We start from the raw sequence: 144179 nt of genomic DNA on the forward strand, positions 1-144179 counted from the left end.
CTTCTTCATTTCAAAGCCTGTATGTATTTATCTGAATCTAAATATATCCCTGGGACAACGTAGTTCCAATGGTATGCAATGACCATTTATGAAAGGTAGGTGGGAACAGAGAGGAAATGAACCTCATTTATCTCATTATCAGTGTGTGCTTCAACTGTATCAGGTCACAGCCTTGCCCACCTGTACCAACACTTCTGTAATTGATTCCTACAAGTCCTCATGTGCTATGGCTTCCAGTTCTATTTAAATGCAGATGTGGACTAATGGAAGGGCTGCACATTTCTGAACCAAACTCAGGGAACGTATTACTTGCCTATTCAGAGATCTGAATGCTTTTATTCTTTTCCTTAACAGCCTTTATTTTGTTGTGTGTATTTTTATTTTTTTTAAATTTAAACAACATGGGCCTTTTCCATGCTCTGTTAAAAGAGGAAGGGGGGAAAGAGCTAATTATATCTGAACTGAAGTGTAACCATGGCCCTATTAAATAGGTAGCAGTTATGGGCTATTGATTGCAGTTCACAGGAAAAGCTTGTCATGTAGTGTCAAGAGGTTAATGTAATTACAAGAGTGGGCAGCAGGATCAGCTGTGTCCTCCAATAGGCGAATAACTAAAAGCTGCTTTAGAGACACATAATGTTGTCAAAGCATAAATAATTCATCCCAGCATTTGAGAAGAAATTACTGCTGTGTTCCAGCGTATTATTCAGCCATTAAAATCCTGCCCTTGTAAAGTCTTTTGATGTAGTCATATTTTCAGTTCTAAGAGCAGTTTTGGAGCATTCAGCTTTTATTAAGCCTTATATTGTGCAGTTTTCAAAGTAGTAAAAAGGATATGAAATAGACTTACAATTTGTTTAATAACTGCATTGCGATTCAGATAAGAGGGAGAGAGCTGTGTAGATTTATGGAGTGCTTGTGCAGTGCAAAGAGGAAGCTGTGGTGTGATGTGATGGAATTTTTAACTCCCCTGAGCTGGACACAATTAAATGGGCTTCAGCTATTTACCAGCATTGATAGCTGCAGCAGTCTTTGCAGAATTTGGTGACCCATTTCTCGAGAGCCAGCTAAGAGGAGCATGAGACGTATCAGTGTGCTGGGCTATTCTCCTGTTACAGCCTCTTGACTCCAGGTCTTTTCTTGTCCTCATTAAAGTCCGTGGCAATTTGCTGTTGAATGGTTTCCACTCTGCATTTGAAGTCTAAACTGTCTTGCTGTTGGATTCAATGTCTACACTTGCCCACGTTTACTGTCAAAGCTATGATGCTGATTTATGTTAAATTACAAGACTACCCTAAGTAATTGCTGCTCTACCAGGTTCTAGCTAGCCCCCATGCAGATGGGTAGGTTGGTGGAACAATAGAGAGAAAGGACAGGGTGTTAAAAGGGCCTGTGCTGTCCTCAACCCTCCTGTCCCCATACAGAGTCAATCTGATGCTTGGACAGTTATGTTACACAGGCAAAACCCCCAAACTGCCCTTCACTAACAGTTCCTAAATTAAATTCCCAGATAACATTTGCAAATTAAAAAGAGCTTTGGGGTCTCAGCCCATCTATTCACAAACTTAGGGTTGCTGTGACTTTGACCATGCATGTAAAGGAAAAAAACCCCATGGAGTCTGAATATATAATTCTAGTGTCTCTCATTGTTGGGGTTTTTTTTTCAATATTCAAGCAGAAAAACAGTCACTCATTTGAGAACAAGTTAAGAGCTTTGAGAAGGGATGTGGCTTGGCAGAGAATCCAGGCCTTCATTTCAAGTTGACCAAAAGGAAAGTCATTACACACCCCCAACCAATCTGTCCCCACTGTAATTATTCAATCTGCTCTTCTGCTAGAACCCAGTCCCCATTCTTCCCCTGCTCACAGATGTGTCTAGAGTTGGAAAGCTGCAGCTGGAAGCATGAGCCTTATCCTCCCCTCTGCTGACATCATCTCTGCAAGAGCCTTGCCAATATTAGAAAGTCTATAGTGAGCTTTCAGATAGTGGTGGCTGTGGACTGGGGTTCATTTCCCATCAAGTAAACAGCAGCCTGTATTTGGTACACAATTACAAAAAACAATCATAGAATGAAATATTGCAGCTCTCAGTCACTACAGGGATTGGCAGCAATCTGACAAAGAAAGGAATGAAAATCTAGTTACAAAGCCAGTACAGGAAAAAAGGGAAAATAAAACAGAAACTAAAGGTAATGCTGAAAAGACCACAACTTCATGAAGTAGGAGCTTAGAAACAACTTCAGGGGAAAGGTTCACCAGAATAGAAAAAAAATACAGAGAAAACATGAAGAGAAAATAAAGCAAAACCGTACAGGTCCTTCATTATCTTTTGTCTTATGAAAGTCCTTAAAGCACCACTATTCTGGCATAGCAGTTACTCTTCTGGCTTATTTTCAAGAAATAAAAACCAAGTGAAGTCCTGCCAAAAGCTGCTATTCTAATTTTAAACCCACTTTTAAACAGAATGTCCCCAAACATTAGATATTTTGTCAACAGCACCTAAGGAGACCACATTTCTATGACAAAGAGTTAGTTTTTATCCAGACATTCCTTTTCAGAAAGAAAAAATTTGAAATAAACTTTCAGGAAAAAGACTCAAAGTAAGCAAGTTAGTCCTCACCAGGAATATCCTCATCTTTGAAGTCTGTATATACTGCTTTTCTGTGCCTGTTTCCCATGCACTCGTGTACGGATGTGTGCTGCGCTGTGAGGGGAGTTTGCCTTGGCTTTGTCTGTATCTGTGTGGTGTTGACAGTAGGATCTTGATGTTTCTTGCACTGTTTCAGTTAGAGCCTCAGGAACAGAGCCAAGTTTATTCCTAAGGGAAGCTGAATTTAGTACCTTAAATTCACCATACATGAGTAAGATAATTAGGAATGTGTCAATAGTCTGCATGCACAGGTTATAACTCCACATGGTTAATTAGGAGGCTACATTTCAAACTGCCAAACCAAGACTGAATAGCAACCCAAAAGCAGCTTTCTGATAGTTCAACAGTTACAAAACATGGGAAAAAAAAGCCCAGAAAATATGCAATAGGAGTTTTGTGCTGTTTTTCTCTCTGTTAGGGTTTGTGTGGCCTGTGGCGTCTGTGAAATCTCAGCAGTGGTGCATAGGCACAGCCAAACGCTAATCCCACAGTGAGTCCATCAGGCAGAGACTTAGTCCAGTCAAGGGCCATGTTCTTTTGTCATTTCTGTCATTAAATAGCATCACCCTCATCAATGGCCTGGTTCACACTTCACAGTAGTTTGGATTCCTTGAATTTACCCTCTGATAAGCAAATGCTTCCCCAGCATGCCATGTAGTAAAAATGAGATCTATGCATGTGCTCCTGTGTTTGTTAACAGAAGCTCAGTTGTCTACCATGGCTATATGAAAACATAATATTCATTGCTATGGGTTGGACATAGATCCAAACTCTTCTTAGGAAACAAGCCAAAAGCAGAAGTTCTCACCTGGCTTGGATTTGAAAATATTGCAGTTCAGCAGTTTTGATTAATATCTGAGAAAAAAACCCCAACTACTAAAATTAGACAGAGGCTTGTTTGGAAGGGTTTTGACAGTTTTTCAGGAGAGCGAGTTCCACGTTTCTGGTTACTAAAGCAGCCTGACCCCCGCCCCTCCCTCAGGGGAGCACTCCCTGAGTCCTGTTCTTTTGTTTCTAAGATTCACTAGCTGACTGAATAAAATAACACGTGGGTTACAAACTTTCTTCTTTTGAAGACAGTGATAAAACTCCCAGTGGGGCTGGGATTTAACTTGAGGATTACAACTGCTGTGAATCAATCCTCTACCAACTTTAGAAGAGCTGCGCCAATTAACACCAGCCAAGGGCACAGCCCTTTCATTCTACCCAGAAAGCAATATTATCCATTATTGGTTTTCCCAGCCAGCACTCTGCCATTCTGCTTCACCATAATTTCCCCTCTATTTCCCAACTTTTCTCGCATCCCAGTTCTGACATTTGACTTGCAGAGTCCTCTGAACCCTTAAAAATATTTGCACTCTAAAAAGCAATAGAAAGAAAAATGTTTGGATTTTTGCTTTGTCAGGAATCTGATTTACTCATGTCCAATTAAAACAAATACAAAAAATGATCTCCTCATCTTCAGGGAGGAAGGAGCTGGGGCTTTTAAAATATACAAATCAAGTGAAATAACAGCACAGACTGCCAGCCCCATATCAGATGTGCATGGAGAGATGTATGCAATGCATTAGAAATATCCACACCTCAGGCCACATCCAGGGATGTCCTGGGTTCATTGTCCATGTTCTGAACTCTTTAACACACAACAAACTGTGTTCTCAGATTATCTTTTGTTTCAATACTTAGTAAATATAGTTATGTGATTTTAATTCTTCAGAGCAAAGTTAACATTGTTAATTTGTGATTTCAATTTCATTGTGACCACTGTAAAAATGAGCAAATTCTCCACTTTTAAAAACTTTGTAACATGCTTTTTCCATGTCTTTGTGTTAGAAGTTTTTCCTCTGCTCTTTTTCTCCTCCTGTTTCTTGGCTCCCCTTTTGTTTCTCAGCCTGGCTGCAGCTCTGGCCCAGCCACCTCCTATTTTCAGACCAACTTTTCACAGCCTGGAGCCCAGACTGAAGCAGAGACAACCTCCTCACTCATCAGGGCTGCACAGATTTATACCTGCTTACAGTGCTGGGACTGAACTAAAGTGCTGCAAGACAAACTGCACTAACTGCGCTGTTTCATGCCAGGAAACCTCCAGCTGACTTCTTAAGCCATCTTTAAAGCTGCTTCACACTCCCAGAAATCTGGGCCTTAGAATATGAACAGTTTTGTGTGTTTTTCTTTTAAATTAGAGTTTCTTGCTGAGAAAGTGTGATTGATTCAGGCAACATAAAGAAAAAAAAATCCCATGCAACTCAGTTGCTCAGTCACACACTGAATTTCAAATAGCAGTGAATCAAAGAGGACAGTTCATGAGCTGAATACTTGGCCGTGCTCTTCAGCAAATCCATTAAAACAATACCATTTAGTTTACAAAATGATACATAAACAGAAAGAGCGACACCATCGCTATGAGATATCATCTACAAACGTGCACACAGCTGAAATGCAGCTGCTTTAGCTGGGTTCCTCCTGAACCAAAGCCCCAGGACACAACACTGATGCCAAAGAGAAAAGAAAAAGCTGCAAAATGAAACAAGTGAAGCAAGGCAGCTCCAATCTCACCAGTCCGATATTGCCCTTGGTAAGTACCCCACTGGAAGCCACTGCATCTAAGGGGATGAATGCTAGTTCATGCAGTTACATATGGGAGAGGCATGGGGTTTTTTTGCACAGACTCAGACTTTACAATGAACACAATTTGTTCACAACTGAGACCTTCAGTTGCTCAATTTAAGATTCCATATGCTGTTCCTGCTGGTAATGAGATATTAAAGATTATGAGATAAACTAACATGACATTCTGATTCAAAAAGGTAAGCTTATAAGTACATGAAAATCCCTTTTTAATACAAGCAGAAAGGGCTTAGCATTAGTCTAAGTTTGTTCAACAGTCAATAAAATTAGACCCAATAAAGAAAAGGATGAATGAACAAAAAGATTTATATTCCAGAAAGAAAATAAGGCTTAGTGTTACAAAAATCATCTGGTGACTTGTCTTGTGCTAGGATGCTGTTTGGGTTATGTGAGCACTTGGAACTGCCTGGGCAGCCCTATGTCTGTTGACAATACCACATACAGCTCCTCAGTCACACATGGGGGGCAAATTCCTTCTCAGAACACAAAGCACACACATAGGAGCGTGTGTGGTGTTTAATAAATGCTTCGTTTGAGAACAAAGGAGAAAGCATTCCAGTACCCGACAGCACATTGTCTTCATTTCCCCAGTAATTTAACCAGAGCTGCTTTTCTTTTTTTATTCCAAAGTATATTTGTATCTGCATTAGATACTGTAGTGATGTTCTCTGCGTGTGTGTCATTATGACAAGCACAAGCTTCTCCAGTTCTGAAACTATGGTGGGGCTGCCAGGAAACACAGTGCATTCAGGACTTGGGAAAATGGAAACTCCTCACCAGTGGCAATTTAACAGTGAGGGATGAGCAAGGTTTAATGATGGAAAAAGAAAGGAAAAAAGAAAACAACCAAAAGCAGATATTTCCTGTTCTCCAGCTCCATTTATATGATTAATTTGGGAACATAGGAAGGAAGTAATCAAAAAAACAATAAACCAGGACTTCATCAGACAAAGCTTGACTTACGGTTGTCTGCGTCGTGAATGAGTGCACTGAGGGACTGAAGACCCAAGCACAGCTGAGGAAACCCAGTATTGGGACAGGTGATAACAGTAATTATCAGGTAATGTAATGAAAACACGCAGGTTTCTTGAGAGAGGAGAATGTCAGGTAAAACCTGCCAAGGGCACTGAGTGACTCTTGACATCCCAGACCAGGGCCTTGCTTTGTTTGGTGCTCTGTCTGGTTTCTTTGACCAATGCAATACAAACCTGTGCCCAGGCCCAGCACTGGCCACATGTGCTTTTAGAACATAAACTGATTCTGTTCAGCTTTTCTTCCTCCACTGTGAGTAACAAAAGCTTATTTCACTTGGCTCAGTGTTTGACAACAATTAACTTTGGGGGGAGGGAATGGAGACTATGTAATTTTTCAACAAACTGCAAAACTATAACCCAAGAAAAAATATACCCCTACTTTCATTTAAAACACATACACAAACACTGCATGACTCTGCAGGTGTTTCTGATTTAAGTCAGATTTGTTTGTTCTTTGCTGCTTTTCCAAAGCAAATGCCAAACTAAAGGCTTACCCACCACAAAAGTACCAGCAAAGGCATCACAACTGTTGCTCCCCCACATCTCAGCCCAGAAACATCACCTCTTGGGATGTCCCAAGACACACAGGACTTGGGTGCATTCCTGGCTGAGCCTGGGAGCACACTGAGGCCAGAAAGGGCTCAAGTTGCTTCCACTATTAATTCAAATCGAGACAGCATTTGCATATTCTGATACCTTTACAACTCCCAGACCTGCTACCCAGCCCAAAGAGAAAAGAAGTGACCTTGTATCCTCAGGGGACTGTTTCCTTCTGAGTTATTTCTCGCCTCCCAAGCAGCTACTGGCTAGCTGGGGAACCAATAGTGTAGGAGCACTGTAATTGTGGCTTGCAATTAAAAGGTGCCCAGCAGCTGGGATACATCTTGGATAACTTCCACAGCTGGCAAAAACTAGATGCACACTGACCACTGGTGGTTTTATATACCTTGCAAAGGTCATGGTGAAGACAACCAGTTGCATTTCCCACAGATGGAAGCAAAAATAACATGGCTGAAAGTCAGGGAAGGAAAAAGATGCAATGTCATGAGTGTATTTGCCTTTTTCCTTAACCAGAATATCCTTGTTCACAAGTAAAAAGTTGACCCAGAGAAAGCATTTTACCAACTATACCTCCATCATTTTAATATGTTATCAGTCCCACCCAAACTCTTAAGCAAGCTGAGGAAAAGATTGATGTGACTTACTTCTGTGGTTATATAACAAAAAGAGATTGTTTCTTTATTAAAGTATTCCCAAGGAATTTCTTATTGTTGCAATTATTTAGAGGAAACAGGATGACCCAGGAAGAAGTCTGCTTTACAGGGAAGGTGGCTGCTCCCAGGGACTCTGGTCACTTGTGGCAAAAATTCCTATAGGCTCAGAAACATTTTTTTTTAAAGAGTTCTCCATCGACCCCACAAGAGCCCTGGTCCCAGCCCATTATCAGATGCATCTGAGACTGAAGGGTGATGAGTGAGCCCTGCTCATACCTTTATTTGGATCTGAGTCACCTCCTCACAGGTTGCTCTGTATCATACCAAAGGCATCCCTGTATTATGCACATTCATTGCCAGCTGGAGTTGTCTTATTGTGTTGAAAACAAAAGAATAATGACATTAATGACTTGCCCCAGAACACACGCTTGCAGCAGCATTGCTGTGGAAATCGTTCTTCAGCACTTGACAGGTTCATTTTCAGTTGCGCAAGTAAAAATAGTTGCCAGTAAGGTAAAAATACCAGTAAAAATCTAACGGTGGTATTACAAAGGCTTATCTGAATTGTCTCCTAAGGGTGGTCCTGGGACAGGTAAACCCATGCACACAGTCAGTGCAATGTCAAAAGTAACCTCAGCAGGGGAGTTCTGCCACAGAGACATGGGCAGGGTGGAGGTGAGAGCTGAGGTGAAGTGCTCAGCGCTGCACCAGCACAGCCAGCCGGAACACAGCTCTTTTCATGCACGTGTGTGCAGACAAGGCAATTTCATATATACATAGACAGATACAGGTAGATTTTGCACTACTTTGTTCAGGTGAAAGGAGTCTCTTTTTGAAAGCTCCATTGCTAGATGCTACTAGGAAGTATTTCAGGAACTTTTAATGGGAAAAAAGCTCCTCAAACTTTTTTCAAAGGATCCATAAACCTACTCCTCCCACCATTTAATTTGTTACTAAGCAAGAGAAAGAAAAAAACACCCACTAATCCAGCAGAGCTCTTGCACGCCCATATGTGTATTTTACTTATAATACTTAGTACTGTTGAAGTCAAACACAGGTTTAACACATCACTTACAAGTTATTGCCAGAATTGAAACAGTTCTGTGGACTTTCTTAGGTTTCAGAATAGCTCCTTCATAGAAATGCCACAGTCAATCAATTAAGAAAGCTAAAAGTAATCAGTCACCCACGGTTGATTGGATTTAGCAGTTGGTGAATGCTTTTTTGTTCTTGGATCAACTACACCCACTTTCAAAGCTGATTAAAAATTGTTGATGATCTCTTCCACCTGTTCAGGATGATAAACTAGCTCTAAAACTAATCACATCCCAAACCCTGGGTAACTCAAAAGTAGCTCCTAGCAGGCTGCACTTTGCTGTGAAGACAAAAGCAGGTGAAAAGTGAAGCAGTACCTGTGGAAGAAAAGTTTACAGACATCAGTTTTTGAATCTTAGTAACACATAGGAAAGCAGTGTCCCTGGGCACAGGAAAAGTGGAATCGCTTTGCTGCCTGCAAATACACAATTATTGCCACTGCTTGGGCTCCCCTCCCTGCCTCTCCAGCGCAGTGGGAACAGCCACACCAGCACACACGATGCAGAACGGCAGCATCGTGGGTGAATCTTCAAAACTTGAAAAAACACTGCCCTGCTGGTACTTCTGACAACACAATAGCTGGCTTATTAGCCTGCTTCCCTTCTGTGACGGGTCAGCAAAGCCAGTAAAGACCTGGGCTCTGCCATTCCCATGGATCCTGCAGGCAGAGCGGGGCTGCCGTTGCTCGTTTGGGTTGTTGGATGAGGGGAGCAGGTCGTGTGTGCCTGCCCAAGCTCAAACTCAATGGCATGAGGGGCCTGTTGAGTTCTCCATTTCTTTCCTCCACCTGTGCATGCTAGAGATCGAAAGCGGGTTAATGACACATAGATGTCCTGCCTCTTCAGCAACCATAGTGGAGCACTCTCAGAGAGTCTGCAAAAATGACAGAAAAGGTCTCTGAGGATGTCGTGTTGCAATCCCAACGATTTGGCCAAACAAAACCCATCTGCCATCATAACATGAACCTGAAAACAAAGCTGACAAAGCCAGGAGTTGCAGGACTCCACAGAACCCTCATGTCTGTTGTTGGATACCATTATTTTGTATTGTTCAACATGTACTTCAAATATTTGTATGAGTAATGGCTACATAAAAAAATCAACAAAGACCCACCTGAATGTGCTATCACTACTTGAGTCACTGCCAAACCACACTTTAAAATATATTTTCTAGTGAAATAAACAAAACAAAATTACCTAAAGTTTCATGTGGCACATAGCTAAAGAGTAGATCCTTAAACTGATGCAAGTCAGGGCACTCCCAGTGAAATCAGTTCATACCACCTGCAGGATCAGATCAACTCATTTATCCTTATTTCCTCATTATTTTCAGTGTCACCTTTCCTAGGCCATTAATTTATGCTGCTTTAATCAACTCAGCAACCTCTTTAATTGTAGATGGACGTTAACATTCAATTTTAACCTTTTTTTTTCCTCCAGAAGCATTTTTTTTTGAAGGGAATTTTAACAATTTTTCAAACAGGTTAAAGTAAGTGCTCTTTCCTACTTGTCATACATTGTGAATCTGCTGGCTGGGAAGTGCCAGGTAAGGTCTCGGACACAGGTTAATGCAGTCAGCAGATGAACTGGGAGTTGCTTCCCTGGGTATTCTTGTACTGAGTTTGCAATGGTTGAGTTTGCAGGTGAGCCCACTGGCACATGGCAATAAGACAGCATAGACCTCCATAGCACTTCTGAAAATTTGAGGTCAGAATCCTTGAAAAACTTTAGGACTTAAACCTAAAGAAACCCAGCATCTCTGATGCCCACTCAGCTCCTGGCTCTTTGTGTTTTCAGAGCTTGTATGACTTATCTACCCTTAGCCACTGAACATCCAAAAGGCTGATGCTGTTCCAGAGCCAAGGACGTCCTTGTCCTGGACTTCAAATGAGTGGGAGCTCAAAGACCACCTCGCAGGGACACCCACCTCCCATCTCACTTATGGAAGGACCCCCCATAACACCTTGGACCCAGTTCAGGTTGCATTGTAGAAGGCCCTGCTTAGACCTTGGTTGCTGGTGAGGAGGAGGCAGGGCACCACTGCCTGTGACAGCCACCATCCTAGCGATATGGTTACTGGGATGAAGGGCTGCAGGACCTGCTTTAGGCACTTCTCCCAGAGACTGGCTCGGGACAGATAGAGCTTGCAGCAGGCTCTGAGGCATGAGAGGCACTAGAGCAGCACAGCAGGTCCCTCTCCAACCTCTCTGAGCTTATGTGGCTTCTTGCTGTGATGGTTGGCTTCTGAAAAATCCCTCCCCCAGGTGATTAGGATGGACTATTGGGATTTCATCAGCAGGGTGCTTAAGGCAAGACTGAAAATCCAAGTGGGAAGCATGATCTCATTATGTGAGCGGCTGCACCCCTCAGCTAAGCAGCTCCCCAGCATCATTAAAAACTTGGCGGTAGACACCTACCTGCACCTAGAATTGCCTGACATCACTCAGCTGTCCAGCCCTGAGAGTTTAGTTACTGACCCTGGGGGAGGCAGGTTACCTCAGGAGAAATGGAAGGAGAGCTGGGCTCCTCATGGTGGTTTTGTTTTGCTGACCACTGCCTTTTTTTTTTTAAATTTTAAAAACAGTCTTCAAAAATGAATGCCAAAGTGTCTTGGCCCATTTAATTAACTGCAAGATGTTATAGAAGAGAATCATGAATAAGTTCAAGAACACTATAAAAACAAGGATTTCATTATCTTTTGTTGGTCTGGTTACAGGCTAGTAATTCACAGCAGATTACTAGCATATAATTGCCCCATATATATATGTATATGTACGTATGAAAGTAAGTTAATGTAGCATATTCCTGTGGCTACTCTCTCCATCCACCCATGGAGAATACATTTTACTAAGCTGACTGGAATGGAATGCTTTAGGTTTTAATTTTATTTTCTTAAAGAAAAAGTCTACAATATTCATGTAACTTTCTCAGAGGCTCCTGTAAACAAAGAATTATGTTCAGGGCCACTGCCAGAAATAAGATATGTCAGAGGTCTGTAACCCATTCAATAGAGGATCAGTCAATGGCCCACGGGTACTTCCTTGAAAGGAAAAGGGTAAAATAACTGAGGTCAAGGCCTCAAACACAGCTTTAGTTTTAATCATGTTGTTGATTTAGAGCATAAGATGCCTTTTTTTTCCCTCCACAATTGTCAAAAAATTTTGTTTTTCTTGACATGTCTACAGTGGCCCTCATGTCTGTTCTTTGCACTGCTCCATGCTGAGCTCATGGACAGGAATGTACACCACCACTGAGATGCAAATATATAGGCTTTACATGTAAATAGCTTCAAACATGTGGAAAGAGTGAGGGGCAGGGAGAGAAAAAATGTCTTTTTGATAAGGAAATCTTTCAATAAGATCCATATACTTGGAGGAAAATAAAACCATTGGGGTAAAAAGTTTCAATACAATGCTTTCTTAGGTTTGGGAGCTAAAAGGGAAAAAGAGCAAAGAATCAATCGGCAAGAGAGAGGACACAAGTGTTCAATCCTCCCTGAACAGCTTGAAACAGCTGTTTCTTAAAAAAGGTGTAAAGGTTATCCTTTCATTCTGCAATATAACTAAATAATTTGTAAAACACTTTTGTGCATATGAAATGGAACCTGTTTTTTCACCCATGACACATTCTCTCAATACCCAACTGGCTGAATCCAGGCACCAGAGAAACACACAGCTGGCTGCCTTCCTCACCCAGGTCCAAACGTAGTTGATGTGAACTTGCTTTTAAAATACAGCACTAAAAAAAAAAAAGTGTTAATCATCAGGGCTTTTTGGGACCAGTGCTGTATAATGCCAATCTGGTATTATACAGTGGGCATCACTGGAATCTCTCCAAATTCAAGAAGAGTTTGCTTCAAAATCTTCTTCAAATAGCTCAGTCAAAATCTTAACATTTCTGGAAGAGCCACTGTTCTTTCTGTGGCCCCCATGAGCTGTGCAATTCAGATAGTTCCAAGTGCCAGGAAGCCTGTGTCCCAAACCAAGCACAGCACTGGCAAAGTGATGACAGGTGAGGCCACCATACCCTCACAGTCAGAATACACAGCCCGTGCCCACAGGTGTGTGACCATCACACAGCACCATCCTTCACACAACATCCTCACTCTTGGTGTCTCCTCACAGAAACTGCCCCTCTCCATTTTCTGCTGCTCCTGACACCTTTCACCTTCTCCCTCTCCCTGAGTGCACCAACCCACCCAAATGCAGCTCACAAAAAGACCAATGAGGGCAGTAACTCAGCAGCAAGGTCATGGTTCCCACATGAGAGGTGACACCCTGGCCCAAAGGATGCTGTGGAAACTGTAGGATTCCTGCCAAGGGGATGTCAGGTCCCAGACAAAGTCTGGATAGGGGAGCAGGGGACAGACACTATCCCTACCCAATCCCAGTTATGCAAATGAAACATTATGACCCTGGAGGTTTTTCTCAAGCATATTACCCATGGATACTACCTGGTCTCCAAGGACAAATCATTGATATTGCTAACAAGGGCAGCGTGACTGCAGCATACCACATCACTAACTCTTTCAGCACACCACGCAGTCTGGGACACGAACAAGGATCAGTAAGATACTTTAAGGTACTTGCAGGAGTTACACAGCTGAAATGAACGTTGGGAATGCATTCCTGTGAAATCTCCTGAAGAGAATTAATCCCTTTGGGGCAAACACCAAGGGGTATTGGATTGGAGCATTATTACTCTGAATTCTCTATTGGTATCTGTTGTAAATAAACACTAAATTAAACAAACATACAATAATCAGAAATAGTCCATTTCAGGTTTGTACAGCAACTACTTTATTATTTTCAAATGCAAATGTTTGCATTGTTTCCTATTTTACAATTTTACAAACTAGGTATAAAAGACCATAAATAAATGACATAAGTTATGTGTACCTAAAATTCATGGAGGGGAAAAAATTACAAATTAAAACAAAATAGAAAAATCTATCTAACCCAGAGATCATTCAAATGCACGAACCAAGAAATGCTGTTAGATTTTTTCAGTATGAACTAAATTATAATATGCCTCATACATTCTAATTTTAACCACAGTCCTTGCATATTCCAGCATACTTGCAGTGATACAAAAAAATAAATGCACTCTCTTTTTTATTTGTCTGATTAGTATTTCAGTTTTTTTTTCTGGTTATGAAAATGTCACATAAAAGAAAAATACTGCTTTTTAAGTCCTGTTTACTGGTTACTTACCAGCTTTTTGTATTTTATACATATATATTTTTAATACGTAAGATCCATCACAAAATTAGCACAGCAAGAAACCCAGACAAACATCAACCAGTGGTGTGTGAGCAGGACAATTTCTTAACACACAGAAGTTCTCGTGCAAAGCAGGCGGGCAGTGACCTCTTCTCTCCCAAGGGGCAGCAGTGCTGTGGCACTCGCCTTCTGCTCGCCCCAGCTTCATCTGGAGCAGCCTGTGGTGGCCCATTCCCAGCCAGTGCTTTGCCCATGCCCAGCCTCAGCCAGCAAGCACAGCTACCCTCGTAAACCGCCCACAGCCCTGCTGCTCCTCCTCTGCCAGAGGCAGAATTACCACTCCATGGGCTCCGAGAGTCAGTGAGGAAAGAAAAGAGGAGAAAGAAGGAGCCATTTTGGGACATCACAGCTCCAGTCAAGGCTGCACATCCAGACTGCCCCATGTCTGCTGAAGCCAGCCCCTGTCCTGTGTCATGTTGCTGGGCTGCCCTGGAGGCCTCCAAGAGCCACAGAGCAAGTGGGGAGCATCACCTGCCCCGCTCCAAGTACTCATCAGCCCTACGTTTCCTCCTGAAGGCTTCCACACCAGCTACACTCCCAACTACCTTATGCTACACTAAGGTGCATTCTCGAGTACCAGTAAGTTGCAGCACTGTTCCTCAGGCCATGGAAGAAAGAGAGTCTTCTACTGCACTTCACCTGCTCTTCATTGCCTGCACGAGGAACAGGACACATTTCACAACTCCCTTGCTAACTACCATAACTTTACAGGTCTTGTTGCATTATTGTTCCTTATCTGTGCTGGGAACCAGGGAAGTGTTCTGATTATTACAAGATTTCACAGCTTGCACACAGAGCAAGGTGCTTCTGTGAATGGAAGAATTGCATATATTTGTTTGCATTCAACAAGTCTTTAAAATCCTATTTTGCAGATAAAAAAGGCTACTTAAGAATTCAGTTCAGGGTTACCAGTGGATGGAAATGCAGGTGTTGCCTCCATTACCTTACCACTGAGAAACTGGTCAGTCTTGGTCATGAACAGGGCACTAGTACGAATAAACAACACTTAACAAAAACCTTTAGCACCCTTTAGATCCCACAATCCAGAAGTCCAAAACTAATTTGAAATTGCCCCCGTTTCAGGCTGCAGAACTACTCATTAAAGTTAGTGTGGCAGCTAAAAAATACACTTACAGATACAGAAATTTAAACATTTTTTAATGTGTGTGTTCTTGCTACCATTTCAGACACAAGCTATTGGCCTGCTCTCATATGACAGACAGGGGACTCCTGCACTTCCAGAGATGTTCTCGGCACATTCATAGGCAGTTCTACACATGAGGTGACTCGCACGCAAACACATGCACACAAGCACACATACGCACCTTTCAGAGGAGATAATAATCCATTATCCATTGAAGGAAAAAAAATATATTTATATCACTGCAATGGCACCTTCAGTGTAAAATGTCACTTTAGCAATGTACATAGGCAGCTTACAGGAATTGGGTTCTTTGCTGCAGCACCGGGCCTGGTGTCCATGGCAAGACGGGTAGTGCCCCATCCCCTGCATTTGTCCAAGATGGAGCAGTAACAGCCAGGGGGATGAGGAGAGGAAATAACAAAATATATAAATAAAAACGAAAATACGAAGAAGGCAGAAGGGGAGGAAAAAAAAATCCAGAAGTCTGCAGGGCTTTGACACAGTACATTCCTCAAGTGACAACTTGGTGCTGAGTCTTAACGAGTTCGTTATCGCTCAGTGGAGAAAAACAATGGAGTGGGTTGTCCGGGAAAAAAAAGAGAAAGTAAAAGTCACGATCTCTTCAGGGACCGATGACTGCTCAGCACGTGTTTTCCAGAATCAGTGCTATGGAAGACACAACTGTGGATCCAGAAGTCTAGTCTATGTTCCTCCATGGTCAATATGATCAAAAGGATGGGCTATGGGGCCGTGAAAGCAAAATCCTGCACAATTCCCTGCATAAAAAGAGAGCACAAATGTATTAAACCACACACACCAAGACAGACATACAGACCTGCCTGAATCCCTGCTCATGGATTTCCCAGGAGAAGCCCTGCCATGTGTAGCCAGCCCCCTACTTGGCTTCCCTCACATTATTTCTAAGTCTTCTTTCCATGACATATCTTATATACAGATATGTAATATATCTATATTTACATGTGCCACCTCTTTTCATCTGCTCTCTTCCAGCTCAAATCACATTCCAGTGGATTCCCTCATTGGCCATATTTTATCGCAGGGAACACAACCAACAGTGGCAGTGCTGAAAACCCAGCATCTGAGCTGCCTTCACAGTTTTCATTCTATAGGGACACAGCTTTCCATTTTGTATGGAAAATATTGCACTGTTTTGAATTACCACTACTAGACTCCAAGAAAGCAGTTTTACAAACTGGCCAGAAAATTGGGTGTATTTTGTTTTTAGATAAAAAGATGATCTCAACAGAATGCAACAGATTTACAGCAGGAAATCTGAAGTATCTCTGCACTTAAGATGCAAAAGAATTTTTCCTGCTGAAAGTACAAATGTCAGGTCTTTAAAATGAGTAACTACTTCTTATGTTGCCTGGCAAAATGACATTAAAACATGCTGGTTTAAGTAGATTTTTTAGAAGAAATCTAAAATTTCTTGAAATGGAAAAGCTTTTATAAGTAATACTGCAGAACAGTTTATACTGAGCTGTCATGACTTGACAGGATCCAAATTTAGCATCCCATATTCTGAACAATTTGTTCTCTGAGAAAGTTGGGAGTGAGGGTTAGTGGTTAAAATCAGCACGTTATTGTTAAAAGTGACAAAAAGTGATATGAGTGACAATACAGTAAGTGTGACTTGTCCAACTGAGTGAACTGTTTTGGATTTAGAATAAACTCAATTATTAAAAAAGTCTGACATATAAAGCCTCTAAATAATTTCTGAATTTGCTGTCAGGTGTGGACTGGGACCAAAATATTATAGACTAAAAAACCACTCTTAGTGCCATCAAACTATAAATCTCACTTTCCTGACATTGTGCCTGGCACAGATGAAATGCAATGTCTGTTCTAAAGGACATGTCATGAAAATCCTTCTTCTATGCAGCACAGCATAAGTGGGCCTATTCTGCCTCTTTTCTAAGGTCATCTTATCACTTTGGTCCTCAAAAGGACCTTAAAAGGAATCTAATTTATATAGTCTGTTCAAAACGAGTAATAAAAGACTTAATATAAATAAAATTCAAGCCTAAATGTGTTCAGAGCTTTCCTGGATAAAGCTTTATCCTATGTGACCTACTGAGGACAACTACATTCCTGTAGCAGTCTCCTTCACCTAGCAACCCAGGGGATGCTTTCACTCACTCAACTTCCCATCTACTCCTTAGAGGAGGTGGAGGGCAGTTTTTCCAGCATCCATCTTTTTGGCCATTTTTGCTCCAACCTTTTGGCCATACCTGCAGAGGGGTGTCTGGCCTTCGCTTTGCAGCCTGCACCTGGCACTCACACTCACAGCTGACTTGATAAGGCTGGTTTCAAATGTGATTGTGGTTCCCACAGCTCATAAGACTGGATCACTGTGCCTGAACCGTAACACTACTGCATAGCCCAGAGCTGTCACCATGACTGACACCCCAACTGTGAAACCAGGAAGGCTGCAAGAACAACCCCATTTCCTTCTGATCTCCCTCCCATAAAACCACTGACACTGCAACTGAAACTGATCTTTCTAAAACACAAATATCAGTCCTACTGCTGTTCATGAAAGGACAGGAGAAGTCCTTGGTGCATGTATGAGTATCTCTAATTTATAAGGTTCTTGTTACATTCTGTGGGATCCACATGTGTGTGTTTTGCCACCCAAAACATAAGGGCATCTCTGCTGCTCTGAGTACCAAGTGTGGTGAAGCTCTCAGCATTGAGCTGAGCCCTGAGACACATTCCTCTTACCTGCACATCCTAACATGCAACAGCTTGAGAGCAAGACCAGATTTTGAAAGAGTGCAATTTTCACTGTCATCAAATAGAGCAAACAATGGGAAACACTCAGCAATTAAGTCTGGGAAACCAGCACAGCTTCTAACAAACAAGTTGGGAACCCCAAATAATACATAGTGCAGCATTTTTTACTTAACTTTCCCCCAACAGTGATGAAATCCTAGCAGAGTTTTAAGAAATAAAGCACCATGAACATGTTGGACACTGTACCTTCTGTGAGGCAAAGGGAATTGCTTCTTGAAAGAGAAAAGAAGTCTGAAAGCTCCACAGCCACGATTGTCACAGCTGACTACTGGTAAGATATTCACCAAATGTCTTTTAATGGTAGGCTTCAGCACAGCACTACAACCACCAATAATCTCCCCAGAAGTCCAGTTTTGCCCAGTAATCCACAGTGTGGGTCACTTCATGTCTCAAGCCTGTAAATGGGTAGGTCACTAGTTGGCAGGCACTGATTAGCCAAACGATATTCTCACTGAGGTTTCTGCAAGGTATTAGTGATGCATCAAGTCTGCAAAATATATCCTAGGGCAGATACTTCATTCCAGTGAAAGATGCACAACGGTGGTTTCACCCACAAACAAAACACTATGGTTGTAATCCTACGGGTCACAGAGAGAAGGAATGTAACGCTGTTGTTTTTTTCAAGCACAGTATCTGGCAGCAACATAGCATCAAAACTTGAATGTGACTTTATATTTATATAGATACATGTATTTTACATTTCGTTGATCAACAGAGAAGTATGTTCCAAGAAACAATTTGTTCCAGGTCTGGTTTAAAATGACGACTCGTCATTTCTGGAGGCCCCCCTTCCCAACACACACGCTCGGCTTCTGCAATCTGTACATCAAGCAATGCTGCAGATCTTTATTTCAACGGACGAGGAGACGAAGTAAAAAAAGTGCAGTTCTTCAATTAAAGTGCATGGATGAGGTAAACTAATTTCAAGAGTTTTGAGTTTATTCAGTACTGTCTCAGACGGGAACCATCCTGCCGTGCATCTGTTGCATTTGGGTGCGCATTGCTTGGACACTGCTCAAGATCTTGTTCTGGTGCGCGATGGCGGTGATCCCGATCCTCGCCAGGTCACTGTGGAAAGCAAGAGAAATGAGGGGCTGAGACTCGTGGATCAGATGCTGGTGCAGAGAAAAATATTATGAGTCAACCACAAGCAATATTAGCAGAAGCAAGGCAGATGTACAGAAATGTTTAATTAAATAAGTGGAGGCATTGTGGAGGCATTTTAAAGTTATCCTCCATCCAAATAAAAGGCATTCCATTCCTTTAATGAGCATAATGATATGCAGCAGAAAGCAAAAGAGGCTGATTAAATCCAGATTTACCAGTTTTTCGTTATATCGCTGAGTACTTACTCCTGGTTCATATGCACCACAGCCTCTAGGGTGGTATAGCCAGCAGCTGTGAAGTTATCTTTGTATCGCTCCATTTTCATGGCCTGGAGCCAGTCACCGACAGAAACAACCGCCGAGAACTCAGGGGAGCTGGGATCCAGCAGGGCTGTGCTAGGTCTGGATGCCAAACAGTGAAAGGACAGAGAAATGGTGTCAGCTGGATCATGAACCACAAAACAAAGTTTGGTCTCTGCAACAATTATCCTCAACGACAAGGGAAAGCAAGGGTGAGACACTGTGCCCAGTGAAACTGGTGGCTCTGCACATCAATGCGTATCAATGCAAGAAGCTGAAGGAATAGGCCAATTTTTGCTAAGAATGAATCTGACCTCAGGTTTCTATTTTTGGTTTGAGATCCAATTTGAACCACAATGCTGCTTACAACAACTTCTGCCTCAGATGCAAAACCAAGTTCACAGAAAATGCTTTTACTTTCAAAGACAAAGAAGATGGCAATGCTGGAAGGCAAACAGTGTGCTGGGTCTGTATCTCACGCGCAGCAATGCCAGACCTTGCCAATCCTGCATGTGTCAGACCTCAGCTCAGCAGCTATAGAAACACTACTGAACTATGTGCAAGGGAACTGGAAGCTCACCCTGCCAGACCGGTTTGGAGGGTAAAACTCAGGGCGGGTTCAGATAAATCTATTTCTAGCCAGGTCTGCTCAGTGCATTCAATCAAACTCAGGACAGCAGGGAGTTAATCCCCTCTTTAATCAATCCATTCCTGACTGGAGTGTGTGCCAGGAGTGGCAGGAATCATGCAAGCTTTGATGTTTCTTTGCACTGTGGAATGTGCTTCTCATTTTCCCTTGCACAGATTTGCCAATAATTATTTTTACTAAATTTGCTTCTCTTATTAATATTTATTATTTCATGTATATCATAAGCCACAGTTTCATTAACCCACTATAAATTGGCTACTATCTATCTAATCAAAACAATTAGGATTTAGAAATTTATCTGAAAATGTACATCATCAAAGATTAGGTGTGCAATAGCATAGTTACATCTTGCCTGAGGCACCGAGTGCACACTGGTAATACTTGGTACAACTCCTCTACTGCATTATCTAACACAAGACCAATCACGGCAACCTATTTATATATAATTATGCTGCATATATTAAGCAATATATTACTAATGCTACATACATATTTAAAATTCATATTCCAAAGAGAAGAAAAATATTTATAAAGAGCCGTGAACATAAAATGACCTTGAATAGGCTATTAACTTACAGACACACACACAAAATGACCTTGAACTGACTATTAACTATTGAAAAATCTATGTATTTTCAAAAAGCACCTGTAAACTGGAAAGAGAGCAAAATGGAGGAGTACATACTGTGGATCTCAAATCAAACTATCATAGCAGATCACATTGTGATTCTCCCTATGTAAATTATTCAAGTCTGAAAGGGAGGATACATTTCTGCCAGACTACCAATGCAATTAGGGCAATGTGGAAGACATGTGGTGATCGTGGTCTCATAGGGTTAATAATCCTTCTTTTGATAATACACATTGTAAGCAAGATTCACAAAGGGACTTACAAGTTTAAAAAAGGAAATAGCTTTTTCTATGATGCTCTTCTGTTGGAGGGTGACACAGAATCACTGTTACTCTCCTTCACTGATTCAAGAAACTTAATTTTCTATTGCCCAATGGATATCTTTGTACCTTCCTATTAAAAAATATATTCTCATTATCTTCCTCTTGCTTCTTTTAAGCTTTTTTTTCCATATTTGCTGTAAGCAAATTTACCTAACTAAGACATTTGAAAAAAACAGACCAAACCTGGTGTACATTAGTAAAGCTCCTATTACTTCAGCAGTGTTTCATCAGCTTAAACAAACTGCTGATCTGTCCCAACAAAGATATTTTGGTTTTACCCTACTACTCCGGGAGTTTCCTTCCTGCTGTGCTTCTTTTGCACGTACCAGGTACACCAAGCTTAGCAAACAAAACAAATGTAATGCGGGATTGGTGGAGACATGAAACTGGCTTTCCACAAAATTAAATTCAAATTCACATAAAAATTAATCCACACCTTCCCAATGCCCGCAAGGCGTTGGCTGTAATGCCATAATGCTCATTTACAAATCCTACACAAATCTAGGGTTTATAAAACTTGATGATGTGCTTTTCCTGCAGAAAACCACATCACTCCTGTTACCTATTCTGCATTGAGATGACCCTAACCATTCAAGCCCTTTTCACCGGGGGGAAAAGAGAAAAGACAGCAAACGTAGCATTCCAACAGAGCTTGAATACATCAGAGCTTTGCCAGGACTGTGCTATAAACTTGCTCAGCGTTGGTGTGATACAGCAACAACTCTGCTCATTCCATTTTCCTTCTCACAGGGCTGGGCGAGCCTGGGGTGCCCCAGGGGGTCCAGCAATGTGCCAGCATGAGCCCTGTGCTTGCTTGCACAGTGCAGTGGCTGCTGTGCAGTCTGGCTGTGCAGAGCCAGGGCACACACCTTACACCAGGACCCGCAGCTTTGCCTGTCACCTCCTCTGTGCTCCCTCGTACATCCCCATTACTGAGGTGCAGCTGACCTGGAGCTCTCGCTGCCTGTCCTCTTCAGGCTGTTGGGGTTGCGGATGAGTTTGTCCAGCATGTTGACGATCTGTCCAAATTTAGGCCTGTCACTGCGCTCCTTCTGCCAGCAGTCCAGCATCAGCTGATGGAGAGCAATGGGGCAGTCCATCGGGGGCGGCAGCCGGTACCCTTCTTCAATGGCTTTAATAACCTATAAATGGCACAATTAGGAAGACATTAGAGAACATCAGACACTGCTCACATCTACCAGCTGAGTATCATTTATCCTAGGGCAATCCAAACTATGGTAACAAATCCACAATTAAGTGAAACAATATGGAAAATTGCACTCAGACTCAGGCAGTTGGTGGTCGCAGAACTGTCGTTTCTCCTCAGCAATTCAAAACTAAAAGGGTACAGAATCCAAAGCAAGTATCAGATAGAGCAGGGCAATGTGTCACAAAAGAACACATGGGATACAGGAATGACAGAATAGCCCTGCTCAGAATTAAGCAATTATCATTGCACTGAGGGTTGGAGAAGCAACAGCTCTAGAGCAAACCTTTACTATCTGTCAGTTTTGGGTGCAATATGTTTAAGATTGTATTTTCCCCATAATTTTTAACATACAGCAGATCACTCTCACACTGTGTCCTCCTGGGCTAGCTCATCTCTGTCAGTAATACAGGCCTTGCAGAGAATCTGTTATCTCACCTCTATATGCTCCAAGCCAAGAAATGCAGAGATGGGAACCCTTCTGTGCAGCTTTATAGAAGTCCAACACAGCTCAAATATGTATTTCATATTTAAAAGAATCCAGAGAAACTGACCAACTGAAGTCACTTCAAACCCTCCAAATGGGATCCAGAGCTCAAGTACTCTGATGTCTTCTCAGCTCTCTCAGGAGAACAGGACATGACCAGGACTCAATTCTGACATGACAGAGACACAACCCAGGAGCCTTCAGATCTGAATTAATTGATATGACACTGCTGGCAGGACTCACCATGAGACTAAAGACCAGGAGTGAATAGAGACTGAGTTGCACTAAATTTCCTCATTCTGTGCTTGTCCAATTAGTGGCCAAACTCCACTGGGAGGACACCATGAGGGATATGTTTGCATTATTAGCAGCTATTCAGTGACCACAAACAAAGTGGTTCTCACTACTCCAGAAAGTCTGAAGATCCTTTTAATTTCTCTTGATTCAACAGACACTGAGTGTAATTTGAAATCCACTTCTGCTTTGTTGTGAAAAGCACTGTTCTTTCAATCATTAAGGAGGAAAAAGAGGCATGTCTACGCCATGTACCATAAAGAGTGTGCAAAGACAGTAATATTGGCTTTCCCTGTCCTGTTCAAGCCAGCTTTTCAACCTGGTCTGGCAGCACACATTAGCAGTGTGCACCAGACTAACATAAACAGTACTAATAAAAACAGCTCGCTGTTTGTTGCAGTGAGCTTCACTGTGCTGTGCAGACATGCCTGATATAACTGAGACACATCTGGTGTTTTATTTTCTTGCTAAGTCTTGATGACTTCCTGTTAGCAAAGGAAGGCAAGATTGGGTGCCAGAAGAGACATTTCACATCAGAAGGAAATTAAAATTATATCCCCTGTTTAGATTAAATGCCATTCGCATCTAGACGCCCTTTGAAAACGTTCAGCTCTACATAAGAAAGCAGATGACTTGCAAAATGACTTAACCACTCCCATGACCATATATTCAGATTAACGTTTTCTTCTTCCTTTATATGCTTGTAAATCCCCTGGGAAAAGAATTACGGATAATCTAGGCTTCATTTTCACTGGGATTTTTTTTCTTTCATTTAATAAAAATTCTATTAGCAAAAGCTCTTATTAGCATTATTATTAAATACTCTTCTGGAATAGCAGCCATTGTGCATGTTCCCTCTTGGAACACACTGAAGTAGTCCAGATGGTACGGTTAAACAGGACATGCATAATTTAAGAATGGTCATTTACAAAAGCTGCTTTTTAACGTCCTTGGGGGGCAGCTATGCCATTGTCACAAGGATGCTCTGACTGATAATCAGAATTGGATTGCATACATGTTGATTTAGATATCTTACAAGAAATAAAATCACCTGAAAGAGTTACAAGCATAGCAGAGCTTCAACAATTAATTAGCAATAGGAAGCCCAATTAAATTCAAATGTTTTCTTAAAGACATACAATAATCTCAAGATTTAATATGAACATTCAAATCTTCCCTCTCCTGACAGTATTATGATCTGACAGTTTAAATACATTAGTTTCCCTTTCCTCCATTTTTCTTTATAACATTAATTGTATTTTTTTAGTACAAAACTAAAACAAATAAAACTCATGCACACATTACGGACTCTAACTTGAAAACATCCTGTTCCCTAACCAGACACCAGGCTCCAGCTATCCAATGAATTTTAGTTCCAGAGAAGTTCCCTGAGAAAACAGGAGTCTACCACCCATGATATCCTTTTAAAAACCTGGAATAAACATCTTATAACCATATAGCAATTGACACAGAAACATATCGGAAGACATCTAACGACAAAGATAAAGGCATGGTGGGAGGAAAAGGACAGAAAATGAAGAGGAAGCTCAGAAGGAGACTCACATCTTGATTGGACATATCCCAGTAAGGTCTTTCTCCGTAGGACATCACTTCCCACATGACGATGCCATAGCTCCACACATCACTGGCTGATGTGAATTTACGGTAGGCAATTGCTTCTGGTGCAGTCCACCTGATGGGGATCTTGCCACCCTGTCACAAATGAAAGAAACCACAGGCCAGAGAGTCACTGACCCAGTAATGTGCGTGGCTGACACTGTTCTACACATTAAAAATACAAAATGGTTTTTTTGTATATAACTCCAGAACCCTTCCTAAAAAGGCATCCACTTTCACTCTTGCTTGCCATAAAACTGTCAGATCCAACCAGGAGGCAATGCTGCCCATCTGTTTTCTTTAGTCACAAGGAGGCGAACCAGTAAATTGTTAAATGTATTTTTATCAGCCCTCCAAGAGATCTCTGCTTAGGGCTATGCTGCAGCCTGAGAACAAGCCAGGGGTTTTACAAAGTACATATTAGAGATTTAGTTGACAAAACAAATAAGTACATGCTGTTAATTACTATTTCCTTGCTTGCCTGTCTGACCTGTTTGGTCTGTTTCAAAAAAATGGGATTATAAACGTTTTGCTTTTCAAAAAGGTAAAATAAAGAGAGGACAAACTGGAAAGATTTATGAAGATGGTGGTGTTTCCCATGGGCAATAATCCCAACTCCTACCAGAGATGTGAGAGGGCAAGCAAGCCTCTGGGCTCTCCCAGACCCTGGGGGAGGAGTTCAACACCAGACCATGGTACAAAGCTGCTTTTGATACCTGTTGGAGAGAGCTGCCTCTTCTTACAATACTTCTTTTTCAACAAATAAAACACTTGGGCATCTGATATGGACCACTGAGGTCCTGCACTGTTTTAAAAAAGAACTCGCTCCATCCTGTTTATCTGATTTTGCCTTAGCTGAGTGATCCCAGGCCAGAGATTTCTCCTTTTGTTTATGCTAATATGCAAGGTGTTTTTAATTGAGCTTTTGGTTTCCTGCAGTTCCATCTGGGGAATGACTTAAGCTGAACAAAGGTTTTTGGTTTTTTTCATTTGCTTTTATGCTTTTTTGATTAAGTTTGTTTTGGTAGGTTTTTTCTCAACAATCTTCCAGATAGTTTTTATCCATAACTGAGTGCAGCATGTGCATACTTAATGGTATATTGTTCTAGTATATCTCTCAAGTGTTTAATATGGATGTGTTCCAAAGCCAAGGGAAATCAAAAGAGGTCCTTCTCCTGGCTTCTTTGGCCTTTGCATCAGGCCTTTTGTGAATCAGGTTGTGCCCTGTGAGGCTATAGGATGCTCTCACTTTAATGAGTTATACTACTAGCAGGAGCAGAACACACCATTCTCTTATGACAAGCTGCTTTAAAAATTGCATTCTATTGCATCCTCTCTGGTTATGCAAAAGCTTTATTCCCTCTTTTAGAAACAGATGTGTGGGCATTGTTTATACATGGTTGTTCTAAAAATTGCCAATAAGCTCTTTATATTTAGCTGCTTGAGCACAGTGGAGTTAAATTCAAATTTTCTTGATCCTTCATTACTGATACCAAATGAAGACAATGACTGTAAAGCAAATGTCATTGATTCTCTTTAGTTTACTCCTGAGAGCAAACATAATGCTGTATTTCCACTCGCTAAATTCAAAGAGAAGCTTTCCAATCATTGTGTACCCCTGTGTGCTTGTCTAAACTCTAATTTCCCTGAATACAGCTTTTCAGACCTCTGCTTCTGCTTCTTCCACTTGCCACCCTTATGAGTGAGAAATATCAAGGCTGGCCAACATTTAATATTAGAGGAGTCTACCCCTCCCTATAATGAACTGCGAATCCATTAAAGGATGAGTGTTGGGATTAAACAGCAAGATCTGAGAGCTGCAAACAAACTCTGCACTAGAGAGAACAGATGGAGAATGGCAGATATTTAAAAATGAAGAAAACAAGCAATTAAAAAAGGAGACCTTATAAACTCTGACTTTTTTTCTTTGCATTCATGTTGATATCAGAGGTATTGGTACAAGGACTGGTAATGATTGGGATGTTGTTTTGTGGCCAGAAGTACTTGCATTAGACCTATTCCACATGCAGCATATTAAAATGGGTTTAGCAAAATTAGTTAACAGTGGGGTGCTGAAATATAGATAAAATGAGAAAGAAACAAAAAATGGGAATGCAGACCTCATACTATTCCCAGTCCAAATTATTTAGGTCAAATTTACAACTGGCTTTGTGATGGGCATAAGTAGATTTTTTTACCCTGACATGTCTACTCTTGCTGTATCAAACCTCAGCAGAACCAGCCACTTGGAAACCATTAGGCACATTTGTAGATATCTGAAGGAACAGAAGTCCAGGCTCTAACTTCCAGCATCAGATTCCTGCCATGCACCCTACCATGCTCAAGGAAACAGGGGAATACATGGGTCACATCCTCGGAGAAGAAATACTGATGTGGCCACTGCTGTAGCAATAACACTACATCAATTTCCACCAGCTATGGAGTCTGGGCCAATGTTTACTTTTAGGTTGTGAAACAGGTTTTCACACAGGTTTTCACTTGTGACTGAGATTATTTTAAAACAAACCACTGTCACCTTCCACACAGTCAGACAAAACCCAACATGCAGACAAAAAAAACTCTGTGATGTTTTCTTTCCCTCCTCACCCGTGTGGTATAAGCTGCTTCAGGGTCGTCTTCCAGGACCCGGGACATGCCGAAATCAGACACTTTGCAGACCAAGTTGCTGTTGACCAGGATGTTGCGAGCAGCGAGATCCCGATGCACATAGCTCATGTCAGAGAGATACTTCATTCCTGAGCCAATGCCACGAAGCATCCCCACCAACTGGATGACTGTAAATCTGCCATCATTCTTCTGTATATGGGGAAAGGAAGAAAATCACAGAGCATTAAGCTAAAAGCTACATTATTGCCATTGCTGAAACTGGTAAAGAGTGTAGCTCTGGATTCCCATCTTCTCTCAATAAAATGCAATGTTATTTCCTCACTCTCCTGATGAGTGTCTATAATTCACCAGTAAAGCAAAAACCCAGAGGTTCTGTCACAGCTTCCAGTGATTGCAGTATCCAGTTTACAATCAATCTGCTTTTAATGAGTCTACAGCACTACCCTGCTTCCAAAAATGGAGCAAATCAGAACCGGTTCCATTAAACATGCTGCTCTTTCAAAAATTACATTCATACTATACTCTCCCACTTTATATTTATTCTGGTTTTCAATAGGAGCAACACCAGAAAATAGGATTTCCCAAGTATAAACATATTTTTTTTAAAACTGGTAAATTTTCGGTATCTGAACAAAAAAAAAAAAAAGAAAAAAATGTTTCTCAGTATAAAATTTCCTTAGCTTTTGAAGAAATCACCTACCCTGAGGAAGGCATCCAAGGAGCCATTCTCCATGTACTCAGTTATGATCATTACTGGTTTACCTAGAGTTTGCAGAAAGAAAAACACAATTCCTTGATGAACACCAATGTTAATGGGATAAAAATGGGTTGCACATGATTTTACAGCCAAGACACCTGGCTTACACAATCTAATTTAATTTGAAAAGCACCAAGCTTATGCCTCAGCTGTGGGGAGCAACAGAAGAAATATTATAGGACAGAAACATTTAAAAGGCCCATCTGGAAGATTAACCCTTTGATTGACTCATTGACAAGGTCTTTAACTAAAGTGGCTCCTGTTCTCTAAGGAATATATGAATTGATAATTGAGAGCTAAAAAACAAAGCTCTATTCAAATCTGTCAAAAATCTTTAGTGTAATTAAACTGCTTGCAGAGTAGAAAAATAGAACTTGTGAATGCTTTGGTCTTCCTGACTCTTTTGAAAGATCAATGCTTTAAACAGGTTAGAAGCTGTCAGGGGCTACAAGGTATTCCAAGACAACTGGATTCAAGAATGAAAAATACAGGCTGTTCCTCTCAACTTTCTCTGTCCCAAATTTGTATTCCACGGCTCTTGTTATTTTTAAGTGAGGCAAAGCCATTTGCCTCCTGAAGTCAACCACAGGCTAAATGTTTCAATGCACTGTGTCACACGTGAGGTACAGTGCTCAGCAGCACTCAGCTTCCCATGCTGCAACAGGAGAGCCAGGCTAGGCAACCTGAGGAGAAATGTAATGTTACTGACAAGGGGATGCTTTCTAGGCATTCTCCTGCCTAAAACAAAAGCAAACACATAAATAATGTTTGCTGTTGTCTTTTGAGTTTTACAAAGGTCACACAATGACAGAAGTGGAAACACTTAGGTACATTCAAGTGGTACTAGTTTTTAGAAGTAGTTAAATCATACTGGGTATTTGGAATATAGGCACTTGTAGAAATAGGTCTAACAAAAGTGAGCCATGGGACAAGTACGGAAGTGACTTCTCAAATGTCAAATGCCAAAAGCCTAGTCCCAAGATGAGCACTGTTAAGCCCACGTGAAGTCAAGAGAGTGCTTGACAATCAGTGCTGTCTGACATGGCATTCCTTTCTCCCACTTATGCTTTACTCACAGGAATTACAGAGTTTCTTCCTAATAAAAGATGGTGTCCCAGAGAAACTCAGCTTTTATTTCCTGGAGAAGCTCTGAATAAGGAAACATTATGGGGAAAGAAGGCTTCAATGGCCATGTCACCTAAACTGTAGATAGCTCAACTTTGTTGTTTCATGAGAGGTATCAGAACTACTCAATTCTTCTTTGCTTCTGTCACCAGCAAGTATTTGCTCCAGAATAACCATCTCCCAAAACTACCCTACCATGAAATGTTGCAGCATTTTAAATTCCCCTAGTAATTTCTGCATCAGTGTATCTTTCACCAAGATGATTTCCTCTTCATTTGTCAGGGATTTCTGTTTTTGAAATCAACTTTCTTATTAGAAAACAATATGCTACAAGAACTATCTGTACTGAAAATTTTACATTTCAGTTAGGCCAACATCTATGTGCAAGGCATCGTTTATTTCACCCATCATTACTTATTTCACCTTTTCAGTTCCAACCTATCCTTTGCAGGCCTTTTACTATTCTTGCTTTAACCTCCATTCCTGCTGGTATCCAAACTCTTACTGCTTCGGTCCCATGCAAGCTGCCATGCCTGTGCAGTATCAGTCTGGCAGTGGAACCCCTTCTGATTTGCACGAATGCTGCAATGAGAAGAAACTGCTCCAGATGAAGGGCTTAGTGACCTTGGCTGAGTACATCCTTAAGTAAAAGGATGTGATAAACCATCATTCTCCCTCTAATTCTCCTTTGCAAGCATTCTTTGGTAGAAAGATGAACAACTCCAACCAAATCTACATATGGCACTGTTTCATTTATCCTTTGCAACTGTGACACCAACTCTTCCACTGAACAAATACAGCTAAATGAGTTTTAATTAACCTTCCTCAATCAAAAGATACTATGTCAACGTAGAAGGGAAGAATGGGAGACTCTTTCAGTGCATTAACATGTAATTTCATTACTCAGGCACTTCTTTAGCAGGGGAGGGGGGTATAGAGAGAGGAGGGAGAAGTTACTATCAGCGAGTCAATTATTAAAGTACTTGACTAGCAGCCAATAATTTATTCATGGTTTTTTGCCGCCTCTCTCAACCCCCATCCATACCACTATTTATCTCACATTTTAATTTTCAGTTTATTAAATGCATTCATTTATCACAGCATTCAGAAAACCTATGGAGAAATTGAGATAAATGTCATCTTAAGTAGCCCTGTTTACCCAACAGGCAGCTCTGAGGTAATGGAGCCACTTGCTGCGGGAGCATCGCTCACTGCGAGCCAGGCAATGCAACGCTCCCGGGTCAGGCCACCGCCTCCTCAGTGAAAATTCCAAATCATTTTAATTCACTGACAACTGCATTATGCAAATGCTCATGGTCATTTATAACTGCTAGAGCTGTAACAGCTCAGGGGGTTCCAGTCTTGGTGCGATTTCAACACCAAGATTCCTCTGCTGCCTTTCTTTTACAGGGGTGCTAAGTAAAATCACAGTCTGTAACAAACACTGTGGCCTGATCACAACCTGCCTCTCCCTTTGTTACAACAACACTGAGAGAGACTCAGACCTTCCAAATTTAAACAGAGTACCACCTTTTAATTTTAGTTTTGAAGGAGGTTCTCAGTAAAGGATGGTTGAAATTAGTCCAAAATGCTATTTGCCTTGAAAAGCAAACTGCCACTCACTGTATGAGCCATTTTCAACAACTGAGAGGATGCAGAGTAGGAGACATCAACGCAAAAGAGAAAAGATAAGATTTCCAGAAGCACAAATAGCAGAGTAAATATCCATTTCTCATTGACATTCAAGAAGAACAGGGTTTTGCTGTGATACAGATGGTTTTGACAATCCTCTTTGAGAGATACTTTGTTCTTCTAGTAATATTTTACTTTTTAACTTTTCATTCTTCTCTAATTTTAATTCCTCACACTATTACTACCCTGCATTTACATTCATCATGTACACCATCAGATGATGAAGGTAAGGTTCACAAATTACACTCTGACAGCAGCTCACAAGATCACTGTCTGCTCTCTTTGTACCCTAAGCATGAGTGCTGATATCCAAAGGGTCTTTTAGGATTAGCAATCAGTGCCAGGCTTTGCCAACATGCTACCTAGGGCAGTTGGAGTAGGGACAATAACTACATCATCACAGTGGCACCTTATCAAGTCAGACCCAAGCACAGCTGTCTCACAGGTGTATTTTCAGTTCTAGTCCACAGACAGCATCCAGAGAGTGCTGTCACTCTCTAAGGCAGAGTTCATGGCACAGTGAATGGCAAAAGACTAGAAAAACCCCCCAACCAGCCAAACAAAAAGATCGGACAGGTAAATTCTGCAGAGTGAAACTGTCACATCTGTAAATCAGAGAAAAGCAACTTTTACACTAAAATTTCAAAGGCTTGCTCCTTACATCCTTGCTTTGTACCTTAAACATAGGACTGTGAGGTTTGTTCTGGTATTTTTTCCCCCAACTATTTTGAATTCTTTGCTCACCATCTGCTTTAGTCTATCCTGTAACAATCACCTCAGTCTAGCAAAGATGTGAAAGATGCCTGCTTGGCATAGCAAGAAGGGGAGGAAAAAAAAGCCAACCTCTGCAGTATTAATTCCCCCTACAAAATCTTGTACAAGCTGCCTACAGATAGAGTATCAGTTGAAACCGTAAACCCATTTATAGCTGACAACAAGATTAATGACTTGTCCTGCACTGATTTCCTCCTATTAGCTATCAGTGGATCTGTTCCATCTGTCATTTTAGGGGAAAGAGAGTAAAAAGAAAAAAAGAGCCAGCACACACCAGACAGACTTAATTTCTCAGTGACTTCCAAATTGGACTTGTCATGAAAATGACCTACTTACATTTAGTAACTACACCTTCCAAGTGGATGATATTGGGGTGGTCAAATTGTCCCATGATACTGGCCTCACTCAGGAAGTCTCTCCTTTGTTTATCAGTGTAACCAGCTTTTAGAGTCTTGATAGCAACACAGATCTCTCTTTTTCCTGGTACTTTGAGACGTCCACTGCACACTTCACCAAACTCCCCTTAAGGAAAAAGGCACAAGAATCCATAGTCATAACATGAAGCATGCACTTGTGCTGCCAAACTACCATGTCAGTGCATTTGGGGGAACTGCCATTCAAAAATCATAGGATCACATTTCCTAAAAGCAAAATTAAAAGTATATTTACAGAAAAAAAATGCAAAAGTTCTGGCACTTACCCACACCAATAACTTTTTCAATCTTTATGCAGGAGGCATCGATTTCTTTGGCAAATTCCCTCACAGCTTGGTTTGGATCCTCATATGTAAAAGGATCCACATATGTTCTAACACCTGCAAGGCAGAAATGTTTTATTTGAAGTCACTGATCTACATGCTGCTGAACACAGAACATATGAGACTGAAGCCTTAATGATATACAACAGCAAAGAGAGTGTACAATAAAAGTGTACTGCAAGCCAGGAATGACTGATGAAGGAAGGACTTAATGTATTTTTCTCCCCAAAGCAATATTTTAAAATATAAACATTTAATATTTCCCAATATTGATGTAAGGGATCAGGATTTTGTCAATTAATGCGCTTCACAAATCACTGCCACCACTGACAGGCCAATAACCTGTCTATGAACTTGTGAGACTACAACACACCCCATTTTCCCTATGGGAGCCAGGAAATTCTGAGCTCAGGTCCTGGGTTGAGTACCTGGACGACAGAGATGGAAATAACAGTAGGATTCAGTGCTGGAAAAATGGCAGCAAAGTTCACATTCCCTTTCCTGCAGGATTGCTTCCGGCCCACTCAAAAACTTTTTAGCAGAATATTGTGGGGAGAAATCCTCCCTAAATATCAGTGGCCAAGAATAGGTGTCTTTCGGTGGCAAAGAACAATGGAAAAAAATTATAAACCTTTCTCCTGTCTGTATCCTCAAAATGTTTTACCCAGATACTTCTATTTTCCCTGTTACTAAAGCAATAGTTTGCAAGCAGGATGTTTGTAAGAGAGGAAACCACAAACATATTTGTCTCCAGAGGAATGTGATTCCTTATTTCCCAAGCATCAGAATATGGGATGTGTTTTACAATCCAAATCAAAACCCCCAAGCATCACAGCCCTTTACCTTGGTTCAAATGTTTCTCCTCATCTGCCTCTTGCTTGGCCTTACTGTACTTACTGCGCCTGTCAGAACAAAGCAAAGCATTAAGAGTTCAAAATAAGTATCGCACTCTGAGACAAGACCAGTCATCCTGACCTGCTGAGACTTGAGCTGCTGGCACCTGCCACAGCCCATGACACAACACACACCAGCAGGGCTGGAGGATCTTCTCACACTCCTCTAAGTGCTATTGGCATCAACAGAGCATCAAGGGAAGCACAAATCTATTTTCATCTCTGCATTTGAAGAAAGAACAGAATGTTTGCATTTTGGCTACTTTTAAATTTACTTTCTAACCCTAGCGCATAGGGATATAAATGCTAACAGAGGTGTTTTGGTAGATTGATTTTCAAACATAATTAGGCAAATGCCAATATCAATACACTTATTTAACTGCAAATTTAAACTGGAAACAAGTCTCAATACAAAAATCAGGACCTCAGCAAAAAAAACTCACCAACCCTGACCATCAAAAATGCAGATCCCAAGGATTTTTTTTACTTTTTAAATCATTGTATAATTGAAGGGGCTGAAAAGTTACTGATGGCTGAAGTCCTCTACTAATGCTTGGAGCTGGAGACGATAATGTATAGCTAAAACCACTACAAGCATGTTAAATCTATAATTTCTACTTCTATACCAACATCCATGATATTGTATCTGGTTATGTATCTAATTAGTTCAGCTTTAAATTTCAATGTTAAGTAGCTTTAAGAAAAGTTAATACAAGAGGTTGGTCTGTTAGGGAGGATATTGAGGAGTCAGGTCAGTCATAATTGTAGGGATTTGAAGTTCCCCTGCATCTAATGGTATGCAGATGTCAAGATTTGATTTGGGCTTTTACCCATCCATCACTGAAGGTTCAGAACCAAGCATAACAACAGATACTGCTTACTCTCAGTCTGCCTGTTCCTGTGGAAGTCCCAGTGTGCCAGATCCAAGATAGCTAACTGGCAAGAGTTTGGGGTGGAGAGAGAGGGAAGGCAGAAAGAGAAACCAAGCCTGGAGAACAAGAGGCAAGACTAGCATTGCCTGCAATGTGCAGCCACTGCCTGAAGTGGGGCAGGACAATCAGGCCTGTGAGGGCCATGGGGATGAGACTGGGTGAAAAGGCTGAAAACAGTAAATCAGGAGAGGAGGAAGATGTGATTGGGTGAGACAGACCTACAGGGAGATGTGAGTTAAAAGGGGTCAAAAAACTCACAGATAACAGCAAGAAAACATGTGACTGAGAGCCTTGCTTGCAGCTAATTTTCCTGAGTGTCACCATATCCCTCCCATGAGCAAAACCCTTCTGCCCTTTAGCAAAAAGCATCTCACTTGCCTCTCTGCACCTGACCCGTGGGGAAGGGCAGCTTAGCATTGCTGTCAAGCTGGGAGGCCATCTCCAAGCCTTTGGCTTTGCAGCCAGTGCTGGGTGTTAAATACACTATGCCAATAATAAAAAAAATATAAATTAACCATGAAACAGAAGGGGAAAAAAAGTTCTGTTTGACATATGAAGACTACTTGACCTTTGAACCAAGCCTCACAGCTCCCAACAACAACAGGACTTGTGTTCAGACTGAAAACACAGGTACACATCCAACCATAAACCATGGGGAACTTCTTGATAAAAATCATTTAAACACAAGTATCTCCAAATCACCAGAAGAGCACTACTAAAAACCACACTGGATCCAAACATCAATTTAAACCATTTTTATTTGCCCCAGAACCTATACCACTAGTGTAACAGAGCTGAGTTAAATAATGGGATAATGTTCTGCTCCCAGCTACTGAACTAAGACAGAAGAGGCAGCACAAATCTCACTCAGTGCCACATGGGACCAGGTCAGCTAAGGGGACTGCAGAGATGGTTTCAGGTTTTATACAACTTCTCTCAGAGGAAAGAAAAAAAAAAGGGGGGGAAAGATTCTGTATTTTAATCAGAACCTTTCAAATTAATTTTATTAATGTTCAGGCACAGATGGGAAATACAAAACAGGCTTTGCATGAAAGCACTTTAAGTATGAAAAATTCTCTTTATCTTATTTTAAGAAGTACAGGCACCCTAACAACAGATTAAAAAATAACCTTTCTCCACTAAAACCCAAAGACATGCAAAAAGCAAAGGGAAACAAAGGGATTACTGTTCAAGCAACATAATTGTAGCTTATTAAGTTTAAATAATACCTTCCAAACTAACTACCTACTTCCACTTCTCCCTGTGTCATCACCTGTTGACCTCTCCTGCCTGGTTTTGGGCAGGACACTGCTGTGTGCCATTGTCCCCAGGAGCGGCCCAGGAGCCCTGCACCACGGGGCACAGGGGCTGGGGCTGCCTCTGGGGCAGCTCACCTGAGTGGCAGAAGGGAGCCTTTGTCACAGGTTTGAAGCCCGTAATTACAGGGATTTCGGTGGTGGTGATTAAATAGCCGGCATTCAGGAAGAGAACACAGAAGCTTTCAGAAACCGCAGGGGTCAGAGGCACAGAGAGAGCTACAGGTGGGGGCTGCTGATGAAGAGGAGGTAACAACGCAGGGCATCAGTACACACTGAGGTGAAACAGCACGGACTTGGTGCCACGCTGCTGCCGCCATTGCCTCCTCCACGCACAAAAGAGGGGCTGGGGGATGCTCAGACACCAGGCTGGTAGATCACCTGCCCCCACACCACCAGCAAAAGGTGGGCAAATGTGCTCAGCTGTTGATGGAGCAGAGGTAAATCAAGTTATCTGGAAGAATTTCTGACAGAAACTTCAAGACAACCAGAGGACTCTATAGGACCATCTACTCAAGAGTGTCTCTGTTTTAGACTTTCTTGAAACCTTTACAACTCTATTTGAGATACTGCAATTTCCCTCAGCATTCCTGCAGAGCTAAGCCTAGAAACACCCCCAGCACCTCCTGCTCGCTGCTCTGTTGCCTGTGCCCATCTAAACCAACATTAGGCAGATTAGTTTTCACATTAACACAAAAATGCCATGGTCTAAGGACAGAACCAAACAGCTTGAGCTGCCTGAAGCCAAGTCCTTTGACAAACTCTGCTGTAAAGATGAATTTTGGGACTTGAACAATGTCCTGAAAAAACGTGATGCCAAATCATTAGCAAGAGCGCAGTATTCAAAAGCAGGCACCTACAGCATATGCCCAGTTCCCACATTTGGCTCGTGGATGCACAGAGAGGCCATGTCTGCAGGCCAGAGCACACATTTGATTGCACAAATATGACTTATAGGTCATGGGTAGATTACAAAATCTCCTCATGGGAACTCTATGAACAGAAAAGCTTGTTCTCATCTGAAGTAATTTTGGAACAAAGTATAATTATTTTGCTATTAACTTCTGCTGGTGCAGGAACATCATGGAATATCCCCAAAGCCCACACCTCTAAATGACTCTGGTATAGTGCTTAAAATCATTAGAGTAATAGTGAATATTAAAGTAGATTCTGTTTATTGAGAGCTACTACCAGCTACTGGAGAGCTGTGTATTCAGGAGGGCTATTAATTAGCAAGGCATTAGTATGCACAATGCAATTCCACTGTCCTGGTATTTCATTCATCTTGCCATGTCTTTCCCTTTCCACGCCTCTCTGAGAGCTACCAGTGCAGAGCCACAGGACATCTCAGAGCCCGTGGCCACCTGCATGCTTTTATCTCCATTCCCAGCAGTGTCTGGACCAGCCTTTTGTCCCTGCTGCCCACCTGCTCTTTGTGGTGCACACGCGTGGGCAGAGATAACCGAGCAGACACCACGCTGTGAGGAGACCTGTCTGAGATGAGCGGGTCTGTCAGTACCTGGCTCCAGGCAGCCTTTCCTCTGACAGCTTTATGGCCGATACTAACGAGAATCAATACGAGGGCAAGGGGTTGACAGTTCATTTTCTAAAGAGTGATCCATTGAGGGCCAATCACCAAGTAGTGTTTATCAGCCTTGGGAAGAGGCATTTTTTTATAGGGGGAGGAGGGGGAGGAATCAACTGAAAGCAGCTCGACAGGCTCAATTCTCCAAGGTGGCGACTCATAATTAGGAATCCAATGTATCCTGCTATCAATCCTGCCTTAAATAATAAAATGATCAATAAAAGTGGAGAGGAGATTAAGTCATCAAGCTTAGTGATGGTATTTTCTGTTGCAATGGCTTTTAATAAACCTGTCTCTCTGCATCACATTTTCATATGTTCTGCTCTTCTTTCCTCACTTGCCAGCATGGAGACTTTGAGTTGAACACCTACAGAAAGCTATCACAATGCATGTCTACTTTCCAGATAGTACAAACACAGTCACTTAACTGCTCGCTAGGACAATTTAAAAAAGGAGCAAATCAAGAGGAATTTGTGCACATTTATAGCTGATGCCATTAAACTGACCAACAAGCACTGACAAAATGTGCAACCCTCAGATCCCGGGCTTCAGATGCAGTAATGACAGAACCAGTTTTATCTCAAAATTACACTGAAGCAAGATCATGCTGATCTTTTTAAATGAGACTGAACACAAAGATGAAGACAGAAACACACAGTGTTTCTGCCACAGTGTCCTCCCACTCGCAGGATTGTTCCTGATGCCTGGGTTGAATTGGGGAGAATGAACAAGTACTTGGTAGAAGATTATAGTGCTGCTTTGATGAAATAACCATCGATCCAGTCTGCTGTGTTGCTGCATATGATGCTGAATGACTGCCTTCCATTTTACAGTCATATCCACTCACAGAGGAAGGACTAACCCAAAAGACTAATGCAGACTCATACAGACTAACACAAAATCACAAGCATAGCAGTTTGATGGCTTAGCTCACAACAGTGCGGTTGTTTATTCCCTGTCTATCAGGAGTCAGTCCAAGAAAATCTAAATCTACTGTACCCATACCCATTAAACTTAACTTCAAATTACACTAAAGACAAATCTCTAGCTGGCTTGCTTCTCAATGCCAGTTATTGGAATTAGCTTTGCATTTGAAGGGCAAATAGAGCTGGAACTATTGCCATTACATCACATGCTGCTTGGTACTAATGTTGAGAAGATCAAAGCTACATGGGAGAAGGCTTGTAATGCAAATGTACTGTTTATGATGCTAATCAAAGAATTTAGCTTTGTTTGGAGGAGACAAAAAGCTCCCTGATGAAAGAGAAAGAAGGAGAGAAAAGCTTAAGTTCTTACCTCCTGCTGATGACAAAGGCTGCAATGAGAATGACCACAAGAACAACACTGCCAGCCACAGAAACAAGAAGCACTGTGGGATTGGTACCATCGCCAATGATGGGAGAAGGAACTGAAAACAGAAGAGGGAGCATTAGTGTCAGACACCCTCAAAAAATCAACCTCGGTAGCACTCAGTGAGCTTCCTGGCTTGCGAAGGCAGTTTAAAGTAGCACTCAAATCTACTTTCAATTTTCCAACAGAGTGCTAATGAGCTGAAGACATGAAGTTTGAGAATGATTTGGGGAACTTCAGTTCACTGGGAACAAGGACTCTCTGCTTCTCCGCTTCAGTGCTGCTCAGAAGGTATAATGGCTATTTTTTTTTTGCTTTTCTAATTGCTTTCCACACTTCTTTCCTCCTCCTTTTTCTCTCAGTGGGGCTAGATGATCACTCCCCAGGCTGACACAAAGAGAGTAGTTATTTTAAAATGTCTACCTTCTTCCTGCTGCATTGATTATTTTCAGTTGTTAACATCCTGAAGGATGTTGCCACTAAGTGGCATGACTAACTTGATTTAAACAGACCTGTACGTCCAAAATAAAATAGGCTTGGTCACACTACAGTCCTGCAACCGAAAAGCAAACATTTTAGGGCTAAATTTGCACATTTCCTTGAGCAAAGTGAAAAGATCTGCTGACAACCTAATTTGATCTTTCTTGTCTTTATGTAACTGCCTAAGGAAAAGTGCAAATACATGAGCTGATGTAGAACACCTAACTAATCTCTGTCAATAGCTTGCAAATGGGAGTAACAGGGTTCTTTCTCTTCTCCTTGAAATCACATATGCCAGAAATGTGCAAAAATCTACAGTTATAGAAACAAAAACCTCTCAAGCATCAAAGCCTTTCAAGTGTTTATAGGGTGCATGTTTCCTTATGCCACACTAAAGTATTGTCATTGCTAGAATCTAGAATATAGTGTATCCCAACAGATGTCCCAAGTCAGATTCATGGTATCAGAGTCATGTGGCCACAGAAGAACATTTTCTCAGAACAGCCACACTACAGTCCAACCACTCAACAGGAAACTCCCAACACACAGCTCAATTACATACTCGCTCTTTGCTTGAGGAAAAGCAGAGGAATTCAGTGGGCATGTCATTACCTGTGTTAGTTGTGAACTCGAACGGTCCACTGAAGTCTCCGTATCCTGCTGCTGTCCTGGCCCGCACGTGGAACACGTATGAAGTCAGGGGGTTCAGGCCTTTGATGTCAGTGTTCCTGGAGGCCGTCTTCACAATGCGGTAGCTGCGCTCGTTTTGGTCCTGACAAGAGAACACAGTGGTGATCCAGGAAAAATGCCTTGCTGTGCCATGAACCGTGGAAACCCACTTCCTTGCCAAAACTGTCATGATGAAAATAGATGAGTTAACAATGATGGAATTCTCAAAATATGTCCCGAGGGCTCCTGCTGTTGGCCTTGCTCAATACCCCTAGCACTGCGTGCTGCGTGGAGCTCCGAGCAAGCCAAAAACAGGACGATGAGGTGGTAGGTATGATGCTCATGTATCACTGATTATTTAAGAAATCACACAATGAAAACCTGTGGAAAACAGCCAAGTGTTCAAATAGGATCCTCTTGATGAATAAGCACCTTTTCCTCACACATACTGGCACTTTCTTTTTCTTCCTACCAGCCAAAAGCCATGTTAGAAAAATGATGAAAATATTTTAAGAAAGGAAAGACTTAGAAAATGTCTTCCAGAAAGTCCAATCTTAAAAGCGGTTCTATTTCTGGCTGGGAAATCCATCAGAAAATGTAATAATCTAGCTTCCCTGCAAATCAGATGCCTTCTTCTGTATATGTTATGAAAGCAAGTGATTATCTTTGTAAAAAAAAATCTAGAAGCATGTGTGTGCATATGAGAGACAGCGCATGCCAGCAAGAGCAGGTAATTGCTCATTTTTGCAGAGAACCTTCAAAGAAAATAGCTCTTTTCATAATTCCACACTCGAGAAGTTATTTGAAGGAATAACATCTCCCTCTAACTTGAAAAGTATGAAGAATGTAATTTTCTTTCCTTATTCTCTTCTAAAAGCCAGGCAGTCCACACTATCACTCTAAGCAGAAGCTATTGGCAAACAGATCTTATTATTATGACTCTGTTATATACTTCATTATTATACTTCTGTCTATGAAGTAAAGCTAACGTCTCACTTCTGCCCGATGTTATTGATTCTCATTATAAATATGATTGCTACAAAAGCTCAGTTCCTAGGTAGGAAAAAAAATTACAAAATAAACTTATACCATACAGCTGTAGCAGCCTATGAGTTTGATTCTTAAAAGCAACCATTTAAGTGCATGAAATCCTTAATTGGATTTTATTAAACTGAATCCATTTGGTTTCAAATGATGGAATCCTATATGGAAATAAAGTGCAAAGGAATGAAGTAAAAAGCTCTGTCCAAACCTGAAGGAAACTCCTTCCTTGTCCATTTTTGAACAGTACCTTTTCATAGTATTTGACTTCATACTCCAGGATAACTCCATTTGGCCTGTCAGGTTCCAGCCACGCCAAGGCAACACTGTGCCTTGTTATCTCTTTAGCCTGGATCAACGCAATTGGGGACGGAGCTGCCGAAGGGAAAAAATATAAGGAATAATTTAGTTTTAATGAGAAACACTTATTTTTAATTGTAACTTTCACAACACAAGCACTTTCAGGAAATGTCTTTTTCTTGCAGGTGGCAGGGAGGAGAAGTTAAAGAGACTGAAGTATTTTTCTTATTTTCTCCAAGAAAGTTGCATCTAATCCTCTCTAACAGATGGTTTTCGGACTCTGGACAATACTAGACAGGTGAGTTTTGAAGTAACAGTTATCTAAACAATGCAATGTTCAGGACACCCAGGTACAAACCTCCGTAAGAGATTAAGGTACTAAAAGCATCTGTCTTATTTTTGTCCTTTGTCAGGCACAGTGCATAGACTTCCACTTTTGTGTTCATCCAGTGATTCTCTTCTTCCATCTCCTAAAATTAACTGATATTATTTCATTAGCTATTTACTTTACAGAAACTATGAAATTCCTGAGGTCCCAATCTTGTTTTCTCTGAAGCTGAGAAAATATTGTCACTGAATTAAGTAAGACCAGAATAAAGCTGAATACATATGAATCTGGGTCCTTCCATTAAAACCAGAAAATTTGTATTTCAAGACTCTTAGACAATTTGTGCCTCCTAACTTGCCTTGCTTACATCACAGTCTGTGAACAGTCTCTGGAGAATGGGGAAGCTCAGCAGCCGTGGGCCAGATTCTGGCTTTGATAGCTCCTTCCCAGCCAAAAGATACCAGAGATTGGGCCATTGTGTACCAAACTGTCATCATCTGACCCTGTTCCATGTGGTGCTGCATTGATGCAATGAATAGAAAAAGCAGGATTGTACTGCTACGGGTAAAGGCTGCAGGATTTTTGGAAAAAACTCTACCTAGCAACAAGCTAAACTCCAAGATGCTTTAAACTGTATCTGTGTCAGTAATAAGGGCTGCAATGAAGAAGATAATGGAAAGCATCTCTTTGTGCACCCTGCACTGTCTATAGAGCCCCTGCTAATGCTCAAGTTCAGGTTTCTGACTGGCTGGAGGACAATGCCTCCTCCTTTGCCTGTGATAGCAGCAGATTCATGGCTGCACTGGGGAACGGGTTTTCTGAAGATTTATGAACCCGGCTGCCCCTTCCTTGCTGTTGTGTTGCTGTGTGGTCACATCTCTAGCCAGCTGTTATCAAGCTCTTTTGATGCTGACAATAGCTGGTATAAATGGTGGAGTCTCCAGGGATAGAAAGGGACATTCATGAAATTTTTAATCTTATCTAACAAAGCTGTCCTGTATAACCAGAGATTAGAGGTCTTCCTAGATTGAATATATTTCTTCTTTTGTCCCCTGATGCTGTAGTAGCTGCTCTTTTTTTCTCCTTTCCCTTTCTTTTTGTTTCTTTTTCTACCTTTAACTTTGGGATGACAATCCATAAAAATGCTAGAGAGAGTGAAAAGTATCCTTGAAACATGTATCCTTGAAAACTACCAAGAAAGACAAATAAATAAAACAGTCACTATAAATGAAAGGAAAATTGAATGTTGAAAGCCTCAAACCTATTTGACCATATCAGACAGTTCTGATGGAAGTGAAAATAACCAGCAGACGCTGCATAGTCACAAAAGGGTGTCTCCTCTTGATGTGAAACCATCAGGGAGCTGCTTCCCGACTTACTATTTGACAGTTTGGCATCTCTGTTAGAAATGCCTCCAGAACCTTTATCTCTTTTTCCTTGTCTGTCTCTCACATGCAAAGGCAAATACTGAATGACAGAGGAGACTATAAACACAGCCAACAGGGAGGATCCAGGTGTGCTCCATCAAATTAGATATGTGGCATGACTGAGAACCTGCTTAATAACCTCGCACTTCCTCAACAGAGAATCAGACCTTTTTTTCTTCCCCTCTGCAGTAAGAATACTGCTCAGCTTATAAATTAGAAATCAGATTTGTTACCCTAAAACACACACGTCCACACCATTACTGATAAACCAAGCGGAGAGAAATCTGCTTAGTTAATCGGTGCCTCATGCAGGGCAGACAGGCAATTCTTTTTACCAAGAATCTGTCACTCACACTGGTGTGACCTCAAGAATTGCAGAGAGAAAGCTCACTTTCTTTCCTTTATCCTCTTTTTAACCTCCTTGGTTTCCTATTTCATTTCTGCAGGCATCTATATTGGAATTTAGTGAGTCCTTCAGTACTGGGCTGGTAAGTGCTGTATGAAAACACATTTCTTCCCTGTTGCAAAATGGCTATTTGCAGCAGAAGAATTTATATTAACTAATCCTTCTTTTGAAAGATGCTTAGCTTTATATAGCTTAATAAGTGCTTTTGCACATCTCTCAAAAATGGACAGCTGATCTTGGGCACTACACCATACTGGAATAAGCAACATGCCTCCTGGCCTCCAGGACACAAAGAGAAATTGTACATCAATTCCTTTGTTACTCCTTACAATTTTAAGAATGGGCCCATTTTTTCCTTTTCATCCTTTATATGCAAATTCAACCTCCTTAACTTTAAGCCTCTTCTTTTAACCTGGATTCCGCAGATGAGCAATTTGTTTCCGAGTTTGTTTTGACTGTAGATCTTGTCTCCCCATATGTTATACAGAAATCCTAGGAATGCCAAAGTACAATTACAGGAGGAAGCAGCAGAATTGCAAGATGCTGTCCAGCAGCTGTCATGACATCTCTGCAGCACAGACCTACAATGGTCTGTGCAATAGGACAGTGACTTGCAACACATTACCCCACTGTATGGATAAAATCTTAAGTTACCAATTCCCTTTTATTTCTGCAAATAGTCCTACAGATCAGGTTTATTTACTTGTTTTTCATGATGTACCATCTGACCTGGGCAGTTGAATGACTGGACTTTTAGAAGAATAACAGGTCTGGCTGTCCTTGCACATGTATTATCAAAGGGCACAAGAATCTGGTCAATAGAGTCAATCTGGCCAAAAGAGGACATCACCACTGCCAGGATACCATGGCACTCCAGGCAGCAGTCACAGCCTTCTTGAGGGAGCTCCTGCAAAATACTTACATTCTTTGTTCTCCCTTTTGCCTTTAAATTGCCTTTTCGGGATGATATGAAGATAAACATGTAGCAAGTTGTAAAATAACGCTTTGATCATGAGCAGAATAAAAGACAGGATCTTCTCTTATATGTGAGTGGACTAACTGTTCATTAGATACACACACTCCTACATAAAACACATTGAGGACAGCTTGACCAAAGAGAATAATGTACACAATTAAGATGTTCACAATAACATCCCATAATACTTATGGAAGGGAGTGGAAGAATACTTTTTCTTTCACTTTTTACACTGTCGTCCACTCTACTCCCTGATATTTGGAAAGGAACACTAAGCAGTAACTTGTTTCTCAATTATCACTGCTTACAACAGCAACCTCTCTGCCACACGTGCACAAACTGCACATACGATGCACCAATTCTACCAGAACAGCCCATTTCACAGAACGACAAGGTATTACAATGTCTAAAAAGGGGTCCCCCCTTGAACAAAAGCACCAAGTGTAACTCTCCCGAGTTCAAAGCTCAGCAGTTTCTCTCCCTTAAGAACCCCACTTCCTACTGATGTGAATGTTGCAATTTTCTTTCATCTACTTCCTCAATAACCTGCCATTAAACACCTACTAGTAGTTTTATTACCTCAGTTCTAAGCTTGCAGCCTACAGAGAAGGAGCACAGATGTACTACAAAAACTTCACCCAATGCCATAAAGCCATATCCCAAGGCTAGTGAGTGCTGAATTGTAACAGTTTTGAGGCCCTTTAAAAGATGGCAGAGGCAGAGTGTCAGTTTTTCATTACTGGTTCAAATTAGGTGGGGGGGGGGAGAAAAAACAGGAAATAAATAGATGCAGTAAAGTCTCTGGCATGTAGGCATCCGTGAGTGAAAACAGCCCTTTATAAAACTACAACACATGAGTACTCAGATATCAAAGATACACAATGCCCAGTGTTTTATTGAAGATGCCTTCTTACCCACAGCAGGGTTTACTTTCCACTCCCCATGATTTGAATTTAAATGGATCATGTTTACTCAAGGGGTCTTTCACTGACTGAAAAATATACCCACAGTTTGTACATTATCTCAGCTAAATTCAAATAACATATTTAAATTTAATTACTTGAAGCTTAGGGGTTTTCATGCTTTTCTTTATTCCCTCAATTGCACACAACACTTATTTGTTCTTATCAATGGCTATGCGCTTTGTCAAGCATCAAAATTAAATGCTTGAAAGCACTAATGATGTTACTGTGATTAAGGGTTTTTACCTTCCAGGGTAGATACTAAAAGCCTGTTCCATTATTAATTACTTAAAAAAAAAGAGAAAAGAAAATATATTTCTGAGAATCTAACACTGAAGAAAAGTCTTAGAAATGAAAACAAGACAATAAAAGATCTTCCATTAAAAGACTTTCTCTAGAATAGGACACAACATATACAAGGGAACCTGGCACATTTCAGATTTACTCTTTGAATATTTACCTTGTAACTCGGGGGGGGGGGGGGGGGGGGATTACATGTGATTTTGAGACTTATATTAGCAAATAATCTCACAGCAGGAAAAGCATATATAACACAGAGAATCAAATATGGTTTTAATAATTTCTAAAGGCAACGTTCTCTAGGCCAGACTCTGACAATTTTATTTATCTAAGTGAGCAACTTAATGTATGAGCTGTCGCACTGACTTCAAATGAAGGAAAGAGAGAAATACCCAGCCCTGTTTACTTACATGTTCCAGAATAAATTAAAAATAAGGCAGCTCTCTTTCACAGAATCACAGCAAGATTATGGATGGAAAGGACTTCTGGAGATCCTCTAGTCTAAGTCCCTGCCAAGGCAGGGTCACCTGGAGCAGATGACACTGGAACATGTCCAGGTGAGTTTTGAATGTCTCTGGAGAAGGAGATTTCACAATCTCCCTGGGCACCCTGTTCCAGTGCTCTGCCACCCTCAGTGTAAAGAAGTTCTTCCTAGTGTTGAGGTGAAACTTCCTTTGTTCTAGTTTATGGCCATTGTACCTTGTCCTGTCGCTGGGCACCACTGTAAAAAGTCTGGTACCACGCTCTGGACACCCCTGGTGAGATATTTCTATGTATTGGTAAGATCCCCAGTCAGTCTTCTCTTGACTAATAGGTCCAGTTCTCCCAGTTTCTTCTCATAAGAGGTGCTCCAGACCTCTCATCATCTTTGTGGCCTCTGCTGGACCCTCTCCAATAGATTTTTGTCTTTCTTATACTGAGGAGCCCAGAACTGGACACAGCAATCCAGATGTGGCTTCATTAGGGTCAAGTAGAGGGGCAGGATCACCTCCTTTGACCTGCTGGCCACACTCTTCCCAATGTACCCCTGGCAGCACGGGCTCACTGCCAGCTCATAGTGAACTCATCATCCACCTTGACTCCCAGGTCCTTCTCTGCAGAGACAGATTTTCTAAAATGTTGGTGTTCAATTCTGCTTCCCGGTGTCCCTTGGACCTTTTACGCACTCGTGTCTCCTGTCTAGGCAGAAAGGCTCCAGTTTCTGAGTGACACCACCCCTGTGCTCTAAGGAGTCCTGGCGAATGGGTTTGCAAACAAAGGAGAAGGCACTTTAGCAAGATCACATTTCCAAACATATGCAAAGCATATGTATAAGCCATGCATGTACATCAGGATAAGCAAATGAAATCCTTCTGCACATGTGAACCAATGTGCACACAGAGATTAGATGTCTGTGCACGTCTGAAGAACTAAGTTAGAGTTTAGCATTCCAGTTCCTCACTGTCAGTATGACAGCTACGCCCTTCTCCGGGGGACCTGCCAGAGTCTGCACTTTAAAAACTAACCACATGCATATTTTGGTGGTTTTTTTCATTACTCCCTCTGTGTAAGTGGAGCAAACATTTGTACTAGTGATGATTGGGCCAGGTTAGGACTTGGACAAGGATCTAGAGGCCTGATTGCTCAACCGAGCCACTGGAAACCTCCCAAGACATTCTCAAGTCCTCTGTCTTCCCACCGTCTGCCTCTCCCTCCCCCAGGAATGATGACTGGTGAGGAACACCTCCCAGCTTGGAAACTGAGACACGCCAAGATTCAGGCCAGCATTTTCAAGCTTTAGCATTTAAAGCAAAGACTTTAAATCTACGCCACTGGAGTAAAGCGCCCAAGGTTATCCACCCACACGTGAAAATCCTGGCCGACGCAAACGAGAAGCAGCCTGACAGCTGAGCTTGGCCTCTTTCTCTCAATCCCTTCAACCAGCCCTAAGGCTGCAGAACTAAACCTTCCCTCCTTCTTACTAGAAATTATACTGCTCAGGAGAAGCACCAGCTTGGCCACAGGATACATCCAAAATGACAGGCACAAGGGATCTTCCCTTTCTTTCCAGGCTCTGGAACCCAGTCACAGAGAAAGACCTCTTAGAAAAACAAGCAATAAGCTCTGCAACCTATGGACCAGCTTACATAAGTTGTGTTTGTAATGATGTGTTCATAAAGAAAGGGGCTAGCAAATGAGATTTTGAAGATTGTTAACACAGTATTATTATGTTTTAAACATTTCCTCTGTTTTAAAGTTTTCATTTCTTGCCTCTCCCAAAAGAACCTGTGCTGCAAATCTTGCCAAACCACAAAAGCTGGCTCTGACTTGCATCAATTCAAAAGCTTGAAGGAAACCCAGGCAAGAGCAACAAATAGTAGTTGTTGAGGATTATTAGAGTGCTGTATTTTCACCACCCCAACCCAGCTCCTTTTCTTGGCGACATGGAGTGCCTGCTGAGGATCCACAAAGAGCCTGTGTATTTTCTGGGCTGCACATCCAGTTCTGTGTCAATTTTAGCACAGACTACTTCAGCATACCAGAACTACTCTAATTGTGATCAAAACTATTATAGGAACTGAGATGTGACCACAGTTCCCCATGGTTTACTTCAGAAACGAAGGGATGATGAAGATTTTGCATGCCCAAGAGATGTCTTGTTCTGTCTGTTACAGAGGGCCAGCTCTTGACAGCAATAGATTATTTTCAGGTACTGGCCCTCCAATTTTGAAGGCCAAAAAATGATGTCAGCTCATGCAATGCAGATCTGGAATAACTCCAAAGATCTAAATCTGCAACCTACAATCCCAAAGATTGCCTTAAACCAAAAGATTATAGAATCTACATAGCATTTAGCAAGAGATCTGTATTACAACTCAAGCATGGGGTCTGTTTAGTCTGAGAACTGCTTGTTTTCTTTCTGCTAGCTTGCTAAGAAATCCTGTTGGCATGTTCTGACAAGGATAACTTAATAGCTGCCAACAGAAACATGGCAGAATACCGTGTATTTCCTGTATGTATGAATGCCAGTTTAAAACAAACAGGAAAACAAGCCTTTCAGTTGGAAGGCAATTTATAAAAATCTGTCTGAACATTACAACCACTTAGAAAATGCAGCACCGAAACGTTTCTAAATGTTTAAACTAGAATGATTAATGCAGAAGAGTGAATATACTTAGTGCTGAGGGTTGCTCCAGAAACTCTAGAGCTGTAAGTAATTTGTTAAGATGGGGAATTAGTCAGCAGCTGTCTGACCCAAGCAGGTTTGGGGCCACTGGTCACAAAGCAGGTCACGTTGCAGTTACTCTTCCCTCTAGTTGAGGCTGGAGTCTGACCCAATATAAACAACAATAAATTCTGTAGCCTAAAGAAGTCAACACTGATGCTCCACTGCATTATACCAGATTGAGAGAAGCAGAAAAAGTGGGCCAGGCCATCCAGACAAAGAGAAACTGACATGAGCTACGGGCAGTCATGCTTAGAGGTAGGATCACAGGACCCTAAATTGGGTAGAACACTCATGGGAAGCACATGCTGTAATCATCCTCTTACCTCCTAGATGCCAGTTCAGCAAGCATAGGCCGCCAGAAACCACTGATGCTGTGCCACAATGTACAGCACCCCAGGGGACAGTGGCTCTGGGCTCTGGGAATTAAAGACCATAACCTCTAGTTATTAAAGTAGATAATAACGTTGGAAACGGGGCATTCCCCTACAGCTCAAAGTAGCCTGTAGCAATATGACCCACTTAGCACCATCCCCTCAGGGGAACTCTACCTCACCTACTGTTCCTCCCAGGAAGCCAGAGGTAGCCACCAGAGCTAATTCCTCCCCAGAAATAACCTGTCCTTTACCCTTTCATTGTTGCACAGGAGGAGGATCTGCTGACCTGCCTCTTCTAAACAAACTCCACAACCCCCCAGCCTCTTCCACCAGGAAATCAAAGCTACCCCTAAAGACACATCAGATGCCTCCAAATGAGACCACTGTCCTATTCTTTAAGCCCTTTCTCAAGTTACACAACCTTCCAGCTACTCCTCTTTCCATTTTTCCATCCTCCTGCCCACAATCAGAGCAGTTAAGACATGTCTTCATCATGAGTTAAAAGACAAGAAGGATAGAGCTGTTCTTAAATTGTATAGAACCAACAAAATAACTTACAGTATCTGTGCTCCGCAAACCACTTCTATGCAGCTTTAAAACCGCTTACAATAGTGTTCCAACAATCCTTAAAACAGTATCAAAAATACTGACCCTACTGTTGTAATATCCCAAAGGGATAACCCTTTTTCTCACAGGGCAAAAGAAAGCTCTCACCTGATGCCCTATGTCTGTATCTATCAAAAGAAAGCCTTATTTCTGCTCCCTCGTCCTTTCTTATGGTTACCACCCAGTCACTTGAGCATGTGGTCAACAGTTAATGGGATAAAGCTCAACGCACTATGAGGCAAATGCATAATCTGGCATCCAAGGCAATACATCTCCTAATGCTGTTCTCCTTGGTTCTTGCACAGCTACTTTTTATTTACTTTAAACATGGATGTCTAGATGATATATATATGTATCTGTGCTAAATAATGTCTTTGTCACTTTCAGCATTAAAAACATTAGATTTTGTAAAAAGAATGGCTTGAAAGCCTTTTTGACATCCAGACAAATAAAAGCCTCTGCCCTATTTACCACTTAGATGGTTTGGAAATACTGAAGTGTCTTCTAAACAAAATAAATAAATAAAAAATATGACTCATTTTGCTAAAGCAGCTTTCGCTATTTTATTAAATAAGATTAGGCCACATTGTCTCATCCTGTCTTCTGAAGTGCTTCAGTAATAGCAGAGACTTACACTTTGCCATTTGAGTTTCTCAGATCAATCATCTAAAGTCAGAAATGGTAAGAATCTTGGGGAAAGAAGTAATGAAATTATAAACTTTTTACTTCAACTGTGATTCACAGCTCCAACAGCAACTGTAGGCTGGGTCTCAAATGTGCCCTCCTGAGCCTGCAGCACCCAAGAGAATCAAAACCCAGCACTCACCTGACAGTAAAAATCACAATTCCCATTCTAACACTTGAGAGCATAAATTGTTTCAAAGTCATCAAAGTTAAGGAACTTCAGCTATATTTACTTTAAGATCTATCACACAGAAGAGGCTGGTGCAGAAGGTTTGCATGTACGTATTCACATTTCAGCTGAACGACCTATAAATTTTAATTATAGTTTAAATTCAGAGCATTCAGCTGGAACTCTAGTGAAGTACCTTCTGTACAAAGGTTAGACGGATTTGACATGATACAATCTCTGCCTCTGGGCTGTTGAGAGAAACCTGGGACTGAATCAAGGTTTGGGTTCTTTGGGCTCGCCTTAGTAGCACTTTGTAAGGGCACTGGTCTGACAAGCACATGGAGATCCTTACTCTTCCAGGATGCTGCAAGACACCCTGCCATACTCCTCAGCACAGTTCCTCTTCTCCAGGGGAAAAAAAAATACTCTGTGCTTTTAGAAAGTCACACAGAGAATCAGACTGCAGCACATCTAACTCACACTTGGACCTCTCCTACCAGGTCCTTTCACTGGAACTGAATTAAATCCCCTTTCCTTCACCCGCAATGAGCAGATTTCTTCAGGAAATTAAAAATCATTAATAGACCCAATGAGAGAGAGAAAACTCTGCACACAGTGTTGCTGAAAAAAGCAACATTACCTGATGTTTGCTGCTCAGTAAAAAAAAAAAAAAAAAGTGATGAGGTACAAACTGGGGAAGAGTCTTAAGCTTTCTGAAACATATAAACCTTAAAATTAAAATCTTAGTTCATGATGTCAGTAACCAATTACATCATAGGTGACACATAATTAAACTTATAAAGGGGTTTCATTATTTTGGTTTTATGCTGCATGCTGAAAACCAGTGCATTATTCATTTTAAAATTGTGCCAATTAAAAAAACCCCAAATGGAATCAGCAATGAAATATTAAAGGTAGCTGCCTCGGTGGAAAACGCTCAGAAGGATAATCGGTAAAATTTCCTGTGCAATGGAACTGCCATTACAAAGTCTGAAAAATGTGAATCCTAAAAATAAAAATTCAAAAAAAGTCAACCTTGTGAGGTTATAAGGATTTGGAGCTGTACAAAGAAACCAGACATGTTTATGTTCTGGAGGAGTACTGACTCTGGGCAAATAAAAGCCTGTGAAAACAATAATCCTAAATTAGCTCAGCAATTGCACAGACTGGTCTGTATTCCCAGTCTGGACCTTCATTTCCAGTCCTGGATTCAAGCAGACAGGATGGCACTGAGAGCCCACACCAGCTCCTGAGGAGATGATCTGTGCAGCAGGTCTCTCCTCCCTACTGAGGTCAGGGCTCCCCAGGCTACTGGAGGGTGGAACTGAGACTGGCACAGGATGGGGACTGCAAAGCAAAACATAATCTTCCTTCAAAACTTGCAATTCAAAAATCATTTATTCTTCAAGCAGCACACAAAGCATTTTTCAGTGTTATGTGTCCCCTCTCTGTAAGCTTCATGGGTTTTTTTCAGTTAAGTTTAGCCATCAAGGTTCAAAAATTTTATTATCTTCTCATTTCATCCAGATGAAGCTGGTACCTTCCATTTAAGGATCACTCAGACCAAAAATAAGCTAAGGAACTCCTGTGATACAGAGTCTTTCTAACCTGCAATGTTTGTGGTTTGTCCGCATAAGAAATACAAACAAATATTCTCTGGTTAAACAAAATGCCACATGTGCAGGCAGCACTACGAAGTCTCCCTCTGAGGACAGTCCATCCTCCTCAGGTCAGTTTTTCCCAGTACTTCCATAATTGCAGTTTTAACCCTCAGCACAGGCAGCAGTGAAAACGAGTTGGCTGAGAAGCCCTTGGAAAGGCACCAGTGGGTCTGCACATCATGTCTGAGGTAGGACAGGGAGCCCACAGATCTCTGCAGCTCCTCCAGGACCCTGTTTGGCCACCCTGTCCCAGAGTGCCCAGGGAGCTTGGAAAACACGGGATTTAACACTCAGCTACTTATATATTCCAATCACTTTCTGTCTTATTTATGTGCATGCACAGTATCCTGATAAACTATATGGGAGGCTGCAGCTACTCCATCTGCATTGCCTTTTATGCTAGAAAGATAAATCGGGGCTGATTCAGAGGACAGATTTAAAGAACACAGTATGTTACCCAGACAAGCGCAATCTTCCCAGGGAGCCACTGTAGCGGGTTGTCTCCAGATCATGCCTTTATTTGTATGCTAAAATAAATGGACACCACACAAAATTCATATATGAGACAGCTCTGCCAGCCCGCTATACCTTCCTATTTTGCTTAGCCAAAACTGCCTTGTTCTATTATTTCTTGATGGGACCACTTAATGGCGCATAGAAACTTAAAATAATAAAAAGCTAATTAAAAATTTCAGTGCTTTCCTTTTAGCCTTTGGTAATCTATGAAACTGACAGACATATCCAAAGCACATTACAGTTTAAGGGTTTTTCTGTCTGTAATAATCCATGGATACTTTCAATGGATTTTAATACAGACAAAACCAGAGATATTTTATGGAGTAGTAGAAGAATTTAATAAAGAAACAGAATCAGTCAATTGTCTTTTTAAGACTAAATGATAGAATTCAATAGCAGGGATAAAAGTCCTAATAAATTCTGCAGGAACAGTTCAGAAGGCTGAGAGAAAAGTTATCATCTCCTTTTAAATTAACAGTAGTACTTTTCCATAGGGGATGGTTTGAAATACCACTGACCAAAGGAATAAAATACAAATGCTTGAGCTTCCTACATCTCTCTCGACTGTATTTAAAAATATAAATGCAGACGTATGATCAGCTTTTGTTATTACCAGTTTAAAATCCACAACTTTCAGAAACCCTGAATCCATTCTCAGAGTGCACTCAGGAGTTCTGGGACTGATTCTTGAATTTAGTAATGAAGGCAGATTACCTTAATCTAAGGAGACGCCATGAAATCCGTCAAGTAGATGCAGAGAGAGGCCACGCATTTGCCCGCTTTGTTTGGAAGGGGAAGCCCACTGGACCCCTGCCATAATAATAAAGCGCTCCCTGCACACCAGTTCACACGTGGGGCTAAATCTGAAGTGACATTTCTCAATGAAAGAAGCACTATTCACTCGTGTGCTCAGCATTTTGATGTCCACCAAAATGTGGCAAACATGATTATAGAGATCCAGCAGGCATGCCACAGCTCTATTTAGTCCTCATGGTTTAATGCAACGCTATGCAACATATAAATAAAATATAATGGGCTGCCTTGGGATGGCATTCTGGGAGTATGATTTCATGCATATGGATGGACTTGACACACATTTTGCAAGGACAGAATATCTGAACCAAAGGAGGCTACTTTGCCCACCCTTTAGGGTCAGTTCAACATCCTGCCCTCCAAACTGTGAGCCAGTGCAGAAACTCTGGGCTTTGGGGACTAGTGATGTTTATTTGCGCTACTCTGCATGGCATTTTAATTAGTAACTGTGCTGATTTAAAAACTCTGAATGGACACACAGGGGCAGTTGTGCAGCCTGGCTTTTGTGTTTCCACTCTCTCAAAAAAATCCTGTTTGAGGACATCAGCGGGGGGTTAATGGAAGCTTTGATAAAGTTCTTCGAAGCCTTTTATTGTTGCTGAACTACAGACCAGACTCTGCTGTCTCTCTGGCTGCTTTCCAATGAATTTAGTCAGCTGGAAAAACAACTAGAGAATTTAGAAGCCCATCTAAACATTTGGTAGCCACAAATAAACTAGGGCAAAATCTCCTTCCATGCAAAAATATTTCTGTTCCAATTGTTTAAGGGAAGCGCTCAGATTAGCTATCAAGCTCTAGGAATGAGAAATGTCAGTGTTCTGCCAGAGAAAGGGAACATGCAGTTAAATAGTCCAGAGCAAATAAAAGCTGCAGGACCACATCTTTGTCTCTGTCAGTTTGGTAACTATTCATCTGTACCAACATCATTGAGATCAGAATTTAAATATGATCAATGCTCTCAGTCCTGAAATTAAATGTCTTTTTTTCCTAGGAGGATGTGTAATCTACCTCCATTTTCCATAGCAAACCACGAGATCTTTAAAAAAATGTGACCAAATTTTTATTTAAATGCTGCAATTACTTCTTGGCTCTATTTGACATGAAACTTGTCTAAGCTGTTCGTTGAACCCTGAAGCTGGTTATTTACTAAGGAGCTTTAGAAAGCACATTTTTTTTCCTTCCGACCAAGACTTGTATCACCCACCTTGAATACAAATTCATGGAAATGGGTGGTGCAGATAGCTTTGCCAGAAAGCAGGCAGTTGTTATTTTAATTATTATTTCTTTGTGGAAAGCTGCAGTTACCTTAAAATAATAATTTAATCCTTCTCAACAATGGTTTTCCCGGTTTTGTTTTTAAGAGGGGAGCACGTATGCTTGTAACTACACATTTATTACAGACCATCAGTTAAAGCCTCTGCAGGAACACAGAGTTGTTAGGAAGAAACTCCCACTTGCATCTGCCAGCTTGGAGAAGCTCCTTACTCAGACACATTAGCTTACACACATAATTAAACATGCAGTAGAAGAAACCTGAAGTGGTTAACACATGACATCTTTGCAGCTCAGAGAAATCTCAATCCCAACGCTGAAATTTGCCCATTCAAAAGTATTCCTTGCTGTTCACTTCCATGGTATTCCCAAATTTCTGGCACTAGATTCATTTATCTTCTTTCTGGATCTCCCATCACATTAATATTTGAAAGATCTCTGGCTTCCCAAAATACATAATTTGGTTTGCTTCAGAAGCCCTCACAGTAACTCCTTTTGATGTAAACCTCCAGACAGCAAAAGTCAAAAGCACAACTGCCTGGGAGAAGCAATGCAGGGGAAGGAAGGCAGGCTGCTGTCCTGCACAGCCTGGCAGGTCACCTCGCTGATTACAGCAGGTGAAACCCTACAACAGCTGACAACACGTCCCAGCCCTCCTAGCTTGAAAATGCGTGTACAAGGGGATCACTGCTCATGTCTAGCAGATAAACGTGAAGTCTTAGAAACCCTACCGGTTTAGATTCGAAACGAGAAAAGTTGCATACAATTAGCTGGGAATTCTGCAAGATGCTGCAACAAATCATTTAGAATGTCACGCTCACGGATCACCCCTTTTTCAAGTCCCTGCTTACTAGTTTTAAATCTCTTTCCTTATTGAATTCATGCTTGACACAGCTCCATTTGAGGAATAAGGGGACTGTTGATCCATCATCCCTAGTACAAACACCTTAACGCAAAATAAGAACACCCCTTTGCAACTCCCCTTTTTCATTACCCTGACATTCTGCAGGAAAAAGAATGCAGCAGCTCATAGCATCACACACACTTCTCATGCTCCGGACAGCTGGCATGTATCCAGATGTTTGCTGAGAGATTATTTTAAATCAGGCTTGTGGGGACTGGGTGGCCAGGGTGCTGCGACTGTTTATACACACCCAGCTACGTGCATGAGCTCCCTCACGGGTTTGTGTGCCTGTAAAAGGACTACTGGAACAGGCTATTTGTATCCTTTGGCCGTAGGGAACAAGTAACTGGAAAGGGTGGGACTGTGCTGGTAGCAAGTACTTGGAAAAAAACCCCAACAAACAAAAAAACCCAGTTCCTGGATGCCTGGGAAGGCTACAGCCAGGTCCAGCTGTGCCCAGCATCTGGAGTGCCACTTGCTACTGCGCTTGGGCACAGACAGGAACTTGCCCACCTACAGAGCCCCCAGGCTGGGGCATCCAGCTTGCTACAAACCCCCACATTGTTCAATGGGTCCAAACATTCCTGACTAACAGCCTGTCCCAGCACCTTAATCCTTTCCCCTACAAAGCCCTAAATCTCACCATCACTACCCTGTCCCCATATCACCCACGGGAGCCAAGAGGGAGCTGGACTGGAAAGCCCATCAGCCATGGAAGGGTAGCCGACCTGCATGAGACAGCCCAACAGCCTCACCAGTACTACGGAAGAGCGATGTCAGAACAGAAAATGACTTATTCTGCCAGCTTACACTATTTTACAGGGTCTGTGAAACTGTGACACAAGTGCATGATGAATTCTGTCTTTACATTCACAGAGCTCCTTCCCCAGCTATTTGGAGGTGAATCTTCATTGCGGTTATACAGCCCTTCAAAATTATGTTTCAACACAACAATAAACAGCTCTTCACCAGGACTGCATTAAAAGAAAGGAGCATTTTTTGCAAGAGCAGAGCATAAAACCAGCAGTCTGAACGACTACAGCCCCTGATGTTTTTAAAAATCAGCTTCTTTCACTACCTCCCTATGGATAAGATTCTTAATATACACATAAATATCACCATACAAAAAAAAAAGAAAAAAACGTTGTGTTCTCTCTCAGTAAACAGAAATGACTTGCTGTAATTCATACTGAAACCAGGACTATACTCAAAGAACATGAGGGAGTTTAGAGAATCAGATGCATTGATCAATCTTCATAGTAACTGTTAATTTTATTTTACAGTAGTAGTTTAAGTGTGTTCATGCAGTCACCTAAAAAAAGCTCTGTGACTGAATACTACTTAACAATGTCCTTTTGATGTTTCACTACAGAGCAATTCTGTATAGAGAAGTTATAAATATCCAGGAAAATAGCACATTAAAATACTGAAATCCTTACGTTTTCTGGCCTTGGCATGCGTTGCTTTTGATCTGCCAGAGCAACTATTATTTTGTCGATATGAGGAGTGTGCACTGACCAAGGGCAATGTACGTCCATGAATTTTTACGGACTGCAAATGTAGCTCAGCACAGCTAAACCACACTGGCAGAACATGAGACCTTATATGCATTTTCTGTGCTGTTCTCTACAACACGTGAGGAATGCTAATCAGCATTTGAAAGGAAACGTAGGCTTTCAAAGAAGACCCACCAAAATGCAAAATGGGAATATATATTCCCATAGCAAAAAGTCCAGTAGAACTTATGAGTCATCTAGAAGCAAATAATTCCCACTTCTTTCTCCCCACCTTCACTTCTAACTTAAAACACAATCAACTCTCAAAGGATCAGGATCTTTCAGGGTTGTTTTTTTTCCCTTTAGTAACAGAATTAAGAACATAAACAACAAACAAATCTAAAGGCTAAATAAAACTGAGTAACAGTTAACATTTCCCATCCCTGCAGTGAATGTCGGTATTTTGGGTTCACCACAACTGCAGCCTTGCCCCAGAAGAATACTCAATTCACACAGATCTCCTTGGCGGTGCTCAAGTCCTGATGGCACCATGACCCATTTTAGTTCCTGCCTGGAAATGGATACTGAACCCCTGCAGGGCTCTGAGTGACGGTGAGGGACCAGGGGAGCAAAGAGAAGGGGGGCAGGACTGCAGCACCACCAGCCACACCGCTCTGCCTCCGAGACAAGGGGCTCTGAGACCAGTGAACAGACAGATAGGCAAGGTGTGGGGGATCGCAGAGACAAAGAGAAGAGTCAGAACAGAAAGAGGAAAAAACAAGACAGAGAGCCTGAGATATTCATAAGAAATACCAGTTCTTGATCCTGAGCACAGGCAGCTTGAAAACACCCAGTCTGATGCAACGGGAGAAAAGTAAGTTTATTTATTTATACTGTTTTCATCCTAATTGGCATATCCTGCATCCGTCTAGCTGTGTCAGTCCACTTACGGAAAGACTGAGCCCAAGGTAACCTAACAAGATAACAAATCACCAGGCAGTCTGTTCATTCCATAATATCAGCTGCTCTAACTCCAAGAAGCAAAGGAGCAAGAAGGACACCCATCCCTCATGAAATGCAAACAAAACAAAGGGAGCACAGCAAGCAGCATAATGAGTTGGGATTTTAAATCTCATTTAAGCTTGTGTAGGCTCTGCCCCCCACACTGCTGCCCTGCCTTACGAACACCTTTAGCATCCATGTAAAAACCTCGTGCCCTCGGCGCTGCCCGCTCGGACATGCACACAGTCAGACTGAGCAGGCTCTCAGGCAGGAGACCTAAACAGCTCAGCTGTAATCTTTAATGAAAATACAAACTGTTCAGTGCCTCTTAAAAAAACCCAAACCACAAAAGCTTTCTGCATGCTGTGAACAAGATCTCTTTATTGAGAGTTTTACTTTTAATTTTGAAGAGCTTCACAGCATTATCCTTAGCAGAAAAAAAAAAAAGAAGAGCACAGAGATTTTTGAGCTATTTTGTCAACTGCCTGGTAAGAGTTCCTCATTGAAACTAGCTACTCCCAGCACCATCACAGGAGAATTGCTGGTCTGCATCTCCTCCACAAGTAATTTAACCTTTTTAAAACATGAACAAAGTGCTGATTTTATTTCACCGAAAACTGAAACCCACAAAAGCCACCACTGCTGGCTGGTCGAGACCCCCCCAGTATCAGCACTTCCAGTACTCAGTGTGCTACGGGCTCTGGATCCAAGTTCCAGAAGCTCAGTGTTCCATCCTTGCTTTTTTGTTTTTAATGGGAGAAGTCTAACAGTTCCCATCTTAAAAATATTTAAAGAAATTATTATACTGAACGTGCAGAACAGTGAGCTGAATTCATGATTCTAAATGACTAAAATGTCACTCAACATTGAAGTTTTTTACTAGGAGATAGAAATTTTTACTTGGTTCAAAGCCTGAAATTTAGCTTTTTTTTCTTTTAAGCATCCTATAAAAAACAGGACCTTTTCAAAGGAAGCAAGAAAAATACTTTTTCTAATGCTTTTTGATCCTACTTTGAATGGCAAATCTTACTTTCATTTCAACAGTTTTCTACAGTATTGCAAACTGAAGAGTTTCTAAACAGAGGAAAGTAAACTTCCTCATCTCATTATCTCCAGGAGTAAAATGGCAAAAGCAAACAAAAAAACACCTGTGCCTTTCAACTGCACCTTTTATGTCACTGCAATACATTTCATCAATTTTGTGCTGAATACCCCAGTAACTCATTTCTCGTTGCTTTTTGCCTGTCTCCAAATGTACACCTTCTACAGGGGCTGATACCAATAGAAGCAAACATACAGATACCTGGATTCCTGATTCTGACATTTCTTCAGATTATACAATTGCATATGTGGAAGGTCAATGTGTTAAGAGGAAGGATTCCCTGATCTCTTCATACTTATCATTCCTACTGAATTTAACTCAGAGATGCACTTCTTGCAAACAGTTCCAGCAAATTCCCCAGAACACAACCCCAAAACGCTGTTCATGTGTAAAGAAATCAAAAAAATCCACACTGACAACATTTTTTTTCCTATCACATTATGGAAAACACAAGCAGTGAGAGCAAAAACAAAGCCATTTACAAATTTTCAGGGTTGATGGTTTCATTTTTATTAGCAAAACAGGGAAGAAGTGTTATTAAGGGAGGAGCTTAGCTCTAATGTGAATTTAGAAATTGCCTCAAAGAAAGCAAGGCAGCTCTACATCAGTGTAAGAAAGATGCAAGATCAAAACCAAGCCTGTGTCAGTGGCTCTATTATGACATGATTTCTTTATAATGAAATATAGTGAAGGAAAATTAGTGGCATAAGGATTTTAATGCACTCCAGACACACATTTTCAATTATCAGACAGATCAGTACTTTTAAAACCCAAGGGTCTAACTTTACAAACCTTTACTCAAGCAAGCAGTTTCACCAAAATCAATGGGATTATTTGCATATGTAAGAACTATTTCTCTCAGCTGAGATCTGTAGGTTTAGGCCACACATTTCTATTTAGATCTCATAGGCAGCAGAAACCACAAAGTCATATGAAGAACAGGAGAACATTGGCACCTTGGAGTTAATTTTCATTTATACCAGTATAATTTTCCCTGGCTCTCTGACGCATTTGATAGACTAGGCATGTTTCAAAATTGGAAATGTTGGCAAAAATACAAATTTCCTGATGTGAAGAACACTACTCATGGATAATAAACAAAATCAATTCTTATTTGCATATTCAATCAGATTTTAGTTTGCATATAAAAGCATAAGACGGTTGAATTTTCACACGGTAGATGGATCGTGCTCACTTATTCATGCATATATGCACCCACTAATCCTTACACATGCCAAAATCAGTCAGAAATACTCTCTTTGCTGGGCATTCATAGCACAAAAACACTGTCCCTACTGCTGTTCTCTTTTCGTATAGTGTATGACAGCACTCTCCCATGGCTTTCTCCCAAGACTCCCTAATAGCCACTGTTCTCTATTAGACTTCTTTTCAGTAGGCAAAGTGATAGTTTGAATTTTTGAGTCATAATTTAAAAGGGATACTGTCATTGTATGTGAAGAACAAAAAAACGCTGGACCAGATTTTCAAAGGAGGTTCAGCTTGGACTTGACAATTTTGCTTGTAACTGTCACTGCAAAACCGAATGTATCTCTCACTAGTAATTTTGACGCGTTCCAGCCTACAGCTAAAATTTGGAGATTTAGACTATGCACACCTAGGAAATAGAATGCAAAGTATTTATGTAGCCCAGTACTATCAAAATATGCAATATTAATATTGTCCCATACACCAGAAGACTAATGATAAATGATAACCCTGTAAGCCACGCTCCAAGGTGCTGAATACCAGCAACATCTGTAGGACCTGAAGGCAATCAGTGCTGTGAGCCGTCAGATAACAGGTTTGACGGTCTTGTAGCCAGTCTGACAGTCTGGATCACTAGTTTGAATACAGAAGACTGTCATATTCAAATATATATAAAATTTTGTGCATTAAATTAAAAATTCAACTGTTACCCTGTGTGTGAAGCCCTAGCTTGCTGCAAACTAGGGAATGTTTTCACATAATTAAAGAAAAAAATCAAACAAATTAGTGTCAAAACTAAACAGCAATCTGCTGCAGCAGCCTTTGCCCTTACTAGGTCAAGCACAAGGGGCCAAAAAAGCAGAACTGCCTAGGGTAACTGAAATAATCGGGTATACGCAGAAATAGTATTTCACTCTCCCAGATGAATGAAGCGCAAAAATCAGCCAGCATGAAGATGAAAGCTCATATAGGATTTCTACAGCAATGTCAGCTCTGATCAACCGAAACATTGTCAACAGCAGGTTAAGGACGTATTTATTTAACAACAGGACAGAATCTAATTGACTTTGGAGAGGAGAGCGAGCAGGCAGGCAAGGGAGCACCCCTTCATTCCACTCTTTGAATTGTAAAATACAGCCCGTTTTGAAAGGGGGCAGAAGACAGTCCTGTACTTGTATTTTGCCCTCTGTAAACACCAGGGATGCATTTGTGTCCCTGTGCAGGGTCTCCCCTACAAAGGGCCAAGGTGCTGGACAGCCACGGCAGAGAACAGGGCAGCTGTGCTGTTGTTTTTCTGCAGATGTCTCCCAGTGTCCTCCCCATGTGCTGCAGCACAGCCTGCTCCCAGACACAGTATCCACACCCTCCTCTCTCTTTCCACCTCTGAAGAATTTAAACTATCCATATAAACAACCAGAAAATAAGGGTTTGACCCACTTACACATCTTAGGGCTCCTTGCATTCATTTGCTAATGCAAAATGTACTGGAAATCACAGCTTTCCAAAAAAACAGGCAGCAGAGAGAGGAAGAGAATTCTGTTTGTGTTCCTACCTGCTTGGTTGGTTGTCACAGTGACTGATACAGCTTGGTCCTGGCTAGGGTTTTGCTTGGACACTCCATTCACTGCCCAGACTTCAAAGGTGTAGTTGGTGTGTGCCAGGAGGTCAGTGATGGAGACTTTGGTGGTTTTCAGGCCGTTCTGCTGGGGGCTGAAGTGCACACCACTGCCACAGGACCGGCAGTGGCCGAGGTCGCCGGCACCGCACCTCTTGCACACCACATTGTACGAAATGTCTTCCCGGCCACCTTTGTTCTGGGGGGGGCTCCACTCCAAGTTCACTGATGTCTCATTGACATTGGAAATCAGGTGCTGGGGAGCAGACGGAGGGCCTAAAAAGACAAAGTCCACATGTTTTTAGTAACTGGAGAAAGCTCACATAGTAACAACAGACTTAGGGTCCTAGACCTGTGCAATTCCCATGTAAGCCAAGGACAGCAGAGACCAAAAAGAATTTTAGTCAATTTTTTACTTCTCTATGTTCTTAAGATGAAAAATTAACTGGTAAGTCAAACTCTGATCTCTTCATCTGATGAATTACACAGTATTTTCCAGCTCTAAATGAGCCTAAAAGCCCAGTATTGCAATTGAACAAGAGGGCTTTTTCACTATCCTTGTTATGAAAAATGTTAAATTCACATATTTTACACTCATTTTTTCCATGATCTCCTGAGCAAAAGCATCAAATGCACAAACTCCTGCTTCATTTGAGATTTTCAAGGTCCTTCAATCCCTACAACAGGCTGATTCTCAGTGAAATTGTAATAGAAATATCTCATGATATTTTTTTCTGAAAAATAGAAGTGCAGTACTTTCCAGACAAGTGGATGTCAAATCACATTCAGTGAACACTGAAGCCTATGAAGCAGGGACCTGGACATGATGCTTTGGGATGCAGGATGGAGATCTGAGTAGAAAGCCCAACATAGAACTAAGGCTTTGAAGGATGGGGAATAAAGGTTACAATAGGGAAGTGCTGGAGAATCTGAAAGAATTGGAGATTAAAATATGGTGAACAGCTGATGAAAGAAACCTGGTTAGGAGCAACAGACCAGACAGAAAGCTTGAAAAGAAGGCTGAATCTGAGACACAATGTCAGCTTTTCCACCACAGGGACAGGAGACTTTAAGATTCATAAACACACAGCCACAATGTTCACAGTTGTTTCTAGCACATGGATTCGAGGACAGAGCCAAAGGCAGGCTGGGGAGGACCTTCCTGGGTGTGGGGCAGGAGTAGGGCAGAGCCCACTGGAGGCAGCTCCTCCCACACCTTCAGCATCCCTTTGGGACTCCCAACCAGGCAGCAAAGCCCTGTCTCACTCTAGACTAATGCACAAGCAGAAATCCTCTTTAAATGCTTAAATCCCCACAGGCCCCAAACCCACAGGCAAATTGAAAATGCAGAAGAACTAATCCTATGACTCCTAATCTAATTTCAAGACAGTTGACACGCTTTTGTACCCTTAAACTTAACGTGGATGATTCAGAGCGAGCCCATGAAAGGGATGGGTATTTTATACAGCCCAAAAAGATCCTCAGCCATTCAAAGGCAGCCAGCTCTGGGGCAGAGCACAAAGGCACTTTGACTACGCACACAACACTGAAACAGGACTGCAGGTAAGCACTGTATAGAAGTGAAACAGAATGAGAACAAAGCTTGTAAAATATAATGATCTAAATAGGAACACAAACACAGTAAAAATAGCTGTCCTTAGTAACTACTCACAGTCAGAGCTTTACATACAAATATTGCTAGTATTATTAGCAGAAAAATATTGGAAATAATTTTGTAGAAAGTCACAAATTCCATTTCTGTTCAAGACACAAGAGCTTATGAAAGCTTCTTAAATTTTATCAAAATACATTTGATGGCTGGAGTTAAAAAATAATTCAGCCAGATCTCCTAGCAGAAAAGGAAGGGAAAGAGAAAATTCTGGCAAATTTCATGCCACTTTTTGCATTCCTGTTATTTGCCAAGTTGTGAAACTGGTGGTAAAAACAAATAATCAGTCAGCACCAATAGTTTCATTAAGTGTATATACACATCAGTCATAATCTCTCATATGCCAAAGGTACAAAAGCAGCCATCAAGGTAAGATAGAAACCAAACACATTCCAGTGAAAATTCTGCTGAAATTACAAAGTGACTCATAAATTTAGCAGGAAAGAGGCTAAGCTGTTAAGAGGTGACTATGGGGAAAATTAATTTTCGCTTCCCTGATTCATCAGGTACATCCCAAGGAACCCAAGACCTGAGTGCACTGTATAGGACAAGGTTTTGTGGTCTGCATCACCTCCCTGTGTCTGTGCTTGAAGCTGCCATGATGTAAACCCATGTTCAACAGGAGACGGGACTTATCTTGGGAGAGGTAGGTAGGTTCAGAAATAAGTCCTAAGTTACCTAGAGGTCAAATGTATCTAGTTATCTTCAGTACCTAAATGAAAGGCCTCTGTCACAGGAGTACCTGAGCAAGGGCTGTTTCTCTGTGCTCGCTTCAGAAATACAGAATTAATACATTAATTTTGAAAAGACGGAGATCCTCCCTTCCTGCCAAACCTTTGAAACAGTCTCTGAGTTAATCGGAGTTGACAGGTAGAATTACTGCAAGAAGAGAGCCAAGCACAGCCCCTGCAATGGGGAGCCCTCCCACTTGCTGCACCACCAGGCTGCCATTCACAACTTTTATTTATACACGGGCAGGATTTAGGACTCCTAAGGACAAAACCCTTTTGCTTAAAGATCAGTTACCAAACACAGTAAGAGACGTTTCCTGATCCAAAAACGCTTAAAAACTAGATGAGAAAGGGGAGAAACTGGCTTTAATTATTGTTCTTCACGTGGAAACAGACGCAAGAGAGATGTGTGGAAAGACAAGGGCACACAAGACATGCCTTGCACAGCTGGGCATCGGTAACAGCTGTCCCAAGTGTCAGCCCAGTGTCTCTGTGCTGTAACCAGCTCTCCTTCCTCCCAAAGCTGGCTCTGCCAGCTCCCCTGGGCAGAGGAAAGCAGCCTCTGCTTTGCCTGCAAATACACAAGCTTTCTTTTCAAAAACACACTCTGAGTGCAATGAGGTGGAAGACACTCCTGAAATTGTGAACTCAAGTGGTAGCGCAGGAACTGCCGAGCAGGAACTGATCCAAACTCCATCCACCACCCCAGACCTCCCCAAACTGCCTCACACCTGGGCTCCCTCTTCAGGGCAGGCAGATGCAAAAGTCTGTCCTCCCATACTGCCAAGGAAATGGGTGAACCAATAGAAGCCTCAGGAGGGAACCAGCAGCCTCAACAGCCCGCAAGTCCAAGGTCACATTGGGCACCCCTGGTCAGTGGGAGCTGAGGCTGCTGGTCCTCCCAGAGGCTGGCCAGGACCTGGCAGCAGGAAGCCCTGAACAGAAACTGCTCCTGTGAGAAAGAACAAGAAAAAGCAAAAGGCATTTTCTTTTAGAGCATTCACTTGCTGCAATCACACACGCAAGGAGAGCTGAGATAAGGTGGTGCCAGTGCAAACGCCTCCCTCCCCAAGCAGCACCCAGCTCTGCCAAGGCAGAGAATATCCCCATCTCAGTGGGGTATTCCTGCAGCAAAGGCCTCCACATGAGGAGGGTTCACACTGCCACAGCTGTGGTCTGAATGATGTGCCTCTTAGCTCAGACACAGCAGCCAGTTTGGGGTTAAACTCAGACTTGCTCTGATGTCCATTAAGATATTTTCCAAGGCTCTAGGTCCAGTTTCACATGGGAAAATGTGCCAGAATGAATCAAGCTCCTCAGAAGCAAAAAGTCAGTAATTAGTATGTGGGACAGGGCATTGCAGTGTCTAAACAGAGATGCAATGAAGCGGAAAACCAGGAAAGCAGATGCTTGCAGGTCACAGAGATGAGTGCACCACCTCCAGTATGTGAAAAGGAAGATGCGGGGGAGTCTCCAAATGGTGGGCTGACTTTACAGTGAGGGGAAAAGCAATTTCTTTTCTTTCTGGAGCATAGTCATCAATGGAACTGTTGGCACTGGGACTGGGGAATAGCTTCAGATTGATGGGCCTGGTTTCAAATGTTGAAACACAGGGCGTATCTGTTTCTTCAATGGTGATCAGGATTTGCTTTGTTTCTGACAACAGAGAGCTGCCGCTAGATGAGACAAAAATCTTTCCAGGGCTTTGGCAGGCTGCAAGTACCAGCATGGCTCCTGGATGGACCCAGCCAGCAGAATCCTGCAGGAACAGTGTCCCACCAGCCAGACTACCACCCTCACACAAACCCTGTGTCCTCTGGCAGAAAGATCTAGCTATGGGGCAGATGAGAGGGGAGACAGGGACCTGTGCCTCTGAATCACCACCACTGTCCATGATTCTGCCATAAGACCCATGATTTACAGCATTTTTCTTAAAAACTCCTGTTGATGGAAGCATGCTATTGCATGTTCCATTCAACATGCTGAGAGGAGTTAATACTGCCACACTGCCCAGAACAGCTTAAAAATGTGACACTTCCCACAGGAAAAAAAAAAAGTCCAGACATTCTAATTTTGAAAACTAACTAACTTTAAAGCTCATTAGGAAGATATGTGCTGTCATTTTTGCTGCCCAGGACAACAGAATCCAAGGGATGGATCTGCAGAGCCGCTCATTATTCTCACATCGGGGACTGCAAAAGGGACATGTTCTGATCACGGTGCCTCATGGCCAGATCCTTCTCCCAGCCCATTCACCAGCACCATGAATGGACATGGGGGGTCTCCTCTGTGGGAACACAGGGAGAGGAAGTTTTTAATTTTATTCCTTCCTGGGGCTCTATAAATCTTCCTTCTCAATAAACCCATCAAAATCAACTGAGCCATGAACAAATGGAAAGGCACTGGGTGGAGCAGTTCATTGTGTGTGTCAGGGCTGAAACACCGAAGAGTCTGTTTAGCAACAAATAATCTTCGTCAAGCTAATCTTGCTATGTTCCTCACCCCTCCTATTAGATTTACCTAAATGTATTGGGCAATGCAGATTGTTTGGTTTTCTCTTGCTGCAATAAGCTATAGCCATCATATCCATCTGTCTTTCACCCACAGATAGATCTGTCTTAAGGACAATGTTCTAGTCTATGTCAAATCAACACTTAATGAAATCAGAGCTTTAAAGGGGTTAATAGCATGAGCATTACTTGTAGTAAAAGGACTGATGTATTTTAGAACTCTTTCTACAACCTCAGGCAGCATTTTAGCTTTTCATCCATCAACATTCTCTCCCTCCCTTCTTACAAAACACTCAAGTCCCTCTCCAGTCACAAGCCTCCCACATAAGGGCCTGGTGAAAACCTTGACAAGGGTATGTATCAATACCTGACTGTCTCCCCCCTCCCTTCCAGACCACAGGAGATCTCTGTGTGCTCTATTACCCATGTGCCACCTCCCTGTGGGCACAGCTAAGGAGCCTCTGTGATGCAAACCAGCTAAGGAGCCTCTTTCCTGGTCCAAGCATTGGAGTGACTCACATGGAGCTTCCGAGGTGAAGACCCAGTAATGAACTTACTCTCCAGGACTGAACTAGCACCTATGGGGTGCACAGGGCAAGGGACCACAGCTGCAAAGTGAACCAGGCTGTAGACTAATACTGGACATAATGACATCTCAGTAAACTGTTTATGTGCAAGGAGAATAGTATTTTTCATTTAAATCAGTTCCCCTAAACACTGAGGGACCACCAGAGCTTGTTGGGTCCAATATCCAACAGATTGTTTTGCCCGTTTGGATACCATCCTGCTGAGAATGTTATCCCAAAGCCCCTTTCTTTCTGTCCCTGAAGGACCAGTACATGTGTAGGAGGTTCAGCATAATGAATCTGGGAGAATCATTCTGCCAAGGAGAAAGTCTACCCCAAATGCACTAAGCGATTTCAAAGGCAAATAGCACAAAGACAATGAGCTGCAACTGAATAAATATTCCCACTGCCCTGAGGGATTGGCATGCCCAGTCCTTCATGCATACCAAAGGGAAAGCACAGACCCCTAGGGACTCTTGGCATGCCCCAAGACAAGGTCTAACCAGGGTGTGCCAGGATTCCAAGTTCAGCATCACCACAAAGCCATGAGTCAAAAGAGGGGAACCTCTCCCCTGACAAACACCATATACAACAAACCCGTATTGGAGGACATGGTGCAGCTGGGCTCCAGGAGCTGGAGGGACTCCAGGGAGACAGGTAAGCAGGTGTCATTGGTTGGGCTGCAGGGAGACTCCAACCAAGCCAGCCCACCCTTTCTCCCTGCAGCTGTAAACCCAACCAATCTACGTAACCAAAAAATACCTCTGAAAACTAACCCTGGGATCTGAAGGTAGACTTGTAAGTGCACTGTACTGGGGAACTGTATTTAAATGGTTATGACAAAGGTTTTAATATCCCTGGTTTTACATCTTCCTTTTTTATTACTGATCTGCCCAACAAGGTGCTTCTCTAAACGTCTCTGTGGGTGTATGCGGTAAATTCAATTACAGCTTTCTACAAGCAGACCAGACAGACTTGTTTGACAAAAAGAATACTGTCTTCACTAAACCAGTTAATTTAGTTCAGCAACAGTGTATGGTTAAGAGGCGTGGATTAAAGCACAGAGAAAGGAGATGAGAAAAAACTGATTCCCAGCAAAACAGCTTCCAAGTAACTTTGTTGTTTCATAAAATGACAAGAAATCAGACGGACTCTGTAGCTTGGTTCTCTGCTGCCACAGGTTTACAGTACTCCAGAATCTCACTTCTAGACAACTAAGCAGCTCCAAATTTTGGGCAAACAGCTTTTGTCCACCCAAACTATATGCAAGCAAAAAATCTTTTTCCTTTGCTCAGAGGTCACATGGCCAATGGACTGAAGAAAAGCTTTTGGGCTCCAGTTTGGCCAATTTTAACAGACACGAATAGCCATTAAATACTATTTTCTTAGGTTGAAAACAAAAACATCAAAAAAACAAAACACACCTCAGCACAGGGGTTTGACACTTGAGTCCTTTAAAGTGAATTCAGCACTTACAAGAAATGCACTCTGATGGCACCCAAAATAAAGTTCTCCCTAGCCACAGCCTTTTTTTTTGTGCCAGCCTAGTGCTCTGCCCCTAACAGTGGCAGTATTATTTTGGCAGCAACATTATCCATTAAGGACTGAACTGATATTATCAGTATTTGGACTGTAACCACATCTGTTTACTACTAGCCTACAGTATAGTTAAGATTTATTACCTTGGAAGATCTGGCTGTGGGAGGAGATCTATTAAAAACACAAACTGAAACCCACACTCTCCAGGAAAGTGCTAATGGAGATATTTCAAATATATACCCTCAAGAAGGCATGCCTTTGTTCGGAGCATCTCATCAGTCACCAGATCAGTGCCATTAAAAACGCACCCTCCTTTGAAAAAAAGGATGAAGCTTTTGAGCCCTAGAAGGAGAAAATTATTAAAAAAATAATTTACTCCATCCCATCTGTGTGCACATGTGTAAAAGCACATTTCTCTACAAGGTAACGGATGTCTCTGCAGCCAGGGCAATGGATAATTATTTTCAAGTGGGTTGTCACACTGCATTCGGCCTGCATTCACCTGACAGCGGGAAATCAGAAGGAAGTTTCACTGCAATTCCCACTAGACTTCAGAAAACCTCAAGCATGTAGAAAAGACTTTAATCTTCTTTAACCATTCCCGCACTCTCCTTGGAGAAAATAATCACCTCTCTGTTTTGAGGCAGAAAAAGCAGACCTTAGCTTAATCAGGATTCACAGTTATTCTACCAAACAGTAAAAATAATACGATAACCTGCTGCAGTACAAAGCTTTCTAACTTCACCCTAAAACTGAGAAAACCCTACAAACATACTGTTAAATGCAGCCATGTGCCAGCTACGGGTGTTGGTTAATCAAAGTCAATCAGGTAGACCAGCAGGTTTCAATGGGCTTTGGACCAGGACTGACAAAATGATCCTCTTTATGAGCCTGCTCCAGAGATGCTGACCCTCTTCATCTCTGGCAATTTCAAAGAGAACTCAGGGTATTCAGAAATCTTGAGCTAATTTGCTACATAATAAACAAAGATTCATACAACAGGGAAGGTTGCTATGACTCACTGTCATTTAAAAGGAGCTTAATACGAACTGGCCTGTTTTGAATCAGCAGCTTGGCCTTGGCTATACTACAGAGGATCAGCGAAGTCTTTGATAAGTTAAAGGAGCAGCAGGCACCTGGGAGCAAGCATCTGACTGTCTAATAACAAGAAGCCCTAACTAGAAATGCACTATCAGGAGCAGTGAAAAGTTTAGCACAACTACTATACATGATCTGAGAGCCAGCTTTTGTGTACAACACAGCAAGAATAAAGAGAAGAAATAAAGAGGTGTAAAAAAGAAAAGATCCATACAATGAACATTTCCAAAGATCTTTGGAGCATATCTGCGAAGAACTATGTAATGCCACTGTAAGTACATCAATTACCTTTGAATGGGCTGGCTTGGGCACGGAAAGGCAGGACTAGAGCTCTGCTGAGGCAGTCAGTGTTGTGGTGCCAGCCTCGCCAATTGTGCCATACTTGCTACTCTCGCAACAAGGCCTTACCATGCCATTATTGTATGAAAGCCCTTTAACAACTCCAATCAATGCTCTTTAACTCAATCATGATTCTAGAATTCATTTCCCTGGAGGCAGGGCTAAGCATGAAACAGAGTTCGCAATTTTCAGAGAGGATGCAAAGAAAGCAATTACTAAATAATCAATGTCTTTAAACTCCTTAAGTTCACTCACTAAAATACCTGGCAAAGAAGTGCCAGGCACAGCCTTCAAGAGAAAGCACTTTGGCATCCTCTTTCCATCTCATAAAGCTTCATTAAACCTGTACAACTGTGGAACTGTCAGTGATGTTTTGGCATGTGAGCTGTGATGCCCTTCAGATAAGTCTTTGTCGTTGCTCTCTGACCATCTGAAAGACAAGTTGTAATGCAGAGTAAACACCTGGGCTGTGTAAGTTTAGCTTAAAAATAAAGCCCACACTTTCCCAAGACAGTTGTGTATGTTGCTGCCACCAACTGCTTCTTTCAGCAGTTGTGGACATGTCTCCTGTTGTTGTGGGCTAATTTACACAAGCATTGGCAGTTCGGACAACCCTCACTTCTCATCTGACCATTTATCATTAGAGAGTATGTGTTTTCACAACTTGAGAGACCAAAGTCAACAGTTCACAAGATGAAGAAGCCACTTCAAATATCAGTCATCTGCTCCATTTCCACCCCCCTCTCCACTCTATGCACGGTTAGCATTACAACTGAGTTATAATAAGGCAAATTATTCGGTAAACAATTCTTCATTTGTTTACTTGGGCAAGATTCCTTTGACTTCAGCAGGAGCTCTGCCAAGTTAGCAATGCTGGGCCAGTGCCAATGATAAAATGCCCATTTTACTGGCACGTACGATCTCCTATTCACTTGCCAAAAGAACCCTGGTTACCAGCTTCACAATGTGTTTTGTTCCTTTCACCTGGAGAACAAACCAATTAACATCCCCTCTCCAGGATAAGAAGGTTAAGCAAAGAGGTCCAGTTACCACCGGCACAGGTGTGGAAAACACTGCCATATAAGAACATTTTTCATTGCCACATACGCTAAGATATGTTATTGCATCTAGTCTAATATGCTGTGCTGCAGACAGTAACACCTGTGTTCACTCACTCTTTTGAGATAAAAAATAATTCCACTGCAGATAACAGAAAGTTATCTGACAGTCCGCCAGGAAAGAAATCCAACCAGAAAAATAAGTTGTTCTGTAATTGGCCCAACTGCTGAATTTCTTATTCTGTTTTGCCCTCTAATTTACTTCAATGACTTTATAGAACTAGGTCCTGACTAACCAAATCAAAGCCCCTACTTAATTGAGTAAATGTCTCTGTTAATTTAAGGCTCTGTCCAGAAAATCAGAAGACAGCTAATAAACAGTTGCTGTATTTAAAGGAGTGATGATTTTAAGTCTACTGATTATAAACACACATTGTCAGATTACTCCTGTCTCTCTCTTCAAGCCATAACCACTCCCCTTCTTATTGAATTCCTTCAGCTCGTCACCACAGACGAGGGGAGACAGCCTTCTCCTTTGAGATTCCCATCACTCACAATCCCTTTCTCTCGGTCTGGCAGCGATGCAGCGAGGGATGGTCTATTTTCCCAGCTTATGTGGAGAAGAAAAATTATTCTCTCCCTACAGCCTACCCACTCTTCCCTCTGCTCCTGCAACAGCTAAAAAGCCATTTGGATGGACTATTTACATAATGAACAGTATGATGTTTTAAGAACAAAAAAATTTGCTTAAGGTAGGAACATTATATAAAGCTGCAGAAGGATTATTATGTTGTAAATTTTCAATTCTGAAGATCAGAGATTGTATTGTCACATACTTTATATTAAAGAGAGGGGGCTCCAACAGCAGAGGTTGGACCACAATAGTGCCAGCACAAGTGAGCAAATCCTGGGATGGAAGCCTGGCAAAGCCACCTACAAGACACTAGCCAGCAGCATGACCATTCATTGTACCCTACTTTTTCTTCTAACAGCTAGAACAGTGGTAATCTGCATCCAGCTGGAAACTTAGAGAAAAGGCACAAGTTAAGTTGAAGGGAAAAAGAGCATATTTGTTTATTTAGAAGTCTAAGCAATCATAAACATATGCTCAAATAATCAGCTCCTGTGTAATTACTCATTTGCAAGCAAAGTTATTAGGTAGGAAAATTCACTCTTTTTTGAAAATACGGGTCAAATATTTATTGCTGAGATACATTAAATGCAACACAAGATTGCATTAAGAGTGTATATTAGACGGCAACATTTACAAAATTGAAGTGTTTAGACCTTTCAGACCTTGACCTTGGAAACAAATAAGGACAGTGTTATTTTAATGTGCATTCAAATTTTAACAACACAGTCACACAGCTCTAGTGGAATCCACATTGAGTTTCCACTGTAGATTGCTCATCATTTCATTATGGTTCATTATGCTGATAACTGTCAGAAAGCATTAGAAGCAGGAGCCTTGAGTAATAGCACTGAAATGGTAATTTAAAAACAATATACTTTCTGGAGGAAATACAGCAGTGCACTAAATTCAATTAGAAGAGGGGAATGTAGAGACAAGTAAGTGATGTTTGCTGTTAGAAGTCAGGCTGTTCAGTTTCTTGATAACCTGCACCAGAGAAGGTCCTTTTAAAAGAAGCACTTTTGCATCTCACTAAATTTGCTCTTATTATCTCTAAGCTTCTGTGGTATAAACTGTCTTAAATGCAACCATTTTTGACATATATCAGGGCGTGACAAAATATCAATCCATCAGTCACTGTTTGAGTGGCATAATGGACTAAATTATTCAGGGTCATTTACTGAGACAGACTTCAAGCTGACCAGTCTATGCTGGTAATCTCTCTTTTGTAGAGGGCTCCCAATTAAAAATCATTAATAATTTGAATCGAAGAGACAATATAAACAATACAAAACTGTCCCTTCCTTGCTTATAATGTAAGTATTGTTTGTTAAGAAAGAGTTAGAGAATCCAACTCATTAACGGTGGGGACACAGGAGCAACGCCCATTAATTTGGAACTGCACCTGCCTGTGCCAGGCTCAATTCCCAGCGTATCTTCTTACAGAGGAGGAAATTCAGGGACAAGGACCATGATTGAGACTGATTTGTTTTCCAGCCTCATGGATTTGTGTGCGGGTAAGGTAATTTACTCCCTATTACATTGCTAACCTTATGAAATAGCCTTCCTCTAAGAGAGTACTGAAATATAACGAAGGTCTGAAGAGTTGCCTTGACATTACTTTTGCAATCCTTCCAAAAGGGAAAGGCATCTGTGCTTTCCATCGTTTGTGCTCAGGTGTATTACAGCTCAATCATACCACCTCCATGACCAAGCACTCAGCTGACAAGCCCACTGTGCTTCAGAGCTTAAAGTCTCAACTCCCAAGTTTGGCCAAAGCAGCAGATCCAGGGTGGCTCTGGCCCTCAGCGGTGAAAGACACAATGATTATCACCATGAGGCAAGTTTGAGGGAAAAGATGCATCAGTAAACAAGTGTATGCCAAGACATCTATGTCTGGCCTTTGACACAGCCCACTCCGCTGTCTCTTACACTCTGACACATTCTGCTCTTACTAGTTCAAGCTTTAAGCCAGACATAACTACTCTAACAGAGCTGCAATAGAGCAGAACACTAAAACCAGAGTTTGAGTTACTTGTTTAGGAGGCTGATGCCTGGCTTACCTGAGGTTAGATACAGCTTAGCAAGGGATGGCAAGGTCAGAGAATGGCATTGCAGAATGATAAAACTCTGGAGCACCTCTCCTGACCAGCAGATCAGAAAGTAGCTGTTGCTTTTGTTACTTACCATGGGAATTGCAAGAAAGGAAAAATAAGGCAAATTCTCCAATTCCCTTTCATCCACTAGCACAATCAGACTAAAGCAAAGTCCTACCAGTCCTCCTCCCCCAATCTCAAAGGCGAGATAAGTGATGAGGCCAGCCAGTTTACTACTAAAGGGAATCAATAGCCAAGGGTCAAAGCTTTACAAAAACACATCTTAAGAAGGCTGAAGTTCTTAATCTTAAAAAGTGCTCAGAAATAATAAAGAAAGGATCAATCCACAGTCCATTCCAGGTGTTCTTTCCAAATTACCCAATGTTACTTTTATTCACCTGGTCTAATAGTTCTCCAAGTGAACAGAAACCTGATTTTACAAGCCAGTGGAGCAGAGTCTATCTTTTTGCTAGAAGAATGGATCTCAGATACTGTGTTTTATTTCTTCATTAGTGTGCCGTCACACTGAGCGATTACTAAATGCAGGCCTGAATGAGAATACCAGAGTTAAAGAGAGCATAATGAACAAAGAAGGTGCCTGATTATTATGGCTGTCAGCACAAGGGAATTGGGTTTGTCACCTGGTTTAACCAACTGGTAAGAACTGATTAGAGTCTGAATCCGCCTGAAAGAACCTTTGATGTTTATGCTCCCTTCTGTCGCCACATCTTGTCAGGAAAGTCAGAAAAACGGGTACCTTCTTCCGAAGGATGTTCCTGCAGCAGAGGCTCTTTAAATGCTCTGGCACTTGCCTTAGGTGCATGGGCAGAAGGCTACTCAGTGGAGAGGGTATTGCAAAGGAAGAGCCCCCCAGAACCCCCTGTCCCCCACTCCATGGGAAGCCATGAGGCAGGGCTGCATTCAGTGCCTGAGCAGGTCCGACCATCCCAGCAGCATTCAACATTGGCAAAGCTGGCCTCAAAGAGGGGCTGTCAGCAGGCACAGCAGGGCATGGGGGAGTGACCTGCCCCACAGGCCAGCTCAGAAACTGCCCAAGCCAACCTTTACTTTGGATCACAGAAAAAGAAGCCCTTAACCTACAGGAAAATTCAAAGCTTATGAAATGGGACCTCAAGAGACAGGCTTGTTTTCCAGGAGCGGGTGTCCATGAAACTGCGGCGTTAGCTCTGCGTGCTGAGTCCTCCTAGACTGTTGCAGCAAAGCCCTTGTCTTTTTTTCTTTCCATTTCATATTTTCAGGATAAAACACCAAGATCAGAAACTTCAACTCTGACAAGAGGAACAGGAAAGCATGCCTGCAGTAGGCCCAAGACTTGACAAAAAGGGCTAAGCTTGCAGGGGTACATTTTGCAGTACCAGCAAACACACATATCATTTGCTCACAATTCCACCATCTGCAAATGTTTTGTTCTCTCCTCATACTTCCCTAACTGCACATGCTTACTTAAATTCAACCAGTTGATTACTAATTTGATTTCAATTTGGTCAGGATATCACTCACTAGGGCTTTGAGAAACTTTTCTGGTATAACGTTATTTAGGGTGTACATTCCAAATAATAGTTTTGCTGTTGCAGAAGGACATTTTTCCTATCAAAATGGTCAAGTTTTACATCTCCTAGTGTAAATTATATTATAAAAAGCATGTTCCTGCCCACTTAGGCAAGGTTTCACAATACAATTAGACCTCCATTCCCAGTCAATGCTTGGCAAGGGATATATGGACCTCTCTGCTTCCTCCTAAGCAAAAGCAGCTGCTCTTGGCTATGCCCTGGCCTGCTCAACCACCACCCAGTAAAACTCACTGCTGAAAAGCAGATAATCACTGAAGAACAGCTGGAATGAAGGGCACGTGGGGAAGGCTAAGCGCTGGCTTAGTTGTGGACATACTCTGTTTCTGCCTTGTAAGGGAGAAATTAAGATTTAAATGAATGTGACTCATCTCTCCAAAATTAATTTGCAATATATTAAAATGTTACAAAAGACGTATCTCAGCTTTCCCTCACTCAGAGACACACACACTCTCTACATAAACATACAGCCTAACTCCAAAAATCTGGAAGCATTTCCAACAGCTCTCATGGAAAACCACACATGGATATCTCCTGGTAAAATACAGCCCTTTCACTTATTGATTGAAACTGCTCTGCTCCTAAAAAAGTAAAAACCAAAGAACGAGATGATCATAATTTAACATCAGAAAATTCCTGGAATCCCAGGTCTTTGGCTGTGTGAGGCATTAACCAACAAAGAGCACAAGGAGTTGCTCCAGCAACCTTCTGAGTGGTCTCAATGCACCTCTCCTCCCTGCTGAAGGCATTTTGGTACAACTAAAGCAACTTCCATTTGCTATACACGACGTATTTATCTACACAGGACAAAATAAACCATGTTTTGGGTTGTTGTTTCGTTAAAGTTTAATATTTATTATTACTATCTCTTTCAGATGAACGCTTATATTGTTAAGGGTCACCATGTACATTTCAAGCAAATTAGTGAGATTAAAAATATTACCTATTTACTCCAGATCATACCATTACAAGAAAAGCTTTCACAATTTCTGCAAATATCAATATTTAAAGAGATGAAAGGTGATGTGATCTACTGGCCAAGTGCTCAGACTGGAGCTTAGATGTGTATTTTATTTCCACCTCTGTTACTGGGAGTGTGTAAGTCTCTCTTTTTCAGCTCTGTCTCCTCCCAATCTCCTGATTTATTTAGACTATAAACTCTCAAGGGTCAGTACAACCATGTCACTATTAGGAATTCAGGGCTAAGAACTAACACTTTCTCTACCAGAAGTGTGAACCAAAATCCAAACTGGATCAGTAAAGGGCTGTAAGAGCTACTGAATGCTCTCTCAGAAGCAGAATACTTCTTAGAGACACAGATCTCCAGGCAATGTTTCCTACATACACAGTGAAACGAAGACAGCAGAAGAAATGGATGATAAAAGGGGAAGAGACTGTTCAAAGGCCAACTTACGAGTGCAGGGCATGGAAGCAGCATCATTTTCAGCTCGGAAAAAGCCCCGATCGCAGGTGCAGGAGGTAGAGCCTTCCCAGATGGAGTAGCTGTGAGGCGGGCATTTGGCACAAGCAACATCTGTCGAGAGAGCCTTGTAGTATCCGATTTTGCAAGCTAGATGGAGGAACAGGAAGGGAGAGTTGTTACTAGCCCAGGCTGTGATCATAAATTGATAGCTTACTTATTCAAAAGCAAGGCAGGAGACATTTCAAAGAGATCTAATGATGTCCTCTTAGCCCCAGGTGAAGGATTAACAATCATCACACTCTTAATGAGTAATCCTATGTCAGGGGATACTGATTTCTAATTCCAACAAGAGCCATTTTAAAAGCTGGCTTGGAGATGGCAAAAAATTATACTCTTCTCTTGACACTGCCAGAAAATCAGCTGCCTTTTTGTGCTTACTGTGGAGTTCCATGTGGCTTAACCCATGTCCACCTGCACCCACATACACACACAAACAGAGCATGACAAAAGGGGTGCAATTGGTTTATTCTATGACCACTTAAGGAATGGCAGCTGACAGTCAGACACTGCCAATTTTTAAGAGGGAGTGGGACAGGAACCCACTGAGATTGGCAGCAGGGCCCTCAGCCCAACATGCCCGGAAATGGCACATCTCCCTCCTGGTAAGGCAGAATTCATTTGGCTCTTTCTCCCCAAGGAAGGAGATCAGCAGTACTCTCCTGTCCTCTCCTCGAAGCCAGGGCATAGCATAGCAGCAACCGCACTGCTGTCACCAGGTCCCACAGGCAGCTGGCAAGCTTTCGGTGACATCATCTGCACAAATGCAACGCTTACACAAGTGGCTACTTTTACCTCACTTGGAAAAAACTCATTAGCATCATTAATAACACATTTTCACAGTGGCTAACAGGTATGTCATCCCAGAAATTTCTCCCTTGGCTAGAGATAAAAGCCCACCATCACCACTCGCTTTTAAGCGCCACAGAGTAGAGAGAAAAAATTCCCAGGCATGCAAACAAGTAAAAAGGAAAGGCTGTTCCCAGAATTTGCTGTGTGACTCACTCTCTCATCTCATCGTTTATCACTAATCTACCTTTAGGGTTCTCCTGCTATGCACAGACTCCTGCTGGGAGGGCACAGGCCCCCGCACAGCCAGGGCTCGCTCCTTCTGTTTCAGCCTTTCCTTAGTCCTCCTTGTTCTCTCCCTCCTCTTAATGAAGCCCTCCAATAGGGAATTGAGAGGGATATTAGTAACACATTTATAGAAGTTACTTCATATTCTTATTAACCAGAACCATTTACGGAATTTCCTTAGCAAGTCCTAACTTTACAAAGTGCAACCTGTGAGAGTGCTGGGAGATCAGCCCCGTGTCGCTTGCTGGGGCTGTCACTGGACCAGACTGCTCAAGTGACCAAGATTTGTGCTTCCAGGGTTTACATGCATCATGTTATTAAATAAGGTTCAACCTGCAAGGTGCTTTTTGGCCATGCTTCAGATAGCCTTTGGGTTTCAATTAACATCAGCAACCACAGCTCTGGCAGGAGGAATCATGGGGGTCAAACTCAGCCTCCCCACATCAGAGACAATTAGTCCCTGAATACAAACCCACCACTGGCATATCAGCCAGGCACTCACAGTATGCAAAGGCAACTCCTGTAAAACAGCTTATTCTGTTTGTGATGGGAATTGCCCAGCAATTAATAAAAACCAACCATGGGAAATGACCTTTCTCTTTTTTTTTTTTTATTTGCACTATCTGGTGAGCAAGTAGTTGTACTATCACTACATGTCCTCTTGTGCCTGGTTTAACAATAGTAGCAGTCAAGTGGCAGGTGCTGATCTGAGATGTTCCTGGTTTTCATGGCTCAGATGAGAAATATGCCTAAGCCTGTGTATGACCGGAACAGACACCCACAGGCAGAATCTTGCTGCCATATACACAAACAAGGCATTGAAAAACAGAATACAAGAGGAAACCAAGCTGACTGCTCTTACCCACAAAATTCTTGTCATTATCCAAGGGTTTAAAAATTAAACTGGTAAGCTCTAATATTACTGTTAATATGAACATCATAGTCCCAAAAATCATTAAACAAAGAGCTGTCTTTAGCATATTCCTGTTATTGAAACACTGAATAATGAACAGTCTAGGGCAAGGCTGAAGGTCCTGCTTGGGCTGTAACATGCTGCTGGAAAGGCAGGAAAATGTCACAGGTAAAGATTTTTGTGGCCATTCCTCCTTCTCCTCCCTGTCTTTTCAGACTCAGTGGTTTGAAAGGGAACAGATGAATTCAGTGACTACTGCAAGGTCAACACTGTAACTCAAGGATTTTTTTCCCCTCGTTTCACGCACTGTATTTTGTTTTCTACTATATTAAGCCAAGATCATTAATATTTCAAGACCTGAAGAAAGCTCTCCAAACACAGTGGCTGCTCCTAAAGCACACACAGCCATTTTGCTGCAAAAATCACCTACTCCTGAAGGCAGTTTCCTTCATTTTAGTGTGCTCAGAGATTCACCACATTTTGTAACAGACATAAAAGGGCATTAGAGAATGTGCTGCATTAAACCAGTAGTTCTTTGCCCCCAAGAGCTCCACAGTACCGTCACCTAAAAACTCAAACCTAATCCTGTGAAAGCTGTTCTTAACATGAAGTGCTGCTGACATACCTATAACAACCAGTGCCTATTAAGGCTATGGATGGGCTTTTTGTTTTTTTGAAGGTTAATGATTTAGTAGGCAAACAAGAAGCCCGTACAGAACCTGTTCCCTGGAAGTCTTTATTGCTAGCCCATGCCAAATCTTCACGCGGCTGCTTTTCTACGAAGGATTTGCTGGGTGAGACCCAGTATGAATGGGGTTCTTACACAGTTTTCGAAAGATGCCATTGTAAAAACATTAGTTCACATGTGCAATGCAAACTCTGAGTTCAATTTCTTAGATTTTTTTATTTAAAAAAAAAAGAAGAAGAAAAATATTTTCTCACATTCTGATCACCCACAAGCATAACACGGTTATAATCGACAGCACTGGGTTCAAGGGAAATTCTCAAACCAAGTATTTTCAGCTCACTTTTTCCTCAGAACAAATCACATTGATTTTAAATGGACATCAGCTTGAAATAATTATGCTGATGTCTTTGAGTTATAATATTAAACTCTATTTTATTTCTATTTCTATTAAAGTGAGACAGGATTTGGCAAACACTGCTGTCATTATCATATGCCTTTTTCCTTTTTTTTTTTCTTTTCTCCCAAATTTACCGGAGTTATACATGTTAAAACTGCAGAAATTGCTCTAAAGAATTGTAGAACTTCAGTCAAATCTAGATGTAAGTTTTCTCAAGCTATTTTTCAAACTCCATTTTCTCATTAAAACCTGATTTTCAGACTCACGGCTTCCTCAAAAAAAAAAAAAAAACAAACCCAAAAAGATGAAAGAATACATGTGTGGGCTGCTTGCTTAGTCTCTCCAAATGCTGAATTTTGTATTAGAAAATTTCAGACAGCAATTTCAGAATTTAAAACCTCATAGTGGATGAGGCTCTAATTATATTCTTTTTAAACACAACTATAACAAAACATATGCATTCAATTGGTTTTAAGTGCTTTTAAATAAGCTGTAGGGGTTTTTTTGAATTTGCGGGTGGGGAATCTCTAGGAAATTATTTCTGCGAATTTAAAGTTATTTTAAAAAGTCCCCCAGTGCTTGCTCTTAAAATGTTCCTTTATCCCTGTGGAAATGGCAATGAATCTTTCCATCACTATTAGGAACAGTCTTGCCATGCTTAACAGTCCTTTAAAAAAGAAAAAAAAGTTTAATGTCTTGCAAAGGGTTGGATAAAGAAATCATCCCAACCTCCCTGTTTAAAGGTCCCTAAATGGTTAAAAATGTATAACATATCTTAAAAACATCTCAGGGAGCTCCAAACAGAGGCTCTGGCTCCTCACCCACGAAGGCTGAGCAGGATCTGAGCCAGGTAAGGGAGAGATCCCGGAGCCTGGCAGGGCTGGCCAGACTCCAAGCAGCAAAGGGACAGGGAAGGTCCAAGAGAGCCAGCCCTGAGCTGAGAACTGCTGGGCAGGAGCTCTGGCAGCAGCCCTGGCAAGCAGGGACCAAGGCCAGGAGAAACATCCTACCCGAGGCCTCCACGTCTGCCGAAGAGGAGAACTTGCAGCCGAGAAAACACCGATTTTCGATTAGGAGATAATAAAGCGAATAGAGTGAAAAACAAGCACAGAAACGTGGCTTTGCCCAGGCAGTAAAGTCAATGAACTGGTATTAGAACAAAAATTTGACATAGATGTTCTGAAGTGCTTATTTACAGAAAGCTCAGTGGGGTGCAGTCCTGCACAGGCTATAGAGCCATTGCTTTATAGATCCCAGTGCCAAAGGCTGAAGTCTCCACAGAAGCACCACAAGAAAAGGGCCCTCAACCAGGACAGGTCCACAACCAAGAGAAACCACACTCCTGCTGCACCCTCCTGCCCAAAAGGGACCTACCTGTGCAGCAAGAACGTTTATTATCACAGGCAGGTGAGTAACACAGCTAAAATCTGTGGAGCTGGCTGAAATGTCAAACTGTGCAATTCACAGCTTGCATTTTTTTGAAGCAGAAAAATGTATTAGCTACATATACTCAAAAAAACTTCAAAATTCCTTGAGATTTTGAATCAAATCTCATTCTACACAAAGTAGAAGAGGGAAAACTACTTTTAAGTCAATAATTGTAGCCAACTTAAAACAAAGACCCTAAAATAGTACTCTTGGATGGAGGACACAGCAAATAATTTAATCAGAGATATTTCAATGTCAGGCTTATAGATTTCAGAGAGAAAAGAAATTTGTGTTTAAAGACTTGAAAAAATACTTTGATATTATATTTGATGTCTTTCATCACTGGTTACTTTTTCTACAGCTCTCCTCTCTCTGGAAATATTTAAGCTCGTGTTTTAAATGCACCTTTAGGAACAAAAAGTTACTTTTATTTTCCCTCTTGAATGTTGTTCTTAAGTCTTTAAGAGGATGGATTTTCTCTATCCGTTTGTAACAAAGCCACATCTGCCACGTAAGTAGGCAGCATCTTCTCAGCTTTCTTTTACTGTTATTACCATTTCTGAACAGATTTTTGTGTGTTAATTATAGAACTCAATTGTTTGGATAGTCTCTTTTGATGAGCTTTCTGCCCTGCACCATGAACCCTTCCATTATTGTACAGCTGTTTTACTTCCAAATGCTCATCAGGGTTTTCTAATTGTCAAGCTGTCCCAGCAACTAGTTCTTTTGACCTAAAAGTCAAAGAAAGGGAGTCACCCTTGTCTCCCGGACATGAATACCACAGAAGTCCCCTGATACCTACGAGACAATGCCTTTCCAGATCATTGCCACTACAAGCATAATTGGGTTTTGGGTGAAAACGAGAAGATTTAAAATAGGATGAATTAATGAGTTTCTTGTAAAATTAAGTCGTTCTCCTGGTCCAATCTAATTACTCACTGTAATGCCCCTGAGCATGATAAATAAAGATCCTTAGAAGCCAAGGGGGAGAAAAAAAGAAAAAGCTTTCTCTTGAGTCTTTCTTAAAAGTCAAGTTGTAGAATCTCATGTCATGTACCAAATGCTGTTTCCAAATAATGTCAGATTCCTTTGATGTTCACATTGTAAGATCTTTGCCTCCTATTAATAATGACTGTACTACTGCTACAAATTAAAACGAGTTCCCCATTTTTAACTTGTATCACTGATGAGAAAACAAAGTATTTCTACACGCTAAGCATCTATTTTTGATGCATGAATGACACAAGGAAACACAAACACAATCCCACTGGGACACAAGGAAACAGTTAACATAATCCTACTCAGGACAGAGTCTATACTGTTTGACTTCAGAGCAGTTTTACTCCATGACTGGGTACAAAGCTAGGAAGTTCTGAACAGAAGTAAAGGGACCTTGAAGTACAAATGTAATATTATTTGAAATCCAAATTCTGTTTAAGGCACTGCAACTGTGCGTGCAACTAGCCTGGCAGGTAAGTACCATATACATGTCCACTTTGCTTAAGTTCCCCTGAATTCAGTCCTCTCCTTTAACATTTAACTTCCACAGACTCTACTGGACCTGGAAAGGCCGGACAGCCAACCTTGCCAATGAAAGTCAAGGCAAAAAGGCATTTGCTACCTCAGCCTTTGCCATCTCCTTGGTCACTAGCTCTCCTCCCTCACTGATCATGGGATCACATTTTCCTCAGCCTTCCTTTTTGGTGTCTGTAGGAACAGGTGTTCTTGGTGTCCTTCATATCCCTCATCAGGTCCAACTCCAGCCAAGCTCTTGCTTTCCTAATGCCTCTACTACATCCTCAGGCAATGGCTATGGAACCCTCTTGGATGCTTCTTTTCCTTGTTTGAGCTGTGCTAAGGGCTCTCCCTGCCCATTCACCCTGGCCTTCTGTTACACCTCCTATGCCTTCTGCAGCTGTGTGTGCTTTCAGCAGATTGTCCTTTACAACCCATCAGCTCATGTGGGCTTCTTCACCCACTTGACAAGAAAATTCCTGGAAAGGCCAAGATCTGCTGTCCTGAATTCCAGAGCTTTTTTTTTTCTTTTTAATATGTATGAAGTCCAGTGAAATAAGCCAGGACAAATGAGTAAGTCTCTAGCTCAGCAAAGGGCACATACACAATGGCACAGGACATGTGCACAATGGCACAGGACATGTGATACAGCACTCTGTTTGAGAGAGCTACAGGCAGAAAGAGAACTGCCAGGTATATGATACAAGGCCCAGAATGGCCTATTAATCCCAGCCAAGGAGGTTCTGTTCTCCTTGGGTATCATTTTCTTGACACAGCCTTAAGAGCCATTTGCCAGATATTTTTGCTGTGCAGATCCACACTTGGACACCATATACAGTGGGCACAGACCCACGGCACTGCTGGCATCGCTACACTTCCAAATCCTCTCTGTAGGGACAGTTTGTATTTTTGAAGTGCCACTCCTAAGCAGTATCACTTTTCCTGGGTTTTACAGAGAGAAATGCTTTACTTGTGTTCTACAGAAGTATTTCAAGCCAGCTTTTATCTCACACGAAAGAAATATTATTATGCTGATAAGCCAATCATTTCAAAAGCTGGAACCTGCTTTATCAGTCACCCTTTTCTAAGGAAACTAGAAAGTCAAAAGCATAAAAGAAAAATTAAAAACATATACAATATGTTAAATAAGTTTAATGGGCACATATATAGAAAATCCTGCAAATGAAAACCTAGCTATTATTCTTAAAAACTATTAAGAATTATTCTGATCTTTGCTACACAGATGATAGATCACAACTGCCAAAAAAAGAGCCCTTCAAAAATATACAAATTTGAAAATCTCAAGTTTCTATTAATTAATAATAATAGCTTATTCATGTAACCCATCTTTGCTATAGCTGTGGTATTTGGGGGGAACAGCTGGGGTTAAGTTTGACATTTCCCACATCATGCTCACTACTGCTCTTCAACAGTGCCCTGATCTCAGCTCTGCCAACCTGTGCTGGGGGGAACAGCTCAAAAATCTCACCAAGGCATCTTAAAAGGCAAATCAGCCCCTGGACAAAACACTTGCTGCAATTCGGGTTTCTGTCTGAAATTAAAACAAAAATCAGAAAGCTAAAAATCGAGGATGAAAAAATTTGTGACTGAAAAATAATTGCTGCCAAAAAAGAAAAGAAAAAATCCTTTCTCAGTGAGAAGTAAGCACTTTCCTCGAGGAATGAAAATCTCAACCTGCTCTGCTCTCTACAGGAAGATATTTGCTAGGACTGGCAAAGGCAGGCGAAGCGGCCACCAGCGGGAAGCATCAGGGACTGTCCCCGCGATGCCACCGGGAGATGTCCCTTCCTCCCCACGCAGCAGAGCACTAAAACCACACACAACTTCATGTTTAATGCTTTAAAGAGGAGGATCGCGCTGCTGAACCGGCGACTTGGCACCTCATGGTTTGCATTTTTACTTTTGAAAAAATACTTAGACAATAAACAGATGCCCTGGTATGATAAAGATCCCTCTGTGCTCAGGAACAGCGATGGAGAGACTGTGTCCTGTTTGGGAGCAGAGAAGCACCAGCATTGCCACTGATGGAAGAGCTACTAAGGGGATCTTGGCCTGAGTCAAGAGTTCAGACGGTTTGGGTTTCAGAGAGCTCAGGTTGTCACGCTGCTCTATCGCAAACTTCATCTAACTTTGGAAGTTTAATCACCTTTATACAAGCTGTGAGATTTAAGAGATGAGTCAACTAATCAGTTGCAAATAATTACTCAATTAAAAAAACAAGTTGACGGCTTCCCTTGAACAGAAGCAGCACAAGGAGAATTGCCAAACACAGATTTTTAAGCAAACCTAAGAAGTTACGGTTGGGGGGGAGGGGAGAGGTTTAAAAAAATCACAGGAAATCATGATTTTGTTTTTTAAGCAACTAAATTTAACGGGGAAAAAAATCATTAGTGAAGTTTTACGATATATACTCCAGTGAAAGCTGATTAATTGGCCTGAATCTCCACATTAACAATCCCTAATCCTCTTGTCAGGAGACCTGCTTACAAGCTTCTTTCCCCAGTGGTGTGAAAGCACTGATGAGAACAGAGATCTGTATCTCAAAGCACTGTCCAGCCAGCCTGGGATTATCTCTCATCTCCTAAATCTTAACAGCTCTGTAGAAAGGCAATTAAACCTCTAAAGTTAGATGAAGTCTGTGATGGAGCACAGTATCAGCTTGAGCAGTTTAACAAAAACCTATCACAGAAAGGCCTAATACAGAGCTCTGACATTATTGTTTGAAATAACTACTTGCTACTTACACAGGCATCAGCTGAGGGTCCTGCACTTAGCAAAAAGCGTACTTGTAATATATTAAAGAGCATCTGTTATTTCCAGTTCTTTTAAAAGTGCTTGTATTTTAGACAAGCTAGTGAGACACTGCAAGTTAGCTGATATAATTATCACATTAATACCCTTTAACAAATTGTCTATTGTCAAGAATTTGAGGATTGATCCTGCCCATAAATCCCTTAATGCTGTCTCTTTTGTGCAAGTGGAATTTCACTCCACAGCAGAACCGGGCATACCTCTAATGTTTTCTGTTACTGTTTGAACTTGCATCATGAGTGTGATGAAGCCAGCAAACTAAAAACTAGTGTTTTTCTGGGCTTCTTTCTTCTTAGATTAACTATGAACAGCCCAGAATAGAGTTCAAGCTCCTATCTCCAGAGCTGTAGTAAGATGCCTTAATATGGTTTAATCATCACATCCCTCTCTAGATGGCTGTATGACATTATTTAAAAAAAAAACCAAAACACAAACAAAACAAACAAAAAAACCTAAAACAAAACTCAACACACACACAAACCACCAAACAACAAAACAAAACAAAAACACCAACCACACACAACTATTTTTGCCTCCTCAGAGAATTGCTTGACACAAAGGTTTTGGGAAATGCCTAAATATAGACAGTTCTGGTGAGATCCGGGCCCACGAAAGATAACAACTCTGCACTATTTTTGACTGCTTAACAAAGATGCTGAGAACACAATGGCTTCAAACAAACACTGTTTTGGCTCTCCCCAGCACTACAGAAAATAGATGAGGTGCTTACAGAGTCCTTTAGGATGGAAAAAGACAACCACTAACCCAGCACTGCCAAGTCCACCACTAAACCATATCTCTAGGTGCCACATCGACACATCTTTTAAATACTTCTGCTTCTGAGAGACTTCCATCAACACCACTGTAAAAAACTATCAATCATCTACTAAGTACTACATCAATCAAAATAGTGGCATGCAAATCATGATCCATTAAGTACTTCACACTTGATTACCCACGACATTTTAGAGAGGGTCATACATTGATGAGTTGCTTCTCTCTTCTTTGCCCTTTGCTATTTGGAGTGTATAACCACTTTTAGTTCATTATCAATGCAAAATTTGCAGGAAGCTCAACTTCAACAAGGGGAAAACAGCAGCTCAATTGTTTGTCCTTTTCTCCTTAAATTTACTCAAGCTGCATGTTTCTCTACTCTCACAAACCACACATTTCCAGAAGTGTTGGACTTTAGTCATATGCAGGTGCATCCTTGCTTAAACATGGCACTTGCTACCAAAGACATTCTGAAAGTGGAACACTAAAATTCAAACCACCCAGGACTTCCCTATATGCCTTTTTTTAGCCCCAACTCCCTCCTATATGTGAAAATCAGTGCGAAGTTTCACAGAATCACAGAATGGTAAAGGTTGAAATGGCCCACTGGAGGTCATCCAGTCCAACCTCCCTGCTCAAGCAGGATCCCCTAGAGCACGTTACTCAGGATTGTGTCCAGACGGCTTTTGAGTATCTCCAGGGAAGATCTGTCCCCTACCAGGCTAATTTACAAACCCCCAAACATGCCAGGACCATCTGGAAGCCATTCTACATTTGTTCTCACTTACAGCCTGAAGTGTCACAACGAGGTGCGACCTCAGTGCTTCATGGGAGACCAGGACAGGTAGTAATTCCTGGCTCTGCCAGAGGCTGAGAATAAGCTTGTCTGACCCGCCTCTGGCATTCACGAACATACACTGTATCAGTTTATAGAATAAAAATCATTCACTACCCTCCCAGCTGGTCTGGCCTCACCTTCTGCTCACTAACTTCCAATTCATCTCTCTGCAGATGATGGGAGGTTCCCACACATGGATAACCCTTTCTCGCGGAAGGTAATGGCAAGGAAGCAGCGGGGAGCAGTGGAAGAGAAAGCAGGGCTGATCCTTGGAGCCCCTTAAATTGAAGGGTATAAATATACATGCACCCGAAGTGTAAATTTCAGTGTCCCTGCCTCAGATTATCCACTTAGAAAGTGGCAATAAGATTCACAATAGATACATCTAAAAGCTGTTGTGATGTTTAATTAAGCAATAGAGCACTTGGAGATCTCCAGATAACAACGCACCTATATAACAGAGGAGGTGATTACTTGTGATGAAACAAATCATGACAACAACCTGGCTCAGCAGGGAATACCCAGGGCTGTGTCAATTCTCCCTTCACAGTCCTGAGGAAGGACGCTTGTGGAGATTGTTTTCCTGCACTCTTGCATCTCAGCTTTGGCAGGATGTTCGAGAGGACGCAGAGAAATGCCTGCAGTGGCTGCACGTGCAGAGATGTGAAATACAATCCCTATTTAAAAATCAAAGAACTGCGAATCTGCCCCTGTCAACAAGCCTTTCAATAGAGAAGAATAATTTAGCAAGAATAGATGAAATCTCCCACCTTAGGGTGATCTGGGTGGCTGTGAGGAGAAACGCGTTTTGGCAGTTCCCACATTCTTTTGTCAAACTTCTGTTGTCTGGGAAAGAGTAGAGTGCCAAAAGCCCTTGCAGGTGAATACCTTGGCTGTTTCATGCTCACTTGATTCAGAGCAATAGCGTGTTTATCTAGATGTTTGGAAAGCTATTAATGAGATCAGCAAATCTTTTCCATGTATAAATTATATATCACCTTCAGCAATGCCATGTAAATTATCAAGTCAAGTGAGAACATGCTTATTTATCTGTGACAGTCTTTTATCACCAATAAATAAAACCAAGGCAGGAGTTACCTCAGGACAAAATAGCACTGAAGCACAATCTGTTAGGTCACTAAGAGAAACACCAGCACAGCAGAACCCCTGGATCAAGACATCCTGAAGGATATGACAAGAGTGGCACTGTCAGTCTAAGGGAAGGAAGCAGCACACTTGCTGTTCAGGCTGTGCTGCTGACCCCGTTCAGGTGCACTTGGAGTGCTCTCCAGCACATCAGTGCATCAGCACCGGCTCTGCAGAGAGACGCATCCTTCAAGCCTGCACTCAGTGCCTCTTCTACTATAACACATTCCTGCACAGTGAAAGCACTTGGATGTACAGAGGCTGGTTTGGAAGAGCTGTTGTAACAGCCCCAGCAAGCAACAGGTTCAAAAAAAGAACAGCCAGAGAGATACCAGTTTTATGAGTGGTTGCTATGAGTTCTGGATAAGAATAATTACAATTTGAGTCAGACTTGGCTTTTAAATCCTCTACTATCCTGAATTCACAAGACAGATCATGAACTAATTCCTTTAGCTGATTGTATAGTATCTTTATATCAGAGCTCTGCCCATCCATCTTCAAGGTCCAGACAACCCACAAATTTACAACACAGCTGTGGCTCAAAGTGTAAAGGATTTGGCCCATTGTGCAATGGGCATGTCACCTGGTAAACTTTTAAAGTACGGGTTTTTTATGGAGGCAGCCATTTAATGAATGCTTTAAGCCAAGTTTTTATTTAAGAGTTCTGCAGAAAGTTTCCCTTTGTATTAGAAGGTACATTAAAGAATATATGAAATTAAATAAAATCCTGAGAAAAAGAATTGCAGAAACTGGTGTTAGGCATAACCAAAAATAGTTGTGATAAGTCTCTTCCACCCCAGCTTAGTCTTTGCCAGACAGCTCCAGGGGGGCTCTCAGCAGACACACCAGTGAGCAAGTGGAAATAATGAATTACGAGAGGTGGCAAAGGCCCTCTGACTCACTCCATGGAAAGCACCCAGAGAATGAATCCATCTCTACCAAAGCAAAGCCACAGTGGCTGAAAGCTCATATGGTGGAAGTGCCTGTTGCTCCTGTGGGAGATGGAGCTCACACTGGGCACTGCAGGAGGCACAAAAACCATGGCATGGTAACACAGCTACAAGACAAGACTAGTTTCAGCATGAGGAATGAGCCCACAGCTGAGACAATTGCTAAAGCAGATTAAGCCTTCCTGGGTGACTGGGTTAATGCTTGCCAGTGCTGAGGAACAAGTGACAGGTTTCTTCCCTCTCTCCATGCAGATCACCAGAAGCCAGACCCATCCCCAGCAGGGGCAGCTGATGAGTCAGTCATCCATCCCCAGTGGGGCTCTGCCACAGTGCCCTGAGCATGCTGCACCCCTGGTCACCAGAGCAGGTACCCAGAGGGCACAGCCCCCAGGCTGGGATACAGGTCAGGACACAGCCCAGCCTGCAGAACCTGTGCTCCGGCAGTAGTGACGCACAAGAAGGAAAGCTTCCTTTCGAATTCCTGCTGGATGTCATACTGCTGCTAATCAGGAGAAAGTGACAAAAAACCACAATTTTCTTTCAAATCTGGAAAAGCAGCCATCTCCAGCAAAACTAATGGCAAATGAACCTAACAATAACATACCATTTTGGCTCAGAGGCCCTCATGGCTGACATGACAGAGCTATTTATTCAAATATCTACATGATACGTAAATCAGTGCAAGATAATAAACAAAGAAATTAGTTGTGGTAACCATGGAGCTATTTAGAAATGGCCAAAAGCACCACTGACTTCAGTCCAGGCCACAAAAATTTATTTTAGCAAAGAAGTGTGGCGGTGAGGCTGGAGCTGGCGTGTGACTCACGTCTGCCCTGATCACCTCATGCTCTTCCTGATTTGATAAGTTATCAGCTCAGAGTTCTTATGAGTGCTATTTTATCTACTCTAATTTTGCCTCGACAATTAACAGAATGCTATCACCAACATCCAAATTGCATCTAAGATAGCTTCCTAAGAGTGAGGTTTTAAAATGTTGTTGGCAAGGTGATCTTAAACAAGTTAAACAAATATAATTGGGTATGCAACAAGACCATCTATTTTCAGCACATCTTTTTCAGTTTTCAAAAGATCCCAAATCATACAGAGTAACCCCCACTTCCCAGCTTCAGCCAGAACAGAAGACTGTGGGAAATATTCCCCTTTTTCTCTCTGTCTTTGTCAACTATCAGTGGATTCATCCCAAAACAGAAAAAAATATCCTGCAAAACTTCATTGTCTTTCTGGTGTTCCTCTGATTGTCACATTTCATACAGTGAGGCACTTTACAACTACAGATGGATAATCCTCAGGAGCAGCCCCAGCAGCCACCTGTGGCCACCAGAGCCTTTTCCCCCACCCACCCCACAGAAGGGTTACTGGCACTCTGCCCTTGACAACCAAAACTAAATTCACTGAAAACTTGTTAGGCTGTCCAGCAAGAAGTCCTTCAAGGACCACCATTCGCTTGAATTTTCAAACACATTGTCATACAATCACCAAAATCTTTATTAGCCCAACAAAAGCCGTAGAAGAGCCTGTACTTTCAAAAACTAATGCTTAGATCAGCGTATTAGTTTTCCATGTTCCTTACTTGTAATTAGAGCTTTTTCTTGCCTGCATTCATTAAAAAATATAAACTTAAATAAACAAACCCAGGATTTTTTAACAGAACCAAACCACGAAATTTGTACATAATCAAAATGTGAGGCAGTTAAGCAGAACAGGAGGAAACGTGCTCACTGCAATGAATTAGTTATGGTGTGCCTGATCTGCCAAGTTTATTTTCTAGACATATTTTTCGTGTGTGATGGCGCAGCCAAACAGCAGCCACTAATGGGTCAGTAAATCTGCACTGTGCCGGGCAGAGCCCCAAACACATGAGATCAGCAACTCACTCGGGGAAGAGGTGAGATGGTTATTTTGCTGTATTTTATTCTTATGCATTTGCTTACTTACGTTTTGTGAATGTGGCACTTAGGGCTGTTTTTTCAGTTGTGCCCAACTCATCATGGGACATAAGCAATCTTTAGAAAGACCCCCACGAATCACTTTTGTCAGCATTAAGTGAGTTTTGACATTGCAAATGCTTAGTGTCTTCAGCCTGAAATTCACAGCAATTTTAGGGCTTCAGAAGAATACAGGGTTTAAATACTTAACTAAAGGAGAGAAAATCCTAAGCCTAAAATAGATGGCTCCCACTGAGGTTGCCTTAGAGCAATAAGAAGGAAAGTCATTCCTACATGGGAACAGTTAACATTGGACTCATCCATGGCCTGAAAAACTAGCTCACCAAGACCCCTGGCTGAAAGACCCCAGCTCCATGGGGATGAACCAGGAGCCACTGCTCAGGCTGTGCCCTGCCAGTACCAGGCTGTCACTGCCACGTGCACCGGAGACAAGCCATGGACAGGGACTCCCACCTTTGCTCATGACGCTGGGCAGGCACCGAAGAAGTCAAGTCCAGCAGACAGAGCAGCTGCTCTGGGGTATTAAAAGGTTTCCCAGAACTGCTGCTAAGGAGCAACCTCAGCATCCAAATACTTCAATAAGTTACCTGAACTCTTGCAGAGCTGCCCCTGACTCATAACCCAATTACACTGGAAATTCTGCAGCTGGGGAGTAAAGGTGCTGCCTCAGAACTCCTCCGCCTTGTTACACACACAGAACCTATGACAAAGAGCATTTGCAATTCAAAGCACTCATGGATTCAAGGGCAGAGTTTCCAAGTTTCAAGAATTCTACCTAAGTGCAAAGTCAAAGCATGGATACCAACAGATTGATATTTTAGCATCTACCTGAAGAAAGCAAAGATGAAGGCTATCATTAGTTCAGCTTCTTGAGGGGGACTTCCCTGTCACTGTGTGTTAGAGACTTATTAAACAAAATGCTTTGCAGTAAATCACATGGAAATGTGAACTCAGCAAATGCCAGAGGCAATGACAGGCGGATATAAACGACAATCAGAAAGGTGTGTCCGGATGCTTGTGGTATGAGCCACGATAAGGTGCTTGTGAAATTTCACCTGCCCAGATTGGGACAGAGGTTGTGGCCTTCAGAAAAAAAAAACCAAAAGAACCCTCATGTGCTAATTAGAAAGTAACCTGTACGTTTGTCTGAATAGGCATCCAAATATTCCAGCCAGAGCAGGGAATAAAAACTACATATTGTGGGAATTAGACTGAATCAGATCTCACTGAACCATTGTGGCAAGGCTGGAGAAAGACAGTGCAAGCCAACAGTTACTGCAAGCACCTCTTCAGTCAGCGGGAAGACTGAATTCTTTTCACATAATCATTCAATTGCACTCACAGACTTCTGAAATATATTTAGCAGACCTCTGTTCACCTTCTCCAAGCTGCTTTTGACATTTTAGAAAATATATGGAGCTGATAACAATCCTTACAAATTTTGAGAAAGAAAACCAGTCACATACCTTAGCTGATTAAATGTTGAACATTAACAACATCCATTACCATCACCAGCAGATAGAGATGACTAACAAAGAGGAACATGAAATCACATTACTGCATTCAGCAAAACTTCAGAAAATGCTACTTTTTGCAGTCAAAAATAGCATGCCTTACCAGCCCAGATTTGATCAGCCCATTCTGTCAGCAATAAAAGCTGTTTTCTAGGCCACCGCATTTCCCATTAATGCAATCTGATTTGCCACTGCATTTTTAGGAAGCTAAGGTGAATGTGTGATACTCAGAGAGGGCAATCAGTAATCCAGAAATGAAAGTCTGAAACTCCTCATGTAGGGCAAGGTCAAAGAACAGCTGCCTATGGAAAACCCCACGCAGAGACTTGCATACCATGTTCTAGTTGGTATTCCCAGGAGCTTTGTACTAAGGATATTTTAAATAAACAGTAATATACTTCTAAACAAATTATTTTAAAAATGCAGAGATAATGACTTCTCATATGGCTTTATTACTGCTTGTACTTACAAATACGTCACCTGGGTAGTTTTATCTCCCACATTAGTTGATATTTAAGAAGTTCTGATTATTACTCACGCTGTTCTGAGTGTTGTATCTGTTCCTAGCAACTGAGAGAAGAAAACAAGCCAAAATAAAACATAATGGTATTTCTGAAGCCACAATGTAATAGTTACCTAGGACAAAATCCTGCCTGCATGTTTCTAAGAACTGTGGCACCACACAGAAGTACTGATGAAAGAGCTGGTGGCAGTTTTTGATAGAGACAACTATCATTCATAAGCTACTGGTAAACTAAACAAAAATTAACAAGCTCCATAAAGCAATTAAAATCCAAAGTGTAAAGTAGATGTAATGACTCAATAGCCTGATCACCGCTCTCATAAAACCACTCTAATAATGCATGGCCTGAGTCTCCTTACATTGACATCACCATAAAATCAAGTAGCAAATTGAAATTCTCATCATTAGTGGAGTTTCACCAATAGAAACATTGTAAGGCCCGAGAAGCAGACCCAAGGCCTGCACATGGACAAGACTAACACACAAACAAGATCTGTGCACCACCACACTGTGTGTGAGTTTGGCTACATCAGGGGTCACTATAGGGGGCCACAGGACAGCTATTAGGACTCCACTGCACAGTATGCACACTGCACTGCTTTATCAATCCCACTCTCTAAAGACAATTAAGTGGGCACTGCCACTCATGTCTTAGAGACAAACCACATCCCTCCTGGCAGCAAAAAAAAAGCCTGGAATAATGGCCTAAATGTCCTCCAGTGGGTTTAAAAAAACAAAACCCAACTAACCAAACAACCTTCACCCCAAAGTGCATAAGGGAACAAACACTATGTAAACTCCTAATTTCTGCATTTAAAACCTGCCTCATTACTGGGTGAACAGACCTCCTCTTTCCATCCCGCCCCCTGCACTGACAATAGAATACTGCTTACAATTTGTATGTGATTCAGACTTGGAAGATCATTCTCATTCTAGACTTGTACCCAGCTGAAAAGTTTCAATGATGGTGTAAGACTCAATACAATAAAACAACTGTCCTTGGTCTCCCAGATAACAAGGCTTTTTTAAAGTTTTAAATAACCAATATGCATTCCATGCATATTTAAACACATCTTTGTATCATTTCTTTATAAAGACAACTTTGGCCCTCACAAAAGAGGCTGTTCATGGTCTTAGGTAATGCAGAGTATATTAATTGGGCAATACCTCACTTATTTTGGAATGCTAATTTGGACAGAGCCTGGCTCTCACGGCACTGACTGTCACTTGCTGACTCTTTAGAGGGGTGGCAGTGAATCAGGAGCAGAACAGCACGTTTGTGAGGTGAATTTCAAGCATGCTTGGGTGTCACAGTATGGCTTGAGCAGTGACTCCGAACCACCAGAGCTGATGGGTTAAGATTTAATAACCTAGTTCAGGTGGATCAGCTTTTAACTTTGGATGGAGAAAGTTCAAAAATTAACTAGATACTCCCTGCAAATATCCATCATCAAGCCTCTGCCAGGAATCAAGCAGCTCTTATTCACTGCAGCTCATACTAAAGTTAGGCTTCAAACTCATGATATTAAAGAATCCATGCTATATAGTAATTTGAGACACCACCTGCCTTCAGAAAATACAAGCAGGATGTTTAAGCAAATGGAATGGCCCATGAACCAGAAACCTCCACAGCCTGGGTTTCAACAGAGGAGCTCAAAGCAGACAAGGATTTGCATAGATGCAACTGCACCTTTCCTCCCTGCTCACCTGAAGCCATTCCCGAGGCTGCGCCCTGAGTCCTGCCTGGAGGAAGGCTGAGGAGGGAAAATCGAGCATGGCTCAAGCACCACCCTGCAGTATAAGGTACCTTCTGAAGCTGGAGGTTGCTCAAGTTGCCCACAGCTCCAGGATTGAATGAGGCAGCCTCAGGCTTCTGCTGATGTGTGCTGGTTGGCACTGGTTTCTCAGGGCCACATATCCTGCCATGCCCTTGGTACCTGCTCTGGGACTGCAGGTGCTGACTCAGCAAGGCTCTGGGTGCGCCAGGCTGAGAGCAGCCCTGGGGGAAAAGCAGGGGTTTACAGCACTTCCAAATCCACTTTTTAGCAAAGCCTGGTCCATAGCCTCACTCCTCTCCCCTTCCTTTTCAGTATTTTCTGGACCAGAACTAGTGTTAATTAGTCCTTTGTTATCCCCTTAGCAGTTTAGGTACATCAATTTGCCTTTGTCCCAGTAGAAACATACTGTGACTTGCAATATTACCTGCCCTTACGCTGCCTTAAGGCTCCGACTACATCGCCTTTCCTCTTTCTCAGAACGAAATTTTGTTGAATCAACACAAAATTAAATGCAGAGAACCAGAAAGACTCTTCTTTCTTTTAAATAATTTTACTGACAACTGACAAATATATTTGGTGACTGAAGTTTTTAAGATTTGGGCAATCACATGTGAGTCTACAAAAGACCCGTTTCAGATTTTGATTATTTATGTGCTTCTTTCTTACACAAACAGATGCACTGAAACAAAGACAAAAGCTTCAGCCCCTGGGTGGGCAGGGGTCACCTTCCTTGCATGGCACCCATCCAGCCATGAGCCATTGTGGCTCAGGTGAGGACTTTCGGCACCGTCACCTCTGCTCAGCTGACACATCCTTTCTCACTGCTCCATAAACGTCACTGTTGACCCCAGCCTTTATTTCCTGCTACTCCCTCCCTGTTGCAAAGACATTCCCAGCAAGACCTTTAAATAACAGCCTGGGGTACAAAAAGAGTGAGTAACTCTTTACATTTCCAGTCATACGTGGCGATCTCCTAACTGGTAACAGCACCGACAAGCCCTTCCTGCAGAACTCTACTTAGCAGACGTTTTTCTGTGGAAAGATGCTCATAATCATATCTTAGGGCAATTAGAAACACAAATTGTTTTTCCCTTTCTTCTCCCAGTCACTGGCTGGCTGTGCCCTTGAAGTACAAGCCAACAGAGCACCAGGACAGGTAGGGCCAGGTGCCACAGGGAGTGGGGCTGAGACCTCAGCTCAGCCTGCTGGGATTCCGCAGGACTGCCCTGCAAATAAGGGCTCAGGCAGGAACGGCTGGGTCAGAACTGGATGAAACTAAACAGATAAGAAAGCAAGCCTGACTTTTAAATGGGGAAGAGTACCCCAGTGGCCAAGGCAGGTGACAATCCAAGCTGTGAATATGCTCCCCTTATAAGGGTTCGGTGTTCTTCAGACAGGGCAAACTGGACACATATAGGGAGGAAAGCACCCACTTTACATGATAAAGTGAAGTCCTAATACAAGGCAAACAGGGTCACTGTAAACATGTCATATTTTATTACCCTGATATTGCAGACTCCCAGGAGAGCACTACCACCATCTTTAGGATTCTATGAAACTGCAAAATGTTAATACTAAAATCCATAGAATCTCTCATGTAAAAACATACTTTCAGTTTTATTAAAAACTAAAAACTCTATGATTTGCTAGCATTCACATAATTCAAAGGAATAGTCTTTCTCTGACACTTTCCTAAGCTTGGGAATTTACACTAGCAAACAAAATGAGTGTTGCAGGTTGAAGTTACTCTTTGATCTGGCAAATAAACCCTGAGTAAATTCAGGTTCAACTACAGTATTTATATTTATGACATCTACAGTGCTTTAACAACTTAGTGACAAATGCCAGTTTCATACAGAAAACATGTATTAACATGCACAAGCTACAAAAAAGGAAAATCAATTGGCTCTATACAGATGTATCAAAATGTACTTAGGCAGTTTTATACAGTCTTTTACATGTATTTGTCAATACATTTGATTGCAGTTGTAGATACTATGAACAACCCACTATTACGAAGAAATTTCTAGTTTGATATACTGCAAAAGTAAAATTTGCTTAACTGATACTTGTGTGTGTGCACTTACATGCATATTCACCAATGCAGTCATTGTTACTGCCGAAATTTCATTTGCATGCAAAATACCTCTGGTGCAAATTGCCAATAACATAAGGGAGCCCATGAAATGTTAAAGACTTCAAAGGATGAGAGAAAAACTATTTGCATTTTGGGCCTGATCCAAAGAACATTAAAGTCAAGGGGAATCTTTCCATTGGCCACAACAGATGTTCTGACTCAAGGAAGTTTTGATGCAAGTTATTGACATAACAGTAAGCGAGCAAGACCACAAAATCCACTTTCTGAAGAAACCGAAAGTCAACTTTGCTAAATAGTGACTTACTGCTTTTCATCATGGCAGTTGTCTCTAAATTTCTGCCAGAAGAGTCCCTGCTGCCTCTCCTGCTGTCACCAGCACACCTTTCTGTTCAAAATCCCACATGCATTCCAGTTTTTACATCTATACTTTCTTCTTTCTAGGTCATAGCTTTTAAATTCTTTCTCACTCTGCAGATAAGTAACTTTGTAATAGTGTTACTTAATTCCACAAAGTGACTTACGAGACAGGTATCTATAGAGGACAACCTACAAACTGCCAAAATAGGTTTTGATAGATCACTACCTGTGGAGCATACAGGTATCAACTGCTTTTAGTCTTTGAGAAACTGCTAGTGGGTCTCATAACAGATGTAAACTACTAGCTGCTCTCATCTGTTTGAGGATAATCTGCTTTATCAACGTTGCTGCAGCAATCTCTGCTCTACTCCATCAATGTTTTAGTGTAACTTTTCATATTGCATGAACATAATGTCTTCTACAACAGGACAGAAAAAAACCTGTTCACGTAAAGGAGAGGAAGCACAGTGTGGTAAATGAAAATAAGTGACTGGACTTGCAACAGTGCAAGTACGAGGGAGAGAAATAATAGCAAGTTTATTTAAATAATCTTGAATAATTTACTCCTTTTTGGAAGGAACATTTTTCCTGGCATGACCCAAAAAGAAATGAACTAGTAAAAAGGAGCATTTCTCTTGTACAAACATTATTAACAAATGCTATACCTATTCTAGGTGTGTCACCAGTAAGCAAAACCAAACCCACTGCAACAGAACCAAAAAAAAATATTATGACATATTGTACATTTTTCTTCCTCTCTATACTTCAAAATCGTAAGCACTCCTCGTATTTCATGGTACAAGGTTTTATTTCTTGGTTCCTGCAGCTCAGGTAATGATATCATAACTCAAAGGTGCTATAAGGCTCACTATAGCTCTGACCTCGTAAACAATTTTTATATCCCTTCTCCACATCCCAACAGATATAGGACTGCACCTGAGCAGCCAATACCTCCTCAGTAGTTACCGGCTTATTCAACTTTTAAGTGAGCACATGTGCTGCACATTAAAACCAACCTAGATGCAAAGAGAAGGCTTCTCTCTGAGTGAAAGGGCCATCTCTCAACAAGCTGAGATCCATCTGCCGAATATCTCGGGTGCATAGGAGGGAATGCAAAATTAATCCAAAAAACAGCACAGACCCACAAAGCAAGGCACACAGCACCACAGCTGCTCTGAGCGTCTAGTCTGGGCTACTTAAGTTTCGGAGATGGTGTGCTGTTCCCAAGCAATGGGAGCGGTGCTGTTGCACACCAGGGCAGAGGGAGAACCCAAGCAGGAGCAGCATTTCTGCTCCTCTTTCTCAGTGAGCCAGTAACAGGCAGAGCTCTTCATGGCAACTCCACAGCATCCCCATCACACACCATGGGCTCAGACAAGAAGGACATACTAGGGCCAGGAAAATGAAGCTACAAACCTCTTTCAGAGTCATGATCTGCTGGAAAAGCTATGGCCTGTTCAGTGACCCTCTGTGAAGAGCTGGAACAAACTGATAGAGAGAGGGGTATCCAAGATGCCTAAAGAAGGTTCTGTTTAGCTGAAACTGGCTGGTTAAACCACAAAACTGAAATGCACAGCAAGAGCTTTAGCAGCCAGGAGACTTTTCAGACTGAAAGTTTCTGTTGAGGGAAAGAGGTCAGGAGACAGTATGATCAAGCCTTTGTAGGTCAGACCTCAAGAGCTACTTTTCAGCTGCAAGACAATGATGATCCCATAACAACTGCACAAGAGCACTTAACAAAAGAGATGAGGATGGACATGACCCCAGTTAGTCTATTTCCCAACCCCACAGGAGGATAACCTGTACTTAAACCATGCCACTAGATGTCTAAGTTACTCTGAAAATCCTCTGATAGAGAGACTCCCCCACATCCCTGCACCATCTCCACTGGCACTACAGATCTCTGTAATTATGACTTTTTTTTAACTTGGGTCCAGCCTAATCTTCTGGTTTTGTAATATAAGCCCATTACTTCCTGCCCTGTTATCAGCTCCATCTTTACTGCCACCTTCTACACACCTCTGGTTAAAGAAGAAAGGTGAGAGACATTTCAAGGTAGCTTCAACTTTAAGCAAGTCCAACCTTTGAACACCTGTAAGTGAGCTGGACAGTAAGCACTAACATAGGCAGAAGGGATACCTTAGTTTTTTAAGCCTGCTTAGGGGCTATAAATCCATCAGTGAAGGTCTGGACTAGTTAAAAAGCCAACACTGAGCACTTCAATTATTTCCTTCTGGAACAAGGCCAAAGTACAGTAGTGGATTTGAATAGGTAAAACAGAATCCACTACTTTCTGAAAAACCTCTTTAAGAAACAAACTGAAAAGTGCTCTCAAAAATATATTTCCCCTTAACCACGTGACTTATTTGTTATCGAAGGTCTGCCTGCAAGATTCACGATGCTGTGCTCAGGGCAATAAACAATTTATTTTGAGAAACCATGTACAGATTGAATGAAGATACAGGAATTACAACCTAATACAGAAAGAAAAGGCAAGTCACATCAGCACTGGTCTATCTAGATTGAATCTCTATAGAGCATCAGTAATGCTTAATAAACTTAAATTCATACCACACTTTTGGCTCTTCAGAGCGTTTTTACATAAAAAAACAGCAAGAAAAAAGTATCTGGCAGAGGACAGGGGTTATTTTCCAGAAATAGTTGTGAGGTCTCACTGCCTGACTGACAACCTCCCTGGACAGAATCAATGAGAGCAGTGGCACCACCCAGGTCTAAGTCTCCAGACTGTGAAAAAACTCCTGGGAAATATTAAGAGCCTTTTTCTGATTCCTGCCAACACCATGGCAGGGGAGAGGAGAAGCTTCCAGCCCTTTAATCAAAGAGTTGTAGGCAAGTTGTCAGAGCATCACATCTTCATATTCATTTCAGATTGTTTTATAATGGGCAAATTCTGCCCTCTTCTACACTTTGACAACTCCTACTAACTCTGAGTGACACAGGAATAGTATTTGACCTAACTGCATTTTAAAGCCCATACAATAATGTTCTTGCACTCTAAGCTGGGACAGACAACCTTTTTCTTTGCCCTACCCACAAGTCTCTGTGACACAATACTTCTGACACATTGCAAATTTCTGAAGAATTCTTCCTTCTGAACAAGAATCTTCCTTGTTATTTAGCTGGGCTGAAGGGCAGTTCACCGTCATTTATGGCAGAGGCGCAGAGAGGAGCGAATAGTAATTACTCAGCATTTGTTAAAGCGATGGCCTCACCTTTAATAACTGCACAGTCACATTTCTTTCCACAGGGTCAACAAGAACTCCGGAAGGGAGACTTGCTGATTGACACAAATATGTTTGTATTTCAAAGGGCAAACTACAAAGTCAAATAAAAGACTATGTTTGCACAAGAGTTAACTTTGTCATTCAACATTCTCAAAGAGCTCAACAATCCCACAGAAAAATGTCTCTCCTTCGCTACAGTACATTTTTAACTCAAACTTTAATACAGGTGTATGGAGAGGTCAAATTAGCATGATGGCTGTAGAAGTCTAGCTAAACACACAACCACAAGAAAGAGGAGTTAGTGGTGACCTTTAAAAAAGCAGAGCAATACAGTGGGGCAGAGTTCCTGCTCCCCGGCATCCCCACAGTGAACTGGAAAAAGCTAAAAACTCAGCAGAAGTTAGAGCAACAGGCTTCTCTGACTGCACAGATAGTCAAACCAATGTCCAACCAAACAGGAAAGACACAGAGGAGATCTCCTTCAGCATATTCTCATACCCCAATCACAGTTCTTCTAGAACTAAAAGGACCAGCTTTGCACAGTCACCATTTCAGTGCAGCCTAATAGGAAGGAGATGAGATGGTAAGGCCAAATACTGTTCTTGGGAGTGCACTGCTCCTGTTAGAACAAGGGCAGTTCCCTGTAGCACTGGATCAGCCCCGTGGTGCACCTCCACCAGCCTCCATCACAGCCAGTGCTGCTCTTTGACAGTGGACAACATCTCCTGCCCATTTTTGCAACCAGCTGGCCTCCTTGGACATGCTGTGGTTGTACTTCTTTCCCTTCTGCTGAGAGTGACTGTGGAGGTGGATTTTGTTCTCTTTTCTCTCACAAATTAAAGAACCCCAACACTATAAATGGACACTTTCACAGTGCCCACAACCCTTTGAGCTCACTTTCCCAAGCTATTGGGTGTGTTGAATGCAAGCTTACCAAGTACATTAATTCTGGGCATATTGAAACTGTGCACCAAGAGCACGTCTTCAAAGAGCTATTGGGAACTTTAAGGTGAATCAACTAAATGGGTGAAGGATCTGCACATGGGTAGATTAAGCCAAAAAGGATGGAAACAGTCTTGTGAGTAATTAGTGATGTACCTTAAGTTATGCACACTGACTTCACCCTTTTAGTTGATTGCTTTCAACTTTTGTCCCCACACAGACAGGCCTTTGAACCTCAAAGCATTACAAAACTGTGTACATTATCAGCCGTGTCTACACGCATATGTGCTGTACTCACTGTCATGTCCAGCCTAAAGTACTGGGTCCAATATTTTAACTTTGTCTGGATTTTTGGAAGTAGTCCAAATTTGGGTCAGCCTGACAGAAGTACATCTGGGAGTAGCAAAGGACAGTTTCTAATGTGCCATGGGAATGACTTCAGCAACAAACCACAAAAAAAGTTCTTTCACATTAAGTGTAACTATTGCTACTCTGAGATTAAATATTACCTGGAAATTACACTCATTAACTGCAGAGTCCTTGATTAATGAGTAGGTGGAGTGCGCACAGGGACCTGGTCCTGATTTCTGCTGTCTTATTAGCTCTACCCTGGACACTACGGATCACCACAAAAATAATGAGGATATCCCAGGCTAATTACGAGTGGACAAAATGTGTCAACCTCATGACTGTCTTACGGTACTTCAGAGATTAAGGGAAGGCTGGCAGATATGCAAGATGCAAACACCAAAGCCACTAAAGAGAAACACTAACAGAACTCTTATCTTCTCCCATCTCTGGTGTTCCAGACCACAGAAAGCCTCTCAAGAAATAGTCTCCATTTCAGAACAGCTCCAGAGCCATTTTGATTACTGCAATCACTTGTTCATTGTTTTAACACTGACGGCCACAGGAGGACCCTTCAGTGCTTGCCCCCACTCCCACGGTTGGGTGCAAGGGCTGTCTCTCCCACCAGGGCACAGACACTGAGCAATGCCAAGGCCCAGGGGAGGCCTGCATCAGGGAGCAGGAGTTTGGCAACCAGAAAGCCAAGGACAAGAGAGAGCATCCCACCTGGTGCTCCTGGCGGGTGCCACTGCAGGTGTGCAGGCACCCAGGCTGGGGCTGCAGACCACACACTGGGGAAGCCAGAACCTTCTTCTACAGTTTGTCGGCAAACACAATTGTATGTAAGCATCTCCTGCTATACTTATCCAGCAGCCACTGCCCCCAAGCTGTGAAACAGTAGGGACTGCCCACACACCCTCTTTTTGTGTTTACGTGTCTCTTGAAAAAGCACAAAGAAATCTTCTACACACACCAGCCAAGTACAACAAAACCAAATACTCCAGCATCAGAAGGAGTTCAGCCAACTTGTGCCCTACAATTGATCTCCTATTTCTCCCTACACTTTCCTTCTAATCCTGTTCATAATTACACAAGCTGTCTGATCTTCCCAAAGCTATCAATTCCCTCGAATCCATTTTCAAATTGCCATCCTTGAAAGGGACTAGGCACTCAATCAACCAGTCTTAGCTTGATGCAACCCCTGCCACTCTTGATGGCTCCCCTGAAATGCAGGGATGCAGCTGGCCAGACCCCGAGCAAGGGTTGCCCAGCGCCAGCAGAGAACAGGCGAGGGGAAGGTATTGATCCGGTCCTTTTAAGATGCTAATTCGCCCAGTGGCCGCTTCAGTCATTGCTAGGCTGGACACTTCAAAAGGAAACTGTTTTCAAAGCAGCGATGTCTTTTTCAACAGCAGAAAACACTTAAAACTGAAAACAAATGAATTCAAGCCCCAAGTTCACAGAAGCGCTGGTCGGTATTGTTCAGCTCCCCAGACAGAGATGTTTGATGTATGGAAAGACAAACTTGTTAATTAGGGCTATTAAAATGTGGCCTGGCAAAAAGCCTCTGAGATTTAAAATAAGAAAATCCACACCCTCTAAGTGCACATTTGAATATAAAGATAGCCTGTATTAGTATCGAAAAAATTCAGTTGTAACATTTGAAGTGTTCCATTGATTCCACACACACACACACACTTCACAGAAGAATAAAATGTAGTTAAAATTAAATTTCTGTAATTCAATTTCTGTAATTCAGCATCAACACTGGAGAACATTCTGGCCTTTCTTAGCACTGATAATGGGGAAAATAAAAGCAGTTGTTCAATCCCTTCAGACTGCTGAGAACACACGGCAAAGGCCAGACAAAACCCTCAGTGTGACAGAGACATTATTAAAGTATTTCAGAAACCAGCAGTGTTATTGACTAACACCTTTGCTACCAACACAGTTTTCAATCACCAGCTAAATACAATGTGAGGGAAGGATACAAAGGCAGGATTTAATTAATGGTCTGTGGAAGTACTGAAATATCTTACATATACAAGTTGCGCATACAGAACAGAGATTGAGTGTTTTGCATCTATGTTTGTGGCTCACATCATGCTTCTAGTAAATCCCAAGGTGAGCTGTGAAAATCAGGAGTGCTCTGCAAGCTAAGGGAGATAAGTTGAAGCTCTGACCCACGGTGTATTACCCTGCTTTTAAAGATTAAAGAGCCGAAAACTTGAATTTCCCTTCAAGTATGTCTTTATTTCCAAGGCTAAAGTCAGCCTTGCTTGGCAAGTAGAAGAGCTGAACCCAGATGCAGTAAGAGCTTAAGTCTCCAAGCTCAGCCTGCTCCTTCTCCTCTGGACCATGACCTGGGACAGCCACGGCCCACTGAGCCCAGTGCCAGCCACACCAGCTGCATCCCTCCATGCTCACCTGCTTTGGCACAGGAGGGAATTCAGGATGCTGCTGACGTCTAACCCCTGGCTTCGAGGGACAAAAAGCTGAGGCACAGAGTCAGCAAATGGAGAGAGCTGACTGTCAACCTGACGTTGGTTCTGGAGCAGAGAGCAGCATCAGAGCAAACTCATTCACAAAAACAAGGCATGAAAAGATAACACCAGAAAATATGAGCAAAATGGAACTTACTTCCTTGCCACTAAATTGTCAGCTTTATGGGACTTCATGCTGAATGGTATGAAAAAAAATCCAATTTGCTTTGAAGCACATTAGTCTAACATCCTAATTATTGTTTACATTGCCATTTGCCTTCTATTAAGAATTGAATAATTACCCAGTGCTTCATAGTTTAAAAATACAAGCAAACAGGATTATCTGGCTAATTAAGACACTGTACTGCAGCTTTGTAGTGTGGCTGTACAAAGCACTCACATATACGAGCAGAAGCAATAGTTATTGATCACCTTAGCTCAAATGATGTTTCAGGGAGTTCCAGCGTGTAAGAGGTCCCTCGTTAGAGAAAGGTGACCGAGTAAGGAGGAGACATAGGACACTAGAGTTAGTCTTCACTCTGGTCCTATCTCAATCACAGACATCCTGTGAGTCTCTGGGAAGGTTACCCCGTCTTCCTCCCTCCATCCTCCAGCTGCTGCAGCACAAGAGCATCCCATCTTCTCCTTCTCAGGACCCCACCTTTTGCTCAGGTTGCCGAAACCACCACCTCTCTACAGTCTGAGCTGTGTAGCCCCAGCCTGCAGCGAATACAAGGCCTATTTTACCAGCACATCTCTTTGGTACAGATTAATAATAGCGAGATTTAAACCCATCAAGATAAAAAATAAAAAGCAGACCAGCAAATGGAGTTTTTTCTAGGCATCCATGACTAAATGAGCCAAAGCAAATACCAACTGTACAGCACAGCTTCCCCCCCCCCCCAAACCTTAATAGCCCATCCATATTGTACTTTAAACAGCATGACCTCCCCTTCTGGGTGACTATTAGGACAAAAGCAAAGTTTTTGCACGTTCCTTTGTTATTTTAAAGAGCCTTTCCTCCATTTAATTATGCCACCAGGTTTCACACTGCTCAGTTTACTACCCCAGTGAAATTACCTTCAAGTTAAACACTAATTGGACATCCAGCAAAACCGAAAACCCCCCACAACCATGTTTTTCCTTCTGGTTTCTCATAGGATGTAGCCCCAACACAATCGGGGTCCCGATTTCATACCACTGATTTATAAAGACACAAAATTAAAAACAGTACTTTAAAGAAATATAGTACATTCATGCAGCATGTGTTCTAACTTATATCAATAAACCTTTCAACAAATCCATTCTGAACAAGCCTGTGTTTTGGGAGCATTTAATGAGCCTCAGCTTTATTTCAAGCCAAAGGCAATTTTAAGTAAAGTTGAAATAAAGTTGAAAAGAAAAGAAAGCCACTAAAACCAAAAATAAAATAAAATACGGGTTCTCATATAATCATGTGGCTTAAGAAAGCAGAACTTTTCTCACAGATTATTTTCTTTCAATAAATAAGGACAGCAGAGCATTTCTATGTGTTTACTTACCCAAGTGATGGGAGTCCCTTTTCACCACACCATAACCATGAGCCAAGGCCATTTCTGCAGCCCAGACAGCACAGGGAAGGGCACTAGACCAGGCCTGAGCAGGTCCTTGGTACAAGGCACAAAGGATGTCAAAGTGCAATGCTTCTCATGTACGCAGGCACACAAGAGGGAATCCTACCTCCTGAAGCTGGTCACCCGCCAAGCTGAGGATGCAGCTATAGAAGGGCTTGGTGGTCACTGGTGAACATCTAAGGAGAGGACACACAAGGACCTGCAGCCCCACCAGGCACAAGAAGCGGCACTTCCATCCCCAGCCATGGTTGTGTGGAGAAGGCCCAAGGCTTTGGAGCACAGCACCTTCCCACGGGCCAGTCTGAGGCTGCAGACTGGGGCAAGAGTGACAGTCTGCCATAGTTCAGAGGAGATCTCAGACATGAGGAGAACACTGTGCAAATATTACACAATCTCAAACAAAGAGATAAAAAAAAACCCAAACCAGAATTTATTTGCATAAAATCCAAATCTTTGAGCTCTGCATAAACAGAAGGAGATTTTGGCTGGCGTTTCCAAAGGAAGCTCTTATCTCCTTTGTGAAGTGGGGAAATGGGTGTGCTACTTTGCATGAGGGTGTATACAAAAGATGTAAATGAGGAATTTGCTGCATGCAAAAGGCAAAGCAGGCGACAGCTGCCAATCCCCATTCACAGGGAGAGCCTCCCTAGTCTCTAGCACAAGGAAGGCCAAGGGAACCAACATGTTTGCTTCCCAGGGAGGTGAAGCAGGTTCTGAATATTCATAAAATGGCCATTTAGTCATGGGAGTGTTAATTGTCTCTGATTCACAAAACTGAGTGACCTCACCTGCTCCCTACAACATATGAAAAGGATGTGGCATAATGGAACGAAACCAGATAAGACATTTATCTCACAAGTTTGGGGGGCTTTTTAATGCAGTCTCAAAGACCTTAGTGTACTGCTGAGCATTTCTTTAATCACTTCTCACAAGCACAATAAAGACCAAGCTCAGTGGAGCATATTATTAGACAGATAATAACCCTTACCCAGGCAAGATCTAAATACCGAACTCATCACACAGAAGAGTTGTCTGGAAAGTTTGGGGTTCCTTCTCCCCACCCCCCAACCCCCTTTTTTTCTCCCCTCAAAAGAACACACACAAGACCCAGAAGATGGGCTGTATATCCCACAAAAGACTACCCAGATCTACCATGAAATTCATAGCACCACAAAAGCTCATCTGGCTTTGATTCTGAGGATCATGCTTTTTACAAGTAACACACAGAATAGGGACCAGATATTGCTCCCCTGTGTAGTAGCAGAAATTTTGTCAGGAATTCAGAAGGAAGAAATCCCAGCCCTTCTCCAAGCAATAGATAAAGGGACAACTGCCTGGCAAGTGTAACTTGACTTCTGAGACTGCCAAGCAGGAGAAAAGCAATAGAGAGTCTGCAGTGACATTTAAATGAAGATTGTCAAATGCACCAGGTGGTACAGAAAAAATAAATAAAAACCAGAGGGAGCAACCCTTGGAAAATCTATTGAGCTGCATGAGAACATAACATCATAACCAAATCAACAGAGAGGAGAACCAACTAAATTTGGTTCAGACAGACTGTGTTTCAGTATCGCTCCCATGCCCCGCCTGGTACCTTCCATCTTCTCAGCTCATTTTAAAACGTAACATGTTGAGTCTATCCATTTTTTCCCCCTGCCAAAAATAATCAACCTGAAAAAAAATCCTTCTGAAATCTCAAATCTGCACAGTCTTAGTCACCCTTCTGATTACCCTTTTGTGCAGCCAGACTGTACATCAGTGCTATACTGACAAAAAAGTTATCTATGACTAAAGTGGGAAAGTATACACAAATTACTTTACTTCCCCACTCCTACAAACCCCACCATCCAAAATCTTACCACAGAAAAACATATAATTAGACTGTACCCTTCTGATGTAAACTGAACTGCTGCTTTCAATGATCACAGCCACTCTTCAAAGCCTCTGAGATAAAAAGAATCTTATCATTCAAATTATTACTTCTTAGGGATGCTCTTATCAAAGTTTGAGGGAAAATTCTAAAAACAGCAGTGATATGAAACCAGGACTGAGCGATACTTTAAATGACACTGGATTTTCTGCCAATTGGCCAATTCACAACTCAGAAAAAGCAAGTGTAGATGAAGACAAAGCTGTTGGCTCTCATAACCTTTACAATATCACAGTAAAAATCTCAACTGTCTCAGATATTTATACTAGATGGCAGGTCTAAAATTGAGATTTGTAATTTCACAGCATCAAAATCATCACAGATGGCTACAGTCTATTGCTTCTTTAATCTGTCTTTTCTCCCTTCCTGCTTGTTTCCCCCTCTATTCCTTTGAGTTAGAAAGATATGTGTTTTATCATAAGGAAATCATAACTAAATCCAAACCACATTACATTAATGTATAACAAAACAATTTACATAACAATCATGCATACAAGAGAAGTTGAAAATTACTTTATGTCTCAGCTTTGCCCTAAAGCACTAATTGCCTTAGCCTTGAGATGTGCCACTAGTTGGGATAGTCTTGTTCCATCAACAATATCCCACATTTATGCTCTTCTAAATGGGCAGCCATTAACACAGAACATTTGAGGGAGAATAAACAGTAATATTTTTTTTAAAAACACAGCAAACTGGATTTTTTTTTGCATTAGGTTCACAGCTTCAAGTTCATTTGGAAGCAAAGAATCAAGTGTTCACCTCATATTTCTACTCATCAGGAGAACCACTGCCATGACACACCTGTGAAGCTTCTCAAATGAATATGGAGTTAATACTTAGGTCATTTTCCTTCCTGCCCTGGGTTTTTGCATATATACATACACACACACTTATGTATGTTCAGTAAGCCAATCATCAGCAATAAAGTCAGCTAGAAAAAAAAGGAGCAGTCAGAGGAAGGACAGTTTTTTGTCATTATATTCAAACACCTCCATAACACAACAGACACAATTTTTTAAAAATCTCACTTGAGGTCAGAAAGTCATTAACTCCCACTACAGGAATAACTCTGGATGTGAAGTGGCTTTCCATTATGCTTCCCACACACACATCAGAAATTAAGCAAAAGGAGCTCAAGGAAAATGCATTATTTAAAAATCAGGAGATTGAGCAAACTTGAAGCAGCTCGCAGGGCAACCCAAGTGCCAGCTGGTCTGCCCCAGCACTGTGGCAGGGAGCAGGTCCCAGGAGAGGGTAAGGAGTTCCAATACCAACTGTGGATCTCCCAACAAGTGCAAAGCCCCAATTCACTGGCCTAAACTATTTCTGCCCACCGAGCTTTTGTCAAACATTTAAGATCTTAATCAATCCTAACTCTGACCCTAGGATCACAAGGGAAGATGGATGAGGAAACAGACAACCTCTGACCTTTCCCTGTATTTGTCCTGCCACAGTCAACCTAATGAAAAACAACTGAGGTGGAACCTGCTCACCAGCTCCAGTCCCAGACCAGCACCCTTTTACAGACTCAAAGTCTGTCCGCCCCCCCCCCCCTCCTCGAATTCCCTATACCAAAACCAGAGGAATTCTCCTTACATCATCCTCCTCCTCCCTTCCAAAAACCTGTCAGAGCAGAACATTTGGTAAACGATGAAGTCAAGTCAGGAAAGCAAAGGGGAAACCTCATTCAGTGGTGTCTGTCAAAGGCCAAACTGCTTTAACAGCCTTGCTAAAAACCAGAGAGAAGCAGCACAGTTCTGGTGAGCTTCATGAATTCATCAAGAACAACTTCCCAGAAAACTGTTCTGGCTGGAGAACGGCAAATATAAGAAAAGGAAACCACAAATAACCACTGATGAAATGCGTTTAGCACTTTCAAATTATGTGCTGGCTTGAATACACTCAAAATGACTAGCACAGGCCAACTTCACTCTGCAGAGCCCAAGAGACAGAATGTTACTATTGCCTTTGTCACTATGGCATCACCTGATCTTCCTTGCATTTGGGAAACAGAAAATTCGGTTTCCAGAGTGCAAACTTGCTCAGGTGCAGCTGAGACCTGTTAGGTAAGTGGGCATTCATCTCTAAGGTCTAGTCCAACACTACAAAAATAAATTTAAAATGCATGCCAGTATAACCACTGCCCACCAGTAAAACCTCCAGAGATTTTTCCCTGAACAACAGAGGATCTGTTAGGCAATTAGCTCATCACGTCTGGGCCACTGACGCTGGAAAATGGTAGATCTGTGTCAGTTAAGACCGACCCAGTGCTGACCTAATAGGCCTTTAGGAGAAAGCAGAATAATCCCTGTGCAATAAACCAAGAAGCACTCCCCCTCATTCATTTCCTCCTCTCAGAAGCCAGACTGTAAAGGTGTCAAGAAACTTTGCCCAGAAGTTATTGAGCTGTTAAGAGTAACAGCATCTCCCCAGCCACCAAAAGCTCTCCCTACAGCACTAAGTCAGTACCACAGCCACAGGTTCCCACACGTCATGATAAACAGGTTTTCAAGTTTTCATTTCATGAATTTCAAAAATTAAAAAAAAATTTAAAAAGTCCCCAAAAAAACTGAGTGTAATTCATCCCAGACAGGACACCTTGTCATTGTGCTGCTCATCTTTCAGTTCTCCATACAGCCCACAGCAGTTTTTCTGCCACTATATCATACCTAAGCTTCTGTCATATAGCAAAAACTGCAGTAATTAAGGCTGAAGTTTACACGTAGTGCTTCTTAACAAAGCTTAACTTCAACACCTATTAATGAACTTCATATTGACTGTAGATTACTATTTAAGAGAAATCAAGTAAGACATTCAAAAGACATCATTCTCTTAGGAGTCCAGCATAGTAACAGCCAGTTACTTGCTTCACTAACTTGTTCTCAGTCTCAAGATCAAAAAAATGACCTAGTGAAAAACACAGTAAGATGTGAGGCAACAGACTCCAAAAAACCTTTACCAAAATCATGGTTCCAAATCCCCTAAGGAGCTGAGCACCTTCATTTCAGCACCCAGGAAAATTAAGCTCACTGACCTGTGCAAGAATCCATTTGAGTTGGATCTTAATTTAAGCTTACATGAACAAGAGTTTAGAAGCAGAGACTAAAGAGACTTTCTTTACAAACTCCCCTCTTTCCTTCCATAATCTTTTACAACTCCCTTTTCCAGAAAAGGGAGGTGCAGAGAATATAGGTATTGAGGTTTATTCTTTTACGATAATATGTCTTTTATACACACTTTAATCCCCAATTCTGCAGCACACAGGATGGGGGGGGGCAGGGGGAAGGTGAATTGGAGACTTTTAGCATTTCTAAGAGTATCCTACCATCTCTATTATTTAACTGGCAATAGAGACTCTCTGAGAAATGAAAATATTTAACAAAGGCAGTAGTGTCAAATATCAAAGGGTATTTAGTGCTAAAAATCTGCAACAAGTAAAACACCAAAGACTTCCACTTCCCAAAGCAGCAAAGTAATCCAGCTAAAACTCCTGTCCCTGCCTCCCAGACTGGCTCTTAACTCACAGCATTATCCAAAGGAGACTCTGCCCGAATTTTCTGTCCTTAACAAAGTTCACTTAAAAGATTTGTCTCTTCAAACAACAGTAGCTCAACTGCACTGTTACACAGTCATTCACATTTTGGTGACTATCATGAGCCAAATCAAATTCAGACACCTGCTAGAAAATGTGTTTCACCTTCTGCCTATTATGGCAGTGTCATTTGTTTTACATTACATAATTCTTAGCCTTGCCACCTGGAGCAATTGGACTTTTTCATTAAACCCCTCTGTCCCACTAAATCCCATGGGGCTGCTAATTACTGGCTTCACTCCATTTACTCTCATCTCTGATTCAATTATACATTCAAGTAAGCCCTAATGAAGAGTACAATATGGCTCATCCTACCTTGGCATTCACCACTGCGTTCTTCATAGCCAGCGTTGCACAGACAGTTGCCAATGGGCACCAGCCACTCACCATCTGCCCCACAGTACATTTTTGGCACATCCTTCTCTTCTGAGTTGTTGACACAGGAGCCACGAACCTCCACCAGAGAGGATGTATCAGCCCCAGTAATGGTGTCTGGAAACTGTGCCAGGTTCCGAACTGTCAATGGACACTTCTTATAGAAGACACGAACAGAGACCAAAGCAATGCAGGCACCAACATCCTGAAAAGCCAAATAAAACCCTTTCTTGCTGAGTGGTCCCACATCCCGTATCTCTGTATTCAGCTTCATGATCCTGTCTCCAATGTCCACCTGGGTGAAGCTCTCATCTGCAGCAATGGTGTCAATCTTGGCAAACTGGCTCTCTCGAATAAAACGCTCCTTATCATTGTTTGATTCATAGTAATAAAGGTTGAAAGTCTCTTTGCAAGTTCCCATGACACCTGGCAGGCTGTTGCAGTCTCTTAGGGTGAACTTGATTTCAATATATACCCTCTGAGCACCCTCACGGGGAATCCAATCAGTTCGTAACCAATTATTCTGACTGGGCTCCATCACATTGCAGACTTGATAGGTGCGAATCGGAGTGTTCTTCTCGTCCATAATGCTTACTTCCTCCCACTGCAGAGAGGAAAAGGGCAAGAAAAATACATCTGTATTAAAAGGGACAACAGAGTTTCACAGCAAACAATCTGCACTTTTTCCATTACAGGGAAACAAACAAACAAAGAAATGAAAACAAACCACCAGACCAAGCCATAGCCAGGACCTCAACTACTTGAACATTAAAGGAAGAATCTGTTCAGGAGAAACAAGTTCCAAATCAAGGAACGCCTTCAGGAGCAAGCATGTGTTTTAAAGGCCCTCTGAACCAATCCAAGCTCCATCGACTAGGTTTATTTGCACTGCAGTTCAGTCCACAGGACCCTGCTTACATCAGAGCTACATGCAGGACTTCAGACTCACAGTGCAGCACAGACCCCCAGTGTTTTCTCTGCAGCAGTTAATACAAGGAACCTGTCTTGTATATGGGTATATCCATGTGTCATAGCCTGACTCAGTCACACAAAAAGCATGAGACACCCCTTACTATTCCTCTAAGCTGCCAACTACTCTCCTGGGCTACCAATAACCCAGAGACTTAGCAGTCCCTCTTTACTTCAGAGCTGGGCAGAAATAGCTGTCTGCAGAGAACTGTGTCCCTGACTTGGTGGCACTTAAGAGAAGCAACAACAGGTAAAAGGAGACAACATCACCAATCTACCAGCAACACCACCACAACTTTGTTATCCAAACAGTTTCTTGTTAGTGGGAAGGTGGAAATAAAGGATTATGACATATTTTTCTGGAGGAAATGTCAGAAAATAGCTACATTACTTTAATCAAAAACCCAAAAAGGTTAACAGACAGGTAAAGTGCTGGAAGATCAAGGTAGCAGCATGCTTCAAAACTGTTACACCCCTCAAATCAAGTTCAGACATCTTCAGAAGTGCCAAACTAACAGGCAACATGATTATGAAACAACAATACATGTAATCCAAGGAGGGTATGGAAAGAAGAGATTCACGAATTCAGCATGTTGAACTTAGAAAAGGAAAGCACACATACTCAACAGTTATGAAAAAAAATAGTTTAAGTATTATCATAAACAGAAGAAAGTTTATGGCAGTGCTCTGCTGGTAGGGAGACAAGGGAAAGTAGAGGCATTGGGGGGAAAAAATCTTTCCAGAAAAAAAAGTACACTTCCATTTATATTATTCAATTTATCCTTCTTTATAAAAAAATATTAGATAATGATATGCTGACTAGGTTTGCAGGCAATACAATGAAGCATATAAAACTATCCTTAGAAAACAGTAATAACTTTAAAGAGACTTCCCAGAAGTGCTTTTCAGAGCTACTGAAGCCATGGCTTTGATAAACAGAAGCCTTCTTAGCGTTAAAGGGCTTCTTGTATAATATCCTGCATTCTTCTCACAAGGATTGCTCTTATGCAAGTGATTTTTACTTAAAAAGCTTCCAGCTTAGCCGAATCCGTTTATAGAATGACAGCAGTTAGCACCATGAGTCACTAGGAGCAGAAAGAATAGTATTTTATTTGCTGCCTAGAGATAACTGCAAATTAAAATGAAGGAGGGGGGGAAATCAATACTCAGCATGTCGCTCTTTTTTAGAGAAAAGGAAAAAATAAATCTTAAAAAGTCATCTATCAATGTAAAGTGTAACATGTTGTTAGTAAGAAGACAGAGTTGTTTAATTTGCAGCTGCCACAGAGCTAGTTTACTGTTAGAATATTGTCTTTATGATCCATCACTTTCTATTCTGCTTATCTTCAGATTGTCTACGCTATCTATATTGTGTGTGGTACAAGAGAAAGGAAGAAGCAGAGGGAAATAATACTTGTTGATAGGATTTCCTTTAGTGCGTTTACACAATGGAGGATGCTGCTAGAGGATTCAATAAAGAGACCGCTGAGGTCAACAGACAGACAGCAACTGAATTCAGCAACTTTTCAGATCGGGTTTTCAACACACCCATCTCCTGAATAAGAGGCAAATATACAGAGTTGGGTTTCTTATCTCATAAACACAAACACAAAACCAACCTAAGTGTGTCTTTCTGACAGAGCTGAAAATAACTACAGCCCTAAAATTCCAGCCATTGTAAATGACTTGAAACTAAGTATGTGGTCAAACTAACTTTTTGCTTTCAAGCTGAAATTAACTTTTATAATTCAACTCTTCCCACAGTTTAATGATGCAGAGTAAAACATTCGGGGCACAAAACCTGCTTTTCAACTGTGAAATGCAAGAGTAAATCATTAATTACATTTATAATGTAGTTCATTAATTCCTCCAGGGCTACTATATATTTGATTACTGCTAGTCACTGCTAAACGACTATGTTTATCTACAGCCCTTCTTATCCACACAACCCTCACACCTCAGGAACAGTGTAGTATGGATCTAGAAAAATATCTTTTTTAATAAACAATAAAATATACACAGTTAAACAAAAACACCAAAGGACAGAATCTTCCCACGAATAAGGGAGCTCATTTCTGCTGCTTGAAACAGATCTGCAGCATATGAAGTTAAAGTAAATGCTTTCCAAGCACTGCATCTCAGAGACAGACCATGTACTCTTAAATTTTTCACTACAGGCTTAAAAATAGAACACACGTATGTAGGTTTAGTGAAACAAGTCACGTCCACAATAAGAGCACACTTTTCCTTCTCAAGCTTCCATGGTGCTTTCAGAAAAAACATGAGGGGAAAGCGGGAATCCAACAGCCCTTAATAATATACAGCTGTGCTCTGATCATTGATTCTACTGCCGACTTATTAAAACTTGTATTTTAGGTCGTGTTTAAATACACAGGGTAGATATCCCTTGGAGAGCCATATGAAAGACTGTCTCATTAACCGACCATTCCAGGGTGCGGGATTAACAAGGAAGCCCGACTCTCACCGAGATGGAGCTGTACCTTTCCACACTGTCAAAAGGTGAGGGCAATTGCCTGCAATCAGCAGTGAATGTGCACCGTGGTCGCTGCCAGAGGCCTGCCAATCACATCCCCATTCTTTGAAAAAACGAGTTTTGGGGACAGCACAGTATGCTCAGGCAGAGCACAAGCCAGGACTGTAGTCAAGTTCACCCAGAACAACAATGGGGGAGCGAAACAATCCCCCATTCTCACGTTATGGTTATTCAGAGCTTATGCATAATGCATCACCAGCCAACGCAACCTCGGATTCCTTCCGCTCACTGCTGTTTCCTTAGCTCTGCTTCTTCTAATTACGAGTGGGAACGCACACACAAGAAAAACAAAGTAAATTTGTAGGTTTCCTGAAGAATCCAGTGCTTTGTTGTGCACAGGTCCTGATCTTTCAGCACTTTTCTTTTCCAGTGACTTTGACTTACTTAATTCTGCTTAAGGATTCTAAGCTGCTTTTGCCCATTTAATATTTAAAGGATTTGAGATTTTCTTTTTTTCACATTAATGTTTAGTGTGCATTGCTGGCATTTTTCTTTAATTGTTCATCTGAAGAAAGAAAAAGCCTTTCTAATTGCTTATTCGAAAAAAACCCCAAAACTCCCAAGTCCCGTGAAGTACAGTCTCCTCCAGATCCCAGCAACTCCAAAGTCCAACATTCTCAGGAGTTTCCCACAGAAGCACTGGGCACCCTACCGGTCGGGGCACAGATGAGGGAGCAGCAAGATGCCCATCCACTAATACAAAGCTAAACAAAAAAGCAAAGCTACCTTGCATGCAGCTCACTAAGCAAAGGGGCTCTAAGCCCCAGCAATGAACCTTTTAACATTATCACATCACCACTGGGCAGTGCATTCCAGCAACCTTCTCTTAAAATTGTCTTATTGAAAACTGCATAGAAACTCCAAGGAATCTCCATCAAGCGCTGGGTGCTGCATTTATCTGTTCAGAGACCAAAACACATTATGTTTATACCCTGAAATAGGGCAACTGTCCCATTACACCAAAGATCTGTCGTGTATATTGATCCCTACTTCTTCATCCAGAAATAGAACGGCAATTGCCTTGAACATCTCCCAGCCGCGACAGTCCACAGATAAAATAATAGCAGTCAAGAATGCCAATTCAGTCAGCAGATCGCATTTCTTGTTGGTATTTCAGTTTTAAATAGGCATCTAACCCCATGCCTCAACCAATCTCCTAATTCTGAAACCTCTTTTCTGCCCTTTTGGTTTCCACTTCTTCCATGACAGAACTATCCAAAGGGAGTATAGAGTTTCTCCAACAAAGAGTAATTCACTTGGTAAGCCAAGGAAGAAATCTGACCTCTTCACCACAATCAACAATAATCGAGCCATTAGACCCCTCTGAAAGTTACTAATCACCCCCTTTACGCTTTTGATCAGATAGCGATTTAAAACTTACCCCTCCTTCCAGGGGACTTGCTATCCACCCCAGCTCTCCCTGAACTGATCTGGAATCCAGCAAGGTAACTGCAGAAAGGTACAAATAAAACAGATTAAATTCCCGCTGCCGAAAGGCGGTATTAAAATAAATGGTTTACCTGAACATTTCCATATGTGTGGAGTACGATCGCATCCACCTTCCACTCGAAATGAAATGTTAGTTCCGACCGCACCAATATCCTAAAACACTTGGAAACTCTCGGGGGTAGGTCTGAGGAACGGCACGCTCGTTTCCCAGTGCGCCGGAGCCGCTCCCGGGCGCGGAGCGGCGGATCCCGGCACACCTGCGGGGGACACCGGAGCGTCCTGGGAGCGCTCCCGCCGTGCCGGACACCACATCCCTCGCCTCCCGGGACTCCGGCCGCACCTCGGCGACGAGCGGAAAACTGGTACTTTCTGGGACCCCTGGAAGGCAGCCGAGTACCGAAATACCTGGCGGGGGTTCGCGGACACCCGCGGGCTTCCCCCGGGGAGCTGCCGCCGGACGGTCCCGCAGAACAGGCTGCGCCTCCTCCCCGGGGAACGGTGCGGAGCCGTCGGGAGAACCGGTTTAATGAGGCGCCCTCCCGGCTTGGGGCCGCCCCGGCGCGGTGGCACCGCTCCCGGGAGCTCGGCCCGGCCGGGGCAGGGGCAGCGCGGGAGAACGTGCGGCGGCCGCTCCGCCCCGAGACACCTGTGCCGGTCCGCGGGACAGGCAGGGGCAGCGCGGGGGCAGCGCGGGACCGGCGGCGAGCGGAGCGGTGCGGGGACGGCACCGCCGCCAGCCCCAGGGCACAGAACTTTGTCCCCGGGGTCCCACCGAGGGGGCGCGGAGCGCGGCCGCCGGCAAATCTCACCTTCGTTGGCGGGATAGACCCTGGAGCCGGTGACGGCCCCGCAGACGCCGACAAGGAGCGAGAGGAGGGTGCAGATCGGGACCCCGGCCATGCCGCCACCGCAGCGCTCCGGCCGCGCTATCCCAGCGGAATAAGTGCCTACATGGAGCGCGGCGGGCGATAGACATTGCCAAGGGGGCGGCGCCGCCTGCCCATCACCCGACCCGCCAATTGTCGCCCGCTCCGCGCCGCCCGCCCCGCCCCGGCCCGCCCCCGCCGAGCGCGGGGAGCCGGAGCCGAGGCTGCTCCGCCGGTGAGGGGGTTCGGGACTGCGCGGCCCCGGACGGGCGGTGGGGAAAGGGGGACGATGAGCGCTGAACAGAGATGTGTGACGGTAACAGTGTCCGAACGTAGAAACGTGACAGAAAAAAAGGAGAGGGGAAAAAAAAGGAAAAAGTTAGGAGCGGCAGGGAAGCCGCGGCCGCGCCGTGCACACCGACCGGCCCCGCGCCGAGCCCCGGGGCGGCCCCGCATCCCGGGAACGTTCCGGGAGCTCCCGCCGCCCGGCCGGGCCCGGCGCCACCGTTGGGCAACAGCGCCACCTGGCGGGGGCGGCGCGCCGTGCCGGTGCCGGTGCCGCGGGTGCGGGGCGGGCGCGGAGCCCGACGGACGGGTGGGCGGGCGGGGGCTGCTCCCGCCAGCAGCGGCTCCCCCCGGGCCGGAGGGGCGGGCGGCACGGGCAGCACTTCCCGGCGGCGCTTCCCCGGCCACAGCGGCGGAGGACGACCCCCTCCCTCTCAACCCCACCCGTTCACTGCGAACATGCCAGTCGTGAGCGCTTTTATGCACCGGGGCAGCGGCCGGGGCAGGTGGGGTGATAGGAGACCCGGGCTCGGAGCTGTTCCCTCTGCGCGCCAAGATCCATCGGGACGCACAGGCTCGTCCACACTTGGGACTCGTCCATACGAAGCAGCGCCGTTCCCAGTGACACCTGTGCGGGCCGGTGCCTTTGGGCCGTTCCCTGGGACCAGCGCTGTTTCAGCCACAGCCCCGTTTTGCTATGGAAGCTCCGACCACCTGACTTTAAAAAAATCCACTCTCTAACTGCGTATTTACAACAACATCGTAGTTTTTAGGAGCCCGCTAAGCCCTGGGTGGATCAGGTAGATTCAGTGGGCTGAGCATCGTTCTTGAACAGTCCGTACTCACAGAGCTGCCCCTGGACCTTCCTGTCTGTCTGCCCGTCCGTCCGTCCTCCCGCGGCAGCGCTGCGGGACTGGGGGGAGCCGAGCAGCCCTCCCGCCCCCTCGAGGCTCTGACCCACGGCGGCTGGCTGACCCACCGCCGTCCGTCCCGCTACCTGCGCCTCGGGAAACTCCAGGAGCGGCGATTCCCGCAGCGCCTCCCGCGCCGGGCGCCGAACCCACCCGCGCTCCCACCCGCAGCACTGCCTCAGTTTCCCGGTAACACACGCCCCTCTTTCGCCCGGGGCGCAGCTCCCTCGCCCCCGCAGCGCCCTCTCGGCACCCCCGGTGCTCCCCTCGCACCGTGCGGGTCTCAACTCCTTCCCCGACTGCACCCCCGCACTCCGGAATCGGGGAATCGCACCCAAGGCTCCGTCTGGGGTAAAACGAACTCTTGTCACCGTTGGTTTTAGTTGACGCACAGAAACCCTGTACAAGCTCGATTAGTTAAAAATACACTTTGAATACGTCTTAAAGTTTGACTAACAGTCCTGTGCATGGCCTGCCGAGAACCAGCTCTTTTCTCTTGAGATCACTCTACTTTTTCCCAAATTTAAATACCTGTAAAACATAATACTTGCAAACACACCCTTACTAAACTTTTTGCTTAAAAATACAAAGTATCTTTCACATGGTTTAATTTCAGGTCAAGATCTTGAGAGAACGAATTTTATGGCTTTTAAAACTGCCTTAACAAGGTTTATTAATACAGCATTTACAATGAGGTTCCTATAGTCTGAGGTTCAGATTGTTTCCCCTTGCCTTGAACATTTCTTTTGGAGGTCCCACTGGCAGAACCTTAAAGATAACTCTGCAAAGATAGCTGGTGTGCTTTTCTGTAGGAAAAAAAATCTTTTAAGCAGCAGCTTGGATAATGGGAGTTAGAAAACAGTGCAGCACAGTCAATGCAACTGTTAAAACTTGTACTTCCTGGCTTTAATTATCTCCAAGAATTCTTGGCCTAATGAGGAGGAAGAAAAGGTTTAGTTCCTTTTTTATTATTTACACAAAAATATAGGCAGTCCTCAATTAAAGCAATCTGAGTCTTCTTTTCACATCTTTGATGCATCTGACAGATCTACTCCAAGTCAGGATAAACTTTATGGGAATGGTGGAGCATCAAAACTTCTTTTTTTAATTGACGTTACTTTTGTGGCAATGCCAGAAAAGTCAGTTGTCATTAAAAATATATAAAATGCTTTGAAACCTTAAAAATATTTCTATAATTTAATGCAATTTTAATTTGTTAAAAAAATCCCATAAAATAAACACAGACAATGTAAAAAAGGCCTGCAAATGTCATAAAATAAAATGTTTGCAATTCTACCAAATCCACTGTATTTTGGCTCCAGTATGTGGAGTTTTCTTTAAGAAGCCGTGCCAAAATAATCACAATTTCCTTACTTTGTGTCATTTCAACGAATCGTAAAAGCCCAGCTTGGTTTTAACAGATGTCATCAATACTTGGACTAAATCCTGTTCTCAGCTTCAGCCAGTAACCCCACCCTTCAACAAAGTACCTGACATCAAAATTTATTCCTTAAAATTTTGTTACAGCTGTTGGAGCTGTTATATTTTCCTTAACTGCCTATTACCTGAGCAGCCTGCGCTGCTGCCAACCTGCCAACTTATGTTATTGTAACTCACTATCAGGAGTGATTTGGCTTTGATGGGAACTAATCATGTTTGTACCATCATCAAGTTTACATCATTTAAACGGTCAATTTAATGCAGTTTGAAAAAGCACAGCCAGCATCTCTGATATTTGTCTCAGACCTTTTATTTGTCTCAGCTCCTCAGTGAAACTATACTCCCTTGCAGCAGACACTGTAATAATTATGACAGTGTGTTAAATGTTTGATCATAGAGGTCAACCCCAACCAAATTATTTAGAGATCTGTTTACAGGACTCGAGTGGTACAGACAAACAGCCACTTGAACACACAAACACAGAGCTTTTGAGAAACTGTAAATCATCTTGAAATGCAAAGACCGAAACATTGTATTTCCCACTCACTCACAATTTGTTTTCCTATTACTTTAAAACACGGAGGGACTATATTAGTATACAAATAATTGGGCATTGACACAAGGGGGTTGTCTTGGCTGTATCTCTGGAGTTAATAATCATTCCTAACAGAGCATTTCTGAATGGATATCAAATGTCTCTCACACACATACACATATAGACAGAGTTGCTTTACATTTTCCCCAATCATAAACACAACATTTGTAATTTAAATACATTACAGCCCCTGAAAGGGGTGTGATTTTGGATGAACATTCAGTTCTATTTTGACTTTATCTTTTCATTCTCCATTTTTCTATGTCCACCTACTCACGCTCGTCCATCTCCCCAGAAGCTTTTTGCTGTCAGTCAAGTGACAACCTCAGTAGGAAGCTCTGTGTGTTCATGGGCCTCCTGAGGCCCAGCACTACATTTAGATGAGGGGGAAAAAAAAAGAAAAAAAAAGAAAAATAAGAAAGCAGGGGGGAGGAAGCACAAGTTCCTCCTTTAGTATGCAATTCCGCAGCCTGCAGGAAAAATTCACCCATCTCCTCTGAAAACCTTTTCCTACAAAAATGCTATCCTGCTTACTCCACTCCCACACAACTTCCACACTACTTGCCTATTTGCAAAGGAGTGTAAAATAACCCCAGGAAGTTTAACATTCACAAACAGAGTCTCATTGTCAAAGAGAATAATGCCCCAAAGGTGCACCTTTATCAGGCTTGGCACCAGAGAGTCACTTCTAGCTCCTTTCCTGTACAAGTGCTCAGATGTGCCCAGCCTTTCCCTCCCTGGATTTACTGATTCTTTATGGATCTGTGAGTATTAAACATTTGCCGATAAATTACTTGACAAAATTTATTGTTAGCTATTTGAGAATAACAGGTTTTTATTCGATTTGAGTGAGATTTCATTCTCAGGTATGTTTGTGTTAGATGAAGTTGCGGGCTGTAATACAAAAAGCCGTAGCGGGAGGACATCTACATGAAGGTAATATGCATTTCTATAAACATCAAGCTGGCAGAATGATTTCGTTTCAGCTGGGATTAGCAGGAGTTTTGCTGCTGACCTCAATAAGAAAAGGATCGGGTTTATAGCTCACTTGCAAATCCACTCTGAAAAAAAGTGAGCTTTAGGCACTGTAGATTATTTACACTTCCTTTTGTTAATCGTGATCATCATCACAAGGGTTTCCTATTTATTACTGCCTTGATGCTGATTACAGGACCTGTGACAGTGTCTTTATTCAGACTAGGCACACGGCATGACTTGACAATATCCAGATAGACAGATGCATAGATTTTTTGCCTTTTCCAAGCAGCAGTGCTAAGGGAAAGTAGATAAGCGTAAGTGAAATGTAACAGGATTTTAATGACAATTGAAGTAGTACCTTTTATTACATTGCTCCTGACAACACAACACAAATCTCATAGTTAGTCTCAAATTTATAAAATGTCATTATCAAGTCTCCAAAAGGAAATCCTATCACCAAAACTATTTACAAAGCCAGGAGTGTTTACGATGCAGTGTGTGCTTCCTAAAATAAATAAACATACAAAGGCACTGGGCAAAAGGTAAAATCTGAAAAGCAATATGGACGGAGCAAAAAAATAAATGCACTAGGATGTCGAAGGAGGCATTACATCTTTTCATCCAATAAGCAGATCAAATGTAACAAATACGAGTGCCCACCTCTGCAACGGAGGTGTCGCCTTAGCTCACCACAGCGCTCACCCTCAGCAGGGCCAGGGCAAGCAGCAACCTGCAGGCTTTTTCCTGTGAAAGTGTGACTAATAAACCACTGCAAATAACTGTACAAGGCTGCAGGTTGTTTGCAGTGTGAGCACAGATGCTTGGCAACCCAGAGAGGAATGTGCCTGCCCACGTTTCACTGGAAGGTTATTTAGAGCTGTGGAGGTTAACAGACACCTTAATTATTACAAACTGCTTTCAAATATCGCTGGCTTTGTGCTGCCTGTCCTTAGCAGCTGTGCTTCTTACTCATCAGGATCATTTGGGAGTAGCATTAGCTTCCAGAAAATAAAAGTTCCTGGGATGAAGATGTAGGGCTGGCACACGAGTGATGTTGGTGGGAGGAGAGCTGCTGGCAGGGCCAGAGCCACCAGCCAGAGGGGATCGGTTTTGCACGGGCAGCCTGCTCCGAAGGGCTCCCTGGAGCCCGTGCGAGGGAGCGTGTGCCATTAATAATGAAACAAATGTCAGGGAAAGAGCCTCTGCCAGAAATTGCAGGGAATCTGCCTGTGGCAATTTCAGAGGAGCTTTAGCTGAATTGGAAAGGTAAAGCTAAGGTCTAAGCACCGAGAACTACCATTCAAGCTTCTTTAGAAGTATCCACCCATTTCTCTGCAGTGGGAAAAAACATTCAGTCAGAACGACATGTTTTCTCTTTCAAGAGCAGGGCCACAGTTTAATATTTCTGTATTAGATTCTGACCTGTACTAAGGTAAAGTTGAATTTACTAGCATCTTTGCTACTAAGCTTTAATAGGTAGGCAGAATCGGGCCCTTACTGTGAAACAGAATAAATCTAAAATTAATATAAATTTTAAAAGGTGATTCCCAGACTTGTTTTCATACCAGAATTTTAGGTTTCCTGCCATAATTTACTGCAGATATTACAAAAAAAAACCCAAAAAACAAACAAAAAAATCCCACCAGGATTAGTTTTATTGCACCACTAAGTGTTCTGTATAAAGAAAGATAATTTTTTTGCCAAGTCTCTGAATTGTCTTTTTTGTAACACCTTCAAAAGAATAGAGTGTCAGAGCTCTAATTCATTTTTATTCTGTATGTTCAGAGACAGCGATCTTTTCAGAGATTATTTATGCAATGATGGTACCAATCAAACTGCACCAGAGACAGGTTCCCTACAGAGCACTGAAGCTTTCTGGCACTTATAATAGAGTGTAAACCCTAATTAAACTCAGATTAAACCCTCCTATCTGAGATAGTCCACCTATTATTATGAACAAAATATTTGCAACTATATATGAGAAAACTGTGTAAAGAAACAGTACCAACGCCTGCTTTTTTTTTCTTTTATGTGTGCCATTTTTTAATAGTAGTATGAACTCTGTATTTCTTTAGAATTAAATAAGAAATCCTTGCTTTTTGTTCTAAAAATCAGAAAGCATTTGTGCACTTTTTTTTATATGCACACAGGTGGGACTGATACATTCACAGGACGGGAGAAAGATTAAGACTGGGAATTTACCTCTGAGAGAAGGACTCTGCTCTGAGTTCTGCACAGACTTCCTTAGAGCCATTGCAGCTACACTTCTGAAGTTGGATGTAGGTGATTACCTCAAATGTCCACCTTAAAACAGTGATGCTAAATAAAGTCAGAGAGATCTGTAGATATCTAGTTCCTGTTGCTCCATTCTTGCAAAGAATATGGGGATGTGCAGTTCCATACGATAACATCTATAAGGAAGCATAGAACTTGTGGTCTAGACGTTGGCCAGCCTTAAAGTAATAATTATGAGCTTACCTCAGAATCTGAAGCATTGCCTGTGTTTTTCAGTTCTGATTTCAGAAAACCTATAGATACAAAAGAATGGTTATTATCTAAGAAATTATTTGCCCTATTTTAGAACACTACTGGAAGATGCGAGTATATGTGTGTGCTCTAGTTCAGTATTTGCACTGATTGTATAGCAGAACATTGCAAATTCTGGATTAAATGAATGTAAGCGAAGTAGTAGGCTCAGAAAGGAAAACCTACAAGGACAATGGAAAAAAAAATCCCTCACTTTTATGTTAGCAAAGTGGCAGCTGTTATTTTCCTCAGTGCTGTCACTGCTATTGGAAGAGTTCAGAGAATAAGGTGCTTTGTTGTGCTGGGCAATGCTGCCACTGTATTTCCTTGTTCTCTTTTTATTTATATCCATCTGCTGGGTCTTGTGTACTGAGATATTCTTGTATAGCTTCTAGCACAACCAGATCTCAAATCCACTCTCGGGGATCTGAACCTCACTGTTTCATTAAAACAAAACATGTGTACAGGTCTGTACCTGCATCCTGCATCTCACAGGCATGAACCTCATTTTAAGAATTTTTTGATTTATGACACACACATTAGTTCCTCTTTTTTCCTATACCAATGGCACCAACAAACATATTTTCTCCAGTCGCAACCACTCTTTGTCAAGTTCTATTCTCTGAGTTTTCCTTCAGCAATAACCACCTCATCCCTTTAATGACAGTCAGCCCCAGACCCTGAGTGTATTTTCTTGTACACAGGTCTGTAACAACAGTAAAGAGCAGGGACACATCTCTCTGAATTCTACCTTAAGGCAAGGTTTCCATTAGAAACTACTCATTGGTGTTGCATTACTGACACAGTAGATTGTAAGACTTTCCTAACACATATGTAGTGGATATTTCCAACATTTTTTCCCCCAAAACATGTCCTCTTGCAGTATCCTGAGGTAAACAGCAAAACCACTATATCTGGGGAGAAATATGCAATAACTACAGCTTTTAGAGGCACAAAAATCCCACCCCTTCAGCTACCTCCCCTGCCCTCTCACCATTACTAGTTCTTATTCACAACCACCACTCTGGCCACAGTTTCTAATGCAGACTAAAATTAGTAGTGTAAAACTTGCTTGCCTTGCTTGAACAATGGGTTCAGTTCTAAGGAAAAGTGTGACTAACTATTTGCCTTGACCCGTTGTGATCCCTTGTCCCCCATTTCCAGGGCTTGCACAGCACCAGGAAAACAGCAAACAGCCTTTTGCAGTGTGAAGGAAACAAAAGGAAAGGATTACTGGTCATTTTTCTGATCTCTTCCTTCTGCACAAAAATAACTTAAGTAAAGCTTATGGGTTTTCTTCCCTTGACTACTATCTGAAACTTTCATCAAAATAGATCCTTGTGAGAGATCAAATAAAAGATAATATAGATTTGAGTTTTCCCCACCATTCCAAAATATCAAAAAATGCCAGTAAGATACTCAAATAAAGAGCTGTAAAAGTAAAACAGATTCCCAGTGGTGACATCTGTTAGTATAAGCATTATTCAAACATCTTTAAAGTTTTCCAAAGAAATGCCAGGATGGCTTCCTACCAAAAGGCTGCTCTGTCTAATATCTTCCTTGGCTAATCTACATACAAACCATGTTTCTATATTTTGTTGGCACTAAGAAACTCACACGCTTGTCTTGAAATGGAAATAAAAAGACATTCAAAGGGAATCTGAAAATGTATTTACTGGGGAACCACTTTAAACTGACCTTGGGATTAGAGAATTATCTTCTTGTGAAGCTAAACACAGTTGCCAATGTATGGTTCGTAAGAAGTACATTTCTGCTGACAGCAACTTTATTGTCTGATGCAAAACAGTTTCAATTTAAGAGGACACCAGCATGATCAGATGGTCTATAAAGGAATAATTTCAGTCTATTTTGGATAAAATGGCTTGTTTTACCCATGAATACAAACACACATGCAAACATGACAAAACCTGAATAAACATGCTGCCAGGCACACAGGTGGAAGAAAAAACAAAAAGGACCCACTAGAAACTGTGCCGTAAACAGAAACAGTGGCTATAAAGCCACTCCAAAGTTGTCCCAGACATGGCATTCTCCATTTTCCTTAAACTCTCAGGTGGCCTGTGCAGACCACCTACACACTCTCATGGAGGGTGCTGTATAAGCCGTAGCGATCACTCCCTTTGGATTATTCAAGGAGCCAGCTCACGCCAGTGGAATTGCACCAGTGATGACGTGAGCTTTAACACCAGCAGCTCCACACCCCATGTGGAAATACCTCAGTGGCTTCATTTCACTGGGAATTTCCTAGAGCCCATAAACTGATGAATAAACTTTACCTGAGGATTGCAATAATATTCATACCATTGAGAATGAGTCCATTAGAACTCGTTGTTTCCAAAGCCTGAGCATAGTTTCTAAGAAACTTAATTTGGGAGACATTTATCAATACACCAACGAAATTAAATATAAGAAGACAGCATTTAGCCTGATTCCAACACATGATGTTTGTGAGTGCTAATGATTTTTTCTCCTTAATTAAAATTCACTTTAAAGTGTTCTCTAAATAAAACATTGCATAAAATGCAGCATCTTCTTAAGAGTCTATCACTCACACTAAGCCTTCTGAAGAAATTATCGCAACTTAAAAGGCACTATAGGATATTTAGACTAGAGTTATCTCACAACATGTTCACTGGCTGCTGTTATTTGAGCTCTAAATGTTAAACACGTGAAAGCGACATAAAAGGATCTTCCCTGTAAAGCACATTTTCCAAATTGTCTCTATCTGTTATTTAGAACCCCATAAAGATCTGTGTGTGTCTACCCATCTGCAGCCACATTTATTTTTGCATGTTTCTGAGTGCATATCTCTCAGTGTCATAAGGTCTTCATAAATAAATCAACCTACTTAGATCTGCATGCTTTGAATAACCAGTCAGCCACCACACCAACAGATGGATACATTTTTAATTAGGTAAGCAGTCAATGCCTGTTGGTTTGAGAACTCTCTTGTTTCTCTTAAAAAGAGGGAAACTAACCAAATTAAATCCAAAATTGCAGTGGGACAGGATAGTGGTTTTAATCTGCATGTAGCTGCAAATCAGTTTAGAGCCCAGCCTGTGAGACAGCTTGAACAAATGCAGTATTTTATATCAAGCAAACCTCAAAGTGAAATATTTAAGGATCTTGCAAGAATACGTTGTAAACAATATGTATTTTTCAATACCACATGTGGTTACTGAAGCAATCTTCTCACTTGAGCAAGACTCTCTGATCTTAATTCATTTATTGTGTTGCCTTTGCAATCTCTCAAGTAAAATATTTTTAAGCAGCAACTTTTAATTTACATAATCAGACATACTTTCCCAAATAACATGGAAGAAACTCAGAATTAACAACATCTTGTACTGCTTAAATAATCCATGAAAAGAAACTTCAGCAGTTCCAGTTAACTTCTTCCCACAAAAAAAAACCGTTTTCAGTTTTGGACTTGGAACAAAATTTAAGATGACAGATACACATCTTATTCATACCAAGCTTTCCACACTCCTCTGAACTTCTCTGGCTCCCTGAAAGTCCAGGTAAAAGCTCCAGAGTACACCAGCAGGGTAGTGAGGGCTGGCCCGTGCCAGAGAGTCCCAGAGGAGACCTTCATGTACCAAGGACTCCCAGGGCACGTTGCAGGTACTGGGTCCACCCAGAGCCTTCTTTCCCACTGTCTCTGCCTCACCTCTCCCTGATATGTTCTCCCTATTGGCTCCCATTAACCAAAACAAGGCCTTTTATGTCTGCTTATCCCTTCTTCACTTAAGAGCTTGAAATTTTTTCCCATAGTTTCCAAGTGGACTTTCCTCGCTCTTCTGAACTAGTGAAACGAAACAAATGAAACAACTCAGCCTAGAGAAGGCACCAGCCCTGGCAACAGGCTGCGGCTTCACAGGATGTGAGGAGACACAATGGCACCTCTGCCTGCCTGGACAATGCTGGCACTCCCACTTCTCCTTTCAAGACAGAGGAATGACCAAGAGACAGTGTTATCCAACACAAAATTAAGACTGTCTCAATGTGACTCAGTAATGCAGAAAATTGTCCTTGGAACAAAAGGGCTTCTCTGGCAGTAGCGAGCCACAGTTCTCTGTGGGCAAATGACTGTCTCCTGCTTGGCTAAAACCACCCTGCACCACGTTTGCTGTACCCATTGACTGCAGCTGTTCCATGCACAGCACCCAAAACTGCCAAAAGAATTTGAGTGCCCCATATGAGGGTCTAATGTTGGTACTGAGGTGACAAAATAAATTTTTTTTTGATCCTTATTTAGGTTTATTCTTACAGAAAAGAATAAAATTCACAGAGTAGAAAAAATCTCCAGACGTAAAATCTGATACTTAAACAAAATAACTGAAAAGTAAATGGGCCAGGTTTAATCTTTGATGTCATTTCCTTGGATTTCATTATACAACACCTGAGGTTAATTTTTTCCATTTTATTGAAGCAGGTTCTTTTTTCTGCATATACTATGGTAAACTAATAAGCAAGTTTTCCATATGTTAAATAGTGAAATTTAGTTCTATCATTTCTTTCTATACCTTTCTAGTTCTCTTCAGTTGACTAAATGGAAAATATTGTATCTCTAAGTGCTGACTTGTAAAGAAATAAAGGTCTGACTCTCATCCCACTTTTATGGGGCTTGTGCTGATGTAAGTGTACTGATTTCAAGGAAATTGCTTAAGATTTGTGCCATTAGTTTGATCAGAATCTAGGTGTCAGTGCACTCTGAAAATACTCAGCTCTGCAAGAAGCTTTAAGATTACTCTCAGAGTTTTACATCCTGAAGTCTAATTGCACTGTGAAAAATAACATTTATTAAAGATCAGATATGAAGCATAAAGATGGCAATTATTTGAAACTTCAGGATATAATATTTGCCCACTGATCTACATGAGCCATTATACTTAAAAACTGTAGAAGTATGGGAAATAAAATTTCTCTTATATGTAACATGACTTTATATTCTTATTTGAAATGAAAATATTGCAAGATGGAGAACATTAGTAGGGCAAACTGGAGCCACCTTGTGTTGTTTGGAATTTTTTTTTAGCTGATAGATCCTGCCCCGTGCCACAATTTTGTTGTGCCTAGTCTGAGATATATGTTGTAGTTCACAATCAAGAGGGAAGGAAAATGCCGTAATTTCACAGTTGCTGCTGCTGAGAACACACCACACTTATTTGAAAAAAGCAGAAAATTACAGTGAGCTATGCAGTGCCTTCGTGGTCCCATGTACAGCACCAATGCTGAAGAACTCAAGTGGAGGTCTTGGAGCTCTCTAGGCTGGAAGGCAGGTGAAGGAAAGGGACAATGTGCCCCTTGATAATCTGGAGGGGGTGAGAGCTGAAAAAAATGGGATGAAAATGTCCTTGCTGCATTTCAGCTCTGTGTTAACAAATTACAACTGACAAGATAAAGGATAACATAGTTTGAGTCTTCTGCATTCAGGTATTTCTGTTCTGGGATCTGGAGCCTAGTACTCAGGCTGCCCTGTAGACCATCCAAATAGCAGTGCCCTTTATGCCCTTTTTTGCCACTTTATGCAGTTGAAGGAGCTATGCAGCCAATAGTTCATGTTTTGTTTTATGGGCAACAGTAGAAAGATGGATCCTTTCTATTGAAATGAAGGGATTTATGCTTTACATTGATCCGATGATCAATATCAGCATAAGTTAAAGAAGGATTATGCTTGTTCCACTCAACAGGACTTCCAGACCAGTGTTTTAAACCACAAAAAGAGTTGGTGTAAATTTCAAAACAGTATATTTTGTGCTTATCCTCCAATCCTGTTCCGACCTCCTCTACCAGATCCTCCTTTAAGGAACAGTGTGTAAAATCCTGAGGAACACAATACTATTGTTTAATTTTGTCTGCCTTTCATTAACATTTATATGGGTTTATGCCATGCCTTTTAGTGTTTTCCAGCTGATAAATGTTTTTTTTAATGTTGTGCACAGATCATTTTGCTTATAATCAAGTAGGATAAATTAAGTTTAACCTCTGAGAGCTCTAGGCAAAAATGTCAGGCGTGGACCAGATGACCACATGAGAGTCACAGGCTCTCTCTGTGCCCCAGATTGGCTAGTATTGTTTTGATGCTGTTGCACTGCAGCAATAGCACTAACGTAATTATGAGATCAAGCAACATCTGGCGGGTTTGGCACACAGCTCACAATCAATTGTTAGTTTGGGTCAAAGGATGAATGCGCCTTAAGTGCACGTTAGGGTGCGCAATCATAAAGCTTGCATTAGCCAGGAAGGAGGAACACGGCATTCTTGAGTTTCATCGCCCAACAAAATTGATGGCCTACAAAAGAGCAGTGGCACAACACACAAAAGTGATGATACCAGAGAGACTCACACGCTGCGGGCGGTATTTGACATCTTCTGGCTGTGGGCTGTTGTGTGTTGTGATTTATGTCACCATAATGATTGATTACTTTCAGATCGTTCCCATTCTACCATATCTCTGAGAATTTCCCTCTTCTTCAAACATCTTTTTGTTCCATGAGCCCTAGGCTGCAGATGGCACCAACCCACGCATCTCCATTGTTCGAAGGCAGAACTCCACCATTCTTTGGGGGAATGCTCATAGTTGACTAGCTAGTGTCCAATTAAGTCCTGAAACTGTGGCTGCAGGCACTTTAACCTTTTTTCCCCTTGCTCTTTTAGGAATTTCATTGCATATGACAGCTGCAACTCAATGATACCTAAAAAAGTCATCAAGAAAGATAATCAGAAGGAGACACATTTTTCCAGGTTATGGAAAAATGCTTGAAGTGCTGACTACAGCTGCATCTGTCACACCTCCATAAAGGTTCTTCTGATCATGTTTCACAAAATGAATTATCATCTCTGGCATGCAGCATTACAGCAGACTCTGTGTAAAGACAACAGGCTAAAGCTTCTGCATGCTGGGAAGCCAAAAATGCCTCTGAGATGCTTATGCAAATCATTAGTTTTCTCTGCTATCTCAACCTTTCTGTGTGACACATAACAATGACTCAATATTCATATGACAGAAAAAAAAACCAAGAATTTAGGACTCATATGAAGAAAACATTAATTTTTAAAAAAATCTTTTTAATTTTGGCAAATCTAATATGGCACAGTGTTGGGGAAATTAGTATGGTGGATAGTAAATATATTAACTTTTACAAAGCACAGCAAGCAACTACAACAGACTTTATTAATTTGTATTTGCTCCTTCCTTAGAAAGCAACACTACCAATAAGGAAATATTTGCTACTACTTCACTGACAAGATATCCAAAAGGACTTCCAAGCTTCCACAAAAGGCTTTTTCTGTCACTGTGTACAGGCAGTACTGCTGCCCAGTGCTCTCTGGAGCTCTGTGTACTCTCCCTTCTGGAAGCTGTGGAGGTGTAAAGGGGTATACCACAACTCCCAAGAAGTCCTTCCAGCTGCATTTTCCTCAGGTAGTGTCAAACACCATTACTCAGATTCAATACTAAGTATCAGAAAAAGCTTTGCTTTTCATTCCTGAAAGCACAGATTGATTTTGGTTTTAGGTAGGATGTAACAGTCTATAACATGTTTCAATTATCTGTTTTGAGGCAAATAGGTTGAGGGATCAGCTCCTGTATAAACCTAGTAAGGTTTCAAACTGTAGGACAGGCTGAGGCCTGTGAGTGCTGTTCACGCTCCACACAAAGAGATCTCAAAATGATCAAGTTCTTGTCTGATAAGCACCACTATGACTATATGTGCACCGTAGCGATGCCTTTCAAAAGCTAATGAAAACTTTCAGATGGACTCAAGGAGTTCTGGTAATATCTGACAAAATATACAAATTACTCACATTGTGAAAAAAAATTACTGGAGAGAGTAAGAGCAATAGGTCTTCGTGTGCTAGCTGAAGTACAACTGGATTGTCCTTTCTTAAAAACAAAATTTTCTGAAACTATGGTATTTAACAGTTAGATGGTCAGATGTAATTTCTCATATGCAGAGATGCTCATCTCTTGCTTTGTTTAATTTTTGTACAGGTAACTGGGAATGCAAGATATCTGCAAAGGCTCCAAGTCTGGATGTGTCCTCAGAGTGAAGATTAGAAGCACTGATCTGTGTTTTCCTTTCTTCCCCCCCACTCCCCGCCCCCCCCCTTTTTTATTTTAAATGAGTATCTGAGGAGTTCCTGTGAAAGCATTTAATGTAACTGGGTCACAAAGAATGAAAGCTGTCCTTGGGCAGCCTTTGAACAGGCACAAATGTTTTCTTCTTCATTTCTTTTTCAGCAGAATAGAAAACATAAGCCCCTTTCCATAAGCGGTATTTCATTTTTAACAACCCATAAACAGTACTGAATGTAATTCAAATAGTCTTCCATACGCACACTCTGAACTTGAATCCCACTCAAACTAAGGTTTGCATTATCCTTACACTCACCATAAAACTATTCTCATTGCTGGAATTTCAAGGAAGGATTTAATTTTAGGGAGAAGGCAGACCAAAATATTTCACTAGGGGAGAAACATATTTGATGTTGCCAGTTCAAATGGGAGGTCCTGTGCTGCAGAGACAGCACTGCACCCACAAAATAAAAGGCCTGACCCAAGCTTGCATGGGAGCTCTGTATTGACCCTACTGTACAGAAACCCAGCTCTCACCGATTTACTTAATTTAAATGCTATGGATGTGTAGAACTTCTTAAAGTCAAGAAAAGACAGAAAATATGTTTCCCAAAGAAGGCAGATGAGCCCATGCACCATGACATAGTGAGTGATTGCAGTGTCCTGGTTCCCTTTGCAGGGGTGGGACAAGCCTGCAGTGTCCCATAACATGTTATAGTGACCAGGCTTTGGGGCATAATAATCTTAATGTTACAGTTTAGATATATCCAATATAACCTGGGTTTAATGAGTCAAAAAAAAAAAAGGGATGTCGAGAACTGAGAACACATATGTGGCTTTCTTTTTCCATACTGCCTTTTAGCTGCTTCATGATGCCCTTGTGGCTGTTCACAGTTGCCATGAGCTACAGCAACTCTCAGGTAATAATGAATGATTCAAACTGACTGAATACTTGCATAGCAGAATGAAGTGATGGGCAGGAGAGCTTCCTTTCAGTCAATACTGGCCCAGAAAACAGGTTTGACAGCTCACTCTTACCAGAACAAACAAACAAACAAACAAACCCACCAAAAAAACCCCAAATAATTATTTGGTCATTGGGCAGGATGATGTTTATCCAAAATCCAGTTTACTTCATTGCTAATTGATGAATTTGGTTTTGAGAGACAACTCTGCACCTTTCACCTATGCTCACAGTTAAGCATCAAAATTTGAAAGGTTCTGTGAAAGGCAGAGACTCACAGGCAGTGCACACCCTTCTCTGCCACACAAACTACATGCTCTTCTCAGCTCTGTTTTAATGAAATCACGAGAATGGCTCTTATTCAGCCAAGCACTTAAGCTCAAGTATTCAGTATAAAAGCACCTCTCTTGACTTCCTCAGGATTATTCCCGTGCCTGCCTTTGGCATTTAAGCACTTATTTAGACCAAAGTCCATAGCATTATCTAATGAAAATAACTAAATATACTAGACTAAAACACACACAAAGTTTGTGATCACAATTCCTGTGGAACTCATTTTGCAGAATGAATCCCATTTATAGAATAAAATGGGAGAGAGGTTTCTATTGCTATATCACATGAATCAAAATGAAGAGACTGAAGAGTTAAAAATACAGCCATAGCCTGGATAAGGTTGGCAGGGATCCATGGAGGTCATTTTATCCACCCCCTTTCTTAAGCTGAGTCACCTATCACAGGCTGCCCACAACTATGGGCATACTTGTTATTTTCAAAGAATCTGTGAATGTGAGAAACAACTCCAAGCCAAACAAACAAACAAATCAATCAATCAGTCATTTTATGAGTGAGTGTACAGATTCTTGAGAGAACTGAAGTCAAAGCAAAGGCAAACAGGAGAACAGAAATAGTAGTGGACATCACAAAATAAAACTCTCGCCAGTCTCTAATCTGACAGCAACCAGCGACCTTAAGGTAATATACATCATACATCATTTGGCCTAAAGACTTGAGAGAGCTCTTTTTGTGAAGTAATATCTCCTGCAAAAGGACAGAACATTCTCTCAATTTAATCTCTATACCTCTATTCTGTATATCTCTGTTTCACAAAGATCATGGAGACATGACTGAAGACAGAATTAGGCCTGTTCTTCCAAAGGTAGTAGGACAAGCTGTACATCTTTTTCTAAGTAAACTAATTTTTTGTCTGATGAAAGCTATACAGTTAAAAATTTATTATTATGCCATACAAATTCTGCAGTTCCTCTGGAACATACCTCCAGCAGAATCAGCCTGTCTCTTTATTACGGGAGGAAATGTGCCTTGTGCAGAAATGCCCCTTTGAAGGTATTATTTGGCATAATACTGTACCATGACTGCTGATGGGGATCTTGCAATGGAGACAGTACATTCATTGTCATGGAAAAACAGGTTGTGCAGTTCACAGATCAATATAGGATCTGACACAGACAACACTTGTACTTCCAGTGTCTGACTCAAAGTCAGGGACAACAGAACCTATGGACAGCAGTGGGATCTTTCCAAAAACAAAGCAGTCAGAAGAATGGAGTGGAAATATTAACTTCTAGACTTCAAATTCCTTACAGCAGGTTTTTCTGTACACAGATGGACTAAGATACCGTTAAAAAAAATCATCTACATGCTAAACACAGTTCTGTGAAAACAAGCCTTGAGAGTAGGCTCAGCATGCATGCTTTCCCTTTTGACCTCTCTCCCCAGTGGAAATAAGCCTGATATGTGGACCTGTATCTGAATTTCTGTTTCATTCTGACAGAGAGAGGTATTAAACCAAAAATCACTCCTAAAGCTTACTGAGTTTCCACGCTCTCATCAGGTTTGTGATATGCATGGTAAAGGCACACCTTATCTGGAAGCATAGGAAGGATCAATCAGTGTCCGGAGTGTGTTCTTGGTAAAAGAAAAATAAAGATTTATCTTTTCTTTTCCACTTTTAGCAGAATTTATTTAGAAACTCCACTAAAAATCAAACAATATACTGGTATAGATGACCAGTATATGGCTCATAAAGTCTCCCTAGAAAAAATCAGCAGTTCACAATTTCAGCTCAGTCACTGTAACTTTCCTTACACACTCTTCTAGACAACTTATTTATTTATTTATTGCATTGCTAAGGATGTTCTTCTAGGACCCACAGACACGTGTACATAACAGCCATCAAAATCACAAATACAATCACAATCCCTGACTGAACAGAGTTAGTGAAAAGAAATGATTCATGCTCTGCACAATTCCTCTATGTGTTAAGCTTAACAGAAGCAATTGTTTTTTATCCAGCCACACTCATAACACAATCTCTACATTTGCCCTTGAAAATGTCTGCCTAAGAACTACACACCTCCCAGCGTTAAAGAGCTGGATCTTGGGGGTTTTTTTCTCCCCAATCAGAATATTTTTTAAAGTAAAAAATTCAGATTTTGTTTGAGCTCCTTCGATGGCTGCAGCCCTGCACAGGGTCAGCCAGCAATAAACAACCCAGCCTTAATGCTGGGCTTTCTGCTATTCCCCCTCCAATGCAGAATAAATGTCCTTTCGTCACTCTGTGGAGCGCTCGATTTCCCACAAAACAGTTTATTTCTGCAGAATTCTCCAGGCGCACAAACCATTCTGTTCTGGTGAGCTCTGCACATCTTATTCATGGTAATTACGTTCACATCTTTGATCTCAGATGAGATCTCTTGTGCATATTTTGTTCTATTTATGTCTTTGATCTTGTTACTTGTTTTTCCCCCATTTTTTTCCAGTCGCCTGTCTTTCCATTTGAAAGATATTCAGCCTGCATCAGTTTAAAGACAAAAGGTGAAACAGTGGCATATGTATCCTAAGTAACCTTGCAGAATATACAGAAGTACAGAGCAATTTTTTGAGCAGAGCACATCAGGGTTTTGTCTCTCAGTTTAAACGAGCAGTAGCACATCATGCTGCTGACACCAAGAATGCACCTAGGCAGCTGAAAATGATATGTGAGACAGAGAAGAGTATATTGAAAAAAAGGAAAAAGCCCAGTTATTGTGATGACCACGGTGACAGCAGATTACCCTGGCAGAGAAGAGACGTGTGGGACCCACTAGTGTGAATGACCAAATCTGCTCTCCATGGCAACAGGCAAGGGACAGGGGAGACCATGGCAGGAGCCCCACATGGAGTGGGGACGGTCTGTCTCACAGCCCCCACTGCCCCTGCCAGGCTCTGCAGCCATGTCACTGCTGGGAGATTCAGTTTCCAAAGCACCTTTGCAGTAGATTTGCCTCATAATACTTTATTTACAAATAAATCAAAGGAAGCAATAAATACTTGTAACTTCTCAGGTGCTTGGAATTGTTGATATTAAAATACTGAAACATCGTAGTTGTCCTGCTGGCATCCCATACGGGAATGGCTCTGGAGCTTTGCAAGGAGCTCTTCAGTGGGTATGTGCCAACTCTAGCACTTAAGGTCAACAGGATTTGGACTTACAGTTGAGAGTAAAAATGCAATGCTGCTTTGCTAAAGCTGGTTTTTCATGAGGTATCAAAGCAGAACAGAGGAGTAACATTTCCAGGGCTCAGAATTACTATAGTAAGATGACCTGCATTTAAGACAGCATTTCATGGGGATTAAGCTGAAAGACTAGATGGATCTCCGATTTTGAGAGGAAAATCAAGGGTAGGTCAGCGCCACATAAAACAATTGTCTCAACGCCCAAATTGCCCAAACCCCCTGAATTCTAAGTCATAACTTACAAACACTGCTTTACTATGAAACAACTGCATTTATCATTCCCCTGCACTAGCTAAAACTGCAGAGGGCTGACAGCAGATCTACACGACACAGCCATGATGAGTATCCTCCCCTTTATCACCTCACAGACAACATCTTGTATCAGTAATAAATACAGAGTCAGCACAGGAGGTTACAGGGCTGCTTAAGGATGAATGACAGTTTATACCTGAGAATTTCTACAGATTAATCAACACTTTTGTGCTAGAATTTCTCAATCTGTGGGAAATATGTGGATGAGGAGCAGAAGACTTAACTGGGAAAGCTGTTTCTAAATGCTAAAGTTTATTCACCAAATCTCAGTGGAATTCTCAAGCAGCCACATATGTTCATACTATGTTATAGCACTGTGAAGAACATAAATCCCTATTTGTCTTCCTGTGAAACACATGGAGGTTATGCTAAAGCTACTGTTACAGTAACAAAGCTACTAGTGCCGGAGTCACTGCTTGCAATATATGTGTAAAAAATTTCTCTGAGATCTCAATTACTTCTCTACTCATCCTGTTGTGAAAATGGAGTTATTATCTCAGCAGGGAACACAGTGTCACATTGCTTACTTTGCACAGGTTCCCCTCCACGTGACTAATCCTTCACCCATGGATATAAAGGTGCAGGGATTGGTTGCTAAAAGCCCTGTGAAAACAGCAGGCAGCAACTGTAACTCCCAGGTCATCCCTAATCCAACAGAGATGTCACAGCAAGTGTGAGAAAAAGATGTTCTTCAATCTTTTTAAGTATGTGTAAACAAGGATTCATTAAAAGATTAAGATGGTGGGCAAACTTTTCATACAGAGAGAGCTAAAATGAGACAATGTTATTAGAATATTACTATTTTGAAAAAGACAGAACCTTCAAATAATTTAGTCTCTATCTGCCTTAATTCCAGCAACACAGAACAAGTGCTTCTTTGGAATTCATCCTGATCTCCTCAAAAGCTGTGCTTAGGTTTTCCTCTTGCCTTTCAAAAGCATACCAGAAATCTCACTTCCTTATTGTGGATGAGCATTTCCCAAGCTCCTCATCTGTTTTTAAAACAGAACCAGTGAATACTTTGCAACCAACACCTCCCTGCTGGCAGGATCCCTGCCCCTGCAATTGAAGTGCCTTCTCAACCTGAGCCTCAGATTGTGCAGTGATATGTCATTTGCTGGGTTCGATGATGTGCAGAAATCCCAGGTCTTTTGCAACCCAACACAATTCTCTATGAGAAATTCCTTTCTATTTAAATTTAAGGTAAATGGAAAGAGACCTTCATGTATGTAATCCCATTTTAAAAATAATTCTGTGGCATGGGAGCCTGGAAATCCTTGTTTGATCTGAAATGAAAAACCAAACAGAATTATATTTTAAATCCTCCCACATCTATTCTTTCATTATCCCAGCAATATGAGTTGAACTACTGCATTTCAGTAATTATTTCATATTCTCAGTCATTCCTTGGTCAGATTGGTTCTCTAAATCCAGCCATCTTGTGCCATTTTGATCATTGAATTGTTAAAAATCAATAGGACAAATAGGATCTCAAGAGTTCTCAACTGAGATCCTTGTCCTAAAGCAGGATATCATTCTCAACAGGTATTTGCTAACCTTTCCTCAGGAAGTTCCACATCACCCCTGTGAAGTGCTGTTGTAATATCACTGAGTCCTGACACCTGCTGATTCCATGTGGGTTTCTATTCTCCACCAGCCTTTTGTCCCACATCTCCTAGCAGCTGGGTCAAAACACCTCTCAGCTCCACGCAAGCTTCCCTTTTCTTCCTGCAGACCCATTTTTTTTACTGGGGCTTTGATGGTACCCAGAGACAACTCCAGGCAGGTGTCCAGTTCCCAGGGCGCAGCTGCAGAGTGTTCCTGGCTCTCCATAGGCTGAGCAGGGCAGGGGGCTGCCAGTGCAGGGTGCCCCTTTAACCTGGGGTGCTGAGCCTAAACCCTTCTTTTAATCTGCCCTTTGCTGCTTCAATAACTGGGGTCAGAGGCAGGGCTTGGACAAGGCAATGAGGCCTTCCGACTGCACTGAGAACATTTCCTGCAGGCAGTAACATTCAAGGTGAAAAAATGATATGGTTTGTGTCTAGCTGTGAAAATAACACACCACTGCATTCATGCCTGGGTTGCAATAAGGGAGAAGCCATGCCAGAGGGAATTCCCAGCATGAGAGGCATGGCTTTGGAAGGGTACAGGGATCAGAGCATGGCAGCAGAGATAAGAGTGTCCAGGAGTATGGAAAACTACTAGGAACTCTCTTGACTTCATAGCATTTCTAGTGTTTAGGGGAATTACATAAAAGACATTTAAAATTTTATTTTTATTGTTACTCTTTTGGTATGTAAAGAACAACATGTTATTCTAGTTGGAAGTAATTTAACTTTTAACCATTTTTTGCCTGTCCTCAGGGAATATATAGAATATTCTGTATTCATCTATATATTCCATACTTGCCTATAAAACTTAGGCTAAGACCCTGTCACAACTTGCAAGTGTTTCAACATAATTTTAGACTTTTGCCATAATAGAATATTACCAAGAAACTGAACTATTCATAATGGAGTTAAAATTGAAGTTGACCGGCTATATCTTTTCTCTCTCCAGGAAGAGTTGTGGTCATTTCAGACAAGAGCAAAAAGTTCAGTCTTCTCAACACCAAATTTTGTGATTTTTTTTCCCCTTTTTGCAGAAATATTCAGTCAAAACATTTTGGCTGCAACAAAAGGGGTTAACAACTGTTAATGACTTTCAACTGCAAAGATTTACATCACGATCATTTCTTCGCTATCTGAATTTCATGTCTTTGAAAAGTATCTTAATTTCAGATTGAATACAATGGTTCAGCACTATAATTACCCCCTCCTTTCCTTCTTTTATGGAAATAAAATTCATAATTCTTTCTGTCATTTTTACATATTATACTCATGTCACCAGGAGTTTTAAAGTTTCTTTTTTTAAGGTAGTTACTGGTGGTATAATAAAAGAGAGAAAATTAATTTCCTGTAGTTTGAATCAAAGTGCCCCAGTGTCTCAAGATGCGATGTTATAGTAAAACCGTAAAGTTAATGGAATATTAAAATCTGTCAGTTGAGCTTCTCAGGGAAAAACAGTTCATCATGTGACGATTGAGAGTGTGATGGTAAAAGAGGCTCTATAATTCACCAATTAACTGCTCAAAATTAAAATGAGAGAGGACCTGTCCTTTCTGTTTACAGAAATGAGAGCTGTATTACAACAATTAAAAGCTCCTTCTAATTTTTAGGTAAATAACAATTACTGATTCCTTTTAAATATCATATGGCAATAACATTTCTCCAAACACAAACAGTTTTTCTGTGCCTTTGCTGGAGTGATTAAAATGTTGAAGGCATCCCAGCAAGTCCCTGAGCTCCTTGACAGCTGTCATTGCTATTGAACACAACTATAACAGCCAGAGAGAGCTTTATTGGTAAACTGTTCTGCGTTGCCACAAAGGCAATCTCGCCATTTCACACAGGCATCTGCTACCACATTTTGGAGCTTTATTCCTTCCCTCTCAGACGGAGCCGGTGATTCGATGCCATGTGCAATTTCTCCCTCTTTATCAATACCATTTGGTGAGGCTTGTGCCACCAGAGCTCAGAAGGTTTTGTTTCCAGGAAAATGAGCAAGGAAAATACATTTTTGCCGACTATAATGGTCTCTTTCTGTGCTAGTCATGTGCAACAATGGAGCCAAGGGCTTTTCAATAGGGAGTGGTGTGACTTCAGTGTTTAAATATAAATGCACAGAGTTTTTATGAGAAGTGCTGTACCCTTCCAATTTACATCTTATTTTTTATGGTGGGAAGAGGAGAAAGCTTCACCACAATGAGCTGCAGCTTCAATAAAGACAGATCAGACAGCCCCACGTCTGGCTGGGCAATGCCACGCAGCCCCTGCAGTGCCAGAGTACCCTGCCAAAGGCAGCCCCTCTCCAAGCTGTGCTGCCCCTCACATCACATCACCCCAACAGCTTTCACCCCCACAAACACCCCAGGGCAGAGCAAGTCACATTTGCTCCACTTTCTGCATTTTACTGAGAGCAATCTGAGGCACAGTGAAATAAGATTAGCTGCTCAAGATCCCCCAGACAGCCCATGACAGGGCTGGGAGATGAACCTCTGCTTCCCAAATCCCTCGTCTAACACAGGGCTCTTCCTGGCCTCCCTGCCGGCCCACCCCAGCATTTCACCTGTGTCCCAGGCAGGACAAACATCGGGAATCCCCCAGTGGTGGGTAATGCTGTCTTACACAATGTACCCAGCTCTGCTACCTCCTGCAGGTCCCCACATCCCCTGGATCCCTGACAAGCATATCCCCAGTATGCAGCAGCAGCTCCCAAGACTGTTTAAACACCTATCCTAGGTGCATTTAACTCCTCTTCCTTCCTTCCCCACACCTTCTCCACATTTGGAGAGCAGTGTAGCTGCAGGGATGTATCCACAAAAGGTACATTCAGGTATGAGGAAGGACACTGTGTCCCAGGGAGCAGAGGGAGGGAGGCTGGGACAAGACCTGGATTAAGCTGCACTGATTATTTTGGCCAGGAAAGAGTGATGGAGCCCAGATGTGCCAAAAACTTTTGGATGTTTGTGCTGTATTCTCCTCAAACAACAGATTGGGAGGGACAGGTTTCATCTGCTAACAGCTGAAATACTTCTTGGCCTCCCCCACTGAATGGAAAATCAGGAAAGAATTATGTCAGTCATGAAGACAAGGACTACTGCAATATGTAAAATATTGCAATGTATATATCTTTGGGTACTGAAAGCAATTAATAGCAAACTGTGTTTATACAGTTTTAATAGCACAAAAAGAAATCTTAACAGCAGCATGATTTGAATGGACATAAAACTTATTTTTATTCTTTCAGTTCAGACAATCCAGGCCTTCAAATTTCTTCGTATAAGCAATTCTCATTTCTGAAGAAATTATCTTCTGAACAACATTTGAAGTTAGAGTATTGTGTTGTCTTTCCTCTGTTCTGCACCTTTAAATCTGTCAGTCTACTACTGTCCATTTTAGACTTATTGTGTTCACTGACATGTGCAGACATGGTGTCATGGAGACTTCAGCACGTTCTTTTCTGTTTGGTGTTTTTAAATATAAGATAAAAGTTATTCAGACCACAATGATCTATTTATTATTCATTAAAATATAGAAGGCTTTATCAAGTGCTGAAATGTGTTCGTGCTTAAGGTACAGTGTGAGAGCTGCTCAGTTGCATAGAGGAGGAACACTAGAACTAGAGCAGGTTAGAAAATAGATTGTGTGTCCTGAAAAACAGTCTGAGATTTCTTCTTTGTTGTTGTTGCTGTTCTGAGTCAGGCCAAAAAGCTGTATTTCTAAATGTTTTCACATGATCCAATTCTACAGGAGGGAAATTAATTTTTGTTTGCTATATCAATTCTCTTCCCTTTTATGTAAAACACACATTTGAATCCAAAAGCATTTTATAGCTACACATTTGCACTTCAGAAATGACAAAACCTGGTACACTTGGATTGCCACCAAGTTCCCACTCTCTTTTTCTTTGTCCAGTCCCCATTTTGTGAAGAAGGGCCATTTTGTCAAAGTACTATTTTCTGCATAGGATCTGGTTTTTCAAAAGAGGGGGAAAAAAAGATCAGATTCAGGTAAACAGAAGAGTCTCTGAGCAGTAAAAATTGTCTGTCCCCACAGATAAAATGCAAGCACAGGGCCTTAACAGTCACTCTTCCTTAACTGCCAAGCATGGCCAGTAACTTCTTACAGCCTGCAAGAGGTATGTCAATGTTTTTAGGTGCTCCCAAGAGATCCCCTAGTCCCTACTATCAGATCTGTTCATTTCACTGTTAGGAAGTGTCATCTTAAATTTCAGATTATTTCAAAAAGCTCTAGGAAATTCAACACCATTCCAATGAATCTGCCCCACAGTGGGTTAAAAAAAAAAGTGAACAGAGGTACTGTTGCATTAAAATAAATGGCTAGCAAGTGGTCTAAATAAAGCATTGCTATCTGATGCCTGAAAACAGATTTGACTGAAAAGGTATGCTTTCAGACTAAGAAAGCAGAAAAAACTAATTAGACAAGAAGCAACCGTGAACAAACATGTTAGCAGAATCAATAACTGGAACTGATCAGCTATTTCTTTAATTGTGCCAGCTGGGCTCTAGCGATGTGCTTAGAGGAGCATAATTACCCATTTTGGTTGTACAGCAGAGTTCTTTTTCTTTTCCTATCCTTTTATTCACCCTCCTTTCTTTCCTTTTACGTTAGGAGCTGGTCATATGCCATTAGAGAAAGAAAAACAGCGTTGAGAAATTA

The 144179-nt window shown here is 41.9% G+C and overlaps 1 protein-coding gene across 1 annotated transcript; it reads right to left on the reverse strand.

The window, feature by feature from the left end:
• Positions 1-13395: 13395 nt before the first annotated feature.
• On the reverse strand, positions 13396-118354 carry EPHA4 (EPH receptor A4). Its single transcript, XM_071566907.1, has 18 exons — positions 118214-118354; positions 117337-117404; positions 112373-113036; positions 77044-77199; positions 61741-62079; positions 40727-40851; positions 39379-39538; positions 38233-38344; positions 33054-33112; positions 32154-32267; positions 31790-31975; positions 27806-27867; positions 27085-27294; positions 24424-24573; positions 21821-22014; positions 19216-19371; positions 18050-18931; positions 13396-15822 (listed from the first exon to the last, which is right to left on the reverse strand). Exons 1-17 carry the CDS (start codon positions 118302-118304, stop codon positions 18817-18819), a joined length of 2961 nt encoding a protein of 986 aa, XP_071423008.1. The 5' UTR covers positions 118305-118354; the 3' UTR covers positions 13396-15822; positions 18050-18816.
• Positions 118355-144179: the final 25825 nt, after the last annotated feature.

This window comes from Pithys albifrons, chromosome 11 (genome assembly GCF_047495875.1).
Source record: "Pithys albifrons albifrons isolate INPA30051 chromosome 11, PitAlb_v1, whole genome shotgun sequence".
NCBI lineage: Eukaryota > Metazoa > Chordata > Aves > Passeriformes > Thamnophilidae > Pithys > Pithys albifrons.

What these genes read in the sequence shown, in the direction of transcription:
- EPHA4 (XM_071566907.1), bottom strand. Translation starts at nt 118,304, where the DNA reads ATGGCCGGGGTCCCGATCTGCACCCTCCTCTCGCTCCTTGTCGGCGTC. An exon ending in GGTCTATCCCGCCAACGAAG is followed by an intron (nt 117,405 to 118,213) that starts GTGAGATTTGCC and finishes ACCTTTCTGCAG; the next exon opens with TTACCTTGCTGGATTCCAGA. An exon ending in TGTGACAACCAACCAAGCAG is followed by an intron (nt 40,852 to 61,740) that starts GTAGGAACACAA and finishes TCCCTTCGGCAG; the next exon opens with CTCCGTCCCCAATTGCGTTG.